The sequence below is a fragment of the Coregonus lavaretus genome, assembly GCF_964263955.1.
Source record: "Coregonus lavaretus genome assembly, chromosome: 15".
NCBI classification, from domain to species: Eukaryota; Metazoa; Chordata; class Actinopteri; order Salmoniformes; family Salmonidae; genus Coregonus; species Coregonus lavaretus.
In genome coordinates this window covers 38389874-38511769 of record NC_140002.1, presented here as the reverse complement: position 1 = coordinate 38511769, position 121896 = coordinate 38389874, and the positions used below count along the sequence as shown (strand labels likewise).

At 43.1% G+C, this 121896-nt stretch overlaps 5 protein-coding genes and 2 pseudogenes across 7 annotated transcripts; 2 read left to right on the top strand and 5 right to left on the bottom strand.

Annotated features, from left to right (window-relative positions):
* Positions 1 to 647: 647 nt before the first annotated feature.
* Positions 648 to 5532, bottom strand: LOC311143207 (calmodulin-1). The gene is made up of 6 exons (XM_084179001.1): positions 5133 to 5532; positions 3968 to 3998; positions 3668 to 3811; positions 3379 to 3485; positions 3012 to 3147; positions 648 to 2080 (listed from the first exon to the last, which is right to left on the bottom strand). Exons 1-6 carry the CDS (start codon positions 5133 to 5135, stop codon positions 2052 to 2054), a joined length of 450 nt encoding a protein of 149 aa, XP_084035127.1. The 5' UTR covers positions 5136 to 5532; the 3' UTR covers positions 648 to 2051.
* Positions 5533 to 8246: 2714 nt separating this feature from the next.
* LOC311142688 (amino acid transporter heavy chain SLC3A2-like) lies at positions 8247 to 15368 on the bottom strand. The gene is made up of 9 exons (XM_084178340.1): positions 15281 to 15368; positions 13520 to 13763; positions 13203 to 13393; positions 10664 to 10837; positions 10439 to 10533; positions 10185 to 10324; positions 9570 to 9885; positions 9375 to 9440; positions 8247 to 9225 (listed from the first exon to the last, which is right to left on the bottom strand). Exons 2-9 carry the CDS (start codon positions 13735 to 13737, stop codon positions 8878 to 8880), a joined length of 1548 nt encoding a protein of 515 aa, XP_084034466.1. The 5' UTR covers positions 13738 to 13763; positions 15281 to 15368; the 3' UTR covers positions 8247 to 8877.
* A 12558-nt stretch (positions 15369 to 27926) lies between these two features.
* On the top strand, positions 27927 to 30714 carry tmem179bb (transmembrane protein 179Bb; the record flags this gene model as incomplete). Its single annotated transcript, XM_084177580.1, has 5 exons — positions 27927 to 28022; positions 29705 to 29895; positions 30044 to 30181; positions 30320 to 30398; positions 30580 to 30714. 5 exons carry the CDS (start codon positions 27927 to 27929, stop codon positions 30712 to 30714), a joined length of 639 nt encoding a protein of 212 aa, XP_084033706.1.
* A 9450-nt stretch (positions 30715 to 40164) lies between these two features.
* On the bottom strand, positions 40165 to 46860 carry LOC311142430 (transmembrane protein 151B-like; annotated as a pseudogene). The gene is made up of 2 exons: positions 46705 to 46860; positions 40165 to 41908 (listed from the first exon to the last, which is right to left on the bottom strand). The product of its transcript is annotated as a transmembrane protein 151B-like (transcript).
* Positions 46861 to 67795: 20935 nt separating this feature from the next.
* On the bottom strand, positions 67796 to 76100 carry LOC311142998 (cofilin-2-like). Its single transcript, XM_084178787.1, has 4 exons — positions 75990 to 76100; positions 69083 to 69393; positions 68887 to 68963; positions 67796 to 68768 (listed from the first exon to the last, which is right to left on the bottom strand). The coding sequence occupies exons 1-4, from the start codon at positions 75990 to 75992 to the stop codon at positions 68656 to 68658; spliced, it is 504 nt and encodes a 167-aa protein (XP_084034913.1). The 5' UTR covers positions 75993 to 76100; the 3' UTR covers positions 67796 to 68655.
* Positions 76101 to 111497: 35397 nt separating this feature from the next.
* Positions 111498 to 112967, bottom strand: LOC311142675 (coiled-coil domain-containing protein 85B-like). Its single transcript, XM_084178329.1, has one exon. The coding sequence runs from the start codon at positions 112641 to 112643 to the stop codon at positions 112017 to 112019; it is 627 nt and encodes a 208-aa protein (XP_084034455.1). The 5' UTR covers positions 112644 to 112967; the 3' UTR covers positions 111498 to 112016.
* A 3259-nt stretch (positions 112968 to 116226) lies between these two features.
* LOC311143140 (acidic fibroblast growth factor intracellular-binding protein B-like) lies at positions 116227 to 118856 on the top strand (annotated as a pseudogene). The gene is made up of 8 exons: positions 116227 to 116310; positions 116529 to 116720; positions 116892 to 117019; positions 117356 to 117455; positions 117744 to 117877; positions 118100 to 118208; positions 118341 to 118404; positions 118767 to 118856. The product of its transcript is annotated as an acidic fibroblast growth factor intracellular-binding protein B-like (transcript).
* Positions 118857 to 121896: the final 3040 nt, after the last annotated feature.

Sequence of the window (121896 nt, the reverse complement as noted above, 5' to 3'; positions counted from 1 at the left end):
TGAGACAAGCACTCATTGTGACAATGTATTTATGTGTTCAATAAACATTGAGAATAGTTTACATGTCAAGTCTAAGCCAACGCCGTCTGTTTTGCCCCATAGTTGCGACAACCAACAGGTCTATGGAGGACTGCTTCTTTTAGGGGGTACGTGCTATCCGGGATCCTTGGGACATCCCTACCCCATTTGAAGTTGAAATTTAAAAGTGTTAAGTTTAGGGTTATGGTAGGTGCCAATATGGCTGACCGGTGGCTTTAAAGCCTCTCATTGGCCAATACATAGCATCAGCAATCTAGAGTTTGGTCTTCATTGTCAACCATAGCCAATAGACATAGATCATTGATTTCAACTAGGTATAGACCATTACACAAGATACACTACTACCGCACCTCTCTGATTCAGAGGGGTTGGGTTAAATGCAGAAGACACATTTTGGTTGTGCAACTGACTAGGTATCCCCTTTATTGTACAATAAACATAGCCAATTCTAAGTTCTGCAAATGTGCAACTAAACATTGAGTTATTGTTACAACTTGAAAGAATACAGCGACAAAAGGTAAAATACTGTCTGACCATATTCTTGATAGCATTGTCAAACACTTGCTTTCATTGCACAGTATGAGGATAATTAAAGACTGGAGTCTTGGTATAGAAAGACTGGTCAAAGAGTTTAATTAGCAAGAAAAACTGACATGAGTTCAGCAATGGAATGCATAATCTCTCATTCTCCCCAAACAACTTACAACTTTAAAGGGCATGGGAAAGAGAACATGACAGCTAAACTGGCAAAGTCTTCAAAAATGAGACAAAGATCATGAACAGAAAGAAAATAACATTAATGACAGTAAAAAAGTATGGGAGGGGGGAAACTGAAATATGGATGCCAATATGAAAGGTGGTAGAGTTGAATATGGTGTGGTCGGACGCATAGTGCAGCTACAACAGACCGTGACTTCAATCACATACACACAAGTTAGGTACAAAACCACAACCAGCAGACAAACAACTTGGATTCACCCTTCCACAAGTGACATTTAAAAACAGGACAGGTGAGGAAAATGTTCTTAAAACAGGGGTTCCTTTAAAACCACAACAGTGGCATTTGCTTGGGCAATGAATATCCTAATAGTACACAAAGCAGGGTTGAAGTTAATGGCCACTTTTGCCCTCACTCTGTACTTACTGTCAAAACAAGTCATGCCTTAAATCTTTACACATAAGTGAAATGTACATTTCAACTGAATTCATTGATTGTTAAAATGGCATAGTTTGTCATGTCAAACAAGACTGTGGTGGTGCTGAACATACCTGCTCTAGTATAAGAAAATGTTAAAATAACGGTTGAATAAATGTTGTAATGTCAGGACATAAGACTGGAGAAACGCATACAGCACTGCACTGGGGGTCTTTGTACAACCATGTTTGCGACACCCAAACAGTTATCTTTGCAGCCAACTAATCATGAGTTTGTAAGCATGCATTTAAGTCAGGTCATATGTTTAAATATAAATTATTTATGTAATGCCACAATTTCAAAGAAACATAATATTGTTACAAATATTAAAAACACATACACCAAACATGCGCATATACACATGGAAATACATTAGGGTTTGTTTTGTTAAAATTATGTCATCTCCCATCCTGGTCATCCTGTGCACGTCTAAAAGATGACAAATATCTACAACCGTAAGTTGCATGAGAATAGGCCATGTAATAAAGGGGTGCGAGCACAACAGAAAAAGGATGCAAGCAGAGAAGCACAAAAACATTCCCAAAGAAATAAAGCATGCACTTCTCTTTCCGTATACATTTTAGCTTAAAAATATTGTTCACTTGTTCAGACACCATTAGTATATGTAGCGGAATAATGAAAGGAAACACTCAGCTTACACAGATGAGCCTGAATCAAGCAAAATGGCCAAGGGGCAAAGCAACCAAACGCAAAGCAAAAAAAATAAGAGGATGGTTGTGAATGGGTGTTGAGTGTTGACAGAGTGCTGCCCACTGTTTGGTCTTGTGTGGTGAAGGGGTCCTTTGGGTTTCTGGTTTTATTTTGCAGTCATCATTTGCACAAATTCTGAAAGACAAGATTGGAAACAACATTTGGAGGGAGGGAGGCCACAAGTTACGATTGGCAAATGGTTCTCCATTCTGTAGGATACTACTTGTGTCTAAGCTGACAAGTTCGACAGACTAGAGGAACACATGAACAGCTGGGTTTGGCCTTGTGTGGAATTCTGGGATTGGGCCTGATCATATTGAGACTAATGTAAAGTAAAACAAAATAAAAGATTGATACCCATTTGGGAGCTTAAATCAGAGCTGTGTTCTGTTATTCAGCTCAATTATCCACACCTCTAATGATGGTGGAGAGCATGACTGAGGAGGACACTTGGATATCTTAATGTGAAGATCAAATGTATTTCTGCACCCAGTTGCATGCCATTCATTATGCTTTTCAATGTTGAACCCTTTCATGAGCATAGCATGTTCCAGTTTGCCCCGTCTGCGCACACAGTTCATAATAATGGAGCCATTCACCAAACATTTACATTTGATTACTGCAATATCATCTGCACTGAAATTCTTTGTCAATTCTTGCCTATTTATAATAAACAGTATAATCAATTACAGAAAACGGACACTAGGAAATACATCTAACAGAAGGATGATCAACACATATGATCAAAGGGGATGTGATGGTTAAAATAATTGTCCTTTTTACTGTAACAAGTGACAACAGCAAATCTTCCGTTTTGACCAAACAAAGGTGCGAACAATGTTGTCTAACTGCAGAATGAATACCTAAAACAACCTGTTAAGAAATATTGCTATGACGACAACAAAACAAGGCAAGCTAGAATGCATGTTGTTGAATGGATTAAATCTGGTTTGACAGCATTCATTTTGTAGATTTCATGGCTTGTGTATGGCCAATTGTCTGACTGATTTCCAATTTCCTGGTTAACACAAGTTTGAGACTAGATAGAGAAGATGCGGAAACTGACCTTCGTAGTTGACCTGTCCATCTCCATCGATATCAGCCTCCCGGATCATCTCGTCCACCTCCTCGTCTGTCAGTTTCTCACCGAGGTTTGTCATAACGTGACGTAGCTCTGCAGCACTGATATAGCCGTTACCGTCCTGCAACACAATAGAGACAGTTTGAGTTTAGTGTTAACTACCATGCAGATCGTATTACTGAGTATTTCCTAAATATTGAATGTCAAATAATCATGAATTTGGTCAACTCTGGAGAGGTTTGAGACATATCCAATGGGAGTGATGGAACCCATTGGTTAATATTTGAAGTGCTATGACTGGCTGTAAGACATTTGAACAGTCTCAAATCTGCCATTCCCCAGTTTGGCTGACCTTGTCGAAGACTCTGAAGGCTTCTCTGATCTCCTCCTCACTGTCGGTGTCCTTCATCTTCCTCGCCATCATGGTCAGGAACTCGGGGAAGTCAATGGTTCCATTTCCTGTGGATCACAAAGCAAAATGATTTCACAGGAGGAAAACAATGATTCTTACAATGTAGGTCTTTCATCCCAATCATCAGATATTGCATCAGAACGTTATCAAAACCCTCCGTTGTGTGCATAGCCTGTGTGTGTGTGTGTTCATTTGGGGGAGAGAGATGGAGAGCATTCGTGTGTCTCACCATCAGCATCCACCTCATTGATCATGTCCTGCAGCTCGGCCTCTGTGGGGTTCTGTCCCAGCGAGCGCATCACGGTGCCCAGCTCTTTGGTGGTGATGGTGCCATCTCCATCCTTATCAAACAGCGAGAACGCCTCTTTGAACTCTGGATGAAAAATGTAGATTGTCTCCAGTCTACACTTCCATAATACAACACATTTCACTGCACCTATCTAATGTATGTGACAATAAAGCATCCGTGTAATATAGACTTAAACATCTTGACACCTTGGTCATGTTTGAGCAAAAATGGCCATCTTACCAGCGATTTGTTCCTCTGTCAGTTGATCTGCCTGAAAGTACAACACAATTGTGAATGACACCATTTGATTTTGGATTCTCCCTTTCTTGCACTTTAAGAAATTTCTACTCATTTCTTTCAAATGCCACCCATAACATAACCCAATAGTTAATTCCCATATTTTGTCCTAGGCTACATAAAAATTAACTACAAAATATAAAATCTAACTACCGCTAGTTACTTGTGATGTAGAACGTATGCCTATCCGTCCCTCTTCAGTTGTATTACCGTATCTTTAGTTTGTTAGCAAGTGATGTTATGTCAAATTAGACCGTCCTGCACCATATTTGGTGCAATATTATATCAGGCGACCGCACAGTGCCCTAGCTAGAAAGCAACGCATTTAATCTGGGGATATCCGGTCTGAAATTAACCAGATCAACATTCAAGTAATGTTACTTCACCTAGTTAGGAACACATTTAAGCAGATATCGTTAGTTAGCTGTCTAAAATCACAACACGTTGACTTTGAGGAACCCAACTAACGTTAGCTAGACACTACTAGCCATAAACTGCATATGCCACCCCAGCTCATCCTGCTAACGTTAGCGCATTATCAAAACTTAAGGATAGGCCTAAGTAGGCTAGTTAGCGACACAAAACTAGGTAGTTAATGACAAACTACATGTAGTTAGTTAGCCTACTATTGAAGGTAAATGTCGAGCAAAGACGATAGTGACAAAACCAACAATAGTGTAGTGTTGACAAACAGCCATAGCTAACTATTAACGTTAGCTAACCAGCTAGCTAGCTTGTTTCCTATGCGTGGCGAAGTTGGCTAGCTAACAGTAACGTTAGCTGGCTGCATATGTCGGACACAACTGACTTTAGCTAGCTAACGTTAGCTAAATTAGTGATTGACGCAGATGTCTAGCTAGTTAACGTAACGGTACTGTAGCTCGTTAGCCATCGTAATGTTTGTAACCAACAAGTCTGCCGTGCTGGCTGTGGCTAACTAGCTAGCTAATCAATCGTCCAGTTAAAAAGCAAGCTAGCCAACAAACATTTAGCTAGCTAACGTTAGCTAGCCTAGAGAGAGATATATGGCTACACATGCATATGTTGAGGCAATTCTATGAATCCAAGATATTAATTTAATCGGAAATGTACAGCAAAGGGAACTTACCATGTTGTGATGTTGCTAACTAGCTATGTTGATTTGATATAGCTAACAATTTCGCGTTTGTAGATATGATAATCAAGTTTTCCACACAGTCATCCGCGCCTTGCGCTCTTTGCCGCTTCAAGTTGATTATCACTCCGCTTCGGTTTAGATTTCAATCCGGACGCTGCACTCCCTAGCAACTCGGCTGTCACTATGGTGTCCGTGCGCCGAATAGAGTAAAAATAGAGCGACACAAATTGGATTTATCTGCAACCAGGACTATCCTTCTATTCTTTACTAAAAAGTGCCGTTTTAAAGTATCCAATCATGGACAATTTTCGTATTTCAACACTTTAACTACACAATAATGCTCAAGCTCTGTTTCCCTTCTCTTTGGGAATGTAAACTCGCTCATGTCTATGTTTGATTGAGATACCCAGCGACTTTATATGGGACACACTGAGCAATGGCGTACATCAGCTGACCCAGTAAACGGGACTAGATTGGTTTTCAGCTACCTGCAATGCGTCAGGGAGTCCTCGCAGGGAGTGGAGAGGCTGTTCAAATCTTTAAAACCACAGAAACACTTGGCTGAATTTACAAATTGGGATCAAAAGCATAATGTTTTAATGTCCAAGAATCATACACGATTCTGAATAGCCTAGTCATATTGCATAGTAAGCCTAACATTGCTATTGGGAAACCTATTGTAGCTCAAGTTCAACCTGACTGTAGTTTGCAGAGTTCCAATGTTTCTTCAGAGCAATCATCTGGACTAGATTAATTCAAATAATTGCACATAGGCCTATGCATTTTGAAGTGACCAATGTTGCAAACAGTACGCCCCTTATTTTTTCTATAGTAGAAGGGCCCTGTTTAGCGATGGAATACATTTTACATTTTAGTCATTTAGCAGACGCTCTTATCCAGAGTGACTTACAGTTAGTGAGTGCATACATTTATACCTGTATTGCATGTCGAGAGAACAATTTGAGAAATTCTAAGATCTTGCTGTTCTTGTAGGTTTTGAAGTCCAACTCATTAACACATGTTACCAGCTTAATTTAGAGCAAATTTGACCCCAATTAAGAAAAATAAGAGTTTGAGGTAGACAAACGCAGAGCTAGAAACCCCTTTGGATTTCCTGGAAGGAAGGTTGACAGTTAGAACCCTCAGGACTACCTGACACAGAAAATCAGACAGGCAGAAAAAGAAGAAGCAAAGAGGCCCCCTTTTAAGATCTCACTGCTCTCAGCGTCAATGTGTCCTCATCGCTCTGCGGAAACTTGTGTGCAGCAGATCTGGTGTCAGCCCTGATGCATTCTCCCCTAAACACCCCCCATTTCCATCACTCATCCTTACATGACAACTACAACCATTATGAGATCTGTGTTGTGCTTATATCAGACATTCATTCAAAAGCATATATATATATACAGTTGAAGTCGGAAGTTTACATACACTTAGGTTGGAGTCATTAAAACTTGTTTTTCAACCACTCCACAAATTTCTTGTTAACTAACTATAGTTTTGGCAAGTCGGTTAGGACATCTACTTTCTGCATGACACAATTCCAGTGGGTCAGAAGTTTACATACACTAAGTTGACTGTGCCTTTAAACAGCATGGAAAATTCCAGAAAATGATGTCATGGCTTTAGAAGCTTCTGATAGGCTAATTGACATCATTTGAGTCAATTGGAGGTGTACCTGTGGATGTATTTCAAGGCCTACCTTCAAACACAGTGCATATTTGCTTGACATCATGGGAAAATCAAAATAAATCAGCCAAGACCTCAGAAAATAAATTGTAGACCTCCACAAGTCTGGTTCATCCTTAGGAGCAATTTCCAAATGCCTGAAGGTACCACGTTCATCTGTACAAACAATAGTCAAGGTATTGGAGTGGCCATCACAAAGCCCTGGCCTCAATCCTATAGAAAATGTGTGGGCAGACCTGAAAAAGCGTGTGCGAGCAATGAGGCCTACAAACCTGACTCAGTTACACCAACTCTGTCAGGAGGAATGGGCCAAAATTCACCCAACTTATTGTGGAAGGCTACCCAAAATGTTTGACCCAAGTTAAACAATTTAAAGACAACGCTACCAAATACTAATTGAGTGTATGTAAACTTCTGACCCACTGGGAATGTGATGAAAGAAATAAAAGCTGAAATAAATCATTCTCTCTACTATTATTCTGACATTTCACATTCTTAAAATAAAGTGGTGATCCAAACTGTCCTAAGACAATGGAATTTATACTAGGATTAAATGTCAGGAATTGTGAAAAATTGAGTTTAAATGTATTTTGCTAAGGTGTATGTAACCTTGACTTCAACTGTACAATGCTTTACACTATTCTACCAGTCTGCACCATGAAAACCCAGGATAGTGTCTTGGAGGCCATTGTGAACCCACATTTATAGTAAGGGGTAGTTTGCTAGTGTTTTATAAACTCTGAATGAGGGTTTATGTGATACAAGAGGTGAAGTAGTTTATACACTAAGAAAATCAACCACACATCACTAGTAGTATAGTGTAGGTTTTTGTGACCTTGTGAGCATTGTGTCAAGCAGCTAAATTTAGAACCATTACACGTAAAGTGTACGAAGGATAACCTTTCCCAATTTCTGATGGAAATCCAAAATCAACTAGGCCAATGGCAGTCGTATGGCTTGAACGTCATCATTGATTGTTCCTATGTTCCTCCCACAGAGGCTTTTCCATCCTAGACTGATCAACAAATAGATTGTCCCAGCTAAATAGAGTGCATTTTTATCACACATTTATACTATTGAATGCATATATTATGTTCTTATGTTTAGTCAACCACCATCTCATAATCCACTTCTGTGGGTGCAAACAGCAGCAGTCACTGTGTCCGTCTATAGAGGTGTCTCCCCCAGGGTTTGCATATACATTTTTAATAAGTGTTCACATAGTCAGGTGAGACAGAGCTCCCCCCATGCACTATGGATATCTATAAATAAAGATACCAAGAGACGTTCAAGTGCACCTGGTCCTGGGTGGAAGTCTGAAGTTTGTAGAGTGGATAGAGGGCTAGCTTTAATGTCTAATCTAGGGTTTAGATTTCACACAACATTGCTAGCCTAAATATAACAGACTAGTAAGGGTTGTATTCAGTTTTATTTATTTCCCCTGTTTTATATCATGGCAATTTCATTTAGTATGATGAAAGAGTTTCAGCCCCTCCACCTTTGATGTGTTCTTCACTTCCCTCAGCTGCAAAAGCAATCATAACATCAGAGACTTCTTGAAACGTGAGAAAGGAGAGGGGCATTACTTTTGAACACAATTACAACATTTTAGTAAGGGAGCAACCAAGCCCCCCAAAAGCAACTAAAAAAAAAGTACATAAAATACAAACTTTTAAAATGCTAAAATCAATCATGGTATTTCATGGTCTGGAATGTATTTTCAGTAACAGCAAGATGTAACAGACAGATGGTTGCAGAGGCTTGACTGGTGCTTGCGATGAGGACATTTGTGTTTGTATGTCAGACAACACCGTATTCTAGAATACAGAATTAATTCACAGCAGTTACTATTTTCTAAGCTAAAATTCTTTGACCAGAAGTATCAGTGTGAATGATACAGTAACTATTTTTCAGACATAAAAAAAAAGGTAACAGAATGCCCTAAAAAAATAACTAGCATAAGTGATTTTAAAAATGTTCACCACGGAGAGACAACTACTTTAACATCAATGCCCACATACAGATGGTGCTGGGATCTCCCCCCTCTCTAGGCTACGTAGGGGAACTGTAGCAGGACAGCCTGGCCCGGGCCCAACTCCAGTGCAGAGAGCTCAACGGCACTGTCGGGGGCCAGGTTGGCCTTGTCTGTGCTCACCTGGACCACAGCCTGAGCAGGCCGGTCAGGGTGGTCCAGCTGAAGGGTCACCGCGTCACTGCCCCAGTTGAAGGCAGCGATGTAGCGCCCACTCTGGTCCCACTGGCGGAGGTAGGCCAGGGCAGAGGTGGAGTTGAAAAGGGGAATGTAGTCCCCATGCTGCAGGGAACGCTCTTTTCCACGCAGGTCACTCAGTGTCTTGAAGATGGAACGGCAGGCGAGCCTCTGTTCTTTCTCCTTCTGAGGGTGGTAAGAATTAAACATGAATTTCCTTGCTTTGCCAACAGTTGTATTTTTTTTTATCAGAATGAATCTGATGTGCATTAGTGTATGTGTATTTTTATACACATACATAATGCATAATGTGTATGCATTAGCATCTCACTTACCTTAGCAGTTCCATTTGTCTCCTCATCATCCAGGGAATCCCACAGCATCTTAGGGAACTTTGTATCCTGTTATAGAACAATTAACACCAGTAAAAATCAAGAAAATATATCCTTTTAAAAAGTATGACACATTTCTCCAAGGCTAAAGCTGTTATTTGTTTTGTGATACATTAGTTATGGAAACCCCCTGCTCACCTCATCAGCCAGGGCAATCTCATCCCCATAGTTGAACACTGGGGTTCCGGGCAGCGTCAGCAAGAGCATCTGGTTGAAGTTGACCTTGTCTGGGCCCACCAGTGTGGCCAGGTGACCCTCCTTCCTGTCCCCAATGTTCCAGGCTAGCTTGGTCTGGTTGTGGGAGGAAAGCAGCTGCTGGACAGTCTGAGCGCGATCCAAAGCGGTCATGGTCTTAGACCTGAGGGCCCCGGATAGGAGTAGGTCCACCCCAGTGGAGTTCAGCAGTTCAGAGACTTCAACAGCAGAGACCTTCGCAGTCACTCCAATCAGAATCCTGAGCAAGAAACAAAAAAATGCATTCCTTTCCTCAATGAATGTTATCTACACAAGTCACACAATGTACCCATTGTAATATAATTAAGATAAAGTATCAGCTTTCTTCTCAGCAGCAGTCAGTGCAATTTACACCACTAGAGGGCACAAGTTAGCCAATAGCCATTTTGTGGAGGACGAACATTTTATGGAAACACAATACTGTCACTAAACCGCCAGGTGGCTCCCATGCATAACAATCTACTGAGAGGCCCAGTTGAGTTCTAAGTGTGATGTACATAATGGTGGACATGTACTCACCTTCTCTTTCCCTCCTCAGTCCCATTCTGGACAATGGCTCGAATGTCAGCCCAAAGAGACGGAACCATGCTGGCCACGCGCTCTACACCAGACAGCTGGATCCCATCCACACCTTGGTTCAACCAGAACACCAGCGCAGACTGGACGGAGAGAGGGTTCACACATTATTAGATAGATACACGCAAATACATTGTTGGGACTGATTAGGAGTGGATTTAATAAGTTCACTGAGAAGAGATGCGCCGAACTCTTACCTTCAGTCTCTCAGCAACGTTGGTGACACTGACGTTAGAGAACCATGGTCCGCTTCCCAGATAGTTGGGAGTCAGATCCAGGATCACATTGATGCCTGTCAGAGAGAGGCGAGAGTTAGTCCATCTGAACTTCAACAGACCACTGCCCAACCAATGAGCAGTTTCAGGAGACAACGATTGAAATAGTGTATAAATGAAGCCCCTATAAAGAGGGACTATACTCACTCTTCTTGTGCGCAGCTATAATGAGGCCTTTGAACTGTTCCAGATTGCCAGCGTCAGAGGAGATCTCCTCAAATTTCAGGCTCTCAAGGTTGTCTGCAGGGGCAACATGGATGGGCCCAACAACCAGTCCCTTCACCTTCAGCTGGCCCAGACTGTCAAGCTTCTCCTCCACACCTGTTACACATTAGAAAACTGCTTACTAAAAGTGGTCATTCATGTATAATTAATAACACTGCTGAATTAGGGAGAGCAACCCCTTCAGTATGGATTTTAAATCTCATTTGTAAAAAGAATTTTAAAAAAATATATATATATATATTTTCATTGCCATCTTTATGTAAATCTCATTTTCTATAAAGCCCTATCAAGTGAATAGTAACTGGCGGTAATAGCTGTGCTCCCACAAAAAAGTTCCACAGTCATTGTGTAGCCCAGTTCCTGGTGTGACTAATACCCCCAAACAAGAAACCTGCCAAACCAGTCAGGCCTGGTGTAGCGAGGGGACAGGGGAAGAAACTGGTTTCTGCTGGTTCAGCAGGCTCCATCCCCCAGAGCGGAGTCACTGGAGTGGGAAACGTGTTCATGTGCAATACATCTGACCTCAATGCTCCTATAGCGCACACATGGAATTGCTAAAGCATATGTATTTTATCTCATGTAATATCATGTCTAGACACCGCGTCAGACCCCTCCCCAACACACACACTATCACCAGAGACCCAATTTCAGTGTCCCCAGAACCTCACTCAGTAATCCCACCCAGTCTATGTGGTTTCATATACAGTACCAGTCAAAAGTTTGACCACACCTACTCATTCAAGGGTTTTTCTTTAGTTTTACATTGTAGAATAATAGTGAAGACATCAAAACTATGAAATAACACATATGGAATAATGTAGTAACCAAAAAAAAGTGTTTAACAAATCAAAATATATTTTATATTTGACATTCTTTAATTTAGCCACCCTTTGCCTTGATGACAGCTTTGCACGCTCTTGGCACTCTCAACCAGCTTCATGAGGTAGTAACCTGGAATGCATTTAAATTAACAGGTGTGCCTTGTTAAAAGTTAATTTGTGGAATTTCTTTCCTTCTTAATGCGTTTGAGCCAATCAGTTGTGTTATGACAAGGTAGGGGTGATATACAGAAGATGGCCCTATTTGGTAAAAGACCAAGTCCATGGCAAGAACAGCTCAAATAAGCAAAGAGAAACGACAGTCCATCATTACTTTAACACATGAAGATCAGTCAATATGGAAAATTTCAAGAACTTTGAAAGCTTCTTCAAGTGCAGTCGCAAAAACCATCAAGCGCTATGATGAAACTGGCTCTCATGAGGACCGCCACAGGAAAGGAAGACCCAGAGTTACCTCTGCTACAGAGTATAAGTTCATTAGAGTTACCAGCCTCAGAAATTGCAGCCCAAATAAATACTTCATAGTTCAAGTAACAGACACATCTCAACATCAACTGTTCAGAGGGGACTGTGTGAAATCAGGCCTTCATGGTCGAATTGCTGAAAAGAAACCACTACTAAACGACACCAATAAGAGACTTGCTTGGGCCAAGAAACACGAGCAATGGAATGTAGACTTTGGTCTTTTGAGATGTTTGGTTCCAACCCGTGTCTTTGTGAGACGCAGAGTAGGTGAACGGATGATCTCCGCATGTGTGGTTCCAACCGTGAAGCACGGAGGAGGAGGTGTGATGGTGCTTTGCTGGTGACACTGTCAGTGATTTATTTAGATTTCAAGGCACACTGAACCAGCATGGCTACCACAGCATTCTGCAGCAATACGCCATTCCCATCTGGTTTGCGCTTAGTGGGACTATCATTTGTTTTTCAACAGGACAATGACCCAACACACCTCCAGGCTGTGTAAGGGATATTTGACCAAGATGGAGAGCGATGGAGTGCTATATCAGATGACCTGGCCTCCACAATCACCCGACCTCAACCCAATTGAGATGGTTTGGGATGAGTCGGACGGCAGAGGGAAGGAAAAGCAGCCAACAAGTGCTCAGCGTATGTGGGAACTCCTTCAAGACTGTTGGAAAAGCATTCCTCATGAAGCTGGTTGAGAGATGCCAAGAGTGTGCAAAGTTGTCATCAAGGCAAAGGGCGGATAATTTGAAGAACCTAAAATCTAACATATATTTTGATTTGTTTAACACTTCTTTGGTTACTACATGATTCCATATGTGTTATTTCATAGTTTTGATGCCTTCACTATTATTATACAATGTAGAAAAAAATAGAAAATCCCTCGAATGAGTAGGTGTGTCTAAACCTTTGACTGGTACTGTACTCAAAGTACTACTTAATATAACTTGGCTGTGACCTACTAGTGGGTTTCACCACAAATGTCTCCCCTGTAGCTCAGTTGGTAGCGCATGGCGCTTGCAACGCCAGGGTTGTGGGTTCGTTTCCCACGGGGGGCCAGCATGAAAATGTATGCACTCACTAACTGTAAGTCGCTCTGGATAAGAGCATCTGCTAAAATGTAATTCATCATCACCCCTTTCAGTGACTCTTACCCTTCAGATTCTGGGACTCGCTGAATGCTTGCACATCTCCAATTTGGTACAGAGGTCCATAATTCCACCAGTTCATGGCAGGAAGGTCTTTGCAGCGAGGTGCTTGAACAATGATGACCACAGCGCCAGCCAGCATCCCCAGCCAGCCCAGCCAGAACAGAATCAGAAGGGCCCATCGTGTCCGGACCCACCTTTAGGAGATGGAGGGAGAGAGATGAATTAGTAATGCAATATTATACCCTAACTTTTGCATTGTAAACATCCGTTAACCTATATTTTGTTATGAGCTACAGTCTTTTCCAGGTCTTGTTTCTTACGCAGGTGTTCCAGCGACTCTGAGGAGTTCCTCTTTGGATAGACCGGTAAATTTAGTCTCAGTCTCCTCAGGGATTTTCACTTTAACGCTGCCGTTCTTCTCCGTGCTGGTGGGAGAACCGGCATCTCCGTTCCCTGCCCCGCCTGTCATCGGCTGCTTCTCCTGGTCCATCTCATTCAACTCCACGTCCTTCATGTCCACCTCTGTGTCCTTACTCATTGTGACGTTGGTTGAGTTTAGATTTTCTTTATAAAAAAGAAAGATAACAGTATAATTGTTGTTGGGAACAGTTGTGTCTACTCTATCACGTTGGGCGTGTTCCTCTGCCCAGGCGTTGCTAACGCATGCCAGATCTTACAATGCCTGGTTAAGTATTTTAAGTATCAGCGAACCACATATGTTATAGACCCCTTTCTGTGTTTGCAAACATTGCCGCACAAGGGCAATGCGCGCAAGTTAGTGGCAGAACACGGGGGAGTTTATAGAATGACAGCAAAAAAAGCCTCTACATTTACATTTAAGTCATGGGGCCCCATGTAGCTCAGTTGGCAGAGCATGGCGTTTGCAACGCCAGGGTTGTGGGTTCGATTCCCACGGGGGGCCAGTATAAAAATGTATGCACTCACTAACTGTAAGTCGCTCTGGATAAGAGCGTCTGCTAAATGACTAAAATATTTAGCAGACGCTCTTATCCAGAGTGACTTACAAATTATTTATGGTTATGAGTTCATTTCACACTACTTTTGGATTATAATTGGATTTTAAGGCTCGTATGAATGTCCTGCTTAATATAATGCTTGTGTCACCGCAATCAACATACTTTAAAATACTATTCAACCAGTAAAATGCCTGTTAAAGCAAGAATCAAAACATAATTGTAAGCGTATGAGAACCCCAAAAAAGTATGTTAGAAGTAATAAAAACGTAAATCTAGGCTATGTTGAATGGGCGCAGATGGCGATGGCTTTCTTACTGCAGCCAAGAGACTCGCGCGTCTGTCCGTGACGTCAGTGTGTCGTGTACTGGAAACTGGCAGGGGAAAGAACCATTGTGTCATGCACATGCGTAAACGATGGTGGAATACAATGGCAATTTTATTTAACATTGAATCACCTTTCAGCAAAAACACTAAGGCAAATATGGACATTACAATATAACCGTTTTTAATATTGTGACATAATTGAAAGGCTAATATATGGGATCTGAGCCAGGGTGGCATAAGGGGTTACATTCCCATCGCGCTATAGTCTAATTGTTGGCTTGATCATAGACATTGTTAAAGCAATTGCCACCAATGCAACAATTTAATTAGATAAAATGTAGCCTAACATCTTCATTTTATGGTTTGTCGGTAAAATGGTTACAGTAGACAACATCCTTGGATACATTAGGCTATACCGGGCTTGTAGTCTAGCGTGCGTTAAACCGGATTGGTCTAGTTTAATTCTAGTGAAGGCATGAGGCACACATGCAGAAAACAGAAAAGGCAACGTGCCATAAAATGTTTATTTTTCTTATTGTCACTAGATTAGTCAACAAACGTAACACTACATTTAAATGATATAGTTGGGTACGAAAAGTTGAAATATGCCTGCACAAAATCCAAATAATATTCTGTAACTGGACAAACCAATGATGTAATATCTGTGTTGGGCAGGCTATGCGACAAACAGTCAAAGTAGGCCTAAGGAAAACAACCCACAATGTAGGAGACATAACCCAGTCTACAGTCACATGAACATAATAAGCAATCCATCATTACCTGGTCAAGAAAACTGGTAATGTATTCTTCTGTGCGCGTTAAGGCTATCCTTGTTGCTGAAGAAAATGCTTTATCCACAGCATCTGTGAAGGGCTTTTTATATAGCAGTTTACCCGCAGTAGCCTTACGACCGCCCAGTTTTAAGGAAGAACCAACATCACAACTTGCAGATTGTTCAATTATGAGTGTGATCAATGTAATCTTTAACTTCAGCACATGCTGACATAACACAAATTCGATAAATTGGACATTGTATAATTTGAGAGATAAATCGATCTGCATTTCATGGTTTGGCAATTCGGATGTTTGCGTTTGATAAAGAAAGTCCACCTTAAGCGGTCCGCCATTGGCCAGACACGCATCCCGCTCATGTTTTCATGAGTTGACAAGAAATTACACGAACAACTAGTGGGACATAGATCTATGTGCTCTTTATTTAGAAAAAACAAAGAAGGATAGAACTTTCAAATGGTGAATAATATTATAGGCCTAGTGATCTCCTCTTTAATAAAACGAATTATATTTCTGTGATATTGTCTGGTTATAATTTCCATCCATCCTGCTAGAAAAGATCAGCAGAAGACAGAACATATACGATTGTGTTCAAATTTAGATATTGGCACTTTTATATACCGAAATTAGTGAATGATTGAGGACAGTGGGCTACTGTACCAATAGTCTAAAACATCCAAGTAAATAAAGCTCACAACCTTTGACCTAGAAGAGCCATTTCCTAAATTGCTGCAAAAAGCTCCTGTGTTCATAATCCCTCTTTATGTTTTTTTTAACTCCAGACTCGTTGGACTTGTTTGTGTTATTCTCAAGAACATTCTGGTTATAGACTATATAGACATACCCAAAAGTAATTATTCATCATGAGAGGGCCATAAACAATACCTAGTAATGCTTATACTGACAAAAATATTAAAAGATCACCTTTCTGGTAAAAAAAAAAAAAGTTATACATTAATGAGATGTAGTCACCATTGAGGACACAACGTCAAGTACACAGTACAAAAATGATAATTTTTTATATTTGATTTTTTGCTAACACTTAATTTTAAGGGTTCCTTATTACAGTGTACTTACATATGTAATTACACTGTAACAAGTATTGCAGGTAATTGTAATAACTCATAACTCATAGTTACACTGTAATAACTATGGCGGCAGGTAGCTTAGTGGTTAAGAGCGTTGTGCCAGTAACCGAAAGGTCGCTGGTTCTAAAATGAAGTGTTAGCGATTTTTTTTAGGGCTTGAAATGATGGAAATAACTGGACCTGTGACTTTGTGGCTGTGTTAACTAGTGAGAGCATTGAGAGTGGGAGGCGGCATCTGAAGGGGACAACCAGCCCTTTCACGGGGTGTACAGCAATTAATGTTGCGCTGTCCACAGAGCGTTATGTACACAAAAATGTCAATCATAACCGGTCCAGAACCGCTCAAAGTCGATTTTTTTAAATAAACAATCTTGATTACAACATCTTTACTTTTGAAAGATCTTAAGAAGAGATGAAGAAAACACAATTAAAATAAAATACAATTTTATTTGCAACATGCTCCGAATACAACAGGTGTAGACATTACCGTGAAATGCTTACTTACAGCCCTTAACCAACAATGCATTTATTTCTTAATAAAAAAGTAAAATAAAACAACAACAACAAAAAAGTGTTGAGAAAAAAAGAGCAGAAGTAAAATAAAATAACAGTAGGGAGGCTATATACAGGGGGGTACCGGTGCAGAGTCAATGTGCGGGGGCACCGGCTAGTTGAGGTAGTTGAGGTAATATGTACATGTGGGTAGAGTTAAAGTGACTATGCATAAATAATTAACAGAGTAGCAGCAGTGTAAAAAGATGGGGTGGGGGTGCAAATAGTCCGGGTAGCCATGATTAGCTGTTCAGGAGTCTTATGGCTTGGGGGTAGAAGCTGTTGAGAAGCCTTTTGGACCTAGACTTGGCACTTCTGTACCGCTTACCGTGCGGTAGCAGAGAGAACAGTCTATGACTAGGGTGGCTGGAGTCTTTGACAATTTTGAGGGCCTTCCTTTGACTCCGCCTGGTATAGAGGTCCTGGATGGCAGGAAGCTTGGCCCAGTGATGTACTGGGCCGTATGCACTATCCTCTGTAGTGCCTTGCAGTCAGGATGCTCTCGATGGTGCAGCTGTAGAACTTTTTGAGGATCTGAGGACCCATGCCAAATCTTTTCAGTCTCCGGGGAATAGGCTTTGTCGTGCCCTCTTCACAACTGTCTTGGTGTGTTTGGACCATGATAGTTTGTTGGTGATGTGGACACCAAGGAACTTGAAGCTCTCAACCTGTTCCACTACAGCCCCGTCGATGAGAATTGGTGCGTGCTCAGTCCTCTTTTTTTTTCCTGTAGTCCACAATCATCTACTTTGTCTTGGTCACGTTGAGGGAGAGGTTGTTATCCTGGCACCACACGGCCAGGTCTCTGACCTCCTCCCTATAGGCTGTCTCATCGTTGTCGGTGATCAGGCCTACCACTGTTGTGTCGTCGGCAAACTTAATGATGGTGTTGGAGTCGTGCCTGGCCATGCAGTCATGGGTGAACAGGGAGTACAGGAGGAGACTGAGCATGCACCCCTGAGGGGCCCCCGTGTTGAGGATCAGCGTGGCAGATGTGTTGTTACCTACCCTTACCACCTGGGGGCGGCCCGTCAGTAAGTCCAGGATCCAGTTGCAGAGGGAGGTGTTTAGTCCCTGGATACTTAGCTTAGTGATGAGCTTTGAGGGCACTATGGTGTTGAACGCTGAGCTGTAGTCAATGAATAGCATTCTCACGTAGGTATTCCTCTTGTCCAGGTGGGAAAGGGCAGTGTGGAGTGCAATAGAGATTGCATCATCTGTGGATCTGTTGGGGCGGTATGCAAATTGGAGTGGGTCTAAGGTTTCTGGGATAATGGTGTTGATGTGAGCCGTGACCAGCCTTTCAAAGCACTTCATGGCTACAGACGTCAGTGCTACGGGTCGGTAGTCATTTAGGCAAGTTATCTTAGTGTCCATGGGCACGGGGACTATGGTGGTCTGCTTGAAACATGTTGTTATTACAGACTCAGTCAGGGACATGTTGAAAATGTCGGTGAAGACACTTGCCAGTTGGTTAGCACATGCTCAGAGTACACGTCCTGGTAATCTGTCTGAATGTTGACCTGCTTAAAAGTCTTACTCACATCGGCTACGGAGAGCGTGATCACATATGGGTGAATTATAGGCCTATACATGGTAATGATACAGATAGTGATCAAGTTACTACATCTCTATCTTGACACAGTTCTGTCCAATCCACAAGACCCATCATGTAATCTCCTCACAAACTATGTAGTCCTGTATGGCTCAGTTGGTAGAGCATGGTGCTTGCAATGCCGGGTTTGTTGGTTCAATTCCCAGGACCACCCATATGTAAAAATGTATTCATGATTGTAAGTCACTTTGCATAAATGTGTCTGCTAAATGGCATACTGTATGTTATTATAGAGAGATGTCTGGTTACAACCCAGGATTAGTTTAGTGACGGGAGTCACTATTAAGCCCTAATGCAGTGAATCTGTGGAAGTCAGAGGTTGTATAGCAGCCTTTGACCTATTTTAATTAGGGGGGGAATGAGAGTAGAACATGATGAAGAGTTGAAAAAGGGGGAACGTGTGGGATCTTACATGTGTGTTTAAGTCATCAACCAGTTAGGTTACCGTACTTGATTAGTGCATCTACTGTATACTGTCCACCAGGCTATAGTTCTTAGGTTATAGTTTGATACAATACAGGAAAACACTCAACAAAATGCATTCTCTCCATAAGCCCATGTCCCGCCCTCTGAAGGGCGGAGGCTGAGGGGTGTCCGGTGTCATGTGAACACAGCGGAGCAGAGCACATTGTGTCCTTAGGTCCTCCCTAAAAACACATGCTGTAGAATGGGAAATCAACATGTTTTCATGAAGAGGTCTGAGAGAGGGGTGGGCCTGGCCTACAATCTCCTAGAGTTGTGATTAATGAACACAGTAGAGAACAATGGAAGTATGATCAATGTTCTTATCATATGATTATGTTAATGCTGATTGATCAGACCAGTAATTGCATTTAATGGTAGTATGCCTACTGTGATCAAATCAAAATAGGTGTTAAAGGCTTTGGATTGAGTGAAATGCTTCTCCCTCGAGCTAAAACATATTTTTTTCAGTCAGTTTAACCTGCATTTATCCATCTTGACAGGACTGTGAATGGTTACAGAATGCTCAAAGTCACAAACAACTGCAAAACCCTACACTGGCTGCCGGTAAAGTATCAGACTGATTTTAAGATCTTACTCCTAACTTTTAAAGCACCTTTTTAGCCCGGTCTTTATTCAGTGATTGTTTAAGGCATCCTCTGTATTTTATGTTATTTTATTCATTATTTTTACTGCTTCCTGTTTGCTTTTACTTTATTTTATTTTATTTTATAGTTTTAATGTAAAGTGTGCTGCGATTTTAAATGCACTTTAAATAAAGTTTGATTTGATGTTAACCCCACTGAATCAAACGTTTCATGAAACTTTTTCTTATCTGATTCATGCAGATTGCTCAACATGGTAAATCACTGTGGTTTGATATTGCAGACATACATTTAGCTGGCTTTAAGTCACCAACGTTTCCTGTCTGCCCATTTCAGAGTTAGGGCAGCCCCCTCTTGACTGGGAAGGATCAAGAGAGCACATGCACATCTTCAATTACCCACAGAGCAATAGGTTTAAGATATGTATAATATTTTTTTAAGCCAGGATTGTCTAATTTATCATGTTTTGCCTTAAGATTAGAGCAAACCCACTAGGCACAAACTGGTTGAATTAACGTTGTTTAAACGTGATTTGCAAAATGTTATCAATATAATCTGTTGTTTTTGAGGGTGAAATTTCAACCACAGAAATATGTCATCATGGTAACCAATTTTCAACATAGACAAACCTTATATAAAATATGTTGAATTCGTACCTTTGAAACAACATCAGATCTTCAACGTTATAACCACTATGTGAAAAAAATACAATAGGCTGGGCAGCATCTCCAACTGGAGAATTGATCTATCTACAGCTATTCATTTGGTCTCCCATCCAGGGTTTTAACCAAGCCCAGCTTAGGTATTTGTCACTGATTACTACCAATGTGCTATTGTGAGAATGATTATTGAGAGATCTCTTAATAACTAAATAGATTCACTGTTGCTATCGAAGTCATTCTGATCTCTTAATAACTAAATAGATTCACTGTAGCTATCGAAGTCATTCCAAAGGGTAGGTTTAACAGAGAAAATGAAATGTAACCATACTCTATAAGTCATATACTGTATCATCAATCATACTATTCAGGCCTATTCACCTTATTTAAGAACCCGGAAACAAAACAATGTCAGAACGTTCTGTTTTGTGGAGGACTTCTGTTGTGGCATTCTAGCCGTTTTGCGAACATTAGATACAGTGGGGGAAAAAAGTATTTAGTCAGCCACCAATTGTGCAAGTTCTCCCACTTAAAAAGATGAGAGAGGCCTGTAATTTTCATCATAGGTACACGTCAACTATGACAGACGAAATGAGAATTTTTTTCCCAGAAAATCACATTGTAGGATTTTTAATGAATTTATTTGCAAATTATGGTGGAAAATAAGTATTTGGTCAATAACAAAAGTTTCTCAATACTTTGTTATATACCCTTTGTTGGCAATGACACAGGTCAAACGTTTTCTGTAAGTCTTCACAAGGTTTTCACACACTGTTGCTGGTATTTTGGCCCATTCCTCCATGCAGATCTCCTCTAGAGCAGTGATGTTTTGGGGCTGTCGCTGGGCAACACGGACATTCAACTCCCTCCAAAGATTTTCTATGGGGTTGAGATCTGGAGACTGGCTAGGCCACTCCAGGACCTTGAAATGCTTCTTACAAAGCCACCCCTTCGTTGCCCGGGCGGTGTGTTTGGGATCATTGTCATGCTGAAAGACCCAGCCACGTTTCATCTTCAATGCCCTTGCTGATGGAAGGAGGTTTTCACTCAAAATCTCACGATACATGGCCCCATTCATTCTTTCCTTTACACGGATCAGTCGTCCTGGTCCCTTTGCAGAAAAACAGCCCCAAAGCATGATGTTTCCACCCCCATGCTTCACAGTAGGTATGGTGTTCTTTTGATGCAACTCAGCATTCTTTGTCCTCCAAACACGACGAGTTGAGTTTTTACCAAAAAGTTATATTTTGGTTTCATCTGACCATATGACATTCTCCCAATCCTCTTCTGGATCATCCAAATGCACTCTAGCAAACTTCAGACGGGCCTGGCCATGTACTGGCTTAAGCAGGGGGACACGTCTGGCACTGCAGGATTTGAGTCCCTGGCGGCGTAGTGTGTTACTGATGGTAGGCTTTTTTACTTTGGTCCCAGCTATCTGCAGGTCATTCACTAGGTCCCCCCGTGTGGTTCTGGGATTTTTGCTCACCGTTCTTGTGATCATTTTGACCCCACGGGGTGAGATCTTGCGTGGAGCCCCAGATCGAGGGAGATTATCAGTGGTCTTGTATGTCTTCCATTTCCTAATAATTGCTCCCACAGTTGATTTCTTCAAACCAAGCTGCTTACCTATTGCAGATTCAGTCTTCCCAGCCTGGTGCAGGTCTACAATTTTGTTTCTGGTGTCCTTTGACAGCTCTTTGGTCTTGGCCATAGTGGAGTTTGGAGTGTGACTGTTTGAGGTTGTGGACAGGTGTCTTTTATACTGATAACAAGTTCAAACAGGTGCCATTAATACAGGTAACGAGTGGAGGACAGAGGAGCCTCTTAAAGAAGAAGTTACAGGTATGTGAGAGCCAGAAATCTTGCTTGTTTGTAGGTGACCAAATACTTATTTTCCACCATAATTTGCAAATAAATTCATAAAAAATCCTACAATGTGATTTTCTGGATTTTCTTTTCTCAATTTGTCTGTCATAGTTGACGTGTACCTATGATGAAAATTACAGGCCTCTCTCATCTTTTTAAGTGGGAGAACTTGCACAATTGGTGGCTGACTAAATACTTTTTTCCCCCACTGTAGCTAGCTCAAAATGTCGGGGGATCATACCAAGAAAAACCTTTCAAAGTCGAATGGCAAGTCTGTGACACATCCGCAGATTATTCAAGAGTGGGAGGACGATATGAAAAATGGCCACGGCAGAAGCGGGGAGAAGGAGGAGCCCAGAGCCGGAGATCGGAATCAGGAATGACGTTGGGCGATTGGAGACTATGTGGCGGACCAACATTTTTCAGATGGAAGACGCAGGCCAAGATGTCGACACAAGTCCAGAGGATAGAATAGACGCCAGAGGAAGCAATGAAGAGGTCATTGTGGACTGTGAGGCTGAGAATAGAATAGATGCCGGAAGGGAAAGGAGGGGGAAAATGGAGTCCTTTGAGAAGGCAAGAAATAGATATTGGTCAGGAGAAGCAGTATTATCATAAGGAGACGTATACTTGGATGAATGAGGAGGAATGGAGGGGAAAAGAGAGGCAGAGGAGGTCTAAGAGAGAGAGGGAGGAAGACTGTGAGTTTGAGTTGGGGAAAAATGGAGGGAAAAAGGGAGAAGGTTTGTTGAAGAAGAGTGGTAGGAAATGTAAGCAAAGTGAGCTGAAGATAGGAGTAGAAATGGAAGAGGGTGAAGTATCGGAGGTGGTAGGTGTGGTGAAGTGCTCAGAGCCAGAGGCTTGCACAGAGGGTCAGGATAAAGATGAGTCTGTGACAGTAGGAGTGACGTTTGTGGAAAAAGTGGATCCTTGCCCTTTGGCTGATCCATTTGTGGTTTCAAGATGGGTGAAAAAAGCGTTGTGTATAGTGGAATCGGTGAGGGTAACCAGAAGTGGTCTAGTGATAATTGTTTGTGTTTCTGTTGGGCAGAGGGAGAAGGCGCTCAGAGTTAAACAAATGGGGGAAAGAATTGTGAATTGTTTCGCTCTTAGGAAAAGGGTGCCATTGAGAGGAGTGATTACTGGGGTAGAAGCAAATGTAAAAGTGGATCAACTGAAGGAGAAGATTCCCGGTGTGTGTGATGCTCGTCGTTTGGTGCGATGTAAACAGGGTGGCGAGAGTGGGGAAACAGAAGAGTCATTGTCTGTTCTTTTGAGTTTTGAAGTTGAGTCTTTGCCGGATAAAGTGAAGTTAGGATATATAAGTTATCCTGTGCGAACGTATGTGCCGAGTACGTTACGATGTTACAGGTGTCAAACTTATGGGCATGTGGCAGCAGTATGTAGGAGGGAGATTCCAAGGTGTGAGAAGTGTGCAGAAGGGCATGAGACTAAGGAGTGTGAAGCAGTGGGGAAAGTAGTGGTATGTGCTAATTGTAGGGGTGGCCATGGGGCTGGGGATCAGACATGTCCAGTGCGAGAGAAGCAGGTTGAGGTTTCCAGGGTAAGAGTAGAGAAGAAGTTGTCATATGCGGAGGCAGTGAAGAAAGTAGAGGAAGAGGGGTCAAGGGGGGGAGTGGTGAGAGTAGGAGATATATACCAGTACAGTGGGATAGGCAAGCAAGTGATATATGTTTCAGTAAGATTGGGTTTTTAGCGTTTATAGCAATAGTTATTAATTGTACTGCAGGGATGGAACGCAAATCGAAGAGAGATATTTGGGTGTGTGAGACTTGACAGCAGAAGAGTTACAGGGAGTGTTAAGTGGTGATGTCCCATCATTTCAGGTTGAGGGCATGAGGTAGGAGTGAGTATATTTAAATAGTGGAGAAGGGTTGGGTTAATTATTATTAGTAGTTTTGAAGTTGTGAGTGTAGTGTTAGATGGTAGGATATTTCTTTGCTTTGTTTTATTTTATTTTTCAAGAAAAGATAAGGGAGTTGTACTCCAGTCTAGTAGGTGGCGTTAATGCAACAAATTGGATGCCAACCGCCGTTAAACCTCATTGAAGAAGAGGAAGAGGAAGAAAAATGGCCACATATCACCTACGAAGACATCTTCAATTATTTTGTCTTGTCTCTCGTTGTGGATGGGTCAGAGATGAGGAGCTACAAAAGCACAGAGGCATATCAATACCTCTACAGCGACAAAGTTCGGAAGTATCAGAAACGAGTCAACTGTGAACACCATGTAAACTAGTGTTCTGTACTGTAATTGACTATTCTAACAGTAGTTTTTTGTTGAAGGTGCAGAATGCTGTGTATGGAGGATTGACAGGGGTATCCTGTACAGATGAGCAATGCCAGTGGAACTCGGGGGAGCAGTGGAATTTAGCTCCAAAAAGGTTGAGCGAGATCTGTTTAAAACGTCACAAACCAAGTGACGAGTTCTCTGACAGCACCCCAGCCGCTTCTCCATCTCTACCTCCAACTCCTGCTTACCACTCCTACAACGCACTTAAGAAGAGTTTGGAAGGGGCCAATGTTCCATTGGGAAGCCTTCTGCACAAGTGCCTCAAGCCAACCAGTCATCAAGTTCCAGCAGCAGCCACACAGCTAAAGCAGCCTCATGGTGAACACGGCATCAACAATTCTTGTCATTTTATGACATTTATGTTAAGCTGGAGGAGTGTAAATGTTCCACTTCCTCCCATGCGTGGGATGACGCACAGAAACTTCGGATCACTGCTAGCTCAGCAAAGAAGGTTCCTGTGCGCACCTCAACAAATCCCGACAACTTTGTGTGGGAGCATCTCTTCCCCAGGTTCCATGGGAACCACATATGGTAAGGAGAACGAGCAGGTGGTCTACACATGGATGGAGAGATGTAGGTTTAGTCTGGAGAGTAGAGGCACAGTAGTGAGTGTCAAGGAGCCATGGCTTTCTGCAAGCCCAGACATAGTGTTAACTCTCAAGAACTTCTAGAAATAAAATGTCCTGTTCTGAGTAAGAAGTGTGAGTCTCTGACTGAACTGTTCTCTGGCAAACTCACCGATGTAAAGCTGGTGGATGGTCTTCCTCAGCTGCAACCTAATGGAGCCCATGGGTACTACATGCAGGTGCAAATGGGCATGTTCTGCACAGGACTGGAGAGATACATACTCCGTGTCTGGGCTTCATCCGAGCAGGTTGTTATTGATGTGCCTTTTAATGTGAAGTTCTGTGCTGATGTTATCCCTAAACTGAAGGCATTTTATTTCACACATATGCTGCCAAGGATAGTATATGAGTTCCAGTCAGGCAGACTAACTCTGTGCTCCAAATATGTTCATCTACTGTATGTGGTATCTAGGCTCGTGGGCCTAATACTTAGTGTTTTTAAATAGTTATTATATTTTGTGCCTTGTAAAGCTCTCTCTGTCAGCTCTACCTTATTATCTAAGCATAACTCTTGGTGTTTTTGTCTTGCACAGTTCTCTTCATATGCTGGTGTTTTTTAGGTCTTGCCTTGTACAGCTCTCTTCATACATGTTTATCTAATGCCTAAGGATAACTCCTTATGATTGTTGATGTTTTTTTATTTTTATTTTATTTTATTATTTAGGGGGTAGATCAGCTTTAATATTGCAGATAGATTGTAACTTCCATCAATGTAATTGTCTGCATCACTTCCATCCCCCATGTTTTTTTTCTCTCGCATATATATATATATATATATATATATATATATACACACACATATAAGCAGGTAGCTTAGTGGTTAAGAGCGTTGTGTCAGTAACCGAAAGGTCGCTGGTTCTAATCTCCGAGCCGACTAGGTGAAAAATCTGTCGATGTGCCCTTGAGCAAGGCACTTAACCCTAATTGCTCCTGTAAGTCGCTCTGGATAAGAGCGTCTGCTAAATGACTAAAAATGTAAAATGTAAATGTATATACACACACATATATATACGTAATGGGACCCATCTCGTCCAAAAAGTTGACTCAAGTTTGCCAAAAAGCACCTGGATGATCATCAAGACTTGCAAGAACGTTCTATGGACAGATGATTCAAAAGTATAACTTTTTGGACGACATGGTTCCAGTAATGCCTGGCAAAAACCAAACTCTGCATTCCACAGTAAGAACATCATACCAAAGGTCAAGCATGGTGGTGGTGGTGTGATGGTTTGGGGACGCTTTGCTGCCTCAGGACCTGGACGACTTGCCTTAATAGAAGGAACCATGCATTCTGCTCTGTATCAGATAATTCTACAGGAGAATGTCAGACCATCCGTCTGTGAGCTGAAGCTAAAGCGCAGCTGGGTCATGCAGCAAGACAATGATCCAAAACACACAATCAAGTCTACATGAAAATTGCTAAAAAGCAACAAATTGGAAGTTTTGGAATGAATGGCCTAGTCAAAGTCCAGACCTAATCCCAATTGAGATGTTGTGGCAGGACTTGAAACGAGCAGTTCATGCTTGAAAACCCACACGTCACTGAGTTAAAGCAGTTCTGCATGGAAGAGTGGGCCAAAATTCCTCCACAGTGACGTGAGAGACTGATCAACAACTACAGGAAGCATTTGGTTGGAGTCATTGCAACTAAAGGTGGCACAACCAGTTATTGAGTGTAAGGGGGCAATTACTTTTTCACACAGGGGAATTGGGTGTTGAAATAAATGAAATAAATATGTAATTGTTGTGTTATTTGTCCACTTATGTTCCCTTTATCTAATATTAGGTTTTGGTTGAAGATCTGATAACATTCAGTATCACAAATATGCAAAAGAAGAGAAAATTAGAAAGGGGGCAAATACTTTTTCATAGCACTGTAGGTCTAGGGTTTCAAGCTTTGGTCAACGTCTCAACCTAAAATTACACACATTTCCACGTTGAAATTACGTGGAGTGCCCAGTGGGAAGTCTTTCAAGTATCAAAGCCCATAACCTCACCCATCCGTTCAACCCCCACTGTTGCTAATCTAAGCAGGGGCTTTGATTTGATCTCCTGTTATTTGTTCGTTTCATTCTTTTGCTGCACAGCGGATATGAAATGTCTGAGACATCCACCTCCCGGTCGCTCAGGTTTAGGCTACATTGTGGAAAACAGAACATTAGTATGAAGTTAAGGTGTCTATATATATTTTTAATTTTACTTGGAAGAAACATTTTTGGGATTGAAATTAGTAGCTTAAAACAGTAGTTAAACAGTAGCTTCATTTAGCAAATCAGCAAAGAAAAAAAATGTTCTGCTGAAAGATGTTCTGTCATCACTCGGGAACACTTACTAATTAATCACAAACCTCCAGAGACAGACAACAGCTACTGCTGATAATGCACACACACACACACACACACACACACACACACACACACACAGTTTCCAGTCTCTCAGAGGAGAACAATACAAGAGGCAAAAATTGGCTTTGCATTTCTGTGCATGGAATTCTAAACTGGATTATGGTTATAGGGAATCCTGGTGGAGTCGTCGGGAGTCGGGACTCACATCTAATAAGACAACAACATTGTTAGATAGTCATAAAGCATTCCATCCCAATCTTACAATCAACCAATTCTAATAAATGCATTGCATTCCTTGGCCATATTCAATTGGGGTTTACAATTAACAAAACGCGTGAAAGGGTACATTGTTGCAAAAAAAAAAGTCGGAGCTCGCAGTTACGAGTGTCTCCATTGTAAACCTTTACGCACAAGTAAACACGCTTGGAACCGAGTGCGTTGTCCGGGTGCTAGAGTGTCCTCGATGGGTATCATAGGATGGCTTTGCAGAGGTGTTCGTGATGGCGTTGCCGTGGCTGCTCGTTTTGGAGCTCGTACTTTACGCAGGCTGTTTCATCTGTGGAATAATGTCCGCTGCCTCGCTGACAATCACCCAGGTACGAATGCATTCATGTTTGAAATGTCGGAACTTTCAACTGCATATGATACATTCTAAACTTGAGCACTCTTTTTATCCCTGTATAACAAAAAAAATTATCAATAGACATTTATTGACAACATTTCCACACAGCCTAGGCTACTGTCTACTGTCGCTCTCCTCAAACCGACACTAGGCTATTGGTAAACTGCTAGGTGTCTAGCATACTGTACATTGGATAGGTTTTTATCGTCCTCTCAACAATGGGTCAAACTTTTGGGTGCTACATCCATTATGGAAGATTTTATCAGATTTTAAAGAAACTTTCTCCCATATTATGTTGTCTTTATCTGCTTTAATCTCAGAATTTGTAACACAACCCAAAACATGGGGGCTAGCCTAGGAGCAAATAATGAGAAAATAAATTAAATCAGCAGAGATAATCATGTGAAGTCAGGGAATATCATTTATGACTCTCCACTAGGCCTACAGGCGTATACAATGTCTTAGTGGACTTCACCTAAATGCAAAATTGTTGCAATACAGTGACTTTGCAATAGATTAGGTTACCATTCCACATAAAAATACTGTACTAACTATAGAAATGTAGTATACTGTAGAATACTATACTGCACTCTGTAGTATCCCTCGATTGTGTGTTGTACTTACTACAGAATTTTGTAGTATACTGTAGAATACTATACTGCACTCTGTAGTATCCCTCGATCGTGTAGTGCTAACTACATAATTTTGTAGTATACTGTAGAATACTATACTACACACTGTAGTTTCCTTCGATCGTGTAGTTCTTATTATTGAATTTTGTGCCACTCATGACTGAAAAACCTACATGCCAAGTATATACCATATATTGTGTTCCCTACAGGTTATGGAAAAGAGCAGAAGTCCTGAACATAACCGTGCAGAACACTGTCCTACCTAAATACAGGTTATGGACATTTGCTATTTTAGTGTTGTTCAGTAAGATTCCTCAAGGAGAAAGCCCCCCTCCCAAAAAAAAAGAGAATAAAAAAGAGAATAAAACAAAAACACTGCAGTGCGTATTATAGTTAAGTGATAATGCACGAGAAGCCGGTGTTTGGAGGATATATTGGCACGGGTGTTGTTAGGCCCGAGACGATATATATGATATATATATTACTATATATAAATATAGTAATACTACAGTATACTACAGTATTTTTCATGTGGGATTTTGATACAGATGGCAATGACTGTTTGAAATGAAATGTGTTGAGAGACAGGAAAATGAAACATGAGTTCTACATTCAGAGTCCTCCCTGCTGTTTCACATGGCCCAGTGGCACCATATAATCATCATCTAATGTCCTAAAAGAATATAGCTATACATTTGTGCACATGAATGGATGAATGGAATTTCTCAAGCATTCCATTTCAAGTTGAATTAAGCTCGCCTGTGCATCCCTATCCAGGCCAGGAAACACAGTGAAGTCTGTGTGTGACAGACAGGCTCTGTGCAGCTGCCTATTAAGGGATGTTTAATTTGAGAGCGTGTGTATCTCGCCACAGCTGACCAAGCTCTCTTGCTGTTAATGTCCAGTGAAGATACTTTCCATTGTTATAGGTTGTGTAAAGTGCATTACATCCTTTCAATTGCATACAGTAGGATACATTGTATAGTTATACTGAATGCATCTGTATTATGTGTGTGTCATGCAGGGCCACTTTACAGGCCAGTGCATTCTTTATGGGACTGTTGAGTACAACACATCTGGCCTGGTCCTGGAGAGCCCCAGCCATCCCTCCCTCTGCTACTTTGTGTCAGCCATCTCTGTATCTGTTGCCGTCTACTGCCTCTCCCTCACCCTCTACTGGATCTACACCAGTTGTGTGGAAGAGGAGGTCAAGAGGTGAGAGACAGACTCTATTGCCCAGCAATTGTGTTAATCATCTCGATTTCCATGCCCAGTAGTGTGGCATCAAAGCAGAAATGATTTGATTTGTTTGTTGTTGACTTTCTTTACTTGTATTTCTTTACTTCCTGTCCTGCACCCCCAGGGAAAGACTATGGCTGAATGTGACTCTGGGGGTGTGTATGAAGATATTGTTTTTCCTGGCGGTGTCAGGATGTACCCTGAGGATCGGCAGGGACCGCCTCTGTCTGTCTGCCCTCCACAATGTGCCCTCCATAACCAGGTGAGAGGGTTGCGTTTTTTGTTCTGTCTTCTCCCATATCACCTCTTTGCTCAGTACCCTCCTTTTTCTCATACTGTATGTGAAATGTGAAATATTGTATGCTGTTCTTGTTCATTTGGAGGACTTCTTTCATTTCAGTTGTGAAGAAGCCGAGAATAAAACCTGGGTCAGTCCCTACGATGGAAATCAGTTCTACACAGGCTTGTATGATGCAGAGGTCTGTCCTGACACTGTGCATATCATAATATTAACTAACACATCAAAACGTTATTGCCTTATCATACCACAAGCTGCTTCAAAACCACAGATACTTTTTTAAAGTCCATGTGTTGTCATTGTTATTTATTTATTTAAATATTTTATTCTTCATCTCTGTTTTCTTCTTTTGTCATTCCCAGAAGTCTGTGTGGGTGAACTTCTTCTTCTGGGTGCTGATCGTGGTGGTGGTGTTTGTCCAGAAACGCCAGGGGTTAGGCTCAGGGTCAGAATGGAGCGTGTCTGAAACAGAGCCCTTCTTCCACCGTCCTGTCTGACCCCATCGACCACACATAGCCAGATGGGTGCCATAATGGTTGTTTTCCTCTGCTCAGACGTTGCTGACGCATGCCAGATCTTACAACGCCTACATAGGTATTTTACGTATCAGCTAATCATATCATATGTTATAGCAATCTGGTGCCCAACGGCAAAGTCTATGATGTGGCACACAACCATTAGTTGATGCATGCAACGTCTGAGCAGGGCAACACGACCAATGTGTCCCTGCATGCAACAACCTAGTTTTGGCCCAAGCTCAAGACAGGGATAACAGTGGGTTATAAAACAGGATGTACTCAATTATTGGTAATGTAATTAGATTCCACTGCAGTATGTAATAGCCAACCATACACGTTTGTGAGAGTGTGATTTGAAGGAGTCAGGCGCAGGAGGGTAAATCAAAGAATAAAGAGTTTATTCCGTAGTACACGGTTACGTCAACAACAAATACAGGCACACGGGGAAAATATAGTTATATATATATATATAATATAGGGCCCACCTGGCCTGGCGAGGATTCAGCCTCCTCGCTGCCCGGATGTACTCCTGGTTACGGTGGTCTGTCCAGACGAGGAAAGGGTGTTTCGCCCCTTCGCGCCAATGCCTCCACACGGTCAGGGCTCGGACAACAGCCAACAGCTCCGATCACCAACGACGTAGTTCTGCTCCACCGGGCTGAGCTTCTTAGAGAAGAAGGCACATGGGCGGAGCTTGGGTGGCGTGCCCGAGTGTTGAGATAGGATAGCGCCTATCCCTACCTCGGACGCATCCACCTCCACTACGAACGGTAGTGATGGTTTAGGGTGGGCCAGTACCGGGGCTGAGGTGAACAGACCCCTCAGGTTACTGAAGGCCCTGTCAGCCTCAGCAGACCAGTGGAGCCGGGATGGCCCACCCTTCAACAGAGATGTAATGGGAGCTGCGACCTTGCCAAACCCCCGGATAAACCTCCGATAGTAGTTGGCGAAGCCAAGAAAGTGCTGCACCTCCTTAACCGTGGTTGGAGTCGGCCAATTACGCACGGCTGAAATGCGATCTCACTCCATCTCCACACCTGAGGTGGTAATGCGGTATCCGAGGAAGGAGACGGACTGCTGGAAAAACAGACACTTCTCTGCCTTCGATCACTGAAGGAATGAGGGGGAGAGGATAACTGAATCGTATCGTCTCCTTGTTCAGTGATCGATAATCAATGCAAGGGCGCAGAACGCCGTCTTTCTTCTTCACAAAAAAGAAACTTGAGGAGGCGGGCGAAGTGGAGGGACATATAAACCCCTGGCCCAGGGACTCGGAGACATATGTTTCCATAGCCTCCGTTTCAGCCTGTGACAGGGGATACACATGACTCCTGGGAAACATAGCGTCTACCCGGAGGTTTATCGCGCAATCCCCCGCCCGATGAAGTGGTAACTTAGTCGCCTGCGTTTTGGAAAACGCGTACGCCAAATCGAGGTATTCGGGGGGAATGCTCACGGTGGAGGTACTGTCTGGACTTTCCACCGTGGTTGCACCAACGGAAACACCTAGACACCTACCCTGACACTCTCGCAACCACCCCGTGAGAACCCTCTGCGGCAATGAGAAGGTGGGGTTGTGGAGTGCTAACCAAGGGATACCTAATACCACAGGGAAAGCAGGAGACTCAATAATAAAGAAAGTGACTTGCTCACAATGAGTCTCGTGGGTAATCATGGTGACTGGTGCAGTAACCTCCTTAACAAACCCGGACCCTAATGGTCGACTATCAAGGGCTCTGATGGGGAGTGGAATGGTTAGGGGAACCAATGAAATGCCTAGACTGTGTGAGAATGTCCTGTCCATAAAGTTCCCAGCTGCGCCTGAATCGACTAGCGCCTTACACTGGGGAACTACCATGTGATCAGGAAAGTAGATGGGTAGGATAAAGTGCGCAGCAGAGGGCTCTGAACGAGTGTGGGTGTTCGATACCTGGGGTGATGCGAGAGTGCCCTGCCTGCCATCTCCAGACCCAAAAGAACGCTGACGACGTTGTGCGGTGTAATGTCCCTTCGTGCCACCAGAGTGACACTGGCGCTGTCATGTTCCGCTCTTTCTGATCGCCACTCCACCCAGCTCCATCAGCTCGGGATCCAAGTCGGGCGGGGTTGGAATGGGCCGACCCCCTCCAGGACGTCCTCTGGCCGCCAGCAGGTTGTCCAAGCAGATGGCCATGTCCACCAGTCGTGTGAAGGACAACATGGTGTCCTGGCAGGCTAGCTCCCTTCGGACATCCTCCCGCAGATGGCACCGGAAGTGGTCGATGAGGGCCCGCTCGTTCCACCCGGACCCAGCTGCTAGAGTCCGGAACTCCAAGGCAAAGTCCTGGGCAGTCCTCGTCCCCTGCCTCAGGTGGACCAGCTGCTCGCCCGCCTCCCGACCCTCAGGCGGGTGATCGAAGACAGCCCGAAAGAGGCGAGCGAACTCCCCATAGTTGTCCAACGTGGCTCCTCCTTCATTCCAGACCGCGTTGGCCCATTCCAGGGCTTTCCCCGAGAGGCAGGAGACGAGGACTGCGCAGGACTTCGCCTTGGAGTTCCGGACTCTAGCAGCTGGGTCCGGGTGGAAGGAGCGGGCCCTCATCGACCACTTCCGGTATGAATGATGATATATGGAGCGGCAGTGGCTAGAAGGCCGGTGACGACGAACACCGAAGCCTGCCCGAACAAGGAGGGGTGGCAGCTTCGGAGGAAGTCGTGACAACGTTTTACTTAATTTAGCTGAATTGGCCCCAATTCATTTGGATAAGTACTTTTATTAAATATATCAAACTAAGATTCCTTTTAATAAAGCCGCTCTGTACTGACATTAAAGGCATTATAACCTCTAATTTAGGCCATCAATGGGGCACCCTAACTACAATGTGTTTTCCCTTTGGAATAGTCGGAATAGTACAATTAACATTGGAAGTAACTTCTTCCATTTTTGTATACTTATCAGTTTAACTAATTAGTTACACAATTCAGTCCCTTCCTGTTACATAAGATGACCTGCTCAATGTATACTGCACTGATTGATGTAACAGCTGTGAAAGACAAATATTTCCTGTGAAGTGTAACATATGTTTTTGTCAAAACAAAATCTGTCCTTGCTATATTAATGAAGTACAGTTACATTGTTAATAGTTATTTTCTAGTACTGAATATGAGTTACCATGGGAACATTTTATGACAAAAAGGTTTGCAAATGAATAAAAAACATTGTTCCAGATTCACTCCATCACAACCTTTATAAATGGTATTAACTACAGTAAATCTCCATTCCCAACCACTGCTACATTCTGTCCCTCCTCTAACCATCAATCCATCCCTCTCCTCACTGCTACATTCTGTCCCTCCTCTCACCATCAATCCATCCCTCTCCTCACTGCTACATTCTGTCCCTCCTCTCACCATCAATCCATCCCTCTCCTCACTGCTACATTCTGTCCCTCCTCTAACCATCAATCCATCCCTCTCCTCACTGCTACATTCTGTCCCTCCTCTCACCATCAATCCATCCCTCTCCTCACTGCTACATTCTGTCCCTCCTCTCACCATCAATCCATCCCTCTCCTCACTGCTACATTCTGTCCCTCCTCTCACCATCAATCCATCCCTCTCCTCACTGCTACATTCTGTCCCTCCTCTAACCATCAATCCATCCCTCTCCTCACTGCTACATTCTGTCCCTCCTCTAACCATCAATCCATCCCTCTCCTCACTGCTACATTCTGTCCCTCCTCTCACCATCAATCCATCCCTCTCCTCACTGCCCTCTTCTTCACTCCCTCTTCCTCTCAATCTCTTACAGTTGCTTGCTGAGTTTGCGAGCTTGTCTTTCTTTTGCTTCAATGGCGGCCTTGGTGTCCAGGAGCTGCTCCAGCAGCCTGCGTATGTTAAACATGTCTAGCTTCTATCTGCTGGCCCAGGCCCTGGCCCTCTTCCCCCTGTTGAGCTATCACTAGGGCCAACTGGGTGATCTGCTCATGATACTCTGTCCTTAGCCGCGCTGCCTCTGCCAACAGGCTCTACATGTTGTTCAAAACGGAATTCACCTGCTCCTGAGACATTGTATGGGCTGGGGGAAAGTATAATATTGAAGGAAAAATCACTAAGGATACACACACACACACACACTGATCTGGCAACAACCAAAGTAGAGCATAAAACATCCTACTTGGATTTGCACCAAGGTGTAGCTTAGTGATTCAACACTATCTTAAAACCACTTGATAAGATTTCAGCCACCCTACTGTAAATGTTAATAAATACTGAAATGTTCATGACGGCAGCATCAGTCTAATTCATCAGCCCATGAGACGTCTGCAAGCAGCTTACTGTGGAGCGTATCTCTCCCCTACAGCGCTATTAACATCAGGCAACACATTTCCACCACTCAGATACTTTCTTAACCACAAAATGACAGTTTTACATCTGGCGTCATAAGTGAAGCCAAAGTAATTTGTGGATAACACGTTGTGTGTGACAATAAAACATAATATTTCAGTATAACTACCTGCAGAATTGCATTATAATTACATTGTGGTCACCAAAGTTATTGCATAACTGCATAGTACAACGTTTTGCTTTCAGAGTTTAAACATTTTGCTCTGATTTATACAAACTCACAATACTGTATGTATGTCTATAAACTTGGAAGGGCCACTTACAGTGTGAAAATGCTCACATCTGCAAATGGAACATGTGCTGCAGCAGTTTCTTCTCTCCTCTTCACCTGAATTGTTTGTACTTTATACTTAACAATTACTGGTAGATTCCCATGCAGTTGATGTGCAGACTTTCATTTGTCATATGAAATGTGACGGGTGCTTAGCCCTTTAAAACCAGCTTGGTGTAGGAGGGAGGGAGAGTAGGAGCCAAATGAAATGAGATTGGTCGCTTTGCTTGCATGCAGACAGTCATGCATGGAATTAGTGAGAACCAAAACCAACACTTCTAATTCTTTAAAATATATAAATCTGGTTACAATGTGTAGGTACAACAACACTGGTTACAACAACGGTCACAGTAGGCCTCATGCTATTTCAAACAGGTACTGTACTTGTCACTAGGGGGAGATGTTATTTCCCATATACCGGTAGTATAAAATAGATTGCATTTTGATTCTCAGTCAATATAGAGAGCATTATTATCAGTTCCCAGAACATGTAGATATATTCAGACCTACTTTATTAGTGCTTCTGTACCACCAACACCATCATAATCATCATCATGTTCATCAACAACAATTTGAATTTGTATTGGTAACACATTAGATACAGCAGAATGAATACATGCAAGAGTCTTTTCAAGATAAGGTGTGGTTTTAGAGTGTTGATGGGATTGAGTTGAGTCACCCAACACATTTAGTTGTTCGGTACCTCTGTCCTCGACCATGTCAATATCTTCATACTTGTAAATGTTTACATGGCCATTCTTTGAAATGTCAGTCCACATTCACTACCATTGATCATTTTACTGTTATTATTATGCTTAATAATTTGTGCACCTACTAGGATGTGTGTATGCTGATGTAAAGAAGTGTGTCTTAGCATGCTGTTTTACCTGGGTGACTGTCACACCCTGGCTCTGGGACTCTATATGTTGAGCCAGGGTGTGTTCTTTCTGTTGTGTTTATTTCTATGTTGGCCAGAGTGACTCCCAATCAGAGGCAACGAGTGTCAGCTGTCGTTGGTTGTCTCTGATTGGGAGCCATATTTAAACTGTCTGTTTTCCCTTTGTGTTTGTGGGTTCTTGTTCCGTGTTGGTCATTGTTACCGTGGACTTCACGAGTCGTTTCTTGTTTTGTTTATTGTTGTCTATTATCACTAAAGATAATAAAGTTTAAACATGTTCGTTCATCACGCTGCGCCTTGGTCTATTCCCTACGACGATCGTGACAGAAGAACCCACCTTACAAGGACCAAGCAGCGTGTCCAGGGGCAGATCTTGGACTGGACATGGGAGGAAGCGCCGGGAAAGGAGATGGAGAGTTTGGCGATGGCCCAGGTGGGCAAATCGTGGTCCTGGGAGGACATGCTCGGGGGCAAGGGACCTTGGGCTAGGATTAAGGCCCTGGCGAGAGAGGAGCAGCGGCGTCAGCAGTGTCATCGTCGGACGGACGAGAGGCAACCCCAAAAAATTTTTAGGGGGGGGCACACGGCATGGGCGGCTGGGCAGCAGGAGGCTGCCACAGGGCGATTTGGAGAGGAGGCCACCGGGTTAGGGGGGCCAGAAGGCAGGTTGGCGGAGCCTGGATGGAGAGCGGAACCAACTTCCCGTACTCAGGCATGGCAGCATGGGACGGGGCAGGTTCCGCGGTATGCGGAGCGGCGTACTGTGCCACGAGTGGTCCGGCATAGTCCTGTACGTCCTGTGCGAGCACCCCGCACGTGTCGTGCGAAGGTGGGTATGCAGCCAGGACGGAGTGTGCCGGCTCAACGCTCGTGGTCTCCAATGCCTCTCCGCGGTCCCGGATATCCTGCTCCAGTGTCACGTGCTGGTATGCCAGTACGGGTACACAGCCCTGTACGTCCTGTGCGGATGCCTCACACAGAGTGTGTGAAGGTAGGCATTCAGCCAGGACGGGTTGTGGCCGCTCTTCACTCCAGGTCTCCTATCCGTCTCCACAGCCCGGTTCGGCCTGTCCCTGCTCCACGCACCAAGCCTACGGTGTGCGTCGCCAGCCCGGTCCGGCCTGTCCCTGCTCCACGCACCAAGCCTACGGTGTGCGTCGCCAGCCCGGTCCGGCCTGTCCCTGCTCCACGCACCAAGCCTACGGTGTGCGTCGCCAGCCCAGCCCGGCCTGTCCCTGCTCCACGCACCAAGCCTACGGTGTGCGTCGCCAGCCCAGCCCGGCCTGTCCCTGCTCCACGCACCAAGCCTACGGGGTGCGTCGCCAGCCCAGCCCGGCCTGTCCCTGCTCCACGCACCAAGCCTACGGTGTGCGTCGCCAGCCCGGTCCGGCCTGTCCCTGCTCCACGCACCAAGCCTACGGTGTGCGTCGCCAGCCCAGCCCGGCCTGTCCCTGCTCCACGCACCAAGCCTACGGGGTGCGTCGCCAGCCCAGCCCGGCCTGTCCCTGCTCCACGCACCAAGCCTACGGTGTGCGTCGTCAGCCTGGTAAGGCCCGTTCCTCCTCCACGCACCAAGCCAGGGGTGCGAGTCGTCAGCCTGGTAAGGCCCGTTCCTCCTCCACGCACCAAGCCAGGGGTGCGCATCGTCAGCCCGGTCCGGCCCGTTCCGGCTCCACGCACCAAGCCAGGGGTGCGCGTCGCCAGCCCGGCCCGGCCTGTTCCTGCTACTCGCACTAAGCCAGGGGTGCGAGTCGTCAGCCTGGTAAGGCCCGTTCCTCCTCCACGCACCAAGCCAGGGGTGCGCGTCGTCAGCCTGGTAAGGCCCGTTCCTCCTCCACGCACCAAGCCAGGGGTGCGCGTCGTCAGTCCAGCACAACCCGTGCCTGGGTCACCGGTGCCTGGTAAGGTACCGGTCAACTGCTCCACTACGGAGCTGAAGCTAACCGCTCCTGCTGCGTCCAGTTCCGCTCCAGCCAGCGGGGCCAGACTGGACCAGGGGCGCTATGGGGGGTTTATTGGAGGGTGGTGGGCAAGGCCGGAGCCAGAACCGCCGCCGAGGAGGAATGCCCACCCAGCCCTCCCCTGTTTTGTTCAAGTTGAGGCACGGTCGCAGTCCGCGCCTTTAGGGGGGGGTACTGTCACACCCTGGCTCTGGGACTCTATATGTTGAGCCAGGGTGTGTTCTTTCTGTTGTGTTTATTTCTATGTTGGCCAGAGTGACTCCCAATCAGAGGCAACGAGTGTCAGCTGTCGTTGGTTGTCTCTGATTGGGAGCCATATTTAAACTGTCTGTTTTCCCTTTGTGTTTGTGGGTTCTTGTTCCGTGTTGGTCATTGTTACCGTGGACTTCACGAGTCGTTTCTTGTTTTGTTTATTGTTGTCTATTATCACTAAAGATAATAAAGTTTAAACATGTTCGTTCATCACGCTGCGCCTTGGTCTATTCCCTACGACGATCGTGACAGTGACAGTGTTTTTATTGGTGTGTCCATCTGTAATTGTATTGTTGTACTTGAGCGAAACATACTGTGCGTTATGCCAATGATGTGCTGTCGGTATGTTGTTTGATTATCAGAATAAAAGGTAGATAATACATTTCTTGAAATAAATATTGCATTTAGAATTTTGCTTGAATTCCTAATTCCAGGTAAAACTCTATTTTTGGCTCTGGTCCCAAGCCTTCTGAGCATCAATCACATATGGTGCTCCTAATGGCATCAGCTGAGTGAGGGGTGGGGCGTTGGGGTAGTGTGAGTATGTACTCTACTGCATTAAATCCATACTTGACCATGATGTATAATTACAACAGTAGGCAGAACTGAGACATGGGAAAACCCCTTTAGAATTGTGGTGAAGGACAAATTGCTGAGAGGGATTTTTTATTTATTAAAGGAATAATCTTACAAGCATAAAATGGGACAATTGCTCTCTCCATAACTCTCTCTATTTCATCATCATCCATCTCCTGTTCCCCCTGATCCATGTCAAAAATGTGAAAGTATGTCTTTCTCCACATTCCTGTTGTCTGTGAGGGGGCAAATTAATGTTTTCATCTGACAGGGAGTCACAAGGCTGAGCAAAAAGGACATGCCTGTTCAAGGTCTTGTGGGTCGTACATAAACAATCCTTTGTGTTAATGTATACCATTCTGCATTCTTAAAAAATCATGACGTTTCTCATAAATTAGCTACTACTGCATCTTTGCTCAATCATAGCCATATGTGCATATAACTCTTAAAAAAGGATTTACTATATCTCTGATGTCATATCATGGACAATATTGTTGGCCTCTTGGATCTGCATGATCTCGAGGAAGGCGATAGGTGACATAAGCCTCATCACTACTACAGTGTATTGGTTAAATGTATTATTTAAGATCTCAAATTAATATCAAATCTTATTACTATACTCTCTTTGTGGAATGGTAATCACTTTTTTATTGGCATGAGAATTCTGCTCCACTTCTAACAGGGAGTTCTGTAAGTTTACACATTATATAGTGCCCCTTGAATTAATCTAATAGCTTGGTGGAAAATGAACTACTCCTGATGTAAAGTGCTAACTCAGCAGCTCCTTGATACTTCCGTACATTCATGAACAAAGGTACAAAGCGATTGTTGTTCATTGTGGACAATGGGACACACATATTACACAGTCTCTTTAGGAAGAGCAACTACATAATTGTCATTTAATCTACTGTGACACAATAGTTTTGTTTTCCTACACATTTTGTTAACAGTACTGCTTTCTCGCAGGTCTGGAAACCATGATTTTACCATTTATTTTCTTTCTCCTTCCGTACCCCTCTCTTTAACAACCCTTTCTATATCGCTACACATTTTTCCTCCATCCCTGTTTTCCTTTCCTCTACTCTCTCTCTCTAATTTATTGCATCATCCTGAGCAGATTTACTTATCTGCTCTACTGTACATCACCTTTGCCAATCACAGTGACTATCCTGCGTCAAGGTCCTCCCCTCCATGACAGCTCTCCTCACCATGGATGATCAACACAGGCAAGTGGAGAGCTTCCTGATAGGCTGGTGGTGTCTCTGTCACACAGGCCACTCCCTGTATGATCTCAGCCCTCACTCTCTCTAGTTCCTGCTCTCTATCCTCCTCTAGCTGAAGACTATTCTCGTCCTCTTCATATCCTTCTGACTCCAGGACCCCTCTGCTCTCTTCGTTAGCCCGGCGGAGGCCCAGCCCCAGAAACCCACCACCTTCGTCCCCTCGACTCCCCATCCCTGCACCAAGGCTCCGGGAGTGAAACAGGCAGGCCTGGCGCACCGTGTGCAAACGGCCCAGAGAGAATCCACTGCGGCTGAGGGCTAGCCTTCCTCCTCCCATCCTTCCCACTGTCCCATATGTCAAAGATCCCGCCCCCATTACCACGTTCCCCCTGACTCGCGAGGGGAGCGAGGAGCTGCTGGTGGACCTGCAGCAGCGTGGGCAGCTCTGGAGGACGTAGCTGGAGCTCCGCCTCATAGGGACACGTGCTGCCCCGGTGAACGCAGAAGGCAAAGAGGTTGTGTTATTGGTGTTCAGGTCCATCAGCAAGGCCTCGGAGTAACTGGGCACCATCTGCTGGTTACAGCGAATGTGCCACTCCAGTTCAGTGATGTCCACAGTGTTGACCCTCGATATGACACGTAATCTGGGGCCACCGCGTTGCCCATTCTCCTGGCCTGAGCGGTAGTTGCCCATCTCAGTGCTGTCATTGTCATTGACTTCCTCATTCTCACCAAACAGCTTCTCCACATGGTAGTGAACATATGCTGTGCGGTACTCTGACACCACACGTAGTGGCCAGGACAACATCAGGGCTGAGATCAACCAATACATGCGCCGACGAGAGAACCAGGGTGGCCACGCCGGGTCAGGAAAGGCTAGCATGTGCTCACGGAAGTCCACGTTCTTCAGGTGCATGCCCTCCCGCGCCTCCATATAGTCATCCAGACCCTCGTTCTCTGCGAAGAAGCGGGCGCGCTGAGTGAGGTAGGCAGCCTCGGCACGGGCACTGGCAAAGCTGAAACATTTGGTGAAATGAAGGCGTACGGCCGGGTGTTCCAGAAGGCCAAGCAGCTCCTTGGATACGTCCTTGACACCATGTCGGGCATAGTCAAATTCAGAGCTGGCTGCATGTGTATTGACCCGCTCATGGTACACCTGTGTGGTGGTGTAAGCATCGCCATTGCGGTATCGAGTCACCTGCCGTGTCCGTCTCACATGGTGATAGCTGATGGCCTTCCACCAGATACAGGGCATGGCCTGCTGCAGCCTCTGGACCCTGTTGTACACCTTGCTGATCCTCACCCTGGTCAGTGCGGATGTTTTAGAGAAGCAGTGCCAGCACTCCACCAGGTAGACCAGGTACAGCATGATCAGGAAGGCCACCGGGATGTAGACGTAGCCGTTGGAGCAGGGGCTGTCATGGTAGAGGCGGGCACGGACGCCATAGTAGAGGCCGTGTTCATCGGCAGCCATGACAGTGACGCGGTAGAAGGAGCACCATCCCAGCGTGGCGAAACAGCAGAACATCAGCAGCGTGAGGAGCAGGCATTTCCAGTGGGACTCTCGGCATAGGGACCCGGGAAGGGTCTGTTTACAGGGACGTTGCTACAGGGGGGAAGGGATAAGAGACAAGGTAAAGCGGATGGTGGGGGGATGGAGGGTTGGGTACAAATATGGGTAGAAAGTTGGTTGAGATTTTATAAATGAGTAAGGTAACCGAGTTTGAGTGATGGGATCAGGAGCACAGGTTAAAAGTTGGGCAAAGGAAGGGATGTGAAAAGGACATTGAAAAATGTTTTGCGTAAGTGGTGGGAATGGAGTTTTAATGATGATAAAACATCAAACATTATGACTCGTATGAGGGGAGATAAAAAGCAGAGGAACAGGATTGAAGGACATACAATGGGAGAGGCAAAAAAACAAGGAAAGGGTGTTAAAACTGGATTTTTCTGCAAGAAACAGAAACAGAAAAAACAGAATATATATTAAAGTGTATTCCATAAGAATACAGATGATTGGGCATTAATCATAATGGCTTTTATGTCAAACAACATTAACAAACATCAATGTTGTCCTGTCGCGCTCCCCTGCTCTTCCAGAGATGGACCATTCCAGTCTCTGGAGGCATGGACACATTTCCAGGCAGAGTGAAACCCAAACCATGCAGCCCCTTTTAAACACTTGGTTTTAGTGGACACTGGATGAGGCTGATGCTTTTAAACCTCATCAACAGCGAGAAAGAAGGAGAGTGCATTCCGCTTTCTTTTGCCAGTGGAGGTTAGTGGTACTATGGCCATTCATGCTCCCCATGGGAGGATGCACATGGACAGTGAGCAAAGTGGAAGAGCGAAACATGCAGTGACACTCTTGGCCACACAAAGAGCATTGAAAATAACCAAAAGGCAAACAAAGACAGAGATACAGATAGATAATTGCTGAGCTCAGAGTATCTGTCTATCTGCTTAATTTTTTAAGCAGTCAAATGGGCCTCTCGCAGCCATGACAGTGCCCTTGCAGGGAAGGTTTGTTTTCCTAAAAGGCAGGCTGATGTCCAAACGGTAGCTGTGAGAAGGTGTGTTCCTGTTGGCAGAGGTGCAGGGGTTTCATTGTGACTGCATTACAAGGACAAGGGAGCACGCTGAGTCAATGGGAGAGACCATTTCAGTTCACCATGAACCTAGAGTTAAGTGCCTCAATTGCTCACTTATTACAGATGTTGTGTGTGTCTGTCTATCTATATTAATGATGAGTCAACTCCGCACTCATCCCCCACTTAAAGGCAATTAGAGAGGAAGAGATGAAGGGAGGGGGAGAGAATGAGAGAGGGATGGGTAGTTTACTATACATGATGTTTGATAATGGTTAAAACATCATGTTTTTTCCACTGTGCTATTTCTCTCCCACTTGATTGCTTTTCCTTCCACTCCATATTGACATTAGCACTATGAAACTACTTCTGTTGTAACACTGTTGCAGAATTAGAGAAACTACTTCAGTAGGAAAGTCATTTTTGCTCCTTCTTACAGTCATAAGGACAAGGGCAACATATCCACCTATCAACTATCAAAGCAAGTAGCCAAAATGACAACCTGGACTCAGGGTTAGACGTAACATAGTAAACGAAAATATGCAATACTCAAATGAGTATGAAATGTTACGTTTGGTATGGTATGTATTAATTTCTGGATGTCCATCATCCATTTTGTATGTTATGTTACGAATTACAATTTGTTGTGGCTAACGTTAGCTAGGTGGCTAGATTAGGGTTAGCTAACATGGTAAGTAGTTGCAAAGTTGCTAATTAGCTGAAATGCTTACGTTGTCCATGATGAGATTCAAACACGCAACCTTTGGATTGCAAGACTTACACTACCAGTCAAAAGTTTGGACACACCTACTCATTCAAAGGTTTTTCTTTATTTTTACTATTTTCTACATTGTAGAATAATAGTGAATACATCAAAACTATGAAATAACACATATGGAATCATTTAGTAACCAAAAAAGTGTGGCTATTCTTCAAATAACCACCCTTTGCCTTGATGACAGCTTTGCACACTCTTGGCATTCTCTCAACCAGCTTCATGAGGTAGTCACCTTGAATGCATTTCAATTAACAGGTGTGCCTTCTTAAACGTTAATTTGTGGAATTTCTTTACTTCTTAATGCATTTGAGCCAATAAGTTGTGTTGTTACAAGGTAGACAAGGTACAGAAGATAGCCCTATTTGGTAAAAGACCAAGTCCATATTATGGCAAGAACAGCTCAAATAAGCAAAGAGAAACAACAGTCCATCATTACTTTAAGACATGACGGTCAGTCAATACGGAACATTTCAAGAACTTTGAAAGCTTCTTCAAGTGCAGTCGCAAAAAACATCAAGCGCTATGATGAAACTGGCTCTCATGAGGACTGCCACAGGAAAGGAAGACCCAGATTTACCTCTGCTGCAGAGGATAAGTTCATTAGAGTTACCAGCCTCAGAAATTGCAGGCCAAATAAATGCTTCACAGAGTTCAAGTAACAGACACATCTCAACATCAACTGTTCAGAGGGGACTGTGTGAATCAGGCCTTCATGGTCGAATTTCTGCAAAGAAACCACTACTAAAGGACACCAATAAGAAGAAGAGACCTGCTTAGGCCAAGAAAAACGAGCAATGCACATTAGACTGTGGAAATTTGTCCTTTGGTCTGGAGTCCAAATTGGAGATTTTTGGTTCCAACCGCCGTGTCTATGTGAGAAGCGGTGTGGGTGAACGGATGATCTCCGCATGTGTAGTTCCCACCGTAAAGCATGGAGGAGGAGGTGTTATTGTGTGGGGGTGCTTTGCTGGTGACACTGTCTGTGATTTATTTAGAATTCAAGGCACACTTAACCAGCATGGCTACCACAGCATTCTGCAGCGATACGCCATTCAATCTGGTTTGGGCTAAGTGGGACTATCATTTGTTTTTCAACAGGACAATGACCCAACACACCTCCAGGCTGTGTAAGGGCTATTTGACCAAGAAGGAGAGTGATGGAGTGCTGCATCAGATGACCTGGCCTCCACAATCACCCGACCTCAACCCAATTGAGATGGTTTGGGATGAGTCGGACGGCAGAGTGAAGGAAGAGCAGCCAACAAGTGCTCAGCATATGTGGGAACTCCTTCAAGACTGTTGGAAAAGCATTCCAGGTGAAGCTGGTTGAGAGAATGCCAAGAGTGTGCAAATCTGTCATCAAGACAAAGAGTGGCTATTTGAAGAATCTCAAACATAAAATATATTTTGATTTGTTTAACACTTGATGATTCCATATGTGTTATTTCATAGTTTTGATGTCTTCACTATTATTCTACAATCTGGATAAGAGCGTCTGCTAAATGATGTAAATGTAAATGTAAATGTAGAAAATAGTAAAAATAAAGCAAAACCCTGGAATGAGTAGGTGTGTCCAAACTTTTGACTGGTACTGTATATGCCACCAACCCCCCAATCCATCCAACCAACCACCCACCCTCCTTTTGTTTTAGCCTTAAGTGACCTTCTGTCTTATGTAACCATACCAATTGTAACATATCATACTAATTTGAGTGTCCTGAATTTTCTATTACTATGTTACGCCTAGTCTATGAGACCAGCCTGAAAACGAGGAATGGTACCGGGCAGATCAATAAAGAGGGGGGATTTATTTCTTGTTATAGAAATAAATCCCCCAAAATGTAACATATCCTGATGCAACAACAGAGAGAGATAGATAGTGGGTTTATGTAGGTAAATATAGAGCAGTTTCACTCAACCGGCCCCTCAAGTAGAAATGTAACCCCCCAAAAAAGCACATTACCACACACAGATGTGTGCTGATTTACCCTGACAGGACATCTTGACATCAGATGTGCACATATCAACCATGCTCATGGGAAAGTAGGGCATTATAACATGAGACATGTTGCTTATGTAAACAGGCCCACTTAAGAGCATTGATATGGATGTGTCAGTATAATACAATCATTATCAAAACTCAATAGTGCTCTCCACTTTTTGCACAATCTCCATCTCTGTCTCTCTTTTATCGATCACCCTGTAACATAAGATCTGAGGTTATAGCTCAGCAACTCTGAGGACTACTACTCAGACAGACCATAATTAGTGATCTTAGACTATAATGTGGCCTTATGCTATACCGTTCATTATAACAAGTAATCCCCAGAGAAGATCAGTGTCCTAATCATGATTATGAGGAGTTTAATAATTAATGATATTATCAATCAGTTGTATGTCGCATTCATATGGTCCAGCAAATAGATGAGGGGGAGCTAAATCGTTCACCTCCACTTCGACTGCAATGCAGTTGCGTCCCTCCATTAGTTAGGGGTGACTCTTCAAGTAACCTTGTAAAATACACGCACTAAAAATAAGAACGTGACTGATCTCGTCTCTTGTAGCCTACTGGGACTCTGCTATAACTCGGACCCACCAGAGATGCAGAGGTCTGTTTGTGCTCAACATGTTGGTTAGTAAGTGGGTAACTGAGTGAGCTGCCCTGATTACAGTAGACTGGTAACTGAGGCTGAGTAACATATTAGCTTGAGCTTTCCATGCAGTGCAGACCTAATATGATATGGATTAAATATTCCTGCAATCGCACATTCTATATGGGCCTGAAAATGTTCATCTTATTAGCCTGTATACAGTAGCCTATGCAGTAGTTTCGTCCCACAACTAGGCACTATGCATCTGTAAACAATACAGTAAAATTCAGAATCGTTAATTTAAATATTAATATAAATGCCTAGTTGCGAGACGAAGCTACCTATGCACTAGCGTCCAACAATACACAATTACACACGCAGGTGCGGGCGCGCGCGAGCACACACAAACACTTCCCAAACAACCTAACCTATACCAACGCTCTACCTCTTCTCTTCTGCCCCCGTTCAGTAGGGGCGCTTCTCCGGTCACGTTCACCGTAGGCATTCTTTTGTTCCTCACAAGCTACGATTTGACCGTGAGCATCGGGATCTGGCCGAGACTCCCACGATCAGGGGGTCCAGAGTCGGGACCGCCCCACATGACAACTCAAGCCCCATGTATGAATACGATCCTCCAAAAGCAAACGTCTTCGAGCATCAAGCATCCCCCCTGGTAGGTTATTACCGCACCACCTACCATTGCCCGAACGGCTTGATTCGATCCTATCCTACGGGTCTTGTCACACGATCAAGGACAGTGAAAAAAAAATACCTATTTTCTGGTGTTGTTTCTCGGGTGTCCGTTAAGTCACCAGTGCCACATGTGGGTGTATTGCTAATTTATTGCTGTCGCCTAGCCTACTTCTCTACAGTAGCCTTCTCTATAGTCGCTCCATTGGGTCACTCCATTGGCGCCAACATGGACTATCGAGCGGGGAAGAATGATGGGAGGAAATAAGTTGCAAGAGAGACGTCGCGTTATTATTTGATAGGCAATTTAGGCTATACCTCCTGATGCAGCTATATGGGTTCTTAAATCCGATAGCATAGCACGCAATTTATCCGTAAATAAATCTTCATCCCACCATTCAGAAATTATGTTTGCCAGATAATTTTGCTCTCCTCCCTTCTTGCTTTTGGTTCATGTGTTTATCCCGTGTTCACCTGCACATTTCATCGTCGATGGTTAGAGCTGACGTCACCTAGTTACGAGACATAGCCAACCCGTAACCGAGCGTCAGTTTCTAAAAGGCCTACATAAATGCTACATTTTAATTAGGCCTAGAGTGGCTATATCATAGCCTAGATATTGTGCACTTGATGTGCGCCTGTGAGCAAATCCTCCTTTTACATTGGAACAGTCTGATGAACCTTGCACATCGCCCTATTCGACTACATTTCACAATCACTAGTTCAATGGGAAGGGCAGGGCCGGACTACCACATTTGGGCCCCCAGGGCACCTACCTCCACAACCCCACAGCCGAATTTGTTATAATAATAATAATAATATGCCATTTAGCAGACGCTTTTATCCAAAGCGACTTACAGTCATATTGTTGAGGTTTTCAACTGACCTGTTCATATGCTATCTGGGCAGTCCCCAACCTCCAGGGGGCCCTCAACTGATGTGTTCATATGCTATCTGGGGGGCCCCTGCATGCCCTGTGTGGTGATACTGATGGTTTGTTGGCACTGGTGGTTTGTTTACATAGCAGGTTAGGAGAACTAACGTGACAGGTTAGGAGAACTAACATGACAGGTTAGGAGAACTAATGTGGCAGGTTAGGATAATTAACATAGCAGGTTATGAGAATGAGGTTAAGATTAAGAAAAGGGTTAGGGTTAAGCTTAGCTAAAATGCTACAGTTGTCAACAACTGTTATCCCCAACGCGACATCTAGATGGAGCTGTACTGGTAGCCACAACTGTACAAACCATCAGTCTCGACAAACCATCAGTATCTTAACACCGGTCGGTAATCCGGCCCTGGGGAAGGGTCTAGGGGTCGAAATGGGACAGATCCCAGAGGAAGCCGGGACTAGTGATGAGTCATCATCGAAAAATGGCTTGTTTTGAAGGGCTATTTTTAGTGAATGTTGGGAACCGAATGGCATCGGTGAAAGAGCCATTAATTTGGCTCCCTGATTTGCATAATGCTACTACTGTTTTCTTGAGAAAATGGAGATAGAAAGGAGTTCCATGCGATCATACATTGCTGTAAATTCGTTTTGGACTTGGAGACTGTGAAGAGACCCATGGATGCATGTCTTGTGGGGTAGGTATGGCTGTCTGAGCTGTAAGTTATTTGATTATGCAGACAATCTGGAATTTTCATCATAGTAATATTTCTCATACAAACTAAAAGAGAAGCAGTTAATCTCTCGTGTAAGACCAGTGGCAAATCATTTGTAAAAATAGAGAAGAGTAACGGCCCAAAGCAACTCATCAATCTACACACAATACCCCATAATGACAAAGCGAAAACAGGTTTTTAGAAATGTTTGCAAATGTATAAAAAAACAAAAACAGAAATACCTTATTTACATAAGTATTCAGACTCGAAATTGAGCTCAGGTGCATCCAGTTTCCATTGATCATCCTTGAGATTTTTCTACAAGTTGACTGGAGTCCACCTGTGGTTAATTCAATTGATTGGACATGATTTGGAAAGGCACACACGTCTATATAAGGTCCCACTGTTGGCAGTGCATGTCAGAGCAAAAACCAAGTAAAAACCAAGCCATGAGTTCGAAGGAATTGTCCGTAGAGCTCAGAGACTGTCACGCCCTGACCTTGAGAACCCTGTTATTCTCTAGTTAGTTTGGTCAGGGTGTGAATGTTGACAGATCTAGGTTATATATTTCTATGTTGGCCGGGTGTGGTTCCCAATCAGAGGCAGCTGTCAATCGTTGTTTCTGATTGGGGATCATACTTAGGTAGCCATTTTGCCTACCTATGGTGTGGGATCTTGTTTCTTACGCTGTTTAGGCTTGTTGCTGTTAGCGTTTAGAACTTCACGTTCAGTTGCTTTTGTTATTTTGTCAAGTGTTTATTTAAATAATTAAAACATGTACGCATACCACGCTGCACCTTGGTACAATCCTTTACACAATGTACATGACAGATGATCCCACCACCAACGGACCAAGCAGCGTGGCCAGGAGGAGCAGACACCCTGGACACAGGTGGGGAAGACATTTTGGACATGGGAGGAGATATTAGCCGGTAAAGGACCCTGGGCGAAGGAAGAATCCCAGGCAGGAGAAGATCAACGGCGACGCCGACGGTGCCGACCGCGAAGGAAGCACGAGAGGCAGCCCCAAGAAAATGTTGGGGGGGGTGCACACGGAGCAGAAGGAGGCCCTGAAAGAGCTGACTGTGGAGGAAGAGGAGGCCACTATTATAGAGGCCCTCCAAGACATGCAGCTCAGCACTCTGAGAGAGGAGATAACTACCTTAAGGGGGCTGTTAGCTAAGAGAGAGCAGGAGAGCTCCCTTCAGAGGGAGGCGCTGCAGGAGGCCCACAGGGAGGAGTCAGTGGATGCACGGAGAGAGGAGCTGGCCAGACAACAGGAGGAGCTGAGAGAGGAGTTAACCCTACAGCAAAAGAGAACGCAGTCCTTAGAGCAGAGGCTGGCGGAGCCAGGTTTCAGAGTAGAGCCAACTCCCCGCACTCGTGTTAAGGAGCGTGGGACCATACAGGCACCCTGTTATGGTGTGATACGCACTGTATCTCCAGTGCGCATTCACAGCCCGGTGCGCTTGGTGCCCGCGCCCCGCTCTTGCCGGGCTAAAATGCATACCCGCTCCTCGCACCAAACCAGTGGTGCGTGTCGCCAGCCCGGTGCGCTCCGTACCTGCTCCTCGCACCAAACCAGTGGTGCGTGTCTCCAGTCCTGTACGGCCCGTACCTGCTCCTCGCACCAAACCAGTGGTGCGTGTCGTCAGCCCGGTGCGCCCTGTACCTACTCCTCGCACCAAACCAGTGGTGCGTGTCTCTAGTCCGGTACGGCCCGTTCCTGCTCCTCGCACCAAACCAGTGGTGCGTGTCCACAGCCCAGTGCGTCCTGTGCCAGCGCCCAGCACTGGCACGAAGCCACCAGTGATGATCCATGGCACGAAGCCTCCAGTGATGACCCATGGTCCGAAGAGTCCAGCTCCGGTCAGCTGCTCCACTCCAGTGCCAGAGCAGTCCGCTCCACCGGTGCCCAGTCCAGCTCCGGTCAGCCGCTCCACTCCAGTGCCAGAGAAGTCCGCTCCACCGGTGCCTAGTCCAGCTCCGGTCAGCTGCTTCACTCCAGTGCCAGAGCAGTCCGCTCCACCGGTGCCAAGTCCAGCTCCGGTTATCTGCTCCCAACCAGAGCGGGGGCAGTCCACTTCACTGGTGCCCAGTCCGGGTCCGGTCGTCTACTCTTCCCCCCATGCCGGAGCCATCCGCTCCACCGGGGTCCGGGCCGGAGCCAGACGTCAACCCCTCTCCAGGGTCGGGGGCTCCTACACCAGGGTCAAGACAGGACTTGGTGCATCGCGGGAGGACTGCTGGGCCGGGACCAGACGTTAACGCCTCTCCAGGGTCGAGGGCTCCCACACCAGGGTCCAGACAGGGCTTGGTGCATCGTGGGAGGACTGAGAGGGGAAGCATCGCGCCGGGGTCCAGACCGGACCGGGTGTGCAAAGGGGAGGCAGGATGGGAGAGGAGTGTATTGCGTCCGAAGCTGGAGCCGCCACCGAGGCTAGATGCCCACCCGGGTTCTCCCCTATTGAGTCAGGTTTTTGCGGCCGCATTCCGCACCTTTGGGGGGGGGTACTGTCACGCCCTGACCTTGAGAACCCTGTTATTCTCTAATTAGTTTGGTCAGGGTGTGAATGTTGACAGATCTAGGTTATATATTTCTATGTTGGCCGGGTGTGGTTCCCAATCAGAGGCAGCTGTCGATCGTTGTCTCTGATTGGGGATCATACTTAGGTAGCCATTTTGCCTACCTATGGTGTGGGATCTTGTTTCTTATGCTGTTTCTGTATAGGCTTGTTGCTGTTAGTGTTTAGAACTTCACGTTCAGTTGCTTTTGTTATTTTGTCAAGTGTTTATTTAAATAATTAAAACATGTACGCATACCACGCTGCACCTTGGTCCAATCCTTTACACAACGTACGTGACAGAGATAGGATTGTGTCGGCACAGATCTGGGGGAGGGTACCAAATAATTTCTGCAGCATTGAAGATCCCCAAGAACACAGTGGCCTCCATCATTCTTAAATGGAAGAAGTTTGGAACCACCAAGTCTTCCTAGAGCTGGCCGCCCGGCCAAACTGAGCAATCAGGGAAGAAGGGCCTTGGTCAGGGAGGTGACCAAGAACCCAATGGTCACTCTGACAGAGCTCCAGAGTTCCTCTGTGGAGATATGAGAAGCTTAAGGAAGGACAACCATGTCCGCAGCACTCCACCAATCAGGCCTTTATGGTAGAGTGGCCAGACGGAAGTCACTCCTCAGTAAAAGGCACATGAAAGGCCGCTTGGAGTTTGCCAAAAGGCACCTCAAGGACTCTCAGACCATGAGAAACATGATTCTCTGGTCTGATAAAACCAAGATTGAACTCTTTGGGCTGAATGCCAAGCGTCACGTCTGGAGGAAACATGGCACCATCCCAACGGTGAAGCATGGTGGTGGCAGCATCATGCTGTGGGGGTGTTTTTCAGCAGCAGGGACTGGGAGACTAGTCAGGATTGAGAGAAAGATGAATGGAGCAAAGTACAGAGTGATCCTTGATGAAAACCTGCTCCAGAGCGCTCAGATACTCAGACTGGGGCGAAGGTTAACCTTCCAGCAGGACAACGACCCTAAGCACACAGCCAAGACAACGCAGGAGTGGCTTCGGGACAAGTCCCTGAATGTCCTTGAGGGCCCAGCCAGAGCCCGGACATGAACCCAATCGAACATCTCTGGAGAGACCTGAAAATAGCTGTGCAGTGATGCTCCCCATCCAACCTGACAGAGCTTGAGAGGATCTGCAGAGAAGAATAGGAGAAACTCCCCAAATACAGGTGTGCCAAGCTTGTAGCGTCATACCCAAGAAGACTCAAGGCTGTAATCGCTGCCAAAGGTGCTTCAACAAAGTACTGAGTGAAGGGTCTGAATACTTCTGTAAATGTGATATTTCAGTTTTTAGCAAACATTTCTGCTTTGTCATTGTGGGGTATTGTGTGTAGATTGATGAGGGGGAAAAAAACAATTTAATCCATTTTAGAATAAGGCTGTAACATAACAAAATGTGGAAAAAGTCAAGGGGTCTGAATACTTTCCAAATGCACTGTATCATGTGAGAAAAGCTTCCATTGAAGAACACTCTCTGGGTTCTATTGGATAAATAACTCTCCAACCATGTGATGGCAGGTGATGGAAAGCCATAGCAAGTGAGTTTTTTCAATAACAATTTACGATTAATAACATCAAAGGCTGCACTGAAATCTAACAATACAGCTACAACTATCATCTTATTTTCCATTTACTTTAACCAATCAGTCATCTGAGTCAGTGCAGTACAAATTGATTGCCCTTCTCTGTATGCATGCAGAAAGTCATTAGTTAACTTATTCTCTGAAAAATAGCATTGTATTTGGTCAAACACAATTCTCTCCATCAGTTGATTGGGCGGCTGTTAGAGCCAGCAAAAGGTGCTTTACAATTTTTAGGCAGTGGAATTACTTTAGCTTCCCTCCACGCCTGTGGACACACACACTCCTTCAGGCTTTGGTTAAAGATATAGCAAATAGGGGTGGCAATACAGTCTCCTACCATTCTCAATAGCTTCCCATCAAGGTTGTCTATACCTGGTGGCTTATCATTATTGATGGATAACAATTATTTTTCCACCTCTCCCACACTAACTTGACCAAATTTAAAAAAGCAATCCTTCTCTTTCATTATTTGATATTTTATTCAAAAATATGATGGTTCACTGTTCAATGTTATCATTTCTCTTCTGAGTTTTTCCACTTTACTAGTGAAATAGTCATTGAAATTATTGGCAATATCTAAAGGTTTTGTTATAAATTACCCATCAACTTCAATGAACGATGGAGATGAATTTGGTTTTCTGCCCATGATATCATTTAAGGAACTCCAAAGTATTTTTCCATTGTGTTTTATGACATTTATCTTGGTTTGGTAATATAAATGTTGTTAACTTTAGTCACAACATTTCTAAATGTACAGTATGTCAACCAATCAGCTGAGCAGCCTAATTAGTTTGACACCTCTTTTGCATAATTTCTTTGAACCATACAATTGTTCAATTCATCACCAATCCAGTTCTCACAGTTAGTTCCATGCTTGTCAACAATTGGCTATTAATTTACAAAAACTTCTAGTGCTGCAGCTAGATTCACTTCCTCGTACACATTTTAGTCATTTAGCAGACGCTCTTATCCAGAGCGACTTACAGTTAGTGAGTGCATACATTTTTTTTCATACTGGTCCCCCGTGGGAAACAAACCCACAACACTGGCGTTGCAAATGCCATGCTCTACCAACTGAGCTACATGGGACACATCAGACCAACATACATGTTTTACACTTTCAACAAAAGAGTCCTGAGAAAACATTTTGTATGATCTCTTATAAATTACTTTAGGCCCACCCATATGGAAAAGAATCATGAAAATTAAATAAGAATCTTGTATGGCAGAAGAAGATAATTTGTACAAAAATCTAATAAGTTATCTAATAAGGATCTGGTAAGATTTTGTATGTTTTCTTTATATGTCAGTGGTGTATTTGTATATGTGTTAACTTATATGTCTTATATGACATACACCATTTAATACATGATTGTGGTGAATTTCCTACAAAGATACAGTATGAAAATTACTGTAAGAAAAATACAATATTTGTAAATACACTACATTACCAAAAGTATGTGGACACCTGCTCGTCGAACATCTCATTCCAAAATCATGGGCATTAATATGGAGTTGGTCCCCCCTTTGCTGCTATAACAGCCTCCACTCTTCTGGGAAGGCTTTCCACTAGATGTTGGAACATTGCAGCGGGGACTTGCTTCCATTCAGCCACAAGAGCATTAGTGAGGTCGGGCACTGATGTTGGGCGATTAGGCCTGGCTTGCAGTCAGCGTTCCAATTCATCCCAAAGGTGTTCGATGGGGTTGAGGTCAGGGCTCTGTGCAGGCCAGTCAAGTTCTTCCACACCGACCTCGACAAATCATTTCTGTATGGACCTCGCTTTGTGCACGGGGGCATTGTCATGCTGAAACAGGAAAGGGCCTTCCCCAAACTGTTGCCACAAAGTTGGAAGCACAGAATCGTCTAGAATGTCATTGTATGCTGTAGCGTTAAGATTTCCCTTCACTGGAACTAAGGGGCCTAGCCCGAACCATGAAAAACAGCATCTGCCAGATGGTGAAGCGTGATTCATCACTCCAGAGAACGCGTTTCCACTGCTCCAGAGTCCAATGGCGGCGAGCTTTAAACCACTCCAGCCAACGCTTGGCATTGCGCATTGTGATCTTAGGCTTGTGTGCGGCTGGTCGGCCATGGAAAACCATTTAATGATGCTCCTGACGAAAAGTTATTGTGCTGACATTGCTACCAGAGGCAGTTTGGAACTCAGTAGGGAGTGTTGCAACCGAGGACAGACGATTTTTACACGATTCAGCACTCAGTGGTCCCATTCTGTGAGCTTGTGTGGAATACCACTTCACGGCTGAGCCGTTGTTGCTCCTAGATGTTTCCACTTCACAATAACAGCTGACCGGGGCAGCTCTAGCAGGGCAGAAATTTGACAAACTGACTTGTTGGAAAGGTGTCATCCTATGACAGTGCCACGTTGAAAGTCACTGAGCTCTTCAGTAAGGCCAATCTAATGCCAATGTTTATCTATTGAGATTGCATGGCAGTGTGCTCGATTTTATACATCTGTCAGCAACGGATGTCTGAAATAGCCAAATGTACTAATTTGAAGGGGTGTCCAAATACTTTTTCATGTATGAGTTGCCATGGTTAAGGCTGGGCAGCACCTCCTACTGGACAGTTGATTTAACTAGAGATATGCCTTTGGTCTCCCATCCAGGGTTTTAAGTATGCCCAGCCCTGCTTAGCTTCAATGTTTGTCACTGACTTCTACCAATGTGCTATTGTGAGAATGATTGTTGAGAGCTCCACTTTATAACTAAATAGATTCACTGCTGCTATCAAAGTCATTCCGCCTCCTCCCCTCCTCCTTTCCTCTCCTCCTCCCCTCTCCTCCTGTCATCCTCCTCTCCTCTTCCTCCTCCCCCTGTCCTCCTCCTCCTTCTGCTTTCCCCCTTCCTACTCCTGCTCCTCGCGGCGGACTTTGCTTCTTTTTTCAATAAGTGTCACACTGCAAGCGTAAATGACGTCAGACAGTGGCATGCCAGAGCTTTGAAATGTGTATGTCCCATGTATGTGACACCTTAGAAGGCTTAGCTTACATGTCTCTCATATGATTTTTATATGATACATGCAACAGCTTGTTATTACTATGATCCAAGTGCTTTGAAAGTCATATGTCCCATGTATGTGAGACCTTAGACAGCTTAGCTGTTTTTTTATATAATACATGTAACATTTATGTTATGTCTAAATGTTAGCCACACATATAAATCAGATATTACAAGAATCCATAGCTGCGGGAAGGAGGGGTACTGAGGCCTCTGAAAAATCAGAATTAAAAAATAATATTAATATAAAAAATATTAAATAGTGTGATAAAAAAATCCCACTATAGTAGTATACTAGTCCTGTATTAGAGGACCGATATAGCCGTCTGTAGCGCGGGAAACAACAAACAAATTCTCTATGCAAGAATCTTCTATGAATATTGTAAGTATATTTGCTGCCATATGTATTTCTTACAAGTTCCCGGTAGAACATATAAGAATCTTGTTAAATTCTTCTATATCTTTTCCATATGGGCAACCTTTGGCACTTCGGCTTTCCTTGTTATTGACACATTGTTATGGTTAGTAAAGCCAATGGGAACTGATATTGCTTTGTAGTAAAGCGCGGCAGCATTAGTGAAGATATGATCAATAAAAGTGGATGTCACAGATCCAACACTATTGGTATGCAGTCTAGTTGTTTGAGTGATAACCTGGGTGATGTTACATGCATTAGTCACAGTTAGAAGCTTCCTCGAGAGGACAGCTAGTGGCTAACCAGTCAATGTTCAGGTCACCCAGAAAATAGACCGCTCTGTTATCACACACATTATCAAGCATTGCACACTTACTGTATTAGCCAAATACTGACTGTTAGCACTTGGTGGCCTATAGCAGCACCCCAAAAGAAGGGGCTTTAGATGAGGCAGGTGAATTTGCAACCACAACACTTCAACATTTGACAGGAGATCCTCCCTAAACTTCACAGGAATATGGCTCTGAACATATACAGCAACACCTCCCCCATAGGCATTCCTGTATTTTCTGTAGATGTTATATCCTTGTGTTGCTACTGCTGTATCATCAAAGGAATTATCTAAGTGAGTTTCAGAGATGGCCAGTATATGAATGTTATCCAATGTTAGCAAGTTATTGATTTCATTAACCTTATTTCTAAGACTACATATATTAATATGGGCTATATGTCCGAATATCCCATACTTGCGTCCTACATTTTGAAAAATTTAGTATACTTTAAATGCTCAGATGTCATACTCATTTCAGCTTTGACAACAGCTGATCAATTAGATATGAGTACGCGCTACCGACATCAACGAATAGCGGGAAACAATGTAATTGCGCATGGGCGCATACTCAGTAAGCGAAAATATAATGTTTAATAGTAAGCTACACTTCGAAAACCAAGTATGGTTTAAATACCAGGATGTTATACTCATTTCGGCTCTTTATCTAGTAGAATTCGATGCACACTTTTCCACAATTTATTGGAAGAGGTGGGCTGCGGGTGATTGGCTACTTGAAGAGAACTAGGCTACTTAATTGGGAAGACAAAACTAGGCTACTTAATTGGGAAGATGCCTGAAGCTTCTGCGGTGGAGTTCAAATGTAGGCTAAGTCGTTTTTGTTCTCCTTAAAATGATCAAGAGTATTGCATCGCAGGCTACATCTTTGAAAAAAAAGTATGTTTTCTCACTGAAAAGTGTTTCTTGTTTTCTTAGCCTTTGTCAGAGCTTTTAAACTAAATACACTGCTCAAAAAAATTAAGAGAACACTTAAACAACAATGTAACTCCAAGTCAATCACACTTCTGTGAAATCAAACTGTCCACTTAGGAAGCAACACTGATTGATAATAAATTTCACATGCTGTTGTGCAAATGGAATAGACAACAGGTGGAAATTATAGGCAATTAGCAATACACCCCCAATAAAGGACTGGTTTTGCAGGTGGTGACCACAGACCACTTCTCAGTTCCTATGCTTCCTGGCTGATGTTTTGGTCACTTTTGAATGCTGGCGGTGCTTTCACTCTAGTGGTAGCATGAGACAGAGTCTACAACCCACACAAGTGGCTCAGGTAGTGCAGCTCATCCAGGATGGCACATCAATGCAAGCTGTGGCAAGAAGGTTTGCTGTGTCTGTCAGCGTAGTGTCCAGAGCATGGAGGCGCTACCAGGAGACAGGCCAGTACATCAGGAGATGTGGAGGAGGCCATAGGAGGGCAACAACCCAGCAGCAGGACTGCTACCTCCGCCTTTGTGCAAGGAGGAGCAGGAGGAGCACTGCCAGAGCCCTGCAAAATGACCTCCAGCAGGCCACAAATGTGCATGTGTCTGCTCAAACGGTCAGAAACAGACTTCATGAGGGTGTTATGAGGGCCCGACGTACACAGGTGGGGGTTGCGCTTACAGCCCAACACCATGCAGGACGTTTGGCATTTGCCAGAGAACACCAAGATTGGCAAATTCGCCACTGGCGCCCTGTGCTCTTCACAGATGAAAGCAGGTTCACACTGAGCACGTGACAGACGTGACAGAGTCTGGAGACGCCGTGGAGAACGTTCTGCTGCCTGCAACATCCTCCAGCATGACCGGTTTGGCCGCACAGCCCTCCATGTGCTCGCCAGAGGTAGCCTGACTGCCATTAGGTACCGAGATGAGATCCTCAGACCCCTTGTGAGACCATATGCTGGTGCGGTTGGCCCTGGGTTCCTCCTAATGCAAGACAATGCTAGACCTCATGTGGCTGGAATGTGTCAGCAGTTCCTGCAAGAGGAAGGCATTGATGCTATGGACTGGCCTGCCCGTTACCCAGACCTGAATCCAATTGAGCACATCTGGGACATCATGTCTCGCTCCATCCACCAACGCCACGTTGCACCACAGACTGTCCAGGAGTTGGTGGATGCTTTAGTCCAGGTCTGGGAGGAGATCCCTCAGGAGACCATCCGCCACCTCATCAGGAGCATGCCCAGGCGTTGTAGGGAGGTCATACAGGCACGTGGAGGCCACACACACTACTGAGCCTCATTTTGACTTGTTTTAAGTACATTACATCAAAGTTGGATCAGCCTGTAGTGTGGTTTTCCACTTAAATTTTGAGGGTGACTCCAAATCCAGACCTCCATGGGTTGATACATTTGATTTCCATTGATAATTTTTGTGTGATTTTGTTGTCAGCACATTCAACTATGTAAAGAAAAAAGTATTTAATAAGATTATTTCATTCATTCAGATCTAGGATGTGTTATTTTAGTGTTCCCTTAATTTTTTTGAGCAGTGTACTAAAGCATCTTCTGATTTCTGAATGTGTCTGCACCGGGGACTCGGGATGTGGCTGCGTTATTGATGTCATGTTAATCAGGCCTTTTGATTTGAACATATGGATTGTTTTAGTTTTGTAGTGTCGTGTATTGGGATTATGCCTTTGTTAAATGTTTTTAAGTGGAACTGAAAGAATGTTGATTTTAGTATCAAGAGGGAATGTTTTAGTGTAACGCCACATACAACAGACAGGAAGTGTGTTGTAGACAGGGGATTGGACAGTAGAGGGAGCCACCCACATCTTGGGGAGATTATATATACTGGGGGAAAAACGAAGGAGAGGGCAGAGCGGCCATTCTGAAGCTTGTGATATGAATAAACCTTATGATCCAAGTTCAGTATGAGCGGACTCCTTTGTTCATCAGCAATAATTGCCACCATTCACCCGATACGACAAATGGCGCCCAACGTGGGGCTGGTCTGCAAATCTTCTTTGTTGCATTCGTAGCCGCCAAGCTAACTCTATCTGAAGTGCCAGAAAAGGGTGAGTTTTCCTCACAGCTTTGGAGATTGTTAGTTTGGATGCTATGTGATTGTACACTGGAGAAATGTACCATACGACCGTGCCTCGTGTGGCGTTATTGCTGATGACTGGGGGTCTGGCTAATCATTATAAAAAATTTAAAACAGCGCAAAAGTGGGTAGAGCTTATGAATTGTTTATAGAGATGTGTTGCTTGAATAGTAAGTCAAGAACAATCGGGGCCAAGATATGTATACAAGTTAGGACATTGCAGGATTTGATAAGCCCTCGTAACAAACGGGGCGACCGCATGGTGGGCCATAAAATCCTGGTAACGCGTTATGGGTTTCAGGTCAGTCTTGGACTGGGGTTTGGTTGTAGATTTATTGGGGGTTGCTTGCCCATCTTCTGTCCGACGGGATATCTGCTTGGGGGGACCGCTCATATAAAATATCCAGAACTCACGGCAGCCTAAAGTTAGGACAAAGGAAAAAGTAATTAAAGACGCAATGTCAGGTGCATTGTTTTTATGCTACAGGGTGCATACAGGCTAAGGCTAAATGCTAATGCTAAATGCTGATATGCTGCATGCTAACATGTGACCGTAGAGGTCCCACTGCGATGGGAGAAAGCCTCTTAAATTATGTTTGTCTGTAGAATTTCGGTTCTATGTTTTGTGAGCGCTGTTAAATGTTGTTTGACTATGAGGGGGAAACGGAGGTACAGCAGGACTGTTAACCGTCTATTTGGGGTTGGGGAGAGATCTAAGAATCTCCCTTCCACGGTGAAAAAGTATTTTTGAATGTATCGCGCATGCGTGGGATTTTACTAAACAACACATCTGTTACACTGCAGGGGGAGACAGGGAGACACAGACGAGGGAACAAAGAGGAGAGATTTTAACACGAATCTTATAGTTTTAAAGCGGCTGGTGTTTGAACATGAAACTATTTGTTGAGATGTAGTGAATTTATACATTAAATATATGTTGACGGAGTATAATGAATTAAATTAAATGACGGATTAAAATAAAATAAAAATGTTTTTGAGCGATCGATAATTATTCCTGAGTTAATTCTTAGAGCGAATGTAGAACGAACAAATATTGAATGGTTGGAAATACTCAGTGATTGCATTAACTACTAAAATGTTATTCTGTGTCTTTGTTCTTCTGTCATATGAGAGGAACGATAAGCAAGAGGAGAGAGGAGATACAGGAAGTGCTGACGTGACAAGGTGTGACGCAGGCAGAGGATCAGATATCAGGCTAGTTCACAAAATCATCCCTTACAAAATATTTGATGTTATGACAATTTCACATAGGCTTGGCAAATACTATTTCATTAAAAATTGCATTTTGGAGGCTATATGCATCACTGGGGTTGATTGGAGTTATGTTGGGAATCAAGGACTGACATTATTCTGTAAATGTAAGATAATTAGGTGCTTATAGAGCAAGGGGTTATAGAGCAAGGGGTTACAGGCTTTGTTTATGGGTATTGTAGTCTGAAGTTGACTACTTGCATTTGATGGGTTGTGGTAAGATAGCCACTAATTGATAAATGGGTAAGATAGGATATAGAAATAAAAATTGGTTTTAATTATTCATAATTTTTAATTGATTTTTTAATTGATTTTTTTATTTTAATTAGAAATGGTTTTTGATAAAAAATTTAATGAATTTTTTTCATATTCATATTTTGGTTGATTTATTAATTTAATAATATTTTTTTTTTTGGGTTGTTTAGGTTTATATTAATAATTAAAGGGGGGAAGCCATAGGCTATATAGTCTAAAATAACATAATTCACGATAAAGGAATATAAAAGGGTTGTTACAATGGGGAAAAACGACATCAAGGCTATAAAAGTCATTACACCGGTTGATATAATACAAAATGGTAATCCTTTAACTAGAGTACTGTTAGGTTATCCGGCAAATGAAACAAAAGTTGCCCTTCATTCTCAAACAAAAACTGATAAAAGATTCCAGCGATAAGATAAACAACGGTATAGAGAAGGTGACAGAAAAACTAAGCGCAGAAGTCAGTATACCTTTCTCACATACGGATTCAGCGGTAAGACACCCACCTTATGAGAAGGAAGTAGAGCTTAGGGATGTTTATCCTCAGCTTCCAGGGATCATCCAGGAGGGTGATTGTTGCATCAGAGATGAAGATGAATCCAAAACTCCAGAAGGAAGAAAAACCGAGATGTCTGGAAACTAAGAGAAGAATGAGGTTCGGAAAGATGAGGATGAAGATACAGAAGGAGAAAACCTGCTGAGAAAATAATCCCAAGAATTGGAGGAGAAGAAGAATACATTGAGGCCAAGATGCTGAAGAAAAGTAAGAAGATGATGGAAGATGATATTTCGAGGACAGAACTTAGAAAATAAGCTTTTGAAGAATCCTGATATGTCAACAGCAAGAAAGAACAGGATCAAGAAACTCTCAGAAAACTCAATCATACAACTGGTGGAGAAGAGAAGCTTTGGTTATGAAGAATCAGAGTGAACCAAATCAACAATCACTGTTACAGCTTCAACTGAACAATATCAAATGCAATGTACCAGCCACCAAGGGGGGTACCAGATGTTTCATATCCACAGCCAGTTTCTGGACAGACACAGAATTGGAGAGGAAGAGGACGAGAAGGCTTAGAAGGAGGAGGAAGATTTCAGCTACACTTCCAGCAACTTTCAGAAGACTGTTATAATTATGGACAGGTTGGTCACTTTACCTGTGACTGCAACAAGTCAGGAGGAAACAACAGAGAACATTTTTAAGAAAGATACAGGGGCCAGTCAAGATCACCTGTTCTCCAGGTGAACCCTAAGGATTCTAGAGGTGCCTACAAGATACGAAGGGGGGTGTCAGCTGGTAGCACCAATTAGGAAGAAAATATCTAACAATTGAAGTAAAAACCGGAGGACTATGAGAAGAATGGTGAATAGTGGAAAAACTTATCTGTGTTGAGCCTAAAGAGGTTAAACATCTCACTATGTAAAATTAACTAATTAGGATAGGGATTTGAGGTAGTAAAACAGTTAATTACTCTTAAGATACTAATATTAGAGCATATACCTATTGCATTATTGGGAGGAGATGCATTGTGTAAATTGAACTGTACAATAAGATGTACACTAGACGGCTGTCTGGTAGAAGATTTTAAAAAGTAGGTTTTTGGGAATCATATTGGCTTAAAAAGATAATATCATAGGAAGGATGATAATCTATTAGACTTCCTATTAGACAATCTGTCTGAAAAATAAAGTTAAAAGGGGTGACTGTTATTCTGGGTTACATTCTTACAAAAAGGTATTTCAGGCTAGGCTAAAGGGTGTTTAGTCGTTTGCCAAGTCTGTGTGTAAAGAAGTCAGAAGCAGGTGGGGACTTTCCCAATCACATATTCTAAAAATTTGGTGGTAAAGGGATTTTGTGAATAAATCAGTGGAAAAGGTTTTAAAGGTTAGGAGAAAAGATTAGATTAAAAAGTTAGGAGAACTAGGTTGAAGGAACTCTAAGACAGTAAGCTAAGTTTCAAAGTTAGTAGTAAGAGAGAGAGAACAGTGGTGAAGGACACTTTAGAGTAGGGAGATCAAGGTAATTATAGGTGTATTTTTATAATCAAAAGTTTGAAAGTTAGGGTTTAGAGTTGGAAAAAGTGACACTAGTGGTGATAGATGGAAGTACAAGCAAAGACTTCAAATCTTTGGGGAAAATGGATGAAGTAACAATAAGGACATTAACACTTCAGTCTATTATAACAACAGTGAGAAGCAATTTAACTCTTTCAACATTGATAGTTATTAAAGCCATAAATATATCGCATTTGATTATAAGGGAGCCAATGGCTCCAGCACCAATTTTAGAGGAAAAATACTTATTAGGGTTAGGATGGGGACGTTCCTCCCACATGGAGAGATAATTATGGAGAAGAAGTATTGTTATCAGGACCAAGAGTAGAAGCTGTTGCACCTAATCAAAGGAGGTATAGTTTGGAAGAGGGTTATGAGTGACTGTTCACTTATGTTGCGTAATGTTACAGAGAAAGGTCAGGGAGAATATATGTGTACTTATCTAGTGCAAGCATTAGAATTTGTTCCGGTTAAGAATTATTGGTTAAAAGGCTATGTAATTCATAAAGTAACGCTTATGATGGAAGATTTGAAATCTGTTGAAGTTTCACAGTCACCAAAGGAGTTCAGGAAGAATATGTTACAGTAGTCACTCCAACAGTAGATAATACACAGAGGATATCGGGAACTTTCGCACTAGAAGTAGTTAAGAGTGTTAATACATCAACTAGATCAACTGCTTTAATAGTAACTTTGGAAAGGGATTAATGATACGATGGCAATAGCAAATCTTAGGAAGTAGGACACCGACAACAACTTTTCTGAAATTAAAGGGGGTAGCAAGACGAATAGGGTTAAAATAGGAGAGCAGATAGTAGTAGAGAACAATATAGATTCATCATGGAGGTACAGGATGAGGTCTTTGATTTTAATGACAGACAAGGAGAGGTATCTGATCAGTACCGCTCGTTAGGGAAGAGAGAAACTATATGCATGTAGTTTGATTCTTCTGTTGTGAAAATTAGAGATGGGAAGGTAGGAATCTTTGGTTCCAGCGGTTAACTCATTCTGTAAGATCAGTGAGGAATCTTGAGGGTCCATGTCTGTTGAGAATTCCAGTCAAACATTTTAGAGACGGTCGCTCGACCTCTATCAAGTATGTGTCAATCTTATGCTTTGTCATGACTGTGGTATCAGCAACAATCAGTAACCGATAAAATAATGTCGTTGTCAAAACATTTGTTTAAGCCTAGGGTTAGGTGGTATTGGGTTAAGTGAATTAACTTGTGTGCATTTGTTAGATGGGAAGTAAAATCAGGTAACAGCGAGCCTTGAAGCATTTGAGGTGAAACCATTGAGGGCTAAACGTTGTTTGGTTCTAATAAAACATATGAGGTAAGGGGTATGTTTATAGGAATATCAGATTGTGATGTTATATGATAACTTTGGGTAGGCATGACCTTAAGGGTAGTAATGAGAAATAGGTTACTTTTTATGTACCAGTTAGTAAGAAGAGCAGGACTTTGATGGTTAAAAGATTAGCTTTTGCCTGACAATGTGACTATTGGGAATGTTAGAGATATTTAGAGGGTTTGTGGTGATAAAGCGTATATATTCTTACCCTATGGATGGACAGGATGTTGTTACATGTCAACGTTGAAGCTTCCATATGAGGTTTCTACCATTATAAGAGGGGTAGCACCGGACACAGCTAAATCTAGGGTTGAAAAGAGACATGGAGACATGTCATAGTCTTCAAGCCTATCATTGAAGGATGAGTCTAAGGGAGAAGGGGGGACTTTTTCCATGGTATGGTGTAACATTTGGGAAGATCCTATTGATAAATGCTAGTTATACTTTGAGTCCAGATAGTTCAGATATTATCACTAGGGTTATATATGCATTGAAGAATATAAGGGATGCATTTGGTATATCTGAAGGAGCTGGAGGGTCAGCGAAGTCTTGGTTGCAAGATCAGGTAGGCCAGTAGGGGCAGTGATGGGTTACATTTAATTGCAGCTTTGATAGCACTGTGTGTGATGTTTGTAATTTGTTACTGACCTTTGAGAAAGCTATGATATTGAGATAGGTTGGAGAGTGATGCCTGGAGACAACACTCAGATGCCGGTGTTGACTGTTCCTGATCTGGATGAAGATGGACAAGTAGAACTGGATGGATAAATATCCTTTTTGATTATTTGATCATTTTTAAAAACATTTTTTTTCAATATTGGGGTGATTTTGGTATGATTTTATGAATCAAAGGGGGGAAGTGTATGAATGAATAATTATCCTAGTTCATTATTCTATCATTAATGTGATTCATGCATCATTTATATATCATTTTTATATTCTTAGTTGATATTGATGTTTAATTTGAAAGTGTTGTTTTGCAAAAGATACTGTTTGGTCTTTCCTTTTCTTCCAGAAGCATTTGGGGGACATGTGGAGATTGAAATACTCAAACAAGGACAATATGTAGGGACAATATGATTGGAGGAGATGAAACAAGGAGGGTGTGGCCGATTCCATCATCAACAGTCCATTGGAAGAGGAGCCTACGGGGAGATGAAGTGTAGTGGACTACATTCCAGTGTCTGCAATGAAATATAGACATATTTGATGTATAATACATAATTGTGTCATATTCTTAGGTATTAAGTTTTGTAGAATGATGTTTGATGTTATTGAATACATGTGAGGATCTTAGATGTTTTTGTTTATTTCGGTGATGCTTAGGGACAGGGAGTCTAGGCAGGGAGAGGTCCACTGTAGGGTCCAATGGGTTGACCAGCCTTAGAGTGGATATTTTTTGGATAGGATTTTGTTTGCAGGGGCTTACATGTGTATTTAATTGCATCATAGTTTCAAATGCATTTACATTGTTTATGAGTTTATCGGGAGTACCGAGGTGGTTGCCTGGGGCAGAGGGACCGTGAGAGAATTTTACTGTCTTGATTGATGGATGGATTTGGAACGAAGGTTGCCGGACAGTTTTTCGCTCTTACACTCCATAAAGATTTGTTCATATTTCATAGTAATGTATTCACACTTCATAAACAGTTATTCATATTTCATAGAAAGGTATTTACACTCTAGAGAAGAATGTTTTTGGTTTAATGTTAAAGATACTCAATAAGATAAATTGTTACTAGTCATAATCCTATTCTGTTTGTTTTCGAGACTGTTCGTCTCGAAGGGGGGAAATGTCGTGTATTGGGATTATGCCTTTGTTAAATGTTTTTAAGTGGAACTGAAAGAATGTTGATTTTAGTATCAAGAGGGAATGTTTTAGTGTAACGCCACATACAACAGACAGGAAGTGTGTTGTAGACAGGGGATTGGACAGTAGAGGGAGCCACCCACATCTTGGGGAGATTATATATACTGGGGGAAAAACGAAGGAGAGGGCAGAGCGGCCATTCTGAGGCGTCGCTCTCCGGATGTCATGACATCTGTCACTTATGCTGAAGCTTGTGATATGAATAAACCTCATGATCCAAGTTCAGTATGAGCGGACTCCTTTGTTCATCAGCAATAATTGCCACCATTCACCCGATACGACAGTAGGCTTCCTATTTAATTTCTTCATTGATGGATAAATCCTTAACAGTCATTCTGATCTCGTTCCCAATGATCAGTGCTTTAGTTTATTATGTTGCTGTCCAGCGGTTCTGAATTTGCGATGCACCCGACTGTTCACGTTTTTCTGTGCAATAGCCTTTTGATTTGAACATTTGAAAAGTGTTGATGTGTGTACTAGGCTATTTGATTTAATGTATATGTTATAGCACTATGGTTTCAATAATAAATATGTTGAAATGGAACCAAATGATCTGTTTCTGTCTTCAGTCCTTTTCAAATAGGATAGATGGGCTACTGTGGTATAGGTTGGATGTGAAAGTCTGCCTATAACTCTATTCCTATTCTATTCAGAGTTTAGAGAAATTATTCAAATTGGAAATGAGCCATTGTCAGGCTAGTTCATGCGATGCATGTCTGTTGAATTCGAAAAATACCCCCGCACTCTGCCTCGCTCCACCTACTCAATTTAGAGCCGCTACTGTGTTGCGGCCTTGGCATTCTGCATACATTTTACTAAACGGTACATGCTAAATAGTATGCGATGACTAAACAGTATGCAGTTTAAGTAAATAGTACGCTAGTATGGGTATTCGGACACGGCCAGTCAATCAGGCAATTGAGTGTCAATTGGTGTATGTGATGTTGGGCTGAAGCTACTGACCTGGAAGTTAGGGCTCTCTCTGTCCTCCCAGGCTTTTGGGAGGGAGGGTGGACAATGGTCCCCACACTCTCTGGCAGCTTTCATTACATTTACATTTTTGTCATTTAGCAGACGCTCTTATCCAGAGCGACTTACAGTTAGTGAGTGCATACATTATTTTTTTATACCCCCCGTGGGAAACGAACCCACAACCCTGGCGTTGCAAACATAACTGGGATAAGTTCTTACGTTGCTTATGCCTGGAGACGTCCCAAAAATTGCATTCCCCACACACTTTGCCTCCACTGAGCTGTGTGGGCTATATTTATGTGCACTATAAAATGTAAAAGATTAATAAAATATGCACCATGAATACACTAATTAATAATTTGCTAATATATTGATGCATCCAAATAGACTATCAGTTGAAAAATGTACATGTAAAAAACGTATGCAGGAATGGACAATTAACCATAGGCAAAGAAAACATGTTACAGACAGCAGCTAGTAAATGTAAGTGCATTTTCTTTATTTAGACATTAGGAGACAAAAACAAAACACCCACATATACATCCACACTTTACTTGCTCTCATAGGCTTCTTCCAACTGGTGCCACCCACATTACTACATACCCCTGACTCCACATTGTTAAACCATCTATCGATCCCTGTTCAAGCTGTTCTGAAATTTCATCATGAAAAAAGGAATGCATTTTTGTACACAGCTTCATAACCGTTTGCGCTTGTAAATATTAACTTACTGGAATAAGGTCAAGTTTTGGAATTTGAATTTTACTGGAAGCATGTTGGAAAATAAACCTAGTTTAAGCTAGACATGCTAAAGAATAACTAATTTGGCAATACAGGAATTACCATCAGATAATTAAGTGTGAACAGAGTGCATAAATTGACATGTTTACCCACTGGGATGGTCATAGCCCTGCTCGTTAGTTTCCATTTCATCTGCCTGATCCATACACCCCTCCATCATACAAGGGACATACCCAGTCCGCATCTCTGTTAAAAAAATGTCACTCTGTAAACCACATTTTGTTCTTCATTAGTTTGGAAATTGCAAGGCCAATCTCGGAAATGGTGACAAATCTTCATTTATTTTGTCATAATCCTTCATCACAAATTGCCATTTAAGACATGTCTGTGTGTTCTTCATTGTGACAAGTAGAATGATAACCACAATTTTAAACCATGAAATAGCATGCTTGATTCTTCTCCCCACAACAACATCCTCTTATTAGTACTCTAAACCCCCTCACCTAATTCCTTATCATTCTAGAATGAACAGCCATACACACAGGATTTTAAATTATATTTTTCCCTGTAGGCCTCAGTTGATACCCGAGACTGGATTTATACAGGCCCACCTTCAAGGGTGACCACTGTTGAGCCTCCAAGCTTCTCTGCTAAGGTTCGCCGATCTTTGATGTCCTCCAAACCGTTAACTTGCCATTCATGCTTGATACCTAGAATTGAGCAAAGTGGTCAAATGTGAAAAAATGACAAATGAATGAAGTACCCTAGACCTTCTCACAGTGGTTGGACGGGTATTACGATTCTTTCAACCTAAAACATTCCGCTCACCTGTGAATTTCTTCTTAATGGCATCCTTTGAGCTGGCGTAGATCATTTTGCTCTTTAGTGGGGCACCATCTGGGGCCCTGAGATACAGAGAACAAAAGAGATGACCACAAGATTCTGTCTCTATATTGGCAGTGCTGACTAGTTGTAATCAAATTAAATTGACTTTTAAACCCAGTGCTTAACAGTTGACACGCACCAAAAGATGAAGACAAGGTCCTCTTTCTTGGTCTCCTTGGTCTCATAGGTGGCATCATAGAGGGCGTAGCGGCAGTCGTCTGCGGGCAGCATCTTGACAAAGTGCAGGTAGGGGTCTGTGATGGTGGTACCCACGTCGCCAGTCAGGATCTCCCGACCTGCTTCAAGGACGATGTGCTTCTTGTCCTCGCTCAGGCAGAACAGCACCGCCTTCTTCCTCTTCTTCTTCTCATCCTCGTTCGCCTGGGCCTTACGCACCTTCATCTCGTTGAAGACTGTAATAACTTCATCGGTCACTGTCACCCCAGAGGCCTAAGAGGAGAAAAACAGTCTTTAATGCATCAGTCTTTAAGAGATCAATTAATTTGATAAATCACTATCTGCCATTGCACTGCTAACATTAGCATTTCACACCTACACTGTCCATAGCAGTTGACTTTACGGTGCTAGAAAACATTTGGAGCAAATGTCATCAGTTACAGCGCCGTCAGAAATTATTCATAACCCTTGACTTAATCCACATTGTTGTGTTACAGCCTGAATTCAAAATAGATAAAAACACATTTTCCCCCACCCATCTACACACGATACTCCATAATGACAAAATGTAAACATGTTTGTAGAAATTTTTGCAAATGTATTGAAAATGAAATACAGAATAAACATTTACATAAGTATTCACACCACTGAGTCAATACATGTTAGAATCACCGTTGGCAGTGATTACAGCTGTGAGTCTTTCTGGGTAGGTCTCTAAGAGCTTTGCACACCTGGATTGTACAATATTGCACATTATTTTTATTCTTCAAGCTCTGTCAAGTTGGTTGTTGATCATTGCTAGACAGCCATTTTCTAGTCTTGCCATAGATTTTCAAGCCAATTTAAGTTAAAACTGTAACTAGGCCACTCAGGAACATTCAATATCGTCTTGGTAAGCAACTCCAGTGTATATTTGTCCTTGTGTTTTAGGTTATTGTCCTGCTGAAAGGTGCATTTTTCTCCCAGTGTCTGTTGGAAAGCAGACAACCAGGTTTTCCTTTAGGATTTTGCTTAGTTTAGCTTATTTCTATTCCGCATCTTTGCATCCTAAAAAACTCCCTAGTCCTTGCCGATAACAAGCCTACCCATAACATGATGCAGCCACCACTATGCTTGCAAATATAAAGAGTGGTACTCAGTGATGTGTTGGATTTGCCCCAAACATAACACTTCGTTTTCAGGACATAAAGTGAATTTCTTTGCCACATTTTGGGCAGTTTTACTTTAGTGCCTTATTGCAAACAGGATGCGTGTTTTGGAATATTTTTATTCTGTACAGGCTTCCTTTTTACTATGTAGTTTAGGTTAGTATTGTGGAGTAACTTTACTGTTGTTGATGCATCCTCAGTGTTCTCCTATCACAGCCATTAAACTCTGTCACCATTGGCCTCATGGTGTAATCCCTGAGCGTTTTCCTTCTTCTCCAGCAACTGAGTTAGGAAGGACACCTGTATTTTTGTAGTGACTGAGTGCATTGATACACCATCCAAAGTGTAATTAATAAATTCACCATGCTCAAAGGGATATTCAATGTCTTCTTTTTTACCCACCTACCAATAGGTGCCCTTCTTTGCGAGGCATTGGAAATCCTCCCTGGTCTTTGTGGTTGAATCTGTGTTTGAAATTCACTGCTTGACTGAAGGACCTTACAGATAATTGTATGTGTGGTACATAGATGAGGTAGTCATTCAGAAATCATGTTAAACACTATTATTGCACAGAGTCCATGCAACTTATTATGTGACTTGTTAAGCCAATTTTTACTCCTAAACTTATTTAGATTTGCCATAAAAAAGGGATTGAATACTTATCGACAAGACATTTTAGCTTTTCATTTTTAATTCATTTCTAGACCTGTCTGCTGCCTTTGATACTGTGAACCATCAGATCCTCCTCTCCAACCTCTCCGAGCTGGGCATCTCCGGCGCGGCTCACTCCTGGATTGCGTCCTACCTGACCGGTCGCTCCTACCAAGTGGCGTGGCGAGAAGCTGTCTCCGCACCACGTGCTCTCACCACTGGTGTCCCCCAGGGCTCAGTTCTAGGCCCTCTCCTTTTCTCCCTATACACCAAGTCACTTGGCTCTGTCATATCCTCACATGGCCTCTCCTATCATTGCTACGCAGACGACACACAATTAATTTTCTCCTTTCCCCCTTCTGATAACCAGGTGGCGAATCGCATCTCTGCATGTCTGGCAGACATATCAGTATGGATGACGGATCACCACCTCAAGCTGATCCCTGGCAAGACGGAGCTGCTCTTCCTCCCGGGGAAGGACTGCCCGTTCCATGATCTCGCCATCACGGTTGACAACTCCGTTGTGTCCTCCTCCCAGAGTGCGAAGAGCCTTGGCGTGACCCTGGACAACACCCTGTTGTTCTCCGCTAACATCAAGGCGGTGACCCGATCCTGCAGGTTCATGCTCTACAACATTCGGAGAGTACGACCCTGCCTTACACAGGAAGCGGCACAGGTCCTAATCCAGGCACTTGTCATCTCCCGTCTGGATTACTGCAACTCGCTATTGGCTGGGCTCCCTGCCTTTGCCATTAAACCCCTACAACTCATCCAGAATGCCGCAGCCCGTCTGGTGTTCAACCTTCCCAAGTTCTCTCACGTCACCCCGCTCCTCCGCACACTCCACTGGCTTCCAGTTGAAGCTCGCATCCGTTACAAGACCATGGTGCTTGCCTATGGAGCAGTGAGGGGAACGGCACCTCCGTACCTTCAGGTTCTGATCAGTCCCTACACCCAAACGAGGGCATTGCGTTCATCCACCTCTGGCCTGCTGGCTCCCCTTCCTCTGCGGAAGCATAGTTCCCGCTCAGCCCAGTCAAAACTGTTCGCTGCTCTGGCACCCCAATGGTGGAACAAGCTCCCTCACGACGCCAGGACAGTGGAGTCACTCACCACCTTCCGGAGACATTTGAAACCCCACCTCTTTAAGGAATACCTGGGATAGGATAAAGTAATCCTTCTACCCCCCCCCCAAAAAAAAAAAAAAAAAAAATATGTAAAGTGGTTATCCCACTGGCTATAGGGTGAATGCACCAATTTGTAAGTCGCTCTAGATAAGAGCGTCTGCTAAATGACGTAAATGTAAATACATTACTCCAATGTTTTAACCAAGGAGAAAATAAGACACTACACAAAGAACATATGAAACAGGATGTCCACTAGCTAACAGTGTGTTTGCATTTGCACGTCCTCTTTTCTCTCACAAAGCAGTGGTTACAGCACTTGGGCCATTCTTTCTTATGGTGGTTGTGCTGAAGCAGAAACCCATACCCTTTGAGTGGAGGGAACATTAAGCCTCGTTCACATTACCCATAAGCCCTTCATTACGTTACATTATGCCCCGTACACATCGTTATGTAGCCCATTTAATTACACCTTATGTCATCTTCATGGAGTCTTGACCCGCTACTGAACAGACAAGTGTAGTGTTTGTAACGCAAGATGGAGGAGAGCCTGTCTCAAGTCAGAGATCACATTTATTTTGGGAGATTGCAAAATATGACCTTTTCATTCAAAACGGGATAAATATACTGTTTCAGTTTAGTTACTTTTTCCTCAACTTGTTTTTCTAACTGTATAGCAAGTCAAGCGAGCTTGCACTGCAGAGCATGCATGACATCCGGCATAACTTAACAGCGTGCTTATGGGCAAAGCCTTGTTCACATTACCCATAAGCACTCCATTACGTTGCGCCGGATGTCATGGATTTCAATGGGGACGTTCACAGCGGAGTGGAATCGCGAAGTCCCCTTATGGTTAAAGGTTCCGTTGCGAGATGGCCGCCACATACTTTGAAATTTTCCAAACTTTGCGACGTCTTCAGTCCAGCCAGAGTCCATCGAAGAACACCGTGGTTTTCAGTGATGGCTTTATGGTATAGCTAGCAGCTTGTACACAATGACCCATTCCTATAAGTGAGTACTATTTTAATAGTAATGTTAAATAATACACATGGGCTGTTAAGCCAATTATATTAAATATTTAGTTTATTGTGATGTAATGACGTTTGTTTTTTTATGATAATTATTATAGGTTGCTAGCTAGTGGCATCTTCAACCTACCCAGCTATAAAGTTAGAGAAACAAGTTGAGGAAAAAGTAATGAAACAAAACATGTTTTATTATCACCTGAAACAACATTTATCCTGTCTTGAATGAAAAGGTCATATTTTGCAATCTCCCAAAATAAATGAGATCTCTAACGAGAGACAGGCTCTCCTCCATCTTGCGTTACAAACACTACAATCAGTAGTGGGGAGTCGACTCCATAATAATAGATTCCTCGACTCCTTGCCCGTCAACTCCCATTTCTGGGTGTTCGAGCTTAGATTCCGCTAGCAATAGACTCCTCGACTCCTAAGATTCAATATTTTTGCAATGGAGGAAACCATTTCCCGTAGTTTACTTTGAGAACCAACTCTTGCATCTTCCACAGCAAAGAAATAGCAAGCTAGCGAGAGAGAGAGAGATGGGAGGGGCACAGCCAGGCATGTCGGCCACCAGGCAGAACTGTGCATTGGTAATCAAAAGATGTAGGCTATCGCAATGCTGTATTTCGCAATTTCTTGGTTTGCAATGTCTCGCGCAAGTTCACTAAAGTATGGACTATCAATGAGTGGGCTGAGCTATTCTACACGCAACAGACCGAAGACCAAACACACAAGCGTTTTCAAAGCGAAAAAAAAGAGGAACAGGCGAGGGAGAGAGGATCGGGGCAGCCAGCGAGACAATCAGAACCATGCGTAGGCTATATCTTGGTCATCTGTATCTAGCAATGCCTCGTAAACTCACCAAAAGTATATTGAAATATATATTAGGCTATCAATGAGTATGGCTAAGCTATTCTTCATTGTGCCAGTGAATATAAGTTTAACATTGCCAAATGCATCAGTTTAATTAGGCCTAAATGTGCAATAAAAAGTATTCCCTATAGCTTATTTAATGAAACCCTGGCTGGCTGTTGATGTCCTAGGTCAGGGCTCTCCAACCCTGTTCCTGGAGAGTTACCTTCCTGTAGGTTCTCTCTCCAACCCCAGTTGTAACAAACGTGATTTAGCTGATCAACTAGCTAATTATTGAATCAGATGCGCTAGATTAGGGTTGGAGTGAAAACCTACAGGATGGTACACCCCCACACACTTTGTTTTTACACTGCTGCTACTCGCTGTTTATCTATGCATAGTCACTTTACCCCTACCTACATGTACAAATTACCTTGACTAACCTGTACCCCCGCACATTGACTCGGTACTGGTACCCCCTGTATATAGCCTCATTATTATTTTATTGTTACTTTTTATTTTATACTTTAGTTTATTTAGTAAATATTTTCTTAACTCTATTTTCTTAAAACTGCATTGTTGGTTAAGGGCTTGTAAGTAAGCATTTGACGGTAAGACCTGTTGTATTTGGTGCGTGTGAAAAATAAAATTTGAATCACAGAACAATGAGCCAAATATTTAATCAGTTGTATAAATGTGAAGCATCTGGTTGGCGTTTCCACTCACTACTAAATATGGTGATGAGAGGAAGCCCAGTGGCCGGCAGTGGGAGAAGATGAAGCAAGTTGGATTTTGGCCGAGATTCTGCTTATTTTCTCATCGATTAAACATTTGATCTCCATACAGTTTGTTGTTTCCAAAACTAGAATCTGTAACAAACAGAGTGGACTGCATTTGGAAACTTTACCCTTTGCCAAAGTTCCTAAAAATTGCATTGTTTAGAAGGAGTGCAAGGGCGAATTTAGTTATTGCACATGACCACTTCACTAAGTAGGCATTCCCTTACAAAAATATGCAAATAAACGCTAGAACACGCCAATAGGATCTCACTAGCTCGTGCTTGGCTCCTTCTGCCCACTATGATTAATTTACTCCCATTGGAAACGACAGGCTCTGGTCTATCTTGGATTAATTATACAAATATTTGCTACAATTGTCCATTAAGTAGTGGGACAAGACTCCGTGAAGATTATGTACGGCGTAATGAAATACGTCACGAAGTGTACGGGCACATTGTTTATAACGCTTTAGAAACACTGGCGCGCCGTTTTGTCAAGCAAGAGGGAAATTGTGGCAGGGTTCCATGGCTTGCTAGTTTGTGCAGCTAACCAACCATCAATGGTCACCGAAATTGTTTAAGAAGTGAACACACGCAGTGAATAATAACAGACGCCACTGAACAAAGTCCATAGACTTGTTTCATCATATTCTAAGAACATTGCCAGGTAGCTAGTTAGCTAGCTAATGTCATGATGTTACACTTCCTTGTACTGGCAGTAAGGGTGGGGTCGGCTGGAACAGGAGGTAGTTACCGGTACTGGTTAGGCTAACGCTTCAACAGCTATCTGGCACTCATCTGGCATGGTCTTGCTCGAACATAACTTTGCCGTCGTTAAATTCCAAGGCAATACAGTAACTGGTTACACTTCTCATCAACACCAATTGTGGATAGCGTAACGTTAGTTTGCTAACATTTCTTTGCCATCTGTTTAACAAGAGGCCTAGCTAGGTAGTTTATGTAGTGACGTTAGCTACTACCAGGGATGCTAACATGTACTAGCTCATGGTTGAGAGATGAAATGCCGAGGAAGGGCTAGGTGAAAATGAGTTAACTCTGACCACGAATGACAATGTAATTGAAGCTAGTTAGTTAGATGCCAGCTCGCATATGTGGGCTACTAGTTAGCTGTCCATCTAGCCAATGTTAATCGATTGTAAAACTACATGGTGCGAAATAAAATCACTTAATTTCATGTTCAACGGGCCAAGTAAGTACTCCTCCCCAATACAGCTACTGTGTATATTTAGGATAACTAAATTAGAACGATTTGAAACAAACGTAACGTTACCATGGTTGGGTCTTTTGTCTATCAGCGTCTGAAATGTTCTTCTTGAGCTCTCAACCTCGCACAACACCAGAAGGGCAGACCGCGCCTGACAGGCATAGTGCCTCACGGAATGACGTTATACAGTAGCCACGCCCCTCTACTGGGATATGGATGTAAAAATTCCTCAAAATCTGCCATTGGCGCAGGAGAGGGTATACTACTTTCGAGGAGATGGGGAAACTCAATTGGAATCCTTTTTAAAGCTGCAATATGTACCTTTTTGGGCGACCCGACCAAATGTACTTAGAGTTGTGAGTTATAGATCTATCATTCTCACTGAAAGCAAGTCTAAGAAGCTGTAGATATGTTTTTTGTGGGCTATTTCTATGCTTCCTGTTCTTAAGTTTCATTTTTGTATCTTTCATTTTCAGTTTTGTACACCAGCTTCAAACAGCTGAAAATACAATATATGTGGTTATGGGAAATATATTTAATATCGGTTTAGATGGGCCCCGTGTAGCTCAGTTGGTAGAGCATGGCGCTTGCAACGCCAGGGTTGTGGGTTCGAGTCCCACGGGGGGCCAGTATGGAAGAAAAATAAAATAAAATGCACTCATTAACTGTAAGTCGCTCTGGATAAGAGCGTCTGCTAAATGACTAAAATGTACAATGATTCTCTACACTATACATGCTTGTTTTGTCACATCAACTGAAATTAGGCGAACTATTCGAATTTTAGCAACCAGGAAATGGGGGAGCGATTTTTTTATAGATACACACAGTGAGGCAAGGTTTTTATTAGAATTTTAGCAACCAGTAAATGGCGGAATGATTTCTTTATAGATACACACAGTGAGGCAAGGCTTAATGTGACCACGCCCCTGAGTCGGGTGCATCGGAAGGGTACTCCCGTTACTCCTATGTTAAATTGCCTATTTTACTCATAACCCGACAACGGCTGTATTCTTTTTTTTATTTTATTCTATAAACATTTTGGATATGCTTGGTTGGTCGTTTTTAACATACTTCCATGTCGTCTTAATCAACAAACTACATCATACCTAAAAACACTTTCATTCTAAACGTAGTTTTTTGCATGAACAGATAGACTGTCGCATGGAATGTACATCACGATTATCAGCCAAAGAGACGATTCCAACAGACTTTCTTAACTAGCTAACTAACCCTGCTTTTAGGATGCCGAAAAGCTGTCGCAAACCATTTTGTTTTAAAAATAGGAGAAAAACACCACCAAATGAAGTGTCATCAATTTAGACGAATCTCATGGTTTCAGGCTATTACACCGCGATGATGATGGGAAGCTGTGGGCTCCCGTTACATAATGTGTGTTCGATGCACTTAATCACCGGTAAGTTGTTAACAATAGTTTATATCTAACTAGCTATGTGTATTTAGCTATGTGTATTGCTAGCTTGTAGTAAGGACTAGTGAGCTGTATCCATCCAAATAACAGCTATAATATTCCTCTGCATTTGGATATTTATGCAAACCTGGAGATTCCACCAAGTAGGAGTAAATATCGCCATAGGCTACTTTGGGCCATTTGGTAGGGTTGTCTCCCCAGCTGGTCTCCGGCAAATTGAAAGGACGTATAGGCAAGCCAAAAATAATCTACTTTTCTAAATACTTATACCAGGGATCATCAACTAGATTCAGCCGCTGGCAAATATTTTCTTGAGCAGATGGTCGGGGGGCTGGAACATAATAAAAACATATTTAATAAACAGCAAATTGACCGCAAGAAGCACACAAATATATAATATTTGACTAAAACGTAATAATTTCAAACCTTGATTACATATGGGGACATTGCTCTGCGTAGGCTGCCGTCTTTTGGATGGGACTTTAAAACGGGTGTCCTGACTCTGTAGTCATTCAAAATCCCATGGCACTTATTATAAGAGTAGGGGTGTTCACCCCGATGTCATGGCTAAATTCCCAACCTGGCCACCTAATCATCCCTCTCATTCCTAATTGGCATATATCACTCCTCACCTCTCTATTTGATAGCTGATGTGTGGTGAGCGTTTTGGCACAAAAATGGTCGCCGTGCATCACTGAGGTGGGTGCTACACATTGATGGTGGATGAGGTGAGTTTCCCCCTACTATGTAAAGCGTTTTGAGTACCTCAGTTGGTAGAAAAGCGCTACATAAATCCAATCAATTATTATTAATTATTATTATTTGTATACGATCAAATGTGTCTCTCTCAATTATGCGTGGGAATACTTGGGAACAGATTTACAAAATTAAAATAACTTGGAGCTGATTTCCTGGTGTTTTTACAGTCTTATGTCCAACAATGAAAATTCCCCCCAAAATATACAGTGGGGAAAAAAAGTATTTAGTCAGCCACCAATTGTGCAAGTTCTCCCACTTAAAAAGATGAGAGAGGCCTGTAATTTTCATCATAGGTACACGTCAACTATGACAGACAAAATGAGAATTTTTTTTCCAGAAAATCACATTGTAGGATTTTTTATGAATTTATTTGCAAATTATGGTGGAAAATAAGTATTTGGTCACCTAGAAACAAGCAAGATTTCTGGCTCTCACAGACCTGTAACTTCTTCTTTAAGAGGCTCATCTGTCCTCCACTCGTTACCTGTATTAATGGCACCTGTTTGAACTTGTTATCAGTATAAAAGACACCTGTCCACAACCTCAAACAGTCACACTCCAAACTCCACTATGGCCAAGACCAAAGAGCTGTCAAAGGACACCAGAAACAAAATTGTAGACCTGCACCAGGCTGGGAAGACTGAATCTGCAATAGGTAAGCAGCTTGGTTTGAAGAAATCAACTGTGGGAGCAATTATTAGGAAATGGAAGACATACAAGACCACTGATAATCTCCCTCGATCTGGGGCTCCACGCAAGATTTCACCCCGTGGGGTCAAAATGATCACAAGAACGGTGAGCAAAAATCCAGAACCACACAGGGGGACCTAGTGAATGACCTGCAGAGAGCTGGGACCAAAGTAACAAAGCCTACCATCAGTAACACACTACGCCGCCAGGGACTCAAATCCTGCAGTGCCAGACGTGTCCCCCTGCTTAAGCCAGTACATGTCCAGGCCCGTCTGAAGTTTGCTAGAGTGCATTTGGATGATCCAGAAGAGGATTGGGAGAATGTCATATGGTCAGATGAAACCAAAATAGAACTTTTTGGTAAAAACTCAACTCGTCGTGTTTGGAGGACAAAGAATGCTGAGTTGTATCCAAAGAACACCATACCTACTGTGAAGCATGGGGGTGGAAACATCATGCTTTGGGGCTGTTTTTCTGCAAAGGGACCAGGACGACTGATCCGTGTAAAGGAAAGAATGAATGGGGCCATGTATCGTGAGATTTTGAGTGAAAACCTCCTTCCATCAGCAAAGGCATTGAAGATGAAACGTGGCTGGGTCTTTCAGCATGACAATGATCCCAAACACACCGCCCGGGCAACGAAGGAGTGGCTTCGTAAGAAGCATTTCAAGGTCCTGGAGTGGCCTAGCCAGTCTCCAGATCTCAACCCCATAGAAAATCTTTGGAGGGAGTTGAAAGTCCGTGTTGCCCATCGACAGCCCCAAAACATCACTGCTCTAGAGGAGATCTGCATGGAGGAATGGGCCAAAATACCAGCAAACAGTCTGTGAAAACCTTGTGAAGACTTACAGAAAACGTTTGACCTGTGTCATTGCCAGCAAAGTGTATATAACAAAGTATTGTGAAACTTTTGTTATTGACCAAATACTTATTTTCCACCATAATTTGCAAATAAATTCATTAAAAATCCTACAATGTGATTTTCTGGATTTTCTTTCCTCATTTTGTCTGTCATAGTTGACGTGTACCTATGATGAATATTACAGGCCTCTCTCATCTTTTTAAGTGGGAGAACTTGCACAATTGGTGGCTGACTAAATACTTTTTTTCCCCACTGTATATATATACACTACCGGTCAAAAGTTTTAGCACACCTACTCATTCAAGGTTTTTTCTTTATTTTGTACTATTTTCGACATTCTTGTCACGCCCTGGCCTTGAGAGGCCGGTTGTCTTTAGTTGGTTTGGTCAGGGCGTGAGTATCTATGTTGTATATTCTATGTTTATGTTCTAGTTATTCTATTTCTATGTCTGGCCGGGTATGATTCCCAATCAGAGGCAGCTGTCGCTCATTGTCTCTGATTGGGGATCATACTTAGGTAGCCCATTGCCTACTGTGTATTGTGGGATCTTGTTTGGCTTGTATGTGTATAGCCCGTTGGACTTCACATTATGTTGTTTCTTGTTTTGTTGAATGTTTATTTAGTTAATAAACGTATGCTTTTCACGCTGCACCTTGGTCCGACCCGTCTCTCAACGATCGTGACAATTGTAGAATAATAGTGAAGACATCAAAACTATGAAATAACACATATGGCATCATATAGTAACCAAAAAAGTGTTAAACAAATCAAAATATATTTTATATTTGAGATTCTTCAAATAGCCAGCCTTTGCCTTGATGACAGCTTTGCACACTCTTGGCATTCTCTCAACCAGCTTCACCTGGAATGCTTTTCCAACAGTCTTGAAGGAGTTCCCACATATGCTGAGCACTTGCTGGCTGCTTTTCCTTCACTCTGCGGTCCAACTCATCCCAAACCATCTCAATTTGGTTGAGGTCGGGGGATTGTGGAGGCCAGGTCATCTGATGCAGCACTCCATCACTCTGCTTCTTGGTAAAATAGCCCTTACACAGCCTGGAGGTGTGTTGGGTCATTGTCCTGTTGAAAAAAAAAATGATAGTCCCACTAAGCCCAGTGTTGTGATGCAAAAATTCTAGCAAAATGTATAGCGCATAGAATTAAAAAGGTATTGTCGGACATTATTCATTCTAATCAGACAGGTTTTTTACATGGAAGATACATTGGAGATAATATAAGGCAAGTACTGGAAAGAATAGAACACTATGGAAAATCTGGGAAACCAGGCCTGCTATTCATAGCAGAATTCGAAAAGGCATTTGATAAAGTACGACTGGGGTTTATATATAAATGCCTGGAGCATTTCAATTTTGGAGAATCTCTTATAAAATGGGTCAAAATCATGTATAGTAACCCTAGGTCTAAAATAGTAAATAATGGCTATTTCTCAGAAAGTTTTAAACTGTCAAGAGAAGTGAAACAAGGTTGTCCACTATCGGCATATCTATTTATTATGGCCATCGAGATGTTAGCTATTAAAATCAGATCCAACAATAATATCAAGGGATTAGAAATCCAGGACTTAAAAACAGTGAGGGAAAAAAGTATTTGATCTCCTGCTGATTTTGTAAGTTTGCCCACTGACAAAGAAATGATCAGTCTATAATTTTAATGGTAGGTTTATTTGAACAGTGAGAGACAGAATAACAACAAAAAAATCCAGAAAAACGCATGTCAAAAATGTTATAAATTGATTTGCATTTTAATTAGGGAAATAAGTATTTGACCCCCTCTCAATCAGAAAGATTTCTGGCTCCCAGGTGTCTTCTATACAGGTAACGAGCTGAGATTAGGAGCACACTCTTAAAGGGAGTGCTCCTAATCTCAGCTTGTTACCTGTATAAAAGACACCTGTCCACAGAAGCAATCAATCAATCAGATTCCAAACTCTCCACCATGGCCAAGACCAAAGAGCTCTCCAAGGATGTCAGGGACAAGATTGTAGACCTACACAAGGCTGGAATGGGCTATAAGACCACCGCCAAGCAGCTTGGTGAGAAGGTGACAACAGTTGGTGCGATTATTCGCAAATGGAAGAAACACTAACTGTCAATCTCCCTCGGCCTGGGGCTCCATGCAAGATCTCACCTCGTGGAGTTGCAATTATCATGAGAACGGTTAGGAATCAGCCCAGAACTACACAGGAGGATCTTGTCAATGATCTCAAGGCAGCTGGGACCATAGTCACCAAGAAAACAATTGGTAACACACTACGCTGTGAAGGACTGAAATCCTGCAACGCCCACAAGGTTCCCCTGCTCAAGAAAGCACATATACAGGCCCGTCTGAAATTTGCCAATGAACATCTGAATGATTCAGAGGAGAACTGGGTGAAAGTGTTGTGGTCAGATAAGACCAAAATCGAGCTCTTTGGCATCAACTCACCTCGCGATGTTTGGAGGAGGAGGAATGCTGCCTATGACCCCAAGAACACCATCCCCACCGTCAAACATGGAGGTGGAAACATTATGCCTTGGGGGTGTTTTTCTGCTAAGGGGACAGGACAACTTCACCGCATCAAAGGGGCCATGTACCGTCAAATCTTGGGTGAGAACCTCCTTCCCTCAGCCAGGGCATTGAAAATGGGTCATGGATGGGTATTCCAGCATGACAATGACCCAAAACACACGGCCAAGGCAACAAAGGAGTGTGCTCAAGAAGAAGCACATTAAGGTCCTGGAGTGGCCTAGCCAGTCTCCAGACCTTAATTCCATAGAAAATCTGTGGAGGGAGCTGAAGGTTCGAGTTGCCAAACGTCAGCCTCAACCTTAATGACTTGGAGAAGATCTGCAAAGAGGAGTGAAACAAAATCCCTCCTGAGATGTGTGCAAACCTGGTGGCCAACTACAAGAAACGTCTGACCTCTGTGATTGCCAACAAGGGTTTTGCCACCAAGTACTAAGTCATGTTTTGCAGAGGGGTCAAATACTTTGTTCCCTCATTAAAATGCAAATCAATTTATAACATTTTTGACATGTGTTTTTCTGGATTTTTTGTTGTTATTCTGTCTCTCACTGTTCAAATAAACCTACCATTAAAATGATAGACTGATCATTTCTTTGTCAGTGGGCAAACGTACAAAATCAGCAGGGGATCAAATCCTTTTTTCCCTCACTGTGTGTATATATATATATATATATATTTATAAATGGGGGATTGGAAGTGGTGCAGACAATTACATTGATGGAAGTTACAATCTATCTGCAATATTAAGCTGATCTAGCCCCTAAAAAAACATTTAAAAAATAAAAAAAGCCCAAACCAGATGGGATGACGTATCGCTGCAGAATGCTGTGGTAGCCATGCTGGTTAAGTGTGCCTTGAATTCTAAATAAATCACTGACAGTGTCACTCTAATGAACTTATCCTCTGCAGCAGAGGTAACGCTGGGTCTTCCATTTCTGTGGCGGTCCTCATGAGAGCCAGTTTCACTTGAAGAAATGTTCCGTATTGACTGACCTTCATGTCTTAAAGTAATGATGGACTGTCATTTCTCTTTGCTTATTTTAGCTGTTCTTGCCATAATATGGACTTGGTCTTTTACCAAATAGGGCTATATTCTGTATACCCCCCTTGTCACAACACAACTGATTGGGTCAAATGAATTAAGAAGGAAAGAAATTCCACAAATTAACTTTTAACAAGTCACACCTGTTAATTGAAATGCATTCCAGGTGACTACCTCATGAAGCTGGTTGAGAGTATGCCAAGAGTGTGCAAAGGTGTCATCAAAGCAAAGGGTGGCTATTTGAAGAATCTCATATATAAAATATATTTTGATTTGTTTAACACTTTTTTGGTTCTTACATGATTCCATATGTGTTATTTCATAGTTTTGATGTCTTCACTATTATTCTACAATGTAGAAAATAGTAAAAATAAAGAAAAACCCTTGAATGAGTAGGTGTTCTAAAACTTTTGACCAGTAGTGTATATATATTTTTATTGCTCAGAGATCTTGGGGGGGCCAAATAAAACCACCTGCGGGCCAAATTCGGCCAGCGGGCTGCCAGTTGGGGAACTCTGACCTAGACCATTCAAGGGCAGGCAAAGACTGGAAATAGTTACGTGACATATCTAAGACTAGCGAATTAGATCGAGATTAACTTCTCTCGCTAGCCAGCCAGCTAACGTCAGCTAACTGGCAAAAAAAGCTAGGGGGTAAACAAACAGTGACGTAAGTATGATGCGACAGCTTTACTAGCTTTACTGTCAGTGTTAGCAGGTCGGGTAACAAATTAGAGTGGCAGAATAAGTATCATGCAAATCATTTGTTGTTGTGACAGCCAAGTATATTAATAACGACACATGAGGCTGCTGAAAACATTTATTGAAACAACAAAAATGTGTCAGTAGTTCGCTTCTGATGCAGCCAAATGTTAGGCTAATTACATGGGTGTAACCTACGGCTGTACCCTACTCGGGGGCGTGGTCACGTTAAGCCACGCCTCGCCGTGTGTATCTGTAGTACAGTTTTAACGCCCATTGTGTACGTTGCCCATGCGTCTTCAATGGACCGCGTGGTACATTCTGGGAGTCAGTTGGGCCCTAGCTCTAAAACGGGTGTCCTGACTGTGGTCATTCAAAATCCCATGGCACTTATTTTTTTTATTTCACCTTTATTTAACCAGGTAAGCCAGTTGAGAACAAGTTCTCATTTACAACTGCGACCTGGCCAAGATAAAGCAAAGCAGTGCGATAAAAACAACAACACAGAGTTACATATGGGGTAAAACAAAACATAAAGTCAAAAATACAACAGGGGGGGTTAATGTGTTTGTTACAGCGGGACTCAAACAAGATAGTGTATGTGTGGCATCAAGGTGGGATATGAAACAGAATCCAGACCTGGCATTAATACGCTAATGTAAGAGCAGTCCTAATTGGCCTTGGCCCAGGGGACAGGTGTGTCTGTGTCAGGTGTGTGTGTGTGTGTTTGTGGGAATGCACATGCATTTTGGTGTGTCAGTATGTGTGTGCACTCAGGTGTGTCAGATGGGAGGTTTACCTGAGGGTTACCCTCATCAGGACATCACCATTACCCTTATCAGGAAATCACCCTACCTACCCTCAGGACACCACCCTACCCACCCTCAGGACTCCACCCTACCCACCCTCAGGACATCACCCTCAGGACATCACCCTACCCACCCTCAGGACTTCACCTACCCACCCTCAGGACTCCACCCTACCTACCCTCAGGACTCCACCCTACCTACCCTCAGGACACCACCCTACCTACCCTCAGGACTCCACCCTACCTACCCTCAGGACTCCACCCTACCTACACTCAGGACATCACCCTACCTACCCTCAGGACATCACCCTACCTACCCTCAGGACTCCACCCTACCCACCCTCGGGGGGGGGGGGGGGGGGGGGGGGGGGAGAAAGAGGAGTTAGGCAAGATATATATATGAGAGAGAGAGAGAGAGAAACAGACAGGTCTTAGCTTTAGTAATGTGAACCCATAGCCTTCTGCTGGCTTATGGTGATCAGGTATCCCAATCTCCATCAGAGATCACAGCTCCCATTGTTTACCTCAGAGACTAATTGGCCTTGGCCCAGGGGACAGGTGTGTCTGTGTCAGGTGTGTGTGTGTGTGTGTTTGTGGGAATGCGCATGCATTTTGGTGTGTCAGTATGTGTGTGCACTCAGGTGTGTCAGATGGGAGGTTTACCTGAGGGTTACCCTCATCAGGACATCACCATTACCCTTATCAGGACACTACCCTACCTACCCTCAGGACACCACCCTACCTACCCTCAGGACACCACCCTACCCACCCTCAGGACTTCACCCTACCCACCCTCAGGACTTCACCCTACCCACCCTCAGGACTCCACCCTACCCACCCTCTCCATCAGAGATCACAGCTCCCATTGTTTACCTCAGAGACTCCTCTGCCCCCTCTTCTCCCTCCCTCCATCCACCCCTCTCTCCATCCTTTCCTTAGTTTCCTTCGTTTACCTCACTGTACTCTCCTCCCATCTCCCTCAACCCCTCTCTCCATCCTTTCCTTAGTTTCCTTTGTTTACCTCACTGTGCTCTCCTCCCATCTCCCTCCACCCCTCTCTCCATCCTTTCCTTAGTTTCCTTTGTTTACCTCACTGTGCTCTCCTCCCATCTCCCTCCACCCCTCTCTCCATCCTTTCCTTAGTTTCCTTCGTTTACCTCACTGTACTCTCCTCCCATCTCCCTCCATCCCTCTCTTCCATCCTTTCCTTCTCTATTCTGATGTCATCTTTCTACACTCTTAGGAAAAAAGGTGCTATCTAGAACCTAAAAGGGTTCTTCGGCTGTCCCCATTGAAGAACCCTTTTTTGTTCCAGTTAGAGCAGTTGCTGCATTCAACTGTCTAAACGTGATTAAAAACAACAACACAGAGTTACATACGGGGTAAAACAAAACATAAAGTCAAAAATACAACAGAAAATATATATACAGTCTGTGCAAATGTAGCTAGTTATATAGCTAGTTATAGAGGTAAGGCAATAAATAGGCTATAGTGCAAAATAATTACAATTAGTATTAACACTGGAGTGATAGATGTCCAAGATGTGCAAATAGAGATACTGGGGTGCAAATTAGCTAAATAAATAAAAATATGGGGATGAGGTATTTGGGTGGGCTAATATCAGATGGGCTGTGTACAGGTGCAGTGATCGGTAAGGTGCTCTGACAACTGATGCTTAAAGTTAGTGAGGGAGATAAGAGTCTCCAGCTTCAGAGATTTTTGCAATTCGTTCCAGTCATTGGCAGCAGAGAACTGGAAGGAATGGCGGCCAAAGGAGGTGTTGGCTTTGGGGATGACCAGTGAGATATACCTGCTGGAGCGCATACTACGGATGGGTGTTGCTATGGTGACCAATGAGCTAAAATAAGGTAGGGATTTGCCTAGCAGTGATTTATAGATGGCCTGGAGCCAGTGGGTTTGGCGACGAATATGTAGTGAGGACCAGCCAACAAGAGTGTACAGGTCACAGTGGTGGGTAGTATATGGGGCTTTGGTGACAAAACGGATGGCACTGTGATAGACTACATCCAATTTGCTGAGCAGAGTGTAGGAGGCTATTTTGTAAATGACATCGCCGAAGTCAAGGATCGGTAGGATAGTCAGTTTTACGAGGGCATGTTTTGCAGCATGAGTGAAGGAGGCTTTGTTGCGAAATAGGAAGCCGATTCTAGATGTAACTTTGGATTGGAGATGCTTAATGTGAGTCTGGAAGGAGAGTTTACAGTCTAACCAGACACCTAGGTATTTGTAGTTGTCCACATACTCTAGGTCAGACCCGTCGAGAGTAGTGATTCTAGTCGGGTGGGCGGGTGCCAGCAGCGTTCGATTGAAGAGCATGCATTTAGTTTTACTAGTGTTTAAGAGCAGTTGGAGGCTACGGAAGGAGTGTTGTATGGCATTGAAACTCGTTTGGAGGTTTGTTAACACAGTGTCCAATGAAGGGCCAGATGTATACAAAATGGTTTCGTCTGCGTAGAGGTGGATCTGAGAGTCACCAGCAGCAAGAGCGACATCATTGATATACACAGAGAAAAGAGTCGGCCCAAGAATTGAACCCTGTGGCACCCCCATAGAGACCGCCATAGGTCCAGACAACAGGCCCTCCGATTTGACACATTGAACTCTATCTGAGAAGTAGTTGGTGAACCAGGCGAGGCAGTCATTTGAGAAACCAAGGCTATTTAGTCTGCCAATAAGAATGCGGTGGTTGACAGAGTCGAAAGCCTTGGCCAGGTCGATGAAGACGGCTGCACAGTACTGTCTATTATCGATTGCGGTTATAATATCGTTTAGGACCTTGAGCATGGCTGAGGTGCACCCATGACCAGCTCGGAAACCGGATTGCATAGCGGAGAAGGTACGGTGTGATTCGAAATGGTCGGTGATCTGTTTGTTAACTTGGCTTTCAAAAACTTTCGAAAGGCAGGGCAGGATGGATATAGGTCTGTAACAGTTTGGAGTGTCACCCCCTTTGAAGAGGGGGATGACCGCGGCAGCTTTCCAATCTCTGGGGATCTCAGACGTTATGAAAGAGAGGTTGAACAGGCTAGTAATAGGGGTTGCGACAATTTCGGCGGCTATTTTTAGAAAGAAAGGGTCCAGATTGTCTAGCCCAGATGATTTGTAGGGGTCCAGATTTTGCAGCTCTTTCAGAACATCAGCTGTCTGAATTTGTTTGAAGGAGAAGCGGGGGGGTCATGGGCAAGTTGCAGCGGAGGGTGCAGAGCTGGTGACAGTGATGAGGGGTGGTCGTTTGACCACAGACGCAGGCAATTAGGCAGTGATCGCTGAGATCCTGGTTGAAGACAGCGGAGGAGTATTTAGAGGGTAAGTTGGTCAGGATGATATCTATGAGGGTGCCCATGTTTACGGATTTAGGGTTGTACCTGGTAGGTTCCTTGATCATTTGTGTGAGATTGAGGGCAGCTAGTTTGGATTGTAGGATGGCCAGGGTGTTAAGCATATCCCAGTTTAGGTCACCAAGCAGTACGAACTCTGAGGATAGATGGGGGGCAATCAATTCACATATGGTGTCCAGGGCACAGCTGGGGGCTGAGGGGGGTCTGTAGCAAGCGGCAACAGTGAGAGACTTATTTCTGGAAAGGTGGATTTTTAGAAGTAGGAGCTCAAACTGTTTGGGCACATACCTGGATAGTATGATAGAGCTCTGCAGGCTATCTCTACAGTTGATTGCAACTCCACCCCCTTTGGCAGTTCTATCTAGACGGAAAATGTTGTAGTTGGGGATGGAAATTACTGAATTTTTGGTGGCCTTCCTAAGCCAGGATTCAGACACTGATAGAACATCAGGGTTGGTGGAATGTGCTAACGCAGTGAATAACTCAAACTTAGGAAGGAGGCTTCTGATGTTAACGTGCAGAAAACCAAGGCTTTTATGGTTACAGAAGTCAACAAATGATAGCTCCTGGGGAGTAGGAGTGATACTGGGGGCTGCAGGGCCTGGGTTAGCCTCTACATCACCAGAGGAACAGAGGAGGACTATAATAAGGAGTAGGGGTGTTCACCCTGGTGTCATGGCTAAATTCTGAACCTGGCCACCTAATCATCCCCCTCATTCCTAATTGGCATATATCACTCCTCACCTCTCCACTTAATAGCTGATGTGCGGTGAGTGTTTTGGCACAAAAATGGTCGCCGTGCATCACAGGTTGGTTCTACACATTGATGGTGGATGAGGTGAGTTTCCCCCTACTATGTAAAGCGTTTTGAGTACATCAGTTGGTAGAAAAGCGCTACATAAATCCAATCAATTATTCTGAAATATTATTATTTGTATACGATCAAATATGTCTCTCTATTATGCGTGTGAATACTTGGGAACAAATGTACTAAATTAAAATAACTTGGAGCTGATTTCCTGGTGTTTTTACAGTCTTATGTCCAACAATGAAAATTCCCCCCCCCAAAAAAAATATTAGTATTAAAAAATATATATATATTATAATGGGCCGCGTGGTGCATTCTGGGTGATTCTGGGACAAGGAGAGCTCTCATTCAAGGAGTGAATGGGAGTCAGTTGGGCGCTAGCTCAAAAAGCCAACATTAGCATGAATTTCGTGAACAAGAAGTACAACATTACAAATATTTTCTGAGATGTGAGATAATTAACTTGTTCTCTGTAATATCGTAGCTTAGGAATTGTGAATGACATCACATACTTTTGTGGAAAATAGATGGGTTTCTCGAATCATACCCTGACTTTGAGAAGGGATTGCGTGACGATTATTTTAGCAACCGCGTGACACAGCATGACAACGTGAACACGATTGGTCAACAGTCTGCTGGGTGCGGTATTCCTCCATTCATTGCCCAATGGGATTCCCATCTCCTCCTTTCTCTAATATCTCTGGCTATACGGACATGCCTGGTGCCCAACATTGATGACAAATGTCAAGCAGTCAGTCGTCCTAATGAGCCCTTCCCAGCTAGCTAGTTGTCCCCCACAATGAAATCAGGGAGGGGACTGTGGATCTGTCTCCGTCCGTACGTTCGTTCGTACGTTAGTCACACACGATATCTTAGACAGCACTGGCCCGATTTTGACGAAACTTGGGTGAATGATGCGGATTGCCATTGAGATACGGCATTTACACAATTACACTGATTGGACAGATGGTGGCGCTATAACGAGATAGACAATTACAACTTTGGAAGGTCACGCACCTCACCCCGTTTGACATAAAGTCATGAAATTCAGTACACAGGTCCCTCTCCTCATAAGGAACAGATTTGCCTCAGGGACCCATAAGGTCCGTCATTATGGGTTTTCCTCCATTTAGAATGTTGTGAAAAACACTTAAAACGCTACCACAGATAAAACAATGAGTCAGATATTTCACCGGATGTATAAATGTGAAGCATCTGGTTGGCGTTTCCACTCACTACCATGGTGATGAGAGGAAGCCCAGTGGAAGGCAGTGGGAAAAGATGGAGCGAGATGGATATTGGCCAACATTCTGCTAATTTTCTCATCGATTAAACATTTGATCTCCATACAGTTTTCTGTTTCCAAAACTAGAATCTGTAACAAACAGAGTGGACTGTGTTTTGTAGAAGGAGTGCAAGGGCGAAATGAGTTATGGCACGTGTCCTTTCACAGAGTAGGCGTTCCCTAACGGAATGCAAATAGAACGTGCCAATAGGATATCACTAGCTCGTGCTTGGCTCTGCCTACCTCCCTGCTTGTTCTTCCCACTATGATTAATTTGCTCCCATTGGAAACGACAGGCTCTGGTCTACAGTGCCTTGCAAAAGTATTCATCCCCATTGGCGTTTTTCCTATTTTGTTGCATTACAACCTGTAATTTAAATGGATTTTTATTTGAATTTCATGTAATGGACATGCACAAAATAGTCCAAATTGGTGAAGTGAAATGAAAAAAATTCTAAAAAAGAAATAACAGAAGACTGGTGAGTGCATATGTATTCACCCCCTTTGCTATGAAGCCCCTAAATAGATCTGGTGCAACCAATTACCTTCAGAAGTCACATAATTAGTTAGATTGCACACAGGTGGACTTTATTTAAGTGTCACATGATCTCAAAATATATACACCTGTTCTGAAAGGCCCCAGAGTCTGCAACACCACTAAGCAAGGGGCACCACCAAGCAAACGGCACCATGAAGACCAAGGAGCTCTCCAAACAGGTCAGGGACAAAGTTGTGGAGAAGTACAGATCAGGGTTGGGTTATAAAAAAATATCCAAAAGTTTGAACATCCCACAGAGCACCATTAAATCCATTATTAAAAAATGGAAAGAATATGGCACCACAACAAACCTGCCAAGAGAGGGCCGCCCACCAAAACTCACGGACCAGGCAAGGAGGGCATTAATCAGAGAGGCAACAAAGAGACCAAAGATAACCCTGAAGGAGCTGCAAAGCTCCACAGCGGAGATTGAAGTATCTGTCCATAGGACCACTTTAAGCTGTACAGTCCACAGAGCTGGGCTTTACGGAAGAGTGGGCAGAAAAAAGCCATGGCTTAAAGAAAAAAATAAGCAAACACGTTTGGTGTTCGCCAAAAGCCATGTGGGAGACCCAACCATATGGAAGAAGGTACTCTGGTCAGATGAATACTTTCGCAAACCACTGTATCCTGGGTTAGTTATGCAAATCTTTGACGCTACTCTTGTGGCAGCGAATGACTGATCTGCACTAACCTTGATATGTGTCATCTATGGACAAAGTTCTCTCAACGCAATATTTTCCAGACTAATACCTGAAACAACATGGCCGCTATTTACCAATAAACATTCACGTGGGCGTAGTCTGGCACATAAATTGTGCCTTCCTCTATTATACTTATGATAACATTTATTATTCTATTCTACTGCCATTTACTTTATGTTCGTATTGTTATCTTTTATTATTTCTTACTGTTGTTGCATTGTCGAGAAGGAACCTGCAAGTAAGCATTTTTGTTGTTTGACGATGTATACCGTACATACAACTAATAAAACTTGAAAAAGGCATTTAAATCAGTCAAGGATATTCATATTGTAACACAATTGGGTACACATGTTGCAAACACTGTCAAGACTCCACATATCCAAGAACATTCATATCGACCACACGGTGGCGCTATAACGGGCACATGTTTATGTCTCTTGATCTGTTTGACTCAGAGTGCTGAAATTTGGCACACATGCTCAGGGATATGAGTCTAGCTAACCCACGCGATATCTCAGACACCTCTGGCCCAATTTTGATTAAACTTGGGTGAATTATGAATCTTGCCATAGAGATCCGTCATTTACAAAAATTACACTGATTGGCCCAAGGGCAGTGGGCGCTGCATCATTTGTGGGGGATGAAATGTTTACTGTTGCCTTGTTTATGCTTGTGGCTAGAAACTTCAGCAAGAACTTGAAACTGGTCTTCCGAAGTTGGGACTTGGGAGATTGTTCAGAATCATTAATTGTTCTTAAAAAAAAAAAGTATTTTACAAAAATGTAGACATTGCTGTAGTTTCCGTTGAAATACACTACAATAAATGTGCTTTAGCTGCCACCCTGGCATTATATTGGTGACACTATCTAGCTACTTCTCTCTCCCTACTGCAGGACAGCAGTGTTTGGCAAGCAGGAGCAAAGAACACACTTTGCCCCCCGTGTTGTGTTGCAGGCTTGCAGCACAAACTCTCCCCATTGAGCAGTAGACTGTATCACTACCAATATTACATGTTATTTCTCGTGTAGGCTGCTATCCTACTCTAAATATAATCAAGTGGGATGGAACAAATTTGTCACGTAGCTACCGCTAGCGACATGTGATACAGCTGCCCGGTGAAGCAACTGCTGCCCAGTGGGAATTACAACACCGTGTCACCTGTCATCCACACCGACTTGTCATTACATTAGCTAATTGGCATGTAACGGTGACATCCAGATGGTGAACAATACTACAAGTTCTTTCTCCCCCTTGCCCATCGAAATAAACATCTTTCTTTTACAAGTTTTAATTAGTGCCATGCTGTTGTTGTTACCAGCTAGCCAGCATAAACTAGGCTCACCAGGACAACTGACTGAACTGACTGAACCAAATCCATTTGTCTCCACTCGACTCTCAACTGTGCGACAAACGTGAAAAATGAACAACGCAACCTTGGGGCTAATTTGTATGGGTGCCAATGGGGATTGGCACCCATACAAATTAGCCCCAAGGTTGCGTTGTTAAGTCTTGTTCATTCTATTGAATTAAAACACCAAGACTGTTTTCTAATTAGCTGGGAATGTTGTTTGAAATATCAGATACAACATAGTTTGGTGATATTGTTATCAACCTACTGCATACCTCTTAGAAATATAAATGTTTGTGTGCAGGGTATGCTATTAGTGTGTTAACACTCATTAACGACAATGGATTATTGATCTTCTAGTGGCAAACATGTCACAATCTTTACCATCCGTTTTTACTGTGTTAAAATGTAATTAAAATCCTTCAAATTCACTATAATAGGACAAAACAAGTATTTTTCCCATCTTGGAGCTGGCATAATACGGGTATGTTATGCTTTGCAATGTTAATGACAATGGTTTATGGATCTACTAGTGGCACACATGTCACAACACATCTTTAAACTGGCATAATCTGGGCATTTTATGGTATACAATAGTCATCACACTGGATTAATAATCTACTAGTGGCACACATCTCAAAATATGTTTACCAGCCATTTTGTCTGTGGAAAACTTGAGTTATATGCACTCAAAGTTTATTGTAATATAGAATAACCCATTATTTTACCCCATCTTTTAAGATGTCTTAATATGGAAATTGTTGTGGTATGCAATGGTCATCACACTGGTTTAATGATCTACTAGTTGCACACATCTCAAAAAAAGAAACCAGCCATTTTTACAGTGAATGTTTTTGACATGGGGGTCATCAAAGTTCACTGTAATAAACTCCAAAAAAAATGATGAAGATTAAGAATGTGGGGATAAACCAAGAACATTTGATTTTTTAAACACTTTTTGATGTATAATCTCTCTTTAATGAAATACAAATAAAAACCTATCAAGCTCACTTAGATCTTCCTGTGCATGTGTGTGTATGTGTACTGTGTTTGTATGTCATGACCGTAAACGCAACTTGCTTTCACAACTTTACATTTGCTAAACAGCACTGCCGGTAGTCCCACTAAGCCCAAACCAGATGGGATGGCGTATTGCTGCAGAATGCTGTGGTAGCCATGCTGGTTAAGTGTGCCTTGAATTCTAAATAAATCACAGACCGCGTCACCAGCAAAGCAGCCCCACACCATAACACCTCCTCCTCCATGATTTACGGTGGGAAATACACATGCGGAGATCATCCGTTCACCCACGCCGCATCTCACAAAGACACGGCGGTTGGAACCAAAAATCTCCAATTTGGACTCCAGACCAAAGGACAAATTTCCACCGGTCTAATGTCCATTGCTTGTGTTTCTTGGCCCAAGCAAGTCTCTTCTTCTTATTGGTGTCCTTTAGTAGTGGTTATTTGAGATGTTTTTGCCATAATATGGACTTGGTCTTTTACCAAATAGGGCTATCTTCTGTATACCCCCCCTACCTTGTCACAACACAACTGATTGGCTCAAACATATTAAGAAGGAAATAAATTCCACAAATTAACTTTTAAGAAGGCACACCTGTTAATTGAAATGCATTCCAGGTGACTACCTCATGAAGCTGGTTGAGAGAATGCCAATAGTGTGCAAAGCTGTCATCAAGGCAAAGGGTGGCTATTTGAAGAATCTCAAATATAAAATAACACCTTTTTGGTTACTACATGATTCCATATGTGTTATTTCATAGTTTTGATGCCTTCACTATTATTCTACAATGTAGAAAATAGTAAAAATAAAGAAAACCCCTTCAATGAGTAGGTGTTCTAAAACGTTTGACCGGTAGTGTATAGTGTATGTACATGAAGGCAGGGTAAAGTGACTAGGCATCAGGATAGATAATAATAACAGTCAAATAAAGAACAGGGCAGCAGCAGCAAATGATGAGTGTAAAAGTGTGTGTGTGGTTGTCTGTGTATGTAACGTGTATGTATGTGTGTTTGTGTTATGTCGGTCTGCATGTGTGTGTTATGTGTAGGTGTAGTGGTGTATGTGTATGGGTTTTGTGTGGGAGTGTCAATGTAGTGTGTGTGAGTGAGTGTGTGTGTATATGGTTTGCACATATAGTCTAGTGAGTGTGCGTAGGGTCAGTTCAAGATAAAGTTAGTGCAGATAGTTAGGGTACCATTAATTTACTATTTAGCAGTCTTATCTAATGAAATCAAATCAAATTTTATTTGCCACATGCGCCGAATACAACCGGTGTAGACATTACCGTAAAATGCTTACTTACAGCCCTTAACCGACAAAAAAGTGTTGAGAAAAAAAGAGCAGAAGTAAAATAAAATAACAGTAGGGAGGCTATATACACGGGGGTACCGGTGCAGAGTCAATGTGCAGGGGCACCGGCTAGTTGAGGTAGTTGAGGTAATATGAACATGTGGGTAGAGTTAAAGTGACTATGCATAAATAATTAACAGTGTAGCAGCAGCGTAAAAAGATGGGGTGGGGGGGCAGTGCAAATAGTCCGGGTAGCCATGATTAGCTGTTCAGGAGTCTTATGGCTTGGGGGTAGAAGCTGTTGAGAAGCCTTTTGGACCTAGACTTGGCGCTCCAGTACCGCTTGCCGTGCGGTAGCAGAGAGAACAGTCTATGACTAGGGTGGCTGGAGTCTTTGACAATTTTGAGGGCCTTCCTCTGACACCACCTGGTATAGAGGTCCTGGAAGGCAGGAAGCTTGGGTCCCAGTGATGTACTGGGCCATACGCACTACCCTCTGTAGTGCCTTGCGGTCGGAGGCCAAGCAGTTGCCATACCAGGCGGTGATGCAACCAGTCAGGATGCTCTCGATTGTGCAGCTGTAGAACTTTATGAGGATCTGAGGACCCATGCCAAATCTTTTCAGTCTCCTGAGGGGGAATAGGCTTTGTCGTGCCCTCTTCACGACTGTCTTGGTGTGTTTGGACCATGATAGTTTGTTGGTGACACCAAGGAACTTGAAGCTCTCAACCTGTTCCACTACAGCCCCGTCGATGAGAATGGGGGCGTGCTCAGTCTTCTTTATTTCCCCTGTAGTCCACAATCAACTCCTTTGTCTTGATCACGTTGAGGGAGAGGTTGTTATCCTGGCACCACACGGCCAGGTCTCCGACCTCCTCCCTATAGGCTGTCTCATCGTTGTCGGTGATCAGGCCTACCACTGTTGTGTCGTCTGCAAACTTAATGATGGTGTTGGAGTCGTGCCTGGCCATGCAGTCATGGGTGAACAGGGAGTACAGGAGGGGACTGAGCACGCACCCCTGAGGGGCACCCGTGTTGAGGATCAGCGTGGCAGATGTGTTGTTACCTACCCTTACCACCTGGGGGCGGCCCGTCAGGAAGTCCAGGATCCAGTTGCAGAGGGAGGTGTTTAGTCCCAGGATCCTTAGCTTAGTGATGAGCTTTGAGGGCATTATGGGGTTGAACGCTGAGTTGTAGTCAATGAATAGCATTCTCATGTAGGTGTTCCTTTTGTCCAGGTGGGAAAGGGCAGTGTGGAGTGCAATAGCGATTGCATCATCTGTAGATCTGTTGGGGCTGAATGCAAATTGGAGTGGGTCTAGGGTTTCTGGGATAATGGTGTTGATGTGAGCCATGACCAGCCTTTCAAAGCACTTCATGGCTACAGACGTCAGTGCTACGGGTCGGTAGTCATTTAGGCAGGTTATCTTAGTGTTCTTGGGCTCAGGGACTATGGTGGTCTGCTTGAAACATGTTGGTATTACAGACTCAGTCAGGGACATGTTGAAAATGTCAGTGAAGACATTTGCCAGTTGGTCAGCGCATGCTCGGAGTACATGTCCAGGTAATCCGTCTGGCCCTGCGGCCTTGTGAATGTTGACCTGCTTTAAAGTCTTACTCAAATCGTACGGAGAGCGTGATCACATAGTCATCCAGAACAGCTGATGCTCTCATGCAGCTTCAGTGTTGCTTGCCTCGAAGCGAGCGTAGAAGTGATTTAGCTCGTCTGGTAGGCTTGTGTCACTGGGCAGCTCGCGACTGTGCTTCCCTTTGTAGTCTGTGATAGTTTCCAAGCCCTGTCACATCCAACGAGCGTTGGAGCCGGTGTAGTACGATTCAATCTTAGTCCTGTATTGACTCTTTGCCTGTTTGATGGTTTGTTGGAGGGCATAGCGGGATTTCTTATAAGCGTCCGTGTTAGAGTCCCGCTCCTTGAAAGCGGCAGCTCTACCCTTTAGCTCAGTGCGGATGTTGCCTGTAATCCATGGCTTCTGGTTGGGGTATGTACGTACGGTCACTGTAGGGACGACGTCATCAATGCACTTATTGATGAAGCCAGTGACTGATGTGGTGTACTCCTCAATGCTATCGGAAGAATCCCAGGAACATATTCCAGTCAGTGCTAGCAAAACAGTCCTGTAGCTTAGCATCTGTGTCATTTGACCACTTCCTTATTAACTGAGTCACTGGTGCTTCCTGCTTTAGTTTTTGCTTATAAGCAGGAATCAGGAGGATAGAGTTATGGTCAGATTTGCAAAATGGAGGGCGAGGGAGAGCTTTGTGCGCGTCTCTGTGTGTGGAGTAAAGGTGGTCTAGAGTTATTTTTCCTCTGATTGCACAATTAACATGCTGGTAGAAATGAGGTAGAACGGATTTAAGTTTCCCTGCATTAAAGTCGCCGGCCACTAGGAGTGCTGCCTCTGGATGAGCGTTTTCCTGTTTACTTATGGCCTTATACAGCTCATTGAGTGCAATCTTAGTGCCAGCATCGGTTTGTGGTCCTAAATAGACAGCTACGAAAAATAATATCTTGGTAAATTGTGTGGTCTACAGCTTATCGTGAGTTACTCTACCTCAGGCAAGCAAAACCTCGAGACTTCCTTCCTATTCGATTTTATGCACCAGCTGTTGTTTACAAATATACCCAGACCGCCACCCCTTGTCTTATCGGAGTCAGCCGTTCTATCCTGCCGATGTAGCATATATCCCGCCAGCTGTATGTTATCCATGTCGTCGTTCAGCCACGACTCGGTGAAACATAAGATATTACAGTTTTTAATGTCCCGTTGGTAGGATAACCTTGATCTTAGGTCGTCCAATTTATTTTCAAATGATTGAACATTGGTTAATAGGATTGATGGAAGAGGCAATTTACTCGCTCGCCGTCGGATCCTTACAAGGCACTCCGACCTACGCCCACGATATCTCTGTCTCTTTCTCATGCAAATGACAGGGATTTGGGCCTTGTCTGGTGTCTGTAGAATATCCTTTGCGTCCGACTCGTTGAAGTAAAAATCTTCGTCCAATACGAGGTGAGTAATCGTTGTCCTGATATCCAGAAGCTCTTTTTGGTCATAAGAGACGGTGGCAGAAACATTATGTACAGAATAAATTACAAATAATGCGAAAAAACACACATAATAGTACAATTGGTTAGAGGGCTGTGAAACGGCAGCCATCTTCTCCGGTGCCATTCTATGTAAACAGTATTAGTTAAGGGTTATAACTATGCAATATACATATACAGTATGTACATGAATAAATGACAAATGGCATTACACTTACAACATTTCTATAAAGGGCTATAAACACAGCATCAATATAAACATAAATTTAAGCATCAGTTGTCAGAGCACCTTACCGATCACTGCACCTGTACACAGCCCATCTGAAATTAGCCCACCCAACTACCTCATCCCTATATTGTTATTTATTTTGCTCTTTTGCACCCCAGTATCTCTATTTGCACATAATCTCTTGCACATCTAGCATTCCAGTGTTAATACTAATTGTAATTATTTTGCACTATAGCCTATTTATTGCCTTACCTCCATAACTTGCTACATTTGCACACACTGTATATATATATATTTTCTGTTGTATTTTTGACTTTGTTTTTTTACCCCATATGTAACTCTGTGTTGTTTTTATTGCACTGCTTTGCTTTATCTTGGCCAGGTCGCAGTTGTAAATGAGAACCTGTTCTCAACTGGCTTACCTGGTTAAATAAAGGTGAAATAAAATAAAAAAATAAAAAACATTCACCTCTTGGAGAGAGAGAAACTAATTACTTGGATTGACAAAGGGTCAAGATTTATGGCACCCGCTCTCTCCGGCCTTGTGTGAGAATCTGCCAGGCTGAGACCTTTTCAGATCTGCCCTGGCGCCACAGGGTCGTAAATTAGTCTGTGCATGAGCAATCTCCAAGAACTGTCTGAGATGACTCTAGAAGCTCGCCCATGGCAGCGCAATAAAACACCTTAATAAAGGCAACATGGAAAACGCTGTGGTAGCGTGTGCATGCAAAATACTATGTTTACCAACACAACAATTAAACCACTTCTGCAGAAGTACTTGTGCAAACAATGCAAAAATAACACTTATGGCAGGACGGAATAATACTACATACGATAAATAATACGCAAAGCAGTATTGGCAATTCTAACATTAAAGAATAGTAACAGCCATACAGTAGAACATATAGCTGAAACGTATCAAAGTAACAGGAAATAATTAGTAGTAATTACCTATTATTACACATGCCTGGTTGTTCCTTAAAAGTAATTTCCTCTCAATCTTAAATAAACATGCCCCATTCAAAAAATACAGAACTAAGAACCGATATAGCCCCTGGTTCTCCTCAGACTTGACTGCCCTTGACCAGCACAAAAACATCCTGTGGCGTACAGCATTAGCATCAAATAGCCCCCGCGATATGCAACTTTTCAGGGAAGTTAGGAACCAATATACACAAGCAGTCAGGAAAGCAAAGGCTAACTTTTTCAAACAGAAATTTGCATCCTGTAGCACTAACTCCAAAAAGTTTTGGGACACTGTAAAGTCCATGGAGAATAAGAGCACTTCCTCCCAGCTGCCCACTGCACTGAGGCTAGGAAACACTATCACCACCGATAAATCTACAATAATCGAGAATTTCAACAAGCATTTTGCTACAGCTGGCCATGCTTTCCATCTGGCTACCACTAACCCGGCCACCAACTCTGCACCCTCTGCTGCAACTTGCCCATGCCCCCCCCGCTTCTCCTTCACACAAATTCAGACAGCTGATGTTTTGAAAGCGCTGCAAAATCTGGACCCCTACAAATCAGCTGGGCTAGACAATCTGGACCCTTTCTTTCTAAAACTAGCCGCCGAAATTGTCGCAACCCCTATTACTAGTCTGTTCAACCTCTCTTTCATAACGTCTGAGATCCCCAGAGATTGGAAAGCTGCCGCGGTCATCCCCCTCTTCAAAGGGGGTGACACTCTAGATCCAAACTGCTACAGACCTATATCCATCCTGCCCTGCCTTTCGAAAGTATTCGAAAGCCAAGTTAACAAACAGATCATCGACCATTTCGAATACCACCGTACCTTCTCCGCTATGCAATCCGGTTTCCGAGCTGGTCACGGGTGCACTTCAGCCACGCTCAAGGTCCTAAACGATATTATAACCGCGATTGATAATAGACAGTACTGTGCAGCCGTCTTCATCGACCTGGCCAAGGCTTTCGACTCTGTCAACCACCGCATTCTTATTGGCAGACTAAATAGCCTTGGTTTCTCAAATGACTGCCTCGCCTGGTTCACCAACTACTTCTCAGATAGAGTTCAGTGTGTCAAATCGGAGGGCCTGTTGTCTGGACCTATGGCAGTCTCTATGGGGGTGCCACAGGGTTCAATTCTTGGGCCGACACTTTTCTCCGTGTATATCAATGATGTCGCTCTTGCTGCTGGTGACTCTCAGATCCACCTCTACGCAGACGACACCATTTTGTATACATCTGGCCCTTCATTGGACACTGTGTTAACAAACCTCCAAACGAGCTTCAATGCCATACAACAATCCTTCAGTAGCCTTCAACTGCTCTTAAACACTAGTAAAACTAAATGCATGCTTTTCAATCGAACGCTGCTAGCACCCGCCCACCCGACTAGAATCACCACTCTCGACGGGTCTGACCTAGAGTATGTGGACAACTACAAATATCTAGGTGTCTGGTTAGACTGTAAACTCAACTTCCAGACTCACATAAAGAATCTCCAATCCAAAGTTAAATCTAGAATCGGCTTCCTATTTCGCAACAAAGCCTCCTTCACTCATGCTGCCAAACATGCCCTCGTAAAACTGACTATCCTACCGATCCTTGACTTCGGCGATGTCATTTACAAAATAGCCTCCAACACTCTACTCAGCAAATTGGATGTAGTCTATCACAGTGCCATCCGTTTTGTCTCCAAAGCCCCATACACTACCCACCACTGTGACCTGTATGCTCTTGTTGGCTGGTCCTCACTACATGTTCGTCGTCAAACCCACTGGCTCCAGGCCATCTATAAATCACTGCTAGGCAAATCCCCGCCTTATCTTAGCTCATTGGTCACCATAGCAGCACCCACCCGTAGTCTGCGCTCCAGCAGGTATATCTCTCTGGTCATTCCCAAAGCCAACACCTCCTTTGGCCGCCATTCCTTCCAGTTCTCTGCTGCCAATGACTGGAACGAATTGCAAAAATCTCTGAAGCTGGAGACTCTTATCTCCCTCAATAACTTTAAGCATCAGTTGTCAGAGCACCTTACCGATCACTGCACCTGTACACAGCCCATCTGAAATTAGCCCACCCAACTACCTCATCCCTATATTGTTATTTATTTTGCTCTTTTGCACCCCAGTATCTCTATTTGCACATAATCTCTTGCACATCTAGCATTCCAGTGTTAATACTATTGTAATTATTCTGCACTATAGCCTATTTATTGCCTTACCTCCATAACTTGCTACATTTGCACACACTGTATATATATTTTCTGTTGTATTTCTGACTTTATGTTTTTTTTTACCCCATATGTAACTCTGTGTTGTTTTTATTGCACTACTTTGCTTTATCTTGGCCAGGTCGCAGTTGTAAATGAGAACCTGTTCTCAACTGGCTTACCTGGTTAAATAAAGGTGAAATAAAAAATAAAATTAAAAATGTAGAAACCCCAATGCAACTTATATTTCAATGCATTCACAACATTCAGACATTCGTGTTAATGTCGACAATAAAAAGTATTCAGAAACATGCATCTGAAGAAGACGATGATAACACTCTTACCTGAGTGGGCGGGTGCAGTGTCCAGATGTGCATTTCCAAGCGCTCTGATTGGTTGGGAATGGCAGGGCTATGATGGGTGAGGGATAACTAAGGTAGGCTGAGCAGCCAAACTAACAGGATTTAAGGTAAACTGAAGGGACTGTGAGGGGAAGTTAGGTACATCCAGAGTGCGAATTATACCATGATGAAGGGCAATAGACATCTGTTACAAAACACCAAAAAGTGTGCCTAATGACATTTAGCGATTGCCATTGATTAGGCCTACATTCATTGATGTGTCTTGCTGACAAATTGACCATACTTGTAGCCTGAAAAGTCGGGACACCTGAAATGGGTTTGAAACTGTCCCGGGAAAAACGGGATGGTCACCCTAACATACAGTTAATTTACTAGACATCATCAGAACAAGAGGCTGCTAGTTTTAGAGAAGAGCAATACGCTTTTTTCACTAAAATATCAGTTCAGTCTTTTGGATTATTTGACATGAATATGATCAAATAATTACAGTCATGTTAATTCAATATTAACCATGAACCTCAAATAGGCCTACCGGTAGCCAGTGATGTAGTGGTAAAAAAAGTAGGTGGGTAAACTCTGATTGCCGGTCGCGGTAAAAAAAGTCATGCTCCCTATACTTTCAATGATTTTCTCTGAAAAAGGTGGGTAAACAGCGTTTACTTGCGTTTACCCTCCACTAGGCCTACAACATTGCCAGTAGCCTACCCTCTCAGCCGAGGCAATTTTACACACATGAACACACGCAGAACAGGTAGCTACATTCAATATAATACATGAGTTGAATCAGAACATGTTTTACACCCTAGTTCATGAGTTGTCCATAATTCATGAGTTAATGCTTGGAGTCTTCACAGATCGTGAGACATAAAACACTACCTTTCTTTCCTTACATTAATTACATTTGTGACAGTGTTATTTGTCATTATTAAGCATTTAACAATTGAATTAGAACATTGAACTTCAACCCTGTACGAATCATGGATCTTGGAGATCTTGGAAAATGCACTGTAAGTGTAACTATGCCTACATAACATTTCATTATGTTTCTCCATGAAAACAGTTCTCATGGGGACACAAATCCTAAAATAATGTAGGCCTATGCCATTGCAAAATCGAATGCTGCAAACCGAACATGAAACCTCTTCTAACCGAAAGATTCCCCTTATTGGCCTACTGTCATAAACGTATAGCCTACTTATTGGATGGATTGGATGCGCATTGGTGTCTAGCTGTAGGCTAGTTGTCGAGGGATATTGTCGACCATCATCAGCTGATCCAGGAAATAATCAAATATTAATAGAAAATATAAAGCTAAATAAATGGTCTACTACTTCTGGCAATGGATGGCACAGAGAACACCAGTAGCCTACCCACACACACCTGAAAAACAAAGCAATGAGCGCTCTAAACAACTGACTGACAAAAGCAAACAATGATAAAATCAACAGATAAATCTAATGCATTGGAATAAAGGCTATTTTTTATCAACGATGCATGGCAAACAAATGGCGGAAATGAGGAAGTACAAAGGAAAATCTATGCTTAAAGGAGCTTAGCTGAGGGCGAAATTCAGCACTACTTACAGCGCTGCCACATTGAAATAAATGGTTTAAACCATGATGGAGAGGTGGGGGTGTTTTGTTTTTATTTTCATATGTAACACTGTAAAACATATTTACCACTACATTTTAAACAAATAGGAGAATGGTTAAATTAGCATTATTTAGAGACCCCCCCCCCCCCCCCCCCCCAAATATTTTTTAAAACTGTTGTTGCATTTAGGGGCGCTAACGTCTCATTCAGGGGCGCTGAGCCCCCCCTGGCTCCCCTGTAATTCACACCTTGGGTAGCTCTAGCCTTTAGCCCAGCGTGGATATTGCCTGTAATCCATGGTTTTTAGTTTGGATACGTTCTTATAGTCACTGTGGGGACGACATTGTCTATGCACTTATTGATGAAGCCTGTGACTGTTGGGGTAAACTCCTCAATGCTAATCGGGTGAATCCCGGAACATATCCCAGTCTGTACTAGCAAAACAGTCTTGTGGCCTCGCGTCTGCTTCATCCGACCACTTCTGTATTGACCGCATCACTAGTACTTCGTGTTTTTGTTTGTAAATAGGAAGCAGGAGAATGGCGTCATGGTCAGATTTGCCGAAGGGAGGACCAGGGAGGGCCTTGTATGCGTTTCTGTGGGACGAATAAAAGTGGTCTAGAGTTTTAGCACCCCTAGTGGCGCAGGAGACGTGTTGGTAGAAGTGAGGTAGGACGGTTTTAAGTCTCCCCGCGTTAAAGTCTCCGCCCACCAGGAACGCTGCCTCTGGATGAGTGGTTTCTTGTTTGTTTATGGCCCCATACAGTTTGTAGAGTGCCAGAATGGTGTTGGCTTTGAGCGGGATGTAGACAGCTGTGATAATTACGGATGAGAACTCTTGGTAGACAAAAAGGGTCTGCAGTTTACCATGAGGTATTCTATTGTGGTCCTCTGTAGCTCAATTGGTAGAGCATGGCGCTTGTAACGCCAGGGTAGTGGGTTCGATCCCCGGGACCACCCATACGTAAAAATGTATGCACACATGACTGTAAGTCGCTTTGGATAAAAGCGTCTGCTAAATGGCATATTATATCAGGTGAACGAAAGCTTGACATTTCTTTCCTTCATACCAGTTGTTATTTATGAAAAAGCATACTCCACCTCCTTTCAACTTCTCCAAAGCCGCTGTACGATCCTGCCGCTGCATGGCGAATCCACCCAGTACTACGTGCATAACATCATCATCCAGCCATGTTTCCGTAAGACATACAGTGCATTCGGAAAGTATTCAGACCCCTTGACTTTTTCCACATTTTGTTACGTTACAGCCTTATTCTAAAATTGATTAAATAGTTTTTTCCCCTCATCAATCTACACACAATACCCCAATGACAAAGCAAAAACAGGTTTTTAGAAATGTTTGCAAATGTATTAAAAATAAAATACTTAAATATTACATTTACATAAGTATTCAGACCCTTTACTCAGTACTTTGTTGAAGCACCTTTGGCAGAGATTACAGCCTTGAGTCATCTTGGGTATGAGGCTACAAGCTTGCACACCTGTATTTTGGGAGTTTCTCCCATTCTTCTCTGTCTGGTTGGCTGGGGAGCATCGCAGCACAGCTATTTTCAGGTCTCTCCAGAGATGTTTGATAGGGTTCAAGTCCGGGCTCTGGTATGGCCACTCAAGGACATTCAGAGACTTGTCCCGAAGCCACTCCTGCATTGTCATGGCTGTGTGCTTAGGGTCGTTTTCCTGCTGGAAGGTGAACCTTCACCCCAGTCTGAGGTCCTGAGCGGTCTGGAGCAGATTTTCGTCAAGGATCTCTTTGCTCCGTTCATCTTTCCCTCGATCCTGACTAGTCTCCCAGTCCCTGCCGCTGAAAAACATGCCCACAGCATGATACTACCACCACCATGCTTCACCATATGGTGCCAGGTTTCTTCCAGACGTGACGCTTCGCATTGGTTTCATCAGACCAGAGAATCTTGGTTCTCATGGTCTGAGAGTCCTTTAGGTTCCTTTTGGCAAACTCCAAGCGGGCTGTCATGTGCCTTTTACTGAGGAGTGGAGCTCTGTCAGAGTGACCATCGGGTTCTTGGTCACCTCCCTGACAAAGGCCCTTAGTCCCCTCCTAAACTCTCTGTTCAACCACAACTGCGTGGCCAAGCACGACTCCAACACTATCATTAAGTTTGCTGACGACACAACAGTGGTAGGCCTGATCACCGACAACGATGAGACAGCCTGTAGGGAGGAGGTCAGAGACCTGGCAGTGTGGTGCCAGAACAACAACCTATCCCTCAACGTGAGCAAGACAAAGGAGATGATCGTGGACTACAGGAAAAGGACGGCCGAACATGCACCCATTCACATCGACGGGGCTGTAGTGGAGATGGGTCGAGAGTTTCAAGTTCCTTGGTGTCCACATCACCAACAAACTATCATGGTCCAAACACACCAAGAAAGTCGTGAAGAGGGCACGACAAAGCCTATTCCCTCTCAGGAGACTGAAAAGATTTGGCATGGGTCCCCAGATCCTCAAAAAGTCTACAGCTGCACCATCGAGAGCATCCTGACCGGTTGCATCACTGCCTGGAATGGCAACTGCTCGGCAATCCGACCGTAAGGCGCTACAGAGGGTGGTGTATACGGCCCAGTACATCACTGGGGCCAAGCTTCCTGCCATCCAGGACCTCTATACCAGGAGGTGTCAGAGGAAGGCCCAAAAAAGTATCTGACTCCCGTCACCCAAGTCATAGACTGTTCTCTCTGCTTCCGCACGGCAAGCAGTACCAGAGCGCCAAATCTAGGTCCAAAAGGCTCATTAACAGCTTCTACCCCCAAGCCATAAGACTGCTGAAAAATTAATCAAATGGCCACCTGGACTATTTGCATTGACACTACTCGCTGTTTATTATCTATGCATAGTCACTTTACCCCTATCTACACTACCGGTCAAAAGTTTTAGAACACCTACTCATTCAAGGGTTTTTCTTTATTTTTACTATTTTCTACATTGTAGAATAGTAGTGAAGACATCAACGCTATGAAATAACACATATGGAATCATGTAGTAACCAAAAAAGTGTTAAACAAATCACAATATATTTTATATTTGAAATTCTTCAAATAGCCACCCTTTGCCTTGATGACAGCGTTGCACACTCTTGGCATTCTCTCAACCAGCTTCACCTGAAATGCTTTTCCAACAGCCTTGAAGGAGTTCCCACATATGCTGAGCACTTGTTGGCTGCTTTTCCTTCACGCTGCCGTCCGACTCATCCCAAACCATCTAATTTGGGTTGAGGTCGGGGGATTGTGGAGGCCAGGTCATCTGATGCAGCACTCCATCACTCTCCTTCTTGGTAAAATAGCCCTTACACAGCCTGGAGGTGTGTTGGGTCATTGTCCTGTTGAAAAATAAATGATAGTCCCACTAAGCCCAAACCAGATGGGATGGCGTATTGCTGCAGAATGCTGTGGTAGCCATGCTGGTTAAGTGTGCCATGCTGGTTAAGTGTGCCTTGAATTCTAAATAAATTACAGACAGTGTCACCAGCAAAGCACCCCCACACCATAACACCTCCTCCTCCAACCTTTATGATGGGAAATACACATTAGGAGATCATCCGTTCTCCCACAGCGCTTCTCACAAAGACACGGCGGTTGGAACCAAAAATCTCAAATTTGGACTCCAGACCAAAGGACAAATTTCCACCGGTCTAATGTCCATTGCTCGTGTTTCTTGGCCCAAGCAGGTCTCTTCTTCTTATTGGTGTCCTTTAGTAGTGGTTTCTTTGCAGCAATTCGACCATGAAGGCCTGATTCACACAGTCCCCTCTGAACAGTTGTTGAGATGTGTCTGTGACTTGAACTCTGTGAAGCATTTATTTGGTCTGCAATTTCTGAGGCTGGTAACTCCAATGAACTTATCCTCTGCAGCAGAGGTAACTCTGGGTCTTCCATTCCTGTGGCGATCCTCATGATGGTTTTTGCGACTGCACTTGAAGAAACTATCAAAGTTCTTGAAATGTTCCGTATTGACTGACCTTTCATGTCTTAAAGTAATGATGGAATGTCGTTTCTCTTTGCTTATTTGAGCTGTTCTTGCCATAATATGGACTTGGTCTTTTACCAAATAGGACTATCTTCTGTATACGCCCCTTACCTTGTCACAACACAACTGATTGGCTCAAATGCATTAAAAGAAGGAAAGAAATTCCACAAATTAACTTTCAAGAAGGCACACCTCAGGAAGCTGGTTGAGAGAATGCCAAGAGTGTGCAAAACTGTCATCAAGGGTGGCTATTTGAAGAATCTCAAATACAAAATGTATTTTGATTTTGTTTAACACCTTTTTGGTTACTAATTGATTCCATATGCGTTATTTAATAGTTTTGATGTCTTCACTATTATTCTACAATGTAAGAAATAGTAAAAATAAAGAAAAAGTGCACAAACGAAAATGAAAGTTTGGTACGATCGGAAGGCCTGAAACCGCACTTTCGATGTGGGGGACCAAGTCCTGGTTTTGTTGCCCGTTCTGGGGTCACCGTTATAGGCTCGCTTTTCAGGCCCTTACCCCATAGTGGAAAAAAATGGTAATCTGGATTACATCGTCGCCACACCGGAGCACAGGAGAAAAACCTGGCTGTGTCATGTCAACATGTTGAAACCATACTTCACCCGCTATGATTGGGCGGCGAAGTTGGTGGAAACCGGTAGTGATGTTCTGCCTGTGGCCACTGCTGTCACCATGTGCCAGTTGGACGGTTTAGTAACTCAGAGATTCTAGAAAACCTTGATGTATTTTTGGCACACTTGTCTCCGGAGGAAAAAGGCGACATGGTTGCACTGCTTTTAGAATATCAGGGTTTATTCTAAGATGTGGCAACTCAGACAAATGTACTAGAGCATGACATTGACGTTGGGGACTCGGCCCCGATCCAACAACATGCCTTTCAAGTGAACCCTGAAAGAGAGAGAAGCTCCACAGTGAGTTGGTAACTTCCTCACGAGAGGAAAGTTAATACAGATATTGCAGGAGTTTCCCCTTGAAATCAGACATGTCCGTGGTAAGGACAACTTGGTTGCTGATTGTCTTTCAAGGGTGGGCAGTCAATACGTTTTGTGTTTAGCCAGTGTGTAGCCTTGGCTCACAATTTATTTGACTGCACGTTTTTAAAAACGTGGCGTTTTAGGCTATGTTTCTTTTACAAAAAATAATAATAAACAAAGAGAAAAAAATATTAAGATTGTTGAAAAAAAGCATTTTTATATATACAGTATATTTACCAAAAAAAAAGTGTTTTGTCTTGTACTGTCACGGATACGGCCGAGGCTGCCCCTCCTCCTCGTTCATGCAGGCTTCGGCGGTCGTCGTCACCGGAGTACTAGCTGCCACCGATCGATGTTTCTGTGTCTCACTAGTTCTGTCTGTATTGTTCACACCTGTTACCCATTAGGCTTATTAGTTTCCCTATATTACCTCTGTTTTCCCTCCTGAGTGTGTGCGTGATTGTTCTTGTTACGTCGTCTGTTGAGCTGTTGTTTTTGCTCTTCCCTGCGTGGAGGGTTTGCATTATTTACTTGGAGTCGAGTAAAGCCATTAATTCTCAGTTCTGTGTCCTGCGCCTGATTCCGTTTCCCCACTGCACCCAGACTCTGACATGTATTTAATTGTTGACAACCAGTAGATGCCATGTTTATATTGGAGAAGGCGACACATTTAAGTTGGTTATGTTGTGCAATGGAAGTTGTTTTCTGTTGGTGGTGAGCAAACTTGTCCAACAAAAATATAGGATATATTTGTTGTCTTAAGGGGGAAGGTGTTACAGGTTTAGTTTTTTCCATTTATGTTTTGAGGTTGGATTTTAGTGGCTTGCGAAAGTATTCACCCCCCTTGGCATTTTTCCTATTTTGTTGCCTTACAACCTGGAATTAAAATGTATTTTTTGGGGGGTTTGTATAATTTGATTTACACAACACGCCTACCACTTTGAAGATGCAAAATATTTTTTATTGTGAAAAAACAAGAAATAATACAAGAAAACAGAAAATTGAGCGTGCATAACTATTCACCCACCCAAAGTCAATACTTTGTAGAGCCACCTTTTGCAACAATTACAGCTGCAAGTCTTGTGGTATGTCTCTATAAGCTTAGCACATCTAGCCACTGGGATTTTTGCCCATTCTTCAAGGCAAAACTGCTCCAGCTCCTTCAAGTTGGATGGGTTCCGCTGGTGTACAGCAATCTTTAGGTCATACCACAGATTCTCAATTGGATTGAGGTCTGGGCTTTGACTAGGCCATTCCAAGACATTTAAATGTTTCCCCTTAAACCACTCGAGTGTTGCTTTAGCAGTATGCTTAGGGTCATTGTCCTGCTGGAAGGTGAACCTCCGTCCCAGTCTCAAATCTCTGGAAGACTGAAACAGGTTTCCCTCAAGAATTTCCCTGTATTTAGCACCATCCATCATTCCTTCAATTCTGACCAATTTCCCAGTCCCTACCGATGAAAAACATCCCCACAGCATGATGCTGCCACCACCAAGCTTAACTGTGGGGATGGTGTTCTCGGGGTGATGAGAGGTGTTGGGTTTGCGCCAGACATATCGTTTTCCTTGATGGCCATAAAGCTCAATTCTAGTCTCATCTGACCAGAGCCTTTTGGCAAACACCTTTAAGCAATGGCTTTTTTCTGGCCACTCTTCCATAAAGCCCAGCTCTGTGGAGTGTACGGCTTAAAGTGGTCCTATGGCCAGATACTCCAATCTCCGCTGTGGAGCTTTGCAGCTCCTTCAGGGTTATCTTTGGTCTCTTTGTTGCCTCTCTGATTAATGCCCTCCTTGCCTGGTCCGTGAGTTTTGGTGGGCGGCCCTCTCTTGGCAGGTTTGTTGTGGTGCCATATTCTTTCAATTTTTTAATAATGGATTTAATGGTGCTCCGTGGGATGTTCAAAGTTCTGGATATCTTTTTATAACCCAACCCTGATCTGTACTTCTCCACCACTTTGTCCCTGACCTGTTTGGAGAGCTCCTTGGTCTTTATGTGCCGCTTGCTTGGTGGTGCCCGTTGCTTAGTGGTGTTGCAGACTCTGGGGCCTTTCAGAACAGGTGTGTGTATATATACTGAGATCATGGGACACTTAGATTGCACATCGGTGGACTTTATTTAACTATTTATGTGACTTCTGAAGGTAATTGGTTGCACCAGATCTTATTTAGGGGCTTCATAGCAAAGGGGGTGAATACATATGCACGCACCACTTTTCCGTTGTTTATTTTTTAGAATTTTTTTTCACAAGTTATTTTTTTCATTTCACTTCACCAATTTGGACTATTTTGTGTATGTCCATTACATGAAGTCCAAATAAAAATCCATTTAAATTACAGGTTGTAATGCAACAAAATAGGAAAAACGCCAGGGGGGATGAATACTTTTGCAAGGCACTGTATAGCCCGTTAGCCCATAGGGCACACCAATTGGTCACCTCGTTGGTCAGTATGTGTAACACCTGTGCTGGTTGCCTTCTCGTTAGTGGGAAGGTGTTTCACCTGTGCTGGCCCAGGTGCTATTTAAGAGTGGCTGGCCCAGTGCTCTAGTTGTCTTGACAGATGTGGAAGGTTAACACCTTTAGTTGGCACACCCTATTTTGATTTCTAGACAAACAATCCTTTATCTGATTTCCCTGATTTTGTTTTGCTCCACCTTTTTGGTTTCCTTCCTGTCTTTAAGTTTGGTGTGGGTTTTTCTTTTGTTTGCCTCTTCTTGGGCAAATTTAGTGGGCGCTCATGGTGGGTGTCTTTTAGGTTCCAGTTGTTGTTGCTAGTCAACTTTCAATGGACACCCTATAAGTGCCTTTCATAACCCCTCCTAAAACCCCACCTGTTTTAGTTGTTGGTCAGTGACTCTTTGTTAGTTTTCCCTTCTGTTTGAGAGACATTTTTGCTGGGGAACGTAACAGACGTGATTGTTTATAATCTATCCAAATAGGGGTCATGAAAAAAACAACAAGCTGTACAGATCATTGTCATAATCTTTTAATCAAAACAGGATAAAAACATAAGGGTTTTCACAATTAGATCTATACAGTTTTGGACAATTCAACACCAGTCTTTATCTTACAAATACGATGACAGGCTATGAGGGGCACAGACACAACATAGAAAAGGCTAACCAGTTCAAAGGATAGGATAGATAAGTCTGATATTCATAGAGAAAAGTGTACAGTATTATTGAATGCAGGGAAAATAAACACTTAGTGTGAAGATCAATATGACAAAACTGCAAGTAAAAGGGATCATGTTTGATGAAATCTAATAAAAGAGAATAAGAATACAAATTCCCACCAACGGTCAATATAAAACTGTTTTAGAGAAAACATTGCCATCTCTGATGTATGTTGCTTATTTCAGCACCATTGTCAGCTCCCGCCATATTGAGTGCGCGATAAGAACATGTCCTGTGATATAACACATCTATAACATAGCAAAAACGACTCATTCCCCTTTTATGTGACTTGAGGTGAGATTAACAACATCTCTTATATTTGCCTGAAGGAGTTTGTTGACACCCTCACATCGGGGGAACACACTAGAAGAGGAGGATCTGGACTACCGATGCTCCCATTGCTGGAACTTCCGTCTCCAAGGTCCCGGGCCACCAAATACTGTAAACTCAACTCGGACGACCCACCAGGACTGGAATCACCTCTGCTGACACAACCCCCCAGAACAACACACAGTTCCTTGAGATCGAAATTCTCCTTTACCAATCCGTCTTGCACTCGTTCCAAATCAGCCAGCTTCTTCAGATGATCACCCAAGTCCTCGCGCATCACTTTGGCGGCGTGGTGTCCAAAGAGTTGCCACTCTAGCGAAAGTGTTTTTACTTTCATTCGGTCGTCGTCCAGGAAACTACATACTTCTCTCAGTTCTTGGTTCTCCCCCTGAAGCCTATTATTGACTACTTTGAGTTCCCTGATTTCGAGTAATTGCTTCTGTAGTTGTTTATTAACTTCTTTAATTAACCGTCCTCGTTGTATAAGGGCTGTCCTCTTGTTGGCTTCCTCTTTGCGTAACAGGGCCACGATATATTTTTTGGAGAATGATAAGTCCTCGTCGGACATTTTAGATAGCTTTCGGCTGTCAATCTCGCTGTTGCTGCACATTTTGTCTTTTACTGTATAGGCGAGTGCGGCTCAATGACTATGCATGGAAAATATGCCGGTTTGCCAAAAAATTAACATTCATAAAATAGGTAATGGAATGCTTACAAGATGATGACGTAAAATGTTTGTCCTCATTTTTCCACGACGCCCTGATCCTCAACGCTACGGAGGATGTATGTTGCAAAACAAGCCTTTCCCCACATTGCCTCTGTCATTGTCATTTTCACGATACGAAGTGAAACGAGCGTTTTATGTAGGCCTTGCCTAGAATAATATGCGATTTGTATCGATGCCTCTTCTAAAGCGCGAGGAAAAAATGGCTGTTAAAAATTGCCGGTTAAGAAGAACATAGTTCGTCACCACTAATGTTGATGTAAAAAATACAGTATTTTCTCACTTTCGCCAGGGGGGCGCTCAAGTCTAGTCCACAGAAAATGCGCATACAGATTTTTGGAACAAAGGACAATGCCCAGCTCAAGTCACCTAAGAAATATATCCGTACTCAGTGTTTAGATTAGGCAAATATAATGGCAAACTATAGCCTACATAGGCCTATTTGTCTAGGCTATCTTATTATATATCCCATGCAGCGAACACGCTTAACTTCAGCTGTTTACATACAAACGTTGCTGATTTCAGCACGGTGGATAGCTCCAGAATTTTGATAATTTCAGGACCACGGACCGTTCCATAATTTTGTTCATTTCAGCACCAGGGACAGTGCCCTGCGTGCCATTGAACGCTTCAAAGAACTCGTCCAGTCATACAGTATTTTGCTAGAAAACTTTAGAAATATTGTAACGTTTTTTTCGTTGTACAAATGATAAATATGCTATTGTCTTGTCATTAAATGCTATTGAAGGTCATGACTTGACCTGCTGACAACAAAAATCGGAAAACCCAATTTATCCACTGCAGTAGAGGGCAGTAAGTGTCTAGTATCAAATGTGCTATTCTCTAGAGATAGCCATCAAAGGGAAACAAAGTTGCGCTTTCTGTTGTGGATTTTGAGAGGAGACCCAATTACTTGTCAGCAGACACCTCTAGACATCTCTCAATGTCATTTACCTTTAGTTTCTATGCAGTTTTTAGTGTTCTTTTGAATGCAGGTCTATGCAAATTTGATAATCTGTTGTCCCTAATTCTGTGCAGAACCCGACGTTTTAACTTCGCAGATGCTGTTTACCCAAACTTAAGGTGCCTGCTGCAATATTTTAGCTGGCTACCTTTTACCCTCGACTTGACAGATACATAACAACTAATTAAAGGTTAAGTATCATTATTGTTAATCCCTTATGTGGCTATGTTACATAATAATCGTTGTGGTGTGAATACCCTTTTAAATGGGTCAACGATCACTGACTTTTAATGCCAGCTTCACCTAGAAACATGACACTCAGTGGATCAACTTTGCAGTCTATCAATAGTGAATGCCTCTGTAAGGCCTCATGTAAATAGGCTATCATTCTGATTGTGTACACACTCTTTAAAAAAAAAAAAGGTTCTGGATAGAACCAAAAAGGGCTATATTGCTTGCTTCATATATGGAACCCCTAAATTCCTCAAACTCAACTCTGGACCTCGAAACCAGTTCCACTGCATTTTTTCGTTGTTCCCCTTTAATCAGGGATTGATTTAGACCTGGGACACAAGTTGTGTGCAATTATTTATCAGGTAGAACAGAAAACCAGCAGGCTCCGGACCTCGTAGGGTAAGAGTTGAGTACCCCTGCCCTAAAGGTTCTTTGATCAGAACGCCAGGGGTTCTTCTTCACGGAACCATAATTGGTTCCATATAAAACCCTTGAGTTCCATATAGGGTTATACAGTGGGGGAAAAAAGTATTTAGTCAGCCACCAATTGTGCAAGTTCTCCCACTTAAAAAGGTGAGAGAGGCCTGTAATTTTCATCATATGTACACGTCAACTATGATAGACAAATTGAGATTTTTTTTCTCCAGAAAATCACATTGTAGGATTTTTTATGAATTTATTTGCAAATTATGGTGGAAAATAAGTATTTGGTCACCTACAAACAAGCAAGATTTCTGGCTCTCACAGACCTGTAACTTCTTCTTTAAGAGGCTCCTCTGTCCTCCACTCGTTACCTGTATTAATGGCACCTGTTTGAACTTGTTATCAGTATAAAAGACACCTGTCCACAACCTCAAACAGTCACACTCCAAACTCCACTATGGCCAAGACCAAAGAGCTGTCAAAGGACACCAGAAACAAAATTGTAGACCTGCACCAGGCTGGGAAGACTGAATCTGCAATAGGTAAGCAGCTTGGTTTGAAGAAATCAACTGTGGGAGCAATTATTAGGAAATGGAAGACATACAAGACCACTGATAATCTCCCTCGATCTGGGGCTCCATGCAAGATCTCACCCCGTGGGGTCAAAATGATCACAAGAACGGTGAGCAAAAATCCCAGAACCACACGGGGGGACCTAGTGAATGACCTGCAGAGAGCTGGGACCAAAGTAACAAAGCCTACCATCAGTAACACACTACGCCGCCAGGGACTCAAATCCTGCAGTGCCAGACGTGTCCCCCTGCTTAAGCCAGTACATGTCCAGGCCCGTCTGAAGTTTGCTAGAGTGCATTTGGATGATCCAGAAGAGGATTGGGAGAATGTCATATGGTCAGATGAAACCAAAATAGAACTTTTTGGTAAAAACTCAACTCGTCGTGTTTGGAGGACAAAGAATGCTGAGTTGCATCCAAAGAACACCATACCTACTGTGAAGCATGGGGGTGGAAACATCATGCTTTGGGGCAGTTTTTCTGCAAAGGGACCAGGACGACTGATCCGTGTAAAGGAAAGAATGAATGGGGCCATGTATCGTGAGATTTTGAGTGAAAACCTCCTTCCATCAGCAAGGGCATTGAAGATGAAACGTGGCTGGGTCTTTCAGCATGACAATGATCCTAAACACACCGCCCGGGCAACGAAGGAGTGGCTTCGTAAGAAGCATTTCAAGGTCCTGGAGTGGCCTAGCCAGTCTCCAGATCTCAACCACATAGAAAATCTTTGGAGGGAGTTGAAAGTCCGTGTTGCCCAGCGACAGCCCCAAAACATCACTGCTCTAGAGGAGAATGGATGGGCCTGGAGGAATGGGCCAAAATTCCAGCAACAGTGTGTGAAAACCTTGTGAAGACTTACAGAAAACGTTTGACCTGTGTCATTGCCAACAACGGGTATATAACAAAGTATTGAGAAACTTTTGTTATTGACCAAATACTTATTTTCCACCATAATTTGCTAATTTAATTCCTTTAAAATCCTACAATGTGATTTTCTGGATTTTTTTTTCTCATTTTGTCTGTCATAGTTGACGTGTACCTATGATGAAAATTACAGGCCTCTCTCTTTACAGGCCTCTCTCTTTTTAAGTGGGAGAACTTGCACAATTGGTGGCTGACTAAATACTTTTTTCCCCCACTGTATATGGAACCCTTTTTGGTTCCATACAGAACATTTTTTTCCAAGAGTGTAGACTACTGTTTTTAGCTACTCAGCTACTAGACTTTCCTAAATTAACACTCTGCAGTCTTTTTTTGTTCCTCATTAGCTTACAAGATGTCTATGGAACTGGATGTGCTTGTGGGAAACCAACTATCATGGATATGGACATCTATCAGATTTGGTTGGACGGCCTCACAGGTTTGTCTTTATCCTATTTGGTTGAGACTTTGGAATGACATGGATGTAGTGGTGACACTGCACTTTGTGACAGAGGAATTGACTGATTTTGCTGTATGATTATTACCTACATTTGTTTTGAAATCACACCACAATAGAATGTCAATGACCAGACCGTGACATAATTTAGGTTACATCCTATTGTCTCTCTCCCATGTCTGCCTTGCTTATCCTCACAGTGAGTTATGCAGTGAAGGTGCTGATGGATGAGGGGGCATTACTGGAGTGTGAAGTGAATGCCGAGGTTCTGACCAGCGATACCATGGACCAGTTCAGAACCTTCCAGATGTGTGAACGTCTCTTACATTTCCCCACCAAACTGGGCTACTCTTCCAGATCCCTGCCCAGCACCAGAGAATACTAATTGAAAGGTGTGTGTTCAATTCCATAAATCTTTATTGTTCCCAAAGCCAAGGACAATTTGTGTGCAAACAGAAATAGACACAGAAACAAATACAAATACTGTGTGTGTGTGTGCAGACGTGTGTGTGTGTGTGTGTGAGATGGAGAAGAGTTAACCAGCGTGTTATTATTTTCTGCAGGCACCATGAGTTTGACAGTGTGTTTGCCAGAGAGGTGCCCTGGGAATAATTTCTCCAAAGGGACCAATAATGACCTGGACGACATCAGCTCTAAAACAGGGATCACACTGAAGAGCTGCAGGAGACAGGTGAGACTAACACAAACACCACCCCGAGAAGGGGCTGCATTAATATAGTGTGACTCCTGACTGTATTAACACACAACTCCCATCTTGAGAAGAACCTGTCATTCAAGAGCAGCTTAAATGCAGAAGGACAGGCCAGGACATCAGCTGGACACCACTGCTCTGTAATTTAATTATCTGTCCAGTTTAAGCACTGTCATGCAGCGATTTGCCTGCCAGCCATGGGGCTTTTAGGGTGAGGTCATGATTAGAAATACAAAAGTCATCTGATATAGAGCATACCAACACGTTGCACATCTCTGTCTGTCTGTCTGTCTGTCTGTCGCTCTCTCTCTCTAGTTTGACAATTTCAAGCGGTTGTTCAAGGTAGTGGAGGAGCTCAAGGGCCCCCTAGTGGAGAACATACAGCGTCACTTCTTGCTGTCAACACACTGGCAAGGTGGATACAAGAATAAAGTGAAGGACAGAGGGAGGAATAAGGAAGGAGAAACAGAAAGAGTGTAGCGAAAGAGATCTGTCAACCATAAGTCTAGTATATATATTCACAGGAAATAGCATACCTGTGTATTCCTGGGTAAATGTTATTGTGTGACTGTTTATAGACCATTTGACTATATGGTTTATAGAATGATGGATGATAAAAGGATAATTGCCTGTGTTAGTTTCCTTAGGTTCAGGCCCTCCAATGTACTGTGCCACCCTCTAACTTGTCTCTCTATCCCTCCAGAGACTATGCTGCCATTGTGTTCTTTGCAAACAGCCATTTTGAGACAGGAAAGAGGAAGCTGCAGTACCTCTCCTTCCAGGACTTTGCCTTCTGTGCAGACCAGCTCATAAGTTACTGGACAATAGGAGCAGTGGGTAAGATGCATCTCTGTTGATGTGACCAGTCATTGATGGCACCAAAGCATGCACAATGCTGCTAAATTTAGTAGACAATGCAAGAAGACAGTCCCATGAAAAATTGTTGGCATAATATAAATAATTATTTGAACCCAAAGCTGTTGTCACAAACAATGAAGGACATATTCGGCTTTCTGGCACCAGATCCCATTAGTTTTTTTTGTCTCTGTCTCTTCACAGATAGCTTGATGGAGGATATGGATGTTGACCAAAATAAAGAGTTTCTGCATGAACTGAAAGATCTGAAGGTTTTGGTTAATGACAAAGACATGCTGGACCAACATAAAATGTAAGATGGGTGAACCATGTGTATGAAAGTGCTTGTGTGGGTTGATGTTGAGAGTTATAGAAATGATTCATCATTGATGTCTTTTCTGGTCCCCCTCTTGACTCTTTTCTCTCCGCTTGTCTCGCTTCTTAGCCTGGTGTGTGCTTCTCTGAGGGGAAACATCTAAGTCTACAAGTTGATGGAGACTAACTTCAAAGTGAGCAACTGATAAGTGCTTCACAGACTAAGATATGTACATATCAGAGTTGGAGTTGTTTTTAACCAGAAGTTAAATACTATATTCACTATATTCAATAGTTATTTTCAACTCAAAAGTGTCTAAATAATGATAAATGAATAAGTTAAAGTAAAATATATCAAAGCTATATGGAACTACTGTGTAATATGAATCGAATAGTCTTACATTTCAGACTTTGATTCCTATTCAGATTGAGATGAACATCCCACATCTCTCCCCCCACTGAAACAAAACAAAATGAATGGAATTTGAATCTGTTTTAAGTTGTAAGAATGTCTTTGTTGCTCTCTTTTTCTATCTCACGATCTCTCTGCACATAGAATCTTTCTAAAGTTCTGATAAACCTTGCATCTAAACACACAAATACCAAAGATGTCAGAGATGTATTCATCGACCTTGTGGCAAATTAACTTGTTATTTTATGTGACAATTACCTTTTTAACATGTTTCCAAAACTTGTAGTGAATTCCACTTTTTGGCATTATAGATTGTAGAAACAAATTTGACATGATCTTAGACATCATCTTAGACATGTATGTAAATAAACTGGCGTCATCAAAAGCTGCATCCTCCAAATGTACATAAGAATAAGCAGATCCCTGCACGTTGGTCTGGACCTCCTTATTGATCACGTTGGTCTGGACCTCCTTATTGATCACGTTGGTCTGGACCTCCTTATTAATCACGTTGGTCTGGACCTCCTTATTAATCACGTTGGTCTGGACCTCCTTATTGATCACGTTGGTCTGGACCTCCTTATTGATCACGTTGGTCTGGACCTCCTTATTAATCACGTTGGTCTGGACCTCCTTATTAATCACGTTGGTCTGGACCTCCTTATTGATCACGTTGGTCTGGACCTCCTTATTGATCACGTTGGTCTGGACCTCCTTATTGATCACGTTGGTCTGGACCTCCTTATTGATCACGTTGGTCTGGACCTCCTTATTGATCTGTATTGATCTTACTGTGAATCTCAGTCGTCCCTCATGCATTTACGTAACTACCTCAGCCCAGTACAGTCCACTTCTCCACCTCTCCCTGATATTACCTAGTTCTCTCGGTCTCCTTCTGTCTCTTCAGTCCCCCCTATAAATATAATGAATGAACATCTTCTGATGTGCAAATTGTGATTTAAATGAAGTAAAGATATTTGTTTAAGAAATATGTTTAAACTGTTTAGTAAATGTTTGTGAAAGTGTGAGGGTCTGTTTGTAGGTTATGTGTGTGTGTGTGTGTGTGTGTGTGTGTGTTTCTATGTGTGTTATAAGGAGGTGGTTAGCAGCAGGGGGCTACAGTTGGTCAGGGTTGTCTGGGAGGGGGGTTTGGGCCTGAACTGAGACTTTACCAGTGTTGGGGAGTAGTGAACTACATGTAGTTCAACTAGTAATTAAACTACATTTTGCAGTAGCTTGGTGGTAGTTGAACAAAATTCAAATCTTGGTAGTGTTTTCAGTAGTTCGTTTTTGCCATGTAGTGATGTAGCTAACTACTGGAACTACACACTACTTTTTTTAGCTAAAATAAAATAAAATATGGCTGAAGTAGGCAATCATTTGCTTTCTTTTTCGGCATCAGACCTGCCTCGTTCTCACTTGAAATATCGTTTTTGTGTTTAATAGTATAAATAACACATTCTGTTAACATCTGGCTACACTGTGATCTGTGTTCTTACAATTTGTATTCTACAACATTTCAGATTTACATATGCTACTTTTTCATGAAGTAATTTGGATGTAGTGAACTACTTTTTCAAAGTAACTTAAGTTAACTAAATTGTATTTTTCTTAAGGTAGCTTTAGAGTAGCTTAACTTCTGCAAGATAATGTAAGGACTGGGTTTGATTGAATCCAGGTATGTCCTTTCCCTAGAGCGCAGTGTTTTAACCACTATGGCGACTACAGTGCCACACATTGTTCTGCACGTACTATACATAAATCAAGCATGAGGCCATTTGGCAGTCTACTCTGTCTTCCAGTGTGACCATTAGTTTAACAGATGAAAAGGTATGGGCCTAAATTGATCTATTTTACATAATGCAGTTCTGTTCAGGTCAGCACATGGGAGAAACTGAACATGGCAAGCAATTCATGCACAGTCTGAATTGGGATACGTGCACATAGGACAAGTATTACTGTTTGTGCCACTGTCATACTTAACTTCTCTCTCTCTTTTTGTGTCTCTCATAGACTCTGGAATAGCACTCTGCTTCCTCTCTCCGTGTTGTTGGATTTTGCCTGTACATTTATGTATGACTGACAGAGGGGTTTGTGTGTGATTGTAATCGAGTGACTGCAGCATTTGTTTGTGTCCGCTACCTGCTCTCTGTTTGTTTGCTTGTGTGTAGGAGTGAGTATGCAGGGAACGTTTGTGTTGTTATGTGTGTGTGAGTCTGTCTCCTCCAACGTACAAAGTCTCAGTCACCTCCAGAAGGTGACGGCCTCACGGTAAGGATACAGTGAGGGAAAAAAGTATTTGATCCCCTGCTGATTTTGTACGTTTGCCCACTGACAAAGAAATGATCAGTCTATAATTTTAATGGTAGGTTTATTTGAACAGTGAGAGACAGAATAACAACAAAAAAATCCAGAAAAACACATGTAAAAAATGTTATAAATTGATTTGCATTTTAATGAGGGAAATAAGTATTTGACCCCCTCTCAATCAGAAAGATTTCTGGCTCCCAGGTGTCTTTTATACAGGTAACGAGTTGAGATTAGGAGCACACTCTTAAAGGGAGTGCTCCTAATCTCAGTTTGTTACCTGTATAAAAGACACCTGTCCACAGAAGCAATCAATCAATCAGATTCCAAACTCTCCACCATGGCCAAGACCAAAGAGCTCTCCAAGGATGTCAGGGACAAGATTGTAGACCTACACAAGGCTGGAATGGGCTACAAGACCATCGCCAAGCAGATTGGTGAGAAGGTGACAACAGTTGGTGTGATTATTCGCAAATGGAAGAAACACAAAATAACTGTCAATCTCCCTCGGCCTGGGGCTGTTGGTTAAGTAAGCATTTCACTGTAATGTCTGCACCTGTTGTATTCGGCGCATGCGGCCAATAAAATTTGATTTGATCTCCCTCTGCCTGGGGCTCCATGCAAGATCTCACCTTGTGGAGTTGCAATGATCATGAGAACGGTGAGGAATCAGCCCAGAACTACACGGGAGGATCTTGTCAATGATCTCAAGGCAGCTGGAACCATAGTCACCAAGAAAACAATTGGTAACACACTACGCCGTGAAGGACTGAAATCCTGCAGCGCCCTCAAGGTCCCCCTGCTCAAGAAAGCACATATACAGGCCCGTCTGAAGTTTGCCAATGAACATCTGAATGATTCAGAGGATAACTGGGTGAAAGTGTTGTGGTCAGATGAGACCAAAATGGAGCTCTTTGGCATCAACTCAACTCGCCGTGTTTGGAGGAGGAGGAATGCTGCCTATAAT

Excerpts from the sequence above, each read along its gene's own strand:
- LOC311142998 (XM_084178787.1), bottom strand. Across the intron at positions 68,964-69,082 it reads GACCTTGTCTTCATCTTTTG|GGCCCCAGATGGTGCCCCAC; the intron begins GTGCGTGTCAAC and ends TCTGTATCTCAG. Across the intron at positions 68,769-68,886 it reads CATTAAGAAGAAATTCACAG|GTATCAAGCATGAATGGCAA; the intron begins GTGAGCGGAATG and ends GCTCAATTCTAG.
- LOC311142688 (XM_084178340.1), bottom strand. The coding sequence starts at position 13,737 with ATGAGTAAGGACACAGAGGTGGACATGAAGGACGTGGAGTTGAATGAG. Across the intron at positions 10,534-10,663 it reads TATAGCTGCGCACAAGAAGA|GCATCAATGTGATCCTGGAT; the intron begins GTGAGTATAGTC and ends TCTCTCTGACAG. Across the intron at positions 9,226-9,374 it reads AGACAAATGGAACTGCTAAG|AAGGAGAAAGAACAGAGGCT; the intron begins GTAAGTGAGATG and ends TACCACCCTCAG.
- LOC311143207 (XM_084179001.1), bottom strand. Across the intron at positions 3,812-3,967 it reads GACAGAGGAACAAATCGCTG|AGTTCAAAGAGGCGTTCTCG; the intron begins GTAAGATGGCCA and ends TTTTTCATCCAG. Across the intron at positions 2,081-3,011 it reads TGGACAGGTCAACTACGAAG|AATTTGTGCAAATGATGACT; the intron begins GTCAGTTTCCGC and ends CTTGTCTTTCAG.
- LOC311142675 (XM_084178329.1), bottom strand. The coding sequence starts at position 112,643 with ATGTGCAGCAACAGCGAGATTGACAGCCGAAAGCTATCTAAAATGTCC.